Genomic DNA, 121,896 nt, shown 5'->3' with positions numbered 1-121,896 from the left:
AACCCCAAGCCCGTGCCCGGCGCAGGGAGAGGGCTGCAGGGGGATCCAGAACCCGCTGCTGGGACCGTCCGGCTCTCCAGGGAGCTGGCCCAGGCCACCACCCGCTCCCCCCAGCCCCTCCTGCCTGTCCCTTCCCTCCCCCCTGCCGCCCCCCCGGCCCGGGCCTGATCCTGATGCTGGCATTGCTGCTGCGAAGCTGCGAAAGCAGAGCAAGACTTTTGAAGCTGAAGGAGAGAGCCCAGGGGCTGCGGGGGGCTCAGAGGGGGCTGCGCAGGGGGACACCCCTCAGGCAGTGCCGGGGGAGCTCCAGGGGGCGAAGTGGGGGGCAGGAGGGGGGTTTGGCGGCGGGACGGAGGCAGGGACAGAAGGTGCCGATGGGCTGCCGGGGCAGCCTCCTCTACAGCACTTCATGCTGCTGCTGGGTCGCTTCGCTCACCACCTGCAAGGAGAAAAGCACCATGAGATACAATGTGCTGGCACTGGACCCCTGAGCACAGGGACAGGTGCCTGCTCAGTCCCCCCTGCCTTCCCACTACCCCCCAGTGCCACCCTGCACCCACCTCGCCGTCACGGGTTTCGATGGTTTTGATCATCACGGTCTTTTTGGTGTGTACCTCGGAGCCACGCTGCTCTGGGCTGGTCTCTGCGGGCGGGAAGACACAGGGGATGGGACCACAGGGATGTGTGACATGGAGACACAGCAGTGGGGCTGGGGCCACTGGGGAGCTTCAGGAGCCTTGGCTTAACCCCCACCTCAGCTCATGGTGACACCCAACCGAGTGTCCCCACCCCAGGGGCTCGTTGTAGCAACCATGGGTCCCTGACCTGCCAATCTGGTTGCAGCCCCCCAGGAGGGAAATTTACCCCCACACTAGGGACCCCTGGGGACTCGTCCCAGGCCCCCCTCCTCACGGGGTGATGCTCACCTCGGAAATTGAGTGCGGAGGCGAAGGTCTGGTGCATGGGGATGCTGATCCTGTGGGGACATGGAGGGGAGAGCTCAGCACCAGCCACCACCAGTCCTTGGGCAGCGGTTCACGGGGCAGGACCCCCAAAAAACAGCTGACCCTGCTGGTCCCCCCACCTTGTCCTGCCCCCCTGATGCTCACCGGTTCTCCTCGCCCTCCAGCAGCTTGCGGTACGTGGCGATCTCCACATCCAGGGCCATCTTGACGTTGAGCAGGTCCTGATACTCACGCAGGTGCCGGGCCATCTCGTCCTTCAGGTGCCGGATCTCCTCCTCCAGCCGGGCGATGGTGTCCTGGTACCCGCCGGCCTCTCCAGCAAAGCGCTCCTCCATCTCCCGCATCTGGCGCATCAGCGAGTCGTTCTAGGGGGACAAGGGGATTCAGCGAGGAGGGAGACCTGGAGGGGACACCTGGGGTCGGAGCTGGGTGTGCTGGGAGATCGTAGGGAAGAGCCAGGGACCTGGGGAGAGCTGTGGCCAGCCCTGGCCTGGATCCAGCCGATGTGGAGCCATGATGGGTGGTGGTCACCCTCTGTCTGCCCAGTGCTGGGCAGCAGAATCTGGCGGGGGCAAGCTGGGCAGGTAGTGGGCAACCTCTGCCAGGTGCCCAGGTCCACCAGCAAAGCCATCCTAACCCAGTGGGAGGACACAGAGAGGTGCAGGAGCAGCGGATGGCTGCCCGGGGGAGGCACTGCCACACTGGCAGCTGCTGGCTGGCTCCTCTGACTGTGGCCGTGCCAGAGTGGGACTGTTGTGCCTTGTTTGTTTGCAACCACCTTCCCAGCCTGCAACCAGACACCCCGAGCCCTGCGCCCGCCTGCCGGGGGCCTCCCGCTCTGGGGCACCTTTTGCAATCAGCGCCATGACCCCAGGGCTCTGCCAAAACACCTCACAGAGGCCCAGCCCGCAGCCCAGATTCTGGGGACAATTCCCCCCATGGCAGCAACTCAGAGTGCTGTGAAGAGCCACCCACCCCAGAGATGTTCCAGAGGTCCCCAAGCAGCAGGTCCCTGAAGGGAAGCTGGGGGACACCCCGACACTGCCCATGGCTCACCGTGCCCTTGAGGGCATCAATCTCGCAGGTGTAGGACTGGATCTGGTGCCGGTACTCCAGCATCTCCTGTTTCGCCTGCCGCAGCGCATCGTTGTTCTTGTTGGCCGCCTGTGTCAGGTCAGACACCTGGGGAGAGACCAGGGTCAGCGGGTACGGCCACTGGGATGGCCAGGACCCACCACACCGGGGTCAGCCTGGAGCTCACCGCCCCCCGCACCTTGGACTTGTACCACTCCTCAGCCTCGGCGATGTTCTTGGCAGCGATGCTCTCGTACTGGGCGCGGATGTCCCGCAGCGCAGCCGTCAGGTCGGGCTTGGAGATGTCCATCTCCACCTGAATGTGCTGCTCCTGCAGCTGAGCCTGCAGCTCCCGGATTTCCTGGGGGGGACAAGGTGACATCTCAGGGCACCTGCTCTATCCCCCAGCCTCACAGGTGGCCACGGGAAAGGGGGACTGCCCCCGACCTACCTCTTCGTGCACCTTCTTGAGGAAGGCGATCTCCTCCTGCAGGGACTCGATGCGTCTTTCCAGGTCAATGCGTGCCAACGTGGCTGCGTCTACGTCCTGGGGGGACACGGAGAGCAAGGGTTAGCAGTGGGGACACGGGAGGAGCACAGGGACCATGCATAGGAGTTGAAGGGTGCAAAGCTGTGCCCAGGGCCATGCCCCAATGCTGGGGGTGGGCTGCCAGGGGGGTGATGGGGTGGGAGGGGAGGTGGGGGTCCCACGCCATGCTGGGGGGACGGGTACTCACAGCTCTGAAAGCAGCCAGGTTGTTCTCAGCCTCCTCCTTCAGCTGGATCTCCTCTTGCAGCCTGTGGGCAGAGAGGGGAGGTCAGGGGCACCGGGAGGGAGCCCCTCTTCCCGGCGGCGATGTCCCCCCGAGCTGTTCCCAAGCCCAGTGTGGCCCAGCAGGAAGATGTTGGGTTGTCCTGCATTCCCGGCGGGTGGCGGGAGGGCTGGCAGGGGGCCAGGGGCTCTTCCTCCCGTTCCCTATTATAGTCAACGCCGGAGGGAGCACAAAGGCATGAGGTCAGCTGGGTGCCACAGGCGCTGCCCCGGCCCTTATAGGGGAGAGTGGCCGGCAGCCGGGGGGGCAGAGTGCAGGGTCCAGCATGGGGTGGCCCGAGGGATGGCCACCAGCTGAGCCATCCCGCGGAGAGCAGGAGGACAGGCGGGTCTCAGCGATGCTGTGGGATGGGGGTATGGAGGGGTGACCGCTGGGGTATGAGCCCAAGGTCAGGGCTGGGGGACGGGCTGTGCCAGGGGAGAGGGCAGTGCCGCAGGCTGTCGGTCAGGGGGAAGGCGGCGGGGAGAAGAAGGAGGTGCCCGGGTGGTGCTGGCACACGGGGTGGCAGGAACCTGACACCTGTTTGTTCTGGGCCCTGCTCCTCCCCTGACATTCAGGGGTCCTCCATGCTGCCATCTCCAGACTCCCAACATCAGGGGCTCTGCCCCACCAGGACCCCAGTGCCGGCCGTCTGGGGCAGAGTTTGGGATTGGGGGGGCGGGGGCAGCAGGCTGTGTCACGCCCAGGAGATGGGGGGACTCGGCATCCCCGGGGCACAGGGGCCAGGAGGGAAGGTGCAGACCAGCATCAGAGAAAGCGGTTCCACCTGAGCATCCACCCCTGCTGCCAGGTTTCCCCGTGCTGGTCAGTCCCTGGGGGGGTCACTCAGCCCAGCCACCCTTGTTGCTTTTCCCTCCTGGCACCAGCCCCCTCCCTGGCACCAGCCAGGCCCATGGCATCCTTGGGGGATCCCCACTGCTCCTGGGACACCATGGACACCCACGGCAGGCCTGGAGCATCCCTGGCCTGCGGAAGTGCGGCTGCTTCCTCCCCTCCTTCTTTCACGTCCGGAGCTTGCGGAGCAACCCCCCCCAACATCATCCTCCCCCTCGCTTCCGCCTGCCTGGCTGGCTCCGTCTGTCTGTCTGTCCCTCAGGTCTCAGCTCACCCATGGGCTCGCCAGCCCTCCCTGATGTGAGCAGGGATGGGGACCCCGGAGGAGAGCACTCTGATACCCTAGTTCTGGAGGTCCCGTGGCATCACAGCTTGGCCACAGCCCCACTGGAAGGGAGGGCATGGGGGACACTCCTGCCTGCCAGAGCCATCCTACCCTCTGGGTGCTGCCTGGGTGCCTGGCGAGGGCTGACAGTGGCCATCCAGAGTGCCCTGCTGAGATGCCCAGGCTGGGACCACCTCCTCTGCCCCACACCGTGGGGTCAGGACCCCCAACACGCCATAGGCCGGGTAGCACCCAGCACTGGCAGAGGGGGTTGCGGGTGCCCTTCTCTCTCCCAAAACTCAGAGCCACCATACCAGGACCTGGTACACTGCAAAGTGCCTTGCAGGTGGGGGCAGCCAGCAAGAGATACAGCCGTAGTGCTCTCCCACCCTGGGGAACGAGGCGAGGGGGACAGGCTAGTGAGGCCATGATGGGATCTGAGCATGGGGGCACAAGGACAGCAGTGAGCACCCAAGGGGCTGCCAGGGTGAGCTCTGCCACTGCCCATCCCTAGGAATGGAGATGCGTGGATGGATGCCCACAGGGACACACCAGGGCCCCCCGCTCACCTCTGCTTGAGCTTCTGCAGGTCATCAAGCAGGTTGTCGCGCTCGACCTCAACACGAGCCCGCTGGCCAGTGAGCACATCTATCTGGCGACGGAGCTCCCGCAGCTCCTCCTCATACATCTCGGCCACGCGGGTGGGCTCCTTGCCCCGCAGGCGGTTCACCTCGGCCACCATCAGGGCATTCTGCTGCTCCAAGAAGCGCACTTTCTCGATGTAGTTGGCGAAGCGGTCATTGAGCTCCTGCAGCTCCACCTTCTCGTTGGTGCGGGTCTGGAGGAACTCCTGGTTCATGGCATCGGCCAGGCTGAAGTCCAGCAGCTCGCCGGCACCTTGGTAGGCGCTTTGGTAGGAGCGCAGGGGCGTCACACGGGTAGTGCGGAAGCTGGACAGGCTGGGGACGGCCGAGGTGCGGGACACCTGGTAGACGCGGGAGGTGACGGAGCTGCCGCTGCTGCCCTTGCCCCCGAAGGAGGCGCGGGAGAAGACCGGGGAGCCACCGCCGAAGGTGCGGCGGTAGGAAGAGACCCGCTGGCTGGAAGAGTAGGACTGGCTCATGGTGGCGGCGGCGGCGTGGGGCGGCGAGGCCGGAGCAGGGAGCAGGCAGCGGGGACTGGCGAGCGGCCGGCGGCTCGGAGAGGCGTCGGGAGGGGACCCGCGCCGCCGCTATTTGTATCCTGCTGACATCACCCGCCCCTCCTGCTGCCGGGCAGCGGGGGGATGCTGCTGCGGGGGGGGGGGGGGGGACGGCCACCAGCCCCCGCCCACCACCCCTCACCTGCCCACACCACGGGGCTGTGGACCCCTGGGCAGATGACGACGACTCCCAGGGACCCCTGGGCACCCCCAGACTCTGTCGATGGGTCTGGCTCCCCCCCCAACCTCCACTGTGTTGCCTCATCCCTGGGGGGGCGAGGGAAGGAAGGGGCAGCAGACTGGTGGTGAGCGCCGCAGCACTGCCCAGACCCCCATCAGGGCGCAGTGACACCCACGGGGACCCCAGACAGACAGACAGCCTGGGGTGATGCTGGGGGGGAAAGAAGGGGACTCAGCCCTTCACACCATCGCTTGAACCCCTTGAGACAGACCCTATGCCCAGTGGCCACAGTCCCCACATTGGCCTTGAGTACCCCAAAATGTCCCTGGTGATGCCCTGACCCACGCCACGGCAAGAGCACCAGGCTCAACTCTCCACGCGGGGCCAGAATCCAGCCCCCCCACCGAGAGAGGGGACAAGGTAGGGCCCTGGAGAGGGGTTGATATGGGGGGACCCCTGTCCTGAGTGTGCTTGTGCTGACCCACTGCCCAAACCCCCCTTTCTGTTATGGGGGGCTGATCACCAGCCCAGGGCTGGGCACTTTTGGGGTGCTGTTGAATGACCCCAAGCAGGTGCTGGGTCCAAAGTGGGACCCAGTGACAGTGACGTCACCCCCCAGGTCCTCGCTCCGGCACATTCCTGAAGCAGCAGGCACCCAACCAAAATAGCCTCCCGAGCTCATACGCGTGGGACATACGTGATATTTATAGCCAGGGGAGGCACCCCATTAACCCTTCTTGCGCCAGGCATGTGGAGACCATGGCTGGACAGGGACCCTGCCCAGAGCAGCCCCAGCCCCTCTCTGGTCCCTGTCACCTCAAGAGCAGGGCAAGGTCCCAAGGTCATCCCGAAGCACTGCAGGCTCTGCCCCATCTCCTCAGCCTCCCTCTTAGCCTGGCAGTACTTTGGGGACCAGAAAGCTCAGCCCAGCTCCCCAGATCTTCCCAGAATGGAGAACACCCCAGTTCACCCCAGGATTTCCACCACGGCTTCCCACCTTCTGTGGGTAAGGGCAGGGACCCCTGGGGCAATCCACAAACCCATGTCAGCTAAAGAGAATATCCTGAGGGAGGGGGGCTGTGCTGGGGGGACCCCTCGGGGGGTTGCCCATTTCCTGGGCAGCACCCCCTCCTCCCCAGCCCCCCCCAGCACACCTGGTTACCCCCAGCCCTGCCCAAGCCAGGCTGTTTTGGCTGACATCATCTGGCACAGCCCCAGCGCCTCTGTCCCTGGAGGTCCTGGCAGAGGGGACCACAGTGCCACTGGGCACCGGGTGACTCAGCAGCAGCAGCAGCACTCAGCCCTGCCCAGCCCCACACCTCCTGGACCCCCACCCTGGCTGCAAGGCAGATGCCAAGTGGTGCCGGGGCTCGCCCATGGCAGCACTGGCATGGAAAATGTGTGGTCTTTTTTACAGCAGCATCTTCAACTGCCCCAGCTCCAGGAAGCATTCCTGCCTCCCACCTAGCTGCTCCCTGACACCTGAGGGGGCAGCAAAGTTTTGGGCCCCACAGCCATTCAGGTGGGCAGAGACTTGGTGCCCCACATCCCTTCTTCCCCTCCAAATTCCCCATCCCCTGACCCCCTCCAGGCCGCCTAGTCACAGCGTAATGCGGCAGCTTCCCAGAGGGTGCACGCTGCCTGGTGGAGCCTGCCTTTAAAAGGGAAGGTATTTCCAGATGGGTTTGTTTCATCCCAGCGCAAGGGGGGAGGATGGAAGGAAGGGGGGTTTGTGGGGTGTGGAGGGGAGAAGATGGAAAAACAGACAGCATCCTTCCTCCTCCTGGCCCTGCTCCGAGAGCACCCTCTGCATCCCCGAGCCCTGCACGTGTGCCCTGCCCGCCCCACGAGTGCCAGCAGGGTGGCACGCCAGCCCTTGGCCTGGGTGCAGTGGGGCAGGTGGGTGCCCACACCAGCACAGAGGACCCCAGGGGTCTGGACTAGCACAGTGCCAGCTCTGCTGTTCAGCCCTCCCTTCCCGTGACCCCATCCCACTGCCCTGCCGTCTGGGGGTGTGGGGAGGACGGGACCCCCAGGGGTGGCGTGCCCAGTGGTGCTCGGCACCCTGCCCTGGGGCTTCAGGCAGGGCGATGCAAAGCCCACCCCAGGCCTGGAGATCCCTGATCTCCATCCCCATTCCACAGAGCGGGGGAGTGCAGGGTCAGTGTGTCCCAGGGAGGGGAAACTCACTCTTGGGCACTTCTGCTCGAAGGGGAAGCAGCTCAGAGGGGTTAACCAGGAGCATCCTCCTCACCCCGTTCTAGGACAAACTGTCTGAAGTGGCCTTTCCTCGGCTGCCATGACAGCCTTCCGGGATGGCTCCGTGCAGGCAGGGGCCCCATGGCTGGTCGAGGGTGGACGGATGCCTCGGACTTTCCGCAGGCTCTTAGGAAAGCCCCGTCTGCACGCAGGACCTGGTGCATGAGGAGCAGGACCCGGGGACCCTGCCAGAGTCCCATCCCAGGGACACGTCCCCAGGCACTCTATGCCAGCTGAATCCCCAGGGGCTGCGAGAAGCACAGAGCAGGGGTGCAGTGCGAGGAGGCAGCGGGGGGGATGCTGCCTCCCCCCACCCCCGCCCAGCCCCAGTCAGCCTCCCCGAGGCTCCATCCCAGGCCAGGCTGACCCAGACCAGCGGAGCCTGGGAAGCGGCCCCCGAGCCCCGACGCTGGCCCGGCCCCAGCTCCCGCTGGGCCCTAGGATGAGGCTGCTGCCGGGAAGGCATTGGGAGCTGGAATGTCAAACAACTCCCTCTGGTCATGACATCTCCGTGAGTGAAGCCAGCTGCATCCCGCGGCCGCCCCTCCTCCCCGGCCCTCCCTCCCTGCTGCTCCCCTAGGATTTAAGCTGCCCCGGGACAGCCTCCCCAGACTGCAGGCATCTTGGGGCTTGGAGCTGGGCAGGACGCGGGGACAGGGTACTGGCCTCTCCTCCGCCCCATACCCTGCCACCAGGGCCCTTGTGCCCCCCCTCACGCCTGGCCCTGGCTCAGGGGTGAGCCGAGGGATGGGAATGAAGCAGCCAGGGTGTCCATCCCCCTCCTTCCTGGCCCCTGGCCGTCTCCTTCCATCCCGCTCCTTTTACAGCCACGAGCCTCCCAGGCGCCTTTACCCTAAGAGGGAAGGACCGTGTGGTCCATTCCCCGGCGCTGACGGACACAGGGTGCGTGCTATTGTCTAAATAGGAGATAGTTTTCCTTCCTTGCCTGGACCGTAGCCCAGGCTGTCCCAATGGGGTCCCAGGAGCTGGTGGGTGCCCTGCAGGATGCAACCCCCCCACGTACTGCTCACCCCAGCTGCCCCCATGCCTTTGCCCAACCCAGGGCTCAGGGCCGGCAGTGTGGGCGCACAGGCTGTCTGGCTGCCCATGGTCCCCACCACCACTGTGTCCCTGGGTGGTGGGGATGCTGGGGATGATGGCCTGTTTCTGAGTGGCACAGGGATGCTGAGGGTGCTTGGCTGCCCCTACGGCGTGTGTGGATTCTGGGGGTGTCCATCTATCCCCCATAAACCTGAATGGATGCTGAGGTTGTTTCCTTGCCCACCTGGGTCTATGTAAGTCCTTGGGGTAAGTTGTTGCTCCCATGGTCCTCAAGGATGCAGGGGGTGACCTGCTGCCCCGAGTGCCATGTAGATCCTGGAGGACACCAGCTACCTCCATGTCTATGCAGATGTTCGAGGCATATGCCTGCCCCCATCACTCATCTCCAGCTAGCCCTGTGATCCGTGGGGATGCTGGGGGTGTTCACCCGTCCTTGCAGCCCAGGGGCAGGTTGGGAACATTCCCCTGCCCCTGTGGCCATGGGGATCCCAGGGGTCCCCAGCTGCCATCATGGTGCACATGGAGATAGGGATGACTGGCCATCCTCGTGGTCCATGAGGATGCTGGGGTGTCTGTCTTCCCTCCCGCAGGCCTTGATAGCATCATCCATGCCAGTGAGATGAGGTAGCAGTTACCCGCTGCATCATTGACGGCTCATGTAAGGCATGGTGGCCATTCGCTCAGCCTCCAGCAATGCCCGGGCAGTGACTTCACTTTCCCATGCTCAGACACGTGGGCCAGGATTGAGGGGAGCTGCCTTGATGGGTGCCATCCCTGCGTTCATCCTGGCAAGGCGGGCAGGGAGGGGGTCCAGGCAGTCTGGCAGGCAGCAGGGCAAGAGGGCGGCACTTCTTTGGAGCTCTGGTGGTGTTTACAGGCTCTGTCCTGGGACATCTCTCCATTAACCCCTTCCAGCAGGGCTCAGCTCTGGCTGCCCCTCCGCAGAGCCACCTGCTGCCCCAGGGAACGCTTCCTGGAGCAAAGCCTGCACAGCACCCCACCCTGGGCTGCCAGGGGATGTGGGAGGGGGCACAGTGTCCTGTCCCCACCGCTCCTGCCCCTGCCAGGCACCCCTGGGCACACACATGAGCCCAGCAGCGGGGTGAAAACACACCAAGAAGGACCTGGCGCCGGTTCTGGGGGGCTGCCTTTGGCTCCCTGCTGCACCGAGGGGTCCGTGGGGCAGAGAAGTATGGAGACAGGAGCAGTGCCTTCCCAGCATCGCAGTGACAGGGTGGGGGGTGGCCGTGGCAGGTGCTGTGCAGCCCCCGGCATCCAGCCAGGAGTGAGTCAGAGCCCACCCGGAAATAGCCAGCGGGAGCTTTTTCTGGAAGCCCCGCTGCTCCAGGAATAGCTGCGGCATGCCAAGGCGCTGCCCTTTGCTCACTGGGCTGGCCAAGGGCCACACCCGGCACTGCCACTCACCCCCTGCTCTGGCCACCCCACATCCAGGCACCCCCACTCCAGCACCCACCCACACCCCCCACACCCCCCCCCGGGACCCATCTGCTCCAGGCACCCACATCCTGCGGGCACCCACCCGTTCCAGGCAGCCACTGGCTTGGAAGGCCATGGGCTCCAGGCATCCACGCTGCAAATGTCCCCAGATGTCCCCGAGGAATGGCCTGGCGACAACCAGGCAGCACCCGGCCCTGAGCTGGGTGCCTGCAGCAGCAAGGGGGTGATGCTAGTGGGAGGATCCGGGGGACGGCTGCCTAACACCCATGTCCCTTTGGCAGCAGGGACATCGTTGTCCAGCTCCGAGCCAAGGTGCTGGGTGCCTGCTCCCAGCTTGGTCCCGTCCCAGCGGGGCGCTGGCCCTGTGTTTTGCTGTGGTGGCTGTGGTTGACATGGAGACCCTCCAGCTGTCTACTTACGGGGTGCCAGGCGGTGGGGGGGCTCATCCCCTTTTGAGGGGGTTGGAGAGGCAGGTGCTGGGGGCTGGGAGCATAAATCCAGAGCTGTCGTGAGCTCCCAGCACGGCAGGTCCCGGGGTCAGGGGCAGTAGGACCGACAGTTTCCAGTCCCCAGGACACGGATGGAGTCTCTGGCTAACAGGGTGCCACACTGGTGACTCAGGAGCTGGGAATCCAGCTGGCACCAAGCACCTGTGTCCCATGCGCTGCTCACAGACTGCCACGTCCCTCCTAAGACCACACGTCCATCGTCGGGAAAACAGGATCCTGCTGGGAAATGATGCATGAGCGCTGATGGAAACCCAAAACCCCACTGTCCCACCCAACCCATTCAGAGGACCCAGCCAAGGGCAGGAGCCACCCCAGTCTGTGCCAGGCCCAAGGGTCCCGTCCCCTAGATGTGCCCAAGCTGTTCCCCCACTGGGGCTGGCAAGCAGCTGGGGTCTGCCCCCCACCATGCCAACTCCCAGCACTCCTGTGCAGCACTGCCACTCAGGGACGTATGTCCCCAACACGGCAGCAAGGGCTTGTGCCTTGTTTTCTGTGAAGGCTGGGCAGCGCCAAGGCAGGGGACCAGCAATGGTGGGGGGGAGGCTGCAGCTTGGCTTACACCAGTGACTCACCCCAAAAACACCCAGCCCTTGGGAGCACATGTGTTCCCCTGAGCACTTGCACCCCTGGGCAGCTGCAGGCCAAGCCCTGTTTAGGGGGTGCCCCTACTCACCCAGCGCCCAGAGCTGGGGCACCCCAGGGCAGCACTGGGTGACCATCCCTGGGGAGCCCATCCCTGCCCCTGGCTCCCCCCCCAGCCCCTCCTAGCTGTGCCCAGCTTCCACCCACCCACCAGTTTGCCTGGCCCCGGACCAAGGTGCTGGGTGCGGGGTGCAGAGTGTGGATTTGTGGGGTGCAGGGTGTGGGGTGTGAGTGTATGTTTTGGGATGCAGGGTGTGAAGTGCATGGTGTAGTGTACACGGTGCGGGGTATAGGGTGTGGGGCGCAGGGTATGGATTTGCAGGGTGTAGGGTGCGGGGTGCAAGGTGTGGATTGTAGGGTGCGGGGTATGGGGTGCACGGTGTGGAGTGCATGGTTTGGGATGCAGGGCGTGAGGTGCATGGTGAGGGGTGCAGGGTGTGGATTTGCAGGGTGCAGGGTGTGGATTTGCGGGGTGTGGGGTGCAGGGTGTGGATTTGCAGGGTGCGGGGTGCAGGGTGTGGGGTGCAGGGTGTGGACTGTGGGGTGCAGAGAGTAAACTGTGGGGTGCAGAGTGTGGATTGTGGGGTGCAGGGTGTGGATTCCATGGCGTGAGGTGCATGGTTTGGGATGCAGGGTGCATGGTGTAGGGTACCTGGTGCGGGATGCAGGGTGTAGGGTGCGGGGTGTGGATTTGCAGGGTGCATTGTGCTGGGTACGGGGTTCAGAGTGTGGTTTTGCAGGGTGCAGGGTGCTGGGTTTGGGGTGCAGGGTGTGGTTTTGCAGGGGACAGGGGGTGGGATGTGGACTACGAGGTGCAGGCTGCGGGGTGCAGGGTGCGAGGTGCATGGTACAGGGCGCAGGGTACATGGTGTGGATTTTCAGAATGTGGGGTGTGTATTGTGGGGGGCAGGGTGCATGGGTGTGGATTCCACGCCGTGGGGTGCGGGGTTTGGCACGGAGGGTGCGAGGTGCGTGCTGCGGGGGTTGCAGGGTGTTAGGTTTGCAGCGTGCGAGGCGTGGGGTGCAGGGGTGCGTGGCGTGGGGTGCAGGGCTCGGGATACGGGGTGCAAGGCGGTGCGCGGGCAGGGTACGCGTTGCGGGGTGTGGATCTGCAGGGTGCGGGGCGTGGACTGCGGGGTGCAAAGTCCAGGGTGTGGATTGTGGGGTGCGTACTGCCGGGCGCAGGCTATATATTGTGGGGCGCGGGGTGCGCACCCCGGGCGCGTTCCTCCGTGCCAGCAGGGGGCGGGCTGGGCGCGGCGGCGGGTCCCGGCACGGCACGGCGGCGGCCATGCAGGTACCGGGCGGGTGGACGCGGGGCTGGCCGGGGGAAGAGCGGTGGGGGTTGGTTGTCCTGCGGGCGGGTCCCGGCGCGGGATGGGGGGGCAGGTGGCGGGTGCTGTGCGGTGACGGCGGTGCCCGCAGGCGGCGGCGCAGGGCTCGAAGCAGGCCGCGCAGGCGGCGGCGCAGGAGCTGGTGAAGTTCGTGAACCGGAGCCCTTCGCCCTACCACGGTGAGGAACCGCCCGGCCCCTTCCTCTTCCTCTTCCCTTCCCCTCCGCTCCGTGCGGCCCCCCACCCCTGACGGCTCTTTTGTCCCCTCCCCGCAGTGGTGGCCGAGTGCCGCAGCCGGCTGCTGCAGGCTGGCTTCCAGGAGCTGAAGGAGACGGAGCACTGGGAGCTCCGGCCGGCGCAGAAGGTGGGCCCCGGCGGCGGCAGGGAGGTGGCGGGGGCTGGGGTTCGGCCCGGCCGACCCTCACCCCTGCCCCTCTCTGCTCCCAGTACTTCATCACCAGGAACTACTCCACCCTCATCGCCTTTGCCGTCGGCGGCCAGTTCAAGCCCGGGAATGGGTTCAGCCTGCTGGGGGCCCACACCGACAGCCCCTGCCTCAGGGTAGGGATGCCCAGCCGGGTGCCTTCCCCTCCAGCTTTGCTCCACAAGCTCCAGGAAGCCTATCCTCACTCCCCCTGTGCCCCACAGCACCGTTCCTCTGTCCCTCCACCTCCCAGACCACCACCCATACTGACCGCTGCCACCCAGAGCAGCCCGTGCTGACCCCCTGCATTGCTGTGCCTGCTGTTGTCCCCTCTGTGTCCCCTATCCCACAAAGCACCTCCCAGTGCCCTGGGCTGGCAGGGTCAGCGATGGGACTGGGCTGGGCGTGCTCTGCCCAGTCCCTGCCAGTTACTGGGTCCCTGGGGCTCTGCAGTGACACCTTTGCTCTCACCCAGGTGAAGCGTCGCTCTGTGCGGGGGCAGGTGGGCATGGTGCAGGTTGGCGTGGAGACCTATGGAGGGGGCATCTGGAACACCTGGTTTGACCGTGACCTCACCGTGGCCGGGAGGGTGATCATAAAGGTGAGCCTGATTTGGGACAGGCAGGGCGGGCTAGCTGTGTGCCCCCAGTGCTGAGTCTGTGACTCAGTCTGTGACCCCAGAGTGGGACCTACTGCAACCTCTCAGCCCCGCAGGCCTGGCCCCAGGAATCCTCCTTGTGTTTCAGGACCCGGCCACGGGGCGCCTGGAGCAGCGCCTGGTGCATGTGGAGCGGCCCATCCTCCGCATTCCACACCTGGCCATCCATCTGCAGCGCAGCATCAATGAGAGCTTCGGGCCCAACACTGAGCACCACCTGTAAGGCCTGGCTCGGCCCTGACCCCTGGACAGCCCTCAGGAGGGCTGGGACCCACCTGGAGCGGTGCCCAGCCTCAGCTCTCTCCCTTTGGCAGCCCCTCAGCGCAGTGGGGAGGTCTGCAATGGCTTTTCATAGCCCCACAGAGTCCTCCCAGGAGCTGCTTCCAAGCTTGGGACTTGGGAAAGGACACTGGGGTGTTCTGAGGTGGCACAATAGATCTGTGCTTGAAATGTTGTGTGTCCTTGCTCCATTCGGCATGGTAGTCGCTCCCTGGAGGAGCAAGGCGGGCACCCCAGGAAGGGTGGGTTGTGTGTGACACCAAGTAGGAGAGGTGAGCAAAGCCCCGGGAGCTAACAGCACCATCTCCCCACAGGGTTCCCATTCTGGCCACTGCTGTGCAGGAGGAGCTGGAAAAGGAGGTGCTCATGGAGGCCACACCTTGCAATGCTGCAGCCCAGGTGAGCTGCATGGCAGGGACTAGCAGGGGCACTTGCTAGGATCCTCACACTTGTCACCTTTGATTTCCAGTCCTCAGGGACCTGCCAGCAGGTTTCCCTTCTCCCCCTGGACTGCTGGTAACCTTCCACCCTGCCCCAGAGCTGTGTGTACGACACATCTGCTCAGCCATCTCTCTGTTCCCGCCCTGGCCTGCAGACATCGTATAGAAGGGGGTGAAGCCCCTGTAAAGCTGTCAGTCTCCCCACAGATGCAGAGCAGGGAGGGGGGACTGCACAAGGGGCAGATAGCCCCTCACTGTGCCCTGCGAGTGGCCCTGCTGTCCTGTGTGAGGTGGGGGCTTGAACATGGGACATGTTAGCGGGAATGACGGTGCCAATGTGAGTGGGGTGTGGGTCGGCTCTGCCAGGGGGAGCAGGGAGTTTCCCCTGCCTGCTCTGCCTACAGCTCTTGCTTTCTTCCCAGGCGGAGCGGCACAGTCCTGTCTTGCTTTCCCTCCTATGCCCCCAGCTGGGGGTGAAACCGGAGCAGATTGTGGAGCTGGAATTATGCCTGGCGGATACGCAGCCAGCGGTGAGTCAGGGCAGGAGCCTCCCTCTGCCTGCACACAGCCTGGGGGCTGGCAGCGCACAAGTTCTACCCGGCACCTTTCCTTTGCCTGGGGCGTGCCAGGGCTCAGAGCTGAGTGGAATGAGAGAAGGCAGCTCCTGAGGAGCAGATTTGAGGGAACTGGGATGGGCACCCAGTGTTAGGTACTTCTTGATGACCCAAAGCCTGTGCCCTGGCTCTCTACCTGCAGACGCTGGGAGGTGCCTTCGATGAGTTCATCTTCTCTCCACGTCTGGACAACCTGCACAGCTGCTACTGTGCCCTGCAGGTGAGCAGGAGGGGGAAAGGAGCCTGGGGTCACAGCATAGCCCCTGTGAGCCCCAGCCCGGCTCAGCAGCGCTGGGTTCCTCTGGGATGGGTCTGACTTGTTGGAGGATCTGGGGTTGGATGGGGGCTGGGTGTGTGGGGTTCCCAGCAGCTCCCAGGGGTGACTCCTCTTCCTGGCAATGTGTGTGCCTACAGCTCCCTTCCTCAGTGCTTTGGGCTCTCCTGGGGAAATTCCTGCTGGTTACCTGCGATGGGGTCGCACTCAAGCTGGTGTCCTTTCTCCTCTAACCCTGCAGGCCTTAATTGACTCATGTGCGGCGCCCTCCTCCCTCTCCCAGGAGCCCAACGTTCGTCTCATCGCACTCTACGACAACGAGGAGGTGAGGGAGGGGGACAGCTGTGGGGTGACTGGCACACGGGGGGGCTCCATGTTCTTTGCTCTCCCCCAGCTGTACCTAACAGGAGATAGATACCAGGCCCCATCGGGGCAAGGTGGGATTTGCTCCCCCTGCTGTGGAGCAGCGTCCAGGCAAGGGGTGGGAAGCACTGGTGTGGTTGGAAGCTACTCTGCTGGCTTTGGGCAGCCCCCTGTCTCTCAGCTGGGCCCTGGGGCGCCGAGGGATTGCGTCACGTGGGTCGCGCTGATGGTGGTCCCTGGCAGGTAGGATCAGAGAGTGCACAAGGCGCAGAGTCCTTGCTGACGGAGCTGGTGCTGCGCCGGATCTCGGCATCGCCACAAAACTTGACAGCCTTCGAGGAGGCCGTGGCCAAGTCCTACATGATCAGCGCCGATATGGCCCACGCTGTGCACCCTAACTACGTGTGAGTAGTCTGAGCAGTGCCGCAGCCCCGCTGGCTCGGGGGATACATCCCTGTCATTCCCCAGGGAGCACAGACAGGACAGTCCTTCTTGTGGCAGGGAGCGGGGGGCGCTGCAGCATGAAACTCCAGCTTCTCTTTTGCAGGGACAAACATGAGGAAAATCATCGTCCGACCTTCCACAAGGTGAGGGCAGCCCTCTGCTTTGGGCTGGGATGGGCATTGTCTGTCTGTCCTGCAGTGCTGTGAAACACCTGGTCACTCCCTGGAGCACCCTCCTGGGGTGCGACTCAACGGCACTCAACTGGGAGACGTTTGTCCCACAGTGCAATTTGGCTGTGCCACACGTCTGGTGTGGGACCTTGGCCCTGGAGCCCTTCCCTGCTCTGAGCTGTGGGGCTGTCCCCATGGCAGGGCTGTCCCCGTCCCCACAGATCACGGGGACACACAGGGAGGGGAGAATGGGCTGGTGGGTTGGGGTGGGACAGCGTTGCCTGGGCACGGGTGTTTCCAGAACCACTGACTGTCCCCGGTGCCAATGGCGTGCCTGGGGTGCCTTCCCTCGTGCAGGGCCCCGTCATCAAAGTGAACAGCAACCAGCGCTACGCCTCCACGGCTGTCACCGAGGCAGTCATCCGGGACATCGCCACCCGCGTGGGTGTCCCTCTGCAGGTGAGCAGAGCTGGGCAAGCCCTCCATGAATGTCAGGAGCCTGGGCCGCAGCTGTGTTCAGGAGAGGGGGCCCATGCCAGACCCCCCACCCCTCAGTTATCATGTCCAGCCTCTTTGAGGTCTGCGCTGGCTGCTGCTCCGGGGCTCCAGCTCTGGGGCTGCCTCGGGAAGCAGGAGGGGAGGGTCTGGCCTGAGCACATCCCATTTCCGGGGCGTTTTGCATCCTGGTTCGGGGACAGTGCTGCTTCCCCGTCGTCCCCCGACAGTGCTGCTTCCCCAGGTTGCCTCCCTTCAGGCCTGGGGGGCAGCGTGGGGAGGTGCTGAGGCCCTGTCCCTGTGCAGGAGTTCATGGTGCGCAATGACACGCCGTGTGGCACCACCATCGGCCCCATCCTGGCCTCCCGCCTGGGGCTGCGCGTGCTGGACATCGGCTGCCCGCAGCTGGCCATGCACTCCATCCGGGAGATGTGCTGCACCTCAGGGGTGTTCCAGAGCATCACCCTCTTCAAGGTGAGCCCTGTGTCCCCTGCCCCACGCCAAAGCCCCCTCCCTGCTGCTCTGCACCCCCATGTCCCCATCCAGCCCCCGCCCTGGGGCTGGGCCCGGCCATCCCCCCCGGCCTCCCCATCTCTCTCCAGAGCAGTGCAGTTACCGGCTGCTTCCGGAGCTGCCCCCTCGCATCCCAGCCTTCCCTGGCGACTGCCATCCCCAAATGGTTCCTATAGCAACCGGCGTCAGCCTTGAGTCAGTGATGGGTTACTATAGCGACGCGGTCCTGCTCTCTGCGAGAGTAGCTGCCTGCCGTGACGCCATGGGGAGCTGCTGCCTGTCCGTGTGTTGTGTGTCCCCCCCTCCCGCCCTGTGTCACCCAGCCCACCCTGACAGCCTGTCTCCTTCCAGGGCTTCTTCGAGCTCCTGCCAGCCGTCAGCAGCAGCCTGGTGGTCGACTGAGCGTGGTGGGGAGGGGGCGGCCATGGGCACAGCCCTGGGGCCATTAAAGCATCTCTGCCTCACCAGCGAGTGGTCCATGAGCGTGGGGGAGGGGAGGGATGGATGGATGGATGGACCTGGGCCCTCCCCTGGAGCCAGGACCTGCCCCCTCCCTGCTGCCTTGGGTGGAGGGTACTGGGGCCACGTGGCTCTGTCCTCCCTGCCAGGCAGAGCTGGGGGAGGATGTCCCTGTCCCCAGAGGAGCAAGGGGGAGGCTGAGCCTGCCCTGCCAGGGCCGGGGACATGCTGCTGGGTCCAGCCAGCCCCAGGGCGGCCGCCGGGTCCTGCTGGGGGTGGGGACGGTCCCCGCTCGCTCCCCTCCCGCCCTGCCCTGGGCGGGGCTGTGAGGGTGTGGCCCGGCGCTCGCCGCTCATTGGGCTCATCTCAGGGGCGTGGCCCACTCCGGAGCCAGTGGGGCCGCAGGGCTGGGAAGGGGCAGGCGGTGATTGGCGGAGGCACTGCCGGCGCGGTGGCACACCCCCGGGGGGCGTGGCTAGCCTCCAGGGAGGCTGCGATTGGCGCGGCGCTCGGCCGTCGCCCCCCGGGGGCGTGTGCCCGACGTAGTTGGGGGGGGTGGGGGAAAGAAACCCGCGTCTCTGATTGGCCGCTGCGCAGGTGGGGCGTGGTGCAGCGGCAGGGGCCCGGGCGCCATTGGCGGGGAGGCGGCGGTGGGCGGGGCAGGCGGCGCGGCGGGGCGCGGGTTGGCGGCGGCGGCGGGGGCGCGGCCGGCGGGTGCGCCATGGTGCGGCCGTGAGCGGAGCATGGGGCGGCGGCTCCTCCGGGCGCTCCTCTGCCTCCTCCTCCTGGCCGGCCGCGGGCTGCTGCGGGACGGCGGCGCCTCTGCTACCGCCACCGCCGCGCACGGTGAGAGCGGGGGCCCCAGGCAGGGCGGCGCCCTGGGGACTGGGGAGGGGAGGGGAGCGGAGCGGAGCGGAGCGGTGGGGCAGGGCAGGGGGCTCCGCGGCCGGTGTTGTCGCCGCTGCGCGCTGTGACAGCATCCACGCCTGGCCCCCGGTGGGGAGCGGGAGAGGGCAGCCCGGTACCGGCACGGTGGGTGCGTCACTGGTACCGGGGCCGCCTCTCTTTTGGGGCTGCCTCCGGGGCACCCCGCCGGCTGGAGAGTTGCTGCCGCCCCCGGGACCGGTGGGACGGGACGAGAGCGACGCGGTGCTCGCTCAGAGACCTCCGCCTGGGGCAAAGTCAGTGCCAGGGGCTGCCGTGGGGACGGGGAGCCCGGGACAGTGGCCCTGAGTGGCGGCTCCCTCCGGGACCCCAGCGCCCTTTAGCCGTCCTCCGCCGGTAAGCGCGGCCCAGCCCGGGACGCGAGGGCGGGCCAGTGCACCTGGTCTCCTCCAGCTCAGTCCCTGCGGCCCCTGCCTGGGGTTTTCGGGGACCTGGGTGCTGCTGCCACCCCGCACGGCACGGCCCCGGTGGCCGCTGACTCACTACCGGGTACCTGGGGCCGCTGCGTCCCTCGTCCTCCGGCGGGCCCAGGAGAGCCGGGACGGGTCCGGCAGCAGGCGGGGACGCTACTGGAGAGGCGGCGGCCGAGCCCCGTCCTGCCCAGGGGAGCCTCCCGGGGCCGGGGCCGCCGCCCCTCCTGGCGGAGCGGAGCGTCCCAGCGGGAGGCGGCTGCGCCGCTTCAGCACCGCGGACAGCGCCCGCCCGCTCCCGCCGCCCCGGCCCGGCCCCCCCCGCCGCTCCGCTCCCACCGCCCCGGCCCGGCCCCCCCCGCCGCTCCGCTCCCACCGCCCCCGGGGCTCGCCCCGCGGCAGCGGGGTCCCGTGCCCCTCATCTATGTTGGCCCCCGCCCCGCGGGGAGCGGACCCGTGGGTACCCGGGTTTCGGGGACCCCCGTTCCCACTTGCCCCCTTCTCCCGCGGCGGGCTCGGCGGGCCCCTCCCTCCCCTCCCCCCGGTTGTTTTCTCGTTCCTTCCTCGCCATCCGGGGCTGAGTCATCGCCTGCTGCCGTCTCGCTGCTGACGGTCTTGGACCGAGACGGGAGGGGGGGAGAGGAAGGGGGAAGCCACCCCCTGCCCAAGTGCTGCCCCCCGAAGGGGGTGGAGAGACATCCCCACTCCCCTGCTGCATGCGTGCTTTGGGGTCCCCCCTCACAGGGAGAGTGGGTGTCACAGGATACAGGGCTGCGTCTGCACCTCGTAGTGCCACATGTGGGTGGGCAACAGACAGGGTCTTGCAGTTCTCTGTCCCCTCAGCCTTCCCTTTCTGACAGCCAGCACCCCAAAAAGCTCCAGGCCTCCCCCTGCTGCGCAAATCCAGGGGCAGGCTCAGTACACAGCCCCCATCTTGGCTTTGAGGCAAGGGGAAAGCTGGCACCGAGGCTCTGCCCTGGGATACCAGGCTCTACCCCTCTCCCACCTTCACAATATTGCACCCCCGTGGCACTTTCCTGGAGAGTGGGAGTCCCCGAGCAGCTGGTGATAAGAAAACCCCGTGGGAGCCCCCTTTGGGTGCTGTGCTGACTGGCCTCTGTCTGTCTGTCCCAGGCTGCCTGTTTGACCGGAGGCTGTGCTCCCCCCAGGAGGTGTGTGTGCAGGGTAAGTGGTTAGCGGGGCTGCAGGGACACCATATTCCTTCCCGAGGGGACACAGAGAATGCAGGGCTACCTTACAGGGGAACTTACAGGGGTGCGGGGGGGATGGGGCTGTGCCTGGAGACCCTCACCACCAGGCATTCATGCCTCCAGCCCCACTGCCTCCTCCTCTCTTGCAGATGGGCTGTTTGGGCAGTGCCAGGTGGGCTCCGTGCAGGACAGACCCCACTTCCAGGTCACCTCTCCCGTGCTCCAGCGCCTGCAGGATGTTCTACGGCATCTCATGGCACAAGGTGAAGGGGGGAGCATGGTGGAGGAGGGAGGTGTCAATGCAGCCCAATGAGGAGGGGGTATCAGGTGGTATTGCCTAGTGGCACTCAGGCTGTCTGGGGTCCTGCTGGCCCACGTCATGGCATAAAGGGTCAGGGCACCAGGGTGGCCTCCCGTGTGCCCACCTCATGGTCCCCAGGCCTCCTCTATGACTCACAGCCCCCTTCCATGGCAGGGCTCTCGTGGCAGGATGGCATCACCCAGTATGTGATCTCGCAGGAGATGGAGCGCATCCCCCGCCTCCGCCCGCCGCCCTCGCTGGAGCCGGTGGCCAGGGACAGGTAGGGCAGCACCAGCCACCAGCCTGTGAGCAGAGCCGAGCAGGGCAGTGAGGGCTTTGCCCCCCAGAATGGGGTTTTGGGGGGGACCTCCCCCATACCCAGGTGAGTCACCCCAGCACTGTTTGCCTCCGAGGTTCCTGCCCCTCCGCAGCTCCCCCCGGCGAGCTCCGCTCCCCGCAGACCCCGGCCTGCCCGCGGCTCAGCATCTGGGGCAGCCCCCACCACTGCTGCCCTCCCCCCTGGTGCAACGGTACCTGGAGCAACTCCTGCTGTCCCCCCAGCCCCAGCTGGGCTATGAGGAGTCTCTGCTCAACCCCTACTCCTACCACAAGGTAAGCCATGGGGGTGAGCTCCCTTCTAGATGGAAAGGTAGAGATGGGCAGGGAGCTGCTGCACTCCAGCACTCTCCTTCTGCTGGTTGCTGGGGTGCCCATGGGGTGACAGGGCCCCTGTGGGGTTTGACCATGACGGCTCTGTGTTTTGGTTGCAGTTTGGCTACCAGGACGGTCCTCACCAGCTCCCCAGCAGCTCAGCCAGGCAGAGCCCTGAGACCACCTCACTGCTGGGCCGGGTCCCTGCCCAGGCCCTTTTTGGGGCTGCCCCTGTGCCCTCCTATGGTGGGCAGCCAGGAACGGACGGGGGGCATCTCTTCCAGGACTTGGCCATGCTCTCCCTGCCCAGAGAGAAAGCCAGTCGCCCAGACCCTGCTGGCACCAGGCTCCAGCACAGCTTGCGGCTCCCTGGTGACTACAGGGACATGGAAGAGAGGGAGCAGCCAGTGTCCCTAGCCACCCAGCCGCACCCTACACAGACAGGTACCATGTCCTCTAGCCAGGTACCATCCCTCATCCCCATCCTGTCCCCAGTCACATTCCTTGTGGCCGAGACTCTCCCTCCTCTTTGGCTTCGTGCCTGTGGGCAACGTATCCCCCCAAACCCACCTTCCCTGGCTGCTACATCCCCGGCCCGTGGTTCCCATGTGGATGCAGAGCATCCAACCTGATATTGCGTCCTCTTGTAGATGCTGCCCTGAAGAGATTGGCCTCCCTCCTGGCCAGCTATGGCCTGGGGCTGCCGGAGCTGAGCCCCCAGCAGCTGAGCAGCCTCTCCACCCTCCTCCAGCTGCTCCAGAGCTCTGGTGAGCAGGGCACAGGGACAGGACTGGCAGCGGCAGGTGCCAGCACACCCTGTTTCGGGGTAGGGGGTGTTGCCTCTTGGGTTGGGTACCACAGGGCCTGTTTCCCTCCTTTGCAGGTGTTGCTGGCCCCGAAGTGCCCACAGCAAAACGGGTGGGTTTGCAGCAGGGTGGTGCTGGCCCCGAAGTGCCCACAGCAAAACGGGTGGGTTTGCAGCAGGGTGGTGCTGGAGGAGGTGCCACACCACAGGTGGGATGTGTGTGTGGTGGGGGGGCAACCCCCCAAGAATCTCCTCAGGGGTCCCAGCTCCTCCCTTTCCCTCCCTTCAGGTGACAGAGGGGGACATGCAGCATGGAGAGGAGCCAGTGCCCCCTTCCTCTACAGCGCCGCTCCCCAAAATCCCACCCAGCAGCTCCCCAGGGGATGGGCCAAGGGGAGCATCCTCGCCAGCCCCCCGGGCCGAGCCACAGCGGGGACACGGTGGAGACACACTTGGCCCTGGGAAGCAACTCACAGTGGAGAAGAAGAGCTACACGGAGGCGAAGGATGGCGGGGCACAGCGGGGACACGGTGGAGACACACTTGGCCCTGGGAAGCAACTCACAGTGGAGAAGAAGAGCTACACGGAGGCGAAGGATGGCGGGGCACAGCGGGGCACGAGGCCTCCAGATGAGTACGGCTACATCGTCACGGACCAGAAGTGAGAGCCGTGTGTCGGGCAAGGAGGGGGGGGTGTGTGTGGAGGGGCTGTATACCCCCTTGCTGGCTGTCACGGCTCCATGGGCTTGGCTGAGCCTGCTTGGGTCTCTGGTGGGGTCAGGTCTCCAGTGGGCTCAGCTCCCCCATCCCCTCTCCACCCGCAGCCCTTGTCCCACCCCAAAGCCTTCCTCTTTCAGCCCACACCAAGGCCACAGCTCACTGCTGGGATGGGCTCAACCAAGTGTGTGTGCACAAACGCTTGTGTGTAAGGTGGGGGTGTCATCTCACCCCCATCACCATACATCCCCGTGCTCTTACCTCCTGCCCACCCTGACACCCCTGCAGCCAGCACAGCCCTCCCTGCACGCATGGGACTCCTTGAGCCTGCCTGTCCCCTTTCCCCAGCCACGGGGAGCATGGGCTTGCCCCCACTTGCCCACTCCTTGTCACTGCTGCCCACTCCTCACCCTGCCACTGTCCCCACAGGCCCCTGGGGCTGGCCGCTGGTGTGCGGCTGCTGGAGCTTCTTGCCAAGCATCTCCACCTCTCCACGGCCAGCTTCATCAATATCAGGTGAGGGCAGTGGGGCTGTGGGTTGCTGCTGTCACAGCCCCAGCCATGCACAGCCACCCCGGGTGGGGGGCTGGGAGGGACCAGGCTGTGGTGGGGATGGGGAGGGGGTATGTGCTCCCTGGTCTCACGTTGTGTCCCCCTTCCTGGCAGTGTCGTGGGCCCCGCGCTCACCTTCCGCATCCGGCAGAATCCCCAGAACCTCTCGCTGGCGGACGTGGCCAACCAAGCTGGTGAGTTGGGTAGGGGTCCCCCTGGTTTTGCTCCTCTCTTCTTCCCCTTGAGTTGTGGGGTGCCCCTTCCCAGGGACTGTGAAGAGGGGGCTCCGATCACACATCCCAGTGCCCTTGGCTGAACTGGGGAGCTGGCGTGGGGTGGACAGCTGTCAGGGGTATTCCTTGGCTCTGTCTCTGGGGGAGTCTCTTGGGTGGTGGGGAATCACCCCCTGACCATTTCCTCTCCATCCACAGAGCAAGTGAAGGCAGAGCTGGAGGCAGAGCTGGACTTGAAGATCGTGCAAACAGGAGTGGGAGAGGTAGGAGCAAGGCAGTCCCTCGTCCCTCGGGGCTGGGGTGGCCGGGGTCAGGGTGGTGGGGGTGCTGCCACCGGGCACAAGCTGGGAAACGCACCATGCCCCAACCCTGGGGCACAGGGGTCTTCATGAGCAAAGTGTCCCTGTGGGTCTGTGGGGCAGCTGGGAAGCAGGGGGCTCTGGGCAGTGTTTGGGCTGCTGTTTTGGAGACAGACTTGGTTTATCTGGGACAGGCCAGAGCAGGACTGCTCCAGTGACAGCCCCCCCCCTTTCACCCAGCATCATGATGCTGCCCAGCCACCTGCACCCCCAGGGCGCTTGGCTCTTTCCAAAACAAAAGCTCCACAGGGTTTGAAGGCAGTTTGGTAAGCTCTCCCGGAGGCTTTTCCCCCTCCATCCAAGACTGGGGGGCTGCAGGCTGTACCCCCCCAGGGCTCATCCTCACCCTCGCCTCCTTCCAGCCTGTGTACCCCATCTTAGCTGTGGCCTGGGCACCCCAGCGCCGGGCTGTGCCCAGAGCACCCTAGAGACCACAGCTAGGCAGGCAAAATGCCATCGTGCCCCCAGAGAATGGCAAAGCAGCTGGAGGCAGGGATAGAGCAGGAGCCATCTGCTTGGAGAGGGGCACTCCCTCCCCATGCTCCTCTGGGGACCTCCAGGAACAGTCTCCTGGGAAGGGGAGCAGGCTCTGGAGATAGGGGACTGAGCCTGGCCTCCTGTGTTTGCAGCCAGGGGAGGGGAAGTGGTGCAGCACATCCCCAGCCCAGGGTCCCTGTTTCCCACCTTCCTGCCCTGTGGCCATAGCTGTGGGCAGGGAGGAAGGAAAGGGGGACCTTGGAAGAGGAGGAGTCCATGAAGAAAGGGGTGGCCTGGCCACCGTGGCAACCTGTCTCCATCAGCAACATGTGGAGCGTCACTATGGCAATGCCTTTTGATGTGGCAAGTGTCAGGAGCTGGGAGAGATGGCAGAGATGACGGAGTGGGAGCTCAGAGGACGCTGAGGCAGCTTTGCAAGTCCTCTTCTCCCCAGTCCAGATCAGCTTGTACTTTTCCTTCATTCCCCTCCCTGGGCTCTGAACTCAGTGGGACCGGTGAAGATTTGCGGAAGGAGGGATGTAGAGAGGCAGGGGGACAGCAGGACCCAGGGCAGCCCTTGGGGAAATGGGTCCCTTCTGTCCCCCCAGCCCTGCTGGTCTCTCCAGACCTTCTGGCACCTCCAGGGGCTGCAGGGCTGCTCCTCCTTGGGTGTCCCGGGGAGGTGCTGGCCCTGGTGGGTACTCCTGGCTGCTGGGCTGGGCTGGCCAAGCCCCGGCAGTGGTCAGACTGGTCCCCAGGTGCTGGGGCTGGTGAGGCTGGGGGGCAGGCTGCAGCGGGGATCCCTGGGGTGGGGGCATCCCCAGGCAATGATGATGATGTAGGTGATGATGACGCAGTGTTCCCTCGGTAACCTCATCAGGCTCGCGGCCAATGGGAGGCTGTAGCAATGAGGTAATGCTGGGCTCTGATGCCTCATTGGGCACAGGGTATTTGGTGGCCGTGCTGCCCCAGCATCCCTGTGCTGCCCCAGGACCTGGCTGGCGGTAGGCAACATCCTGACCACCAGCGGCTCTGGGACAAGGCCCTTCGGGGTCTCTAACTTGGGGAGGAGGGGGGTGTGTGTATCTCATCCAGCAAGGGCTCAGTACCATCCTGTCCCAGCATGGGACTGGCACGGATTGGGCTGTCCCCCTGCAGCCACAGGGAAGGAGCCCTGGAGGCAACTGCCTTCAAGGTGGTAGGGGCTGCTCTGTGTCCTGGCTGAGGATAGCAATGGGGAGGATCTGTCCCCCAGCCACCACAGCTGGGAGATGGAACCAGCCTTCTGGCAGTGCTGGCACATCCCCTTGAGTCCTGCTGTGGAGCAGTGGCTGCAGGGGGGACACAGCCCCATTTGGGGAAGTTTCCTGGGAGCAGCAATTGTTGCAGTGGCCCAATCTTTGCCACTAACCCCTTGGGCTGAATCTGCCCCATGTTGACCTGGCAGGAGCTCATTGAACTTGGGCTCTGAGGGGCTACTGCCAGCCCTGGAGGGGGACAGCCTGGGCTAGGGGTGCCCCAGCGAGCAGCTTTGGGTGCTGGGAGCAGGGGGCCAGCAGGTCGCTGCCCCCCCCCCCCCCCCCCCCCCATAGCCCCAGGGACACCAGTGTGAGCAACATCCCATGTTACATGCAGGTGGGATGTCCAGTCACCCCAGTGACACCAGCTCTGCCCCAGCTGAGGGTGCTGAGAGAATCAGCCCAGCCCTGAGTTTCCTTGCTCTGCTTTAGCCCCCAACAACCCCAAATGTGGTGCGGAATGGGGTCTCTGTGCCCCCCCAGCCCCATGCAGATGCCCACTGCTAACATTTGCTTGGCTTTGCCCCCAGAGAAATGAGGCTGCTGCCTACTCACGCCCATCCCGCTTTGGGGACGGCTTCCACTCGGTGCTGCTGACCTTCATCACGCTGGCCTGCGTGGCGGGCATTGCTATCGCGGCTGCCGCAGCCTTCTGCCTCCGGCGCCATGCCAAGCAGCGAGAGAAGGAGCGCCTGGCTGCTCTGGGCCCTGAGGGTGCTGCCGACACCACCTTTGAGTACCAGGTAGGGCCCCGTGGGACACAGGATCCCAGGGGATGTGGCACCACCACATCAGCATCACTCGGGGCACTCGGGGCTGCCCCTGGCAGTGCTACTGCCATGGCACAGTGCTCTTGCTGGGCTCCCCCAGGAGCTGTGCCGCCAGCACATGGCTGCCAAGTCGCTCTTCGGCCGCTCTGAGGCACCGGCGGCGCCGGCGGAGACCTCACGAGTCAGCAGCGTCTCGTCTCAGTTCAGCGACGCCCCACAGCCCAGTCCCAGCTCCCACAGCAGCACACCCTCCTGGTGCGAGGAGCCCGTCCAGTCCAACATGGACATCTCCACTGGACACATGATCCTGGTGAGCTAGCCTGGCGGAGTAGTAGGCCCCCTCCCCAGCCCCCCATGTATCCCCACAGCCACCAGGCTGACCCTCACCTCTCTGCCCCAGGCCTACATGGAGGACCACCTCCGCAACCGGGACCGGCTGGCCAAGGAGTGGCAGGCTCTCTGCGCCTACCAAGCTGAGCCCAGCGTCTGCTCTGTTGCCCAGAGCGAAGCCAACCTGAAGAAGAACCGCAACCCTGACTACGTGCCCTGTGAGCATCCCAGCCCCTGGGGCATGGGGATGCTTGGGGCCAAGGCAGGCTGCAGCACAGCTTTGCCCCCAGCTTCCCTGGGTGCTCACCATCTCCCCTGGTCTCCCTTTCCCCAGATGACCACGTGCGGATCAAGCTGAAAGCCGAGAGCAACCCATCCCGCAGTGACTTCATCAATGCCAGTCCGATCGTGAGTGATCACCGGGGGCTCCTGCCCTGCCACCCTGCTCCATGATGGGCTCAGCCCAGGCGAGGCTCCTACTCTGAGATGGAGCCAGACTGAGCTCACATCCCTGTGGGCTACAGATGTGAGCAATGTGCTTGCCCCCATTGCTCAGACGTGGTTAAAATCCATGTCCCTCCTGGCTGTGGCACCCAAAGTCCCCTCCCCAGCCCTCCCATCACCCCTGGAGTATCCCCTGGCTCCTCTCGGTGTCACTGACCCCTGGCCTGAGACCACACAGTCTGACACCCCCTTTCCCCCTCCAGATCGAGCACGACCCACGGATGCCAGCGTACATCGCCACACAGGGGCCACTGTCCCACACCATCGCTGACTTCTGGCAGGTGAGCGTCACCCGGCTGTGCCAGCGTGTCAGGGTCCCATTGGATGCTGCTCAGCAGATGGGGCACAGCACCCTCTGGCCTGGGCTGTCACCCAGCAGTGACACCCACCACGCCTTGCCCGCAGATGGTGTGGGAGCATGGCTGCACTGTCATCGTCATGCTGAGCCCACTGGCCGAGGACAGCGTCAAGCAGTGTGACCGCTACTGGCCGGATGAAGGCTCCTCTCTCTACCACATCTACGAGGCAAGTGTGGCTGGTAGCCCAGGGCAAGGAGCATCCTCTAGCCCCTGTACCATGGGGGGGTACCTCTTGCCCACCAGCTGCCTCTCTCGGGCAGGTGAACCTGGTGTCGGAGCACATTTGGTGTGAGGATTTCCTGGTGCGCAGCTTCTACCTGAAGAACGTGCAGTCGCAGGAGACCCGCACCCTGACACAGTTCCACTTCCTCAGCTGGCCGGCTGAGGGCATCCCGGCCACCACTCGGCCCCTCCTGGACTTCCGCAGGTGAGTGCCCACCCAGTGCCGTGCCAACCCCTGGGAGCCAGCATCGGCCTCAGCCACAGGGGACTGATGGGCGAGGACATTGGTGCTGGTGTGATGAGGGTCAAGGCTGTGGCATGGACTGGCTGGGGGGGAAGGTGGGGCTGCTGTGCATGGGGAGGAGCAGAAGAACCAGGCTCTGGCCAGCTTGGGATGAGGCTGGGCAGAACTTGATGGGCAAGAAGCCTCCAGCTGAGGTTGCCAGGGCCTTCCAGCCTTTGTGGGGAGGGTGGGAAAGTGCTTTTCTGAGGAGCTGGGATGGGGGATGGCATTACCTGGCACCCTCCCCAGCCATGGGGGCAAGAAGAAACCCTGCAGCCAGCCTTGAAGAGTGGTGGCCCATTGCTCTCCATGCCCTACAGCCAGCAGTGGGTCCCCAGATAGCCTGGGGAGGGGGCTGGGGTGGCCAGGACTGCTCCCAGGAGGTTTGCAGGCAGTACCTGCTGGGCTTTGGGGGGTCCCTGCGTGGTGGTGGGCTCCTGCCAGGGGCTGGCTGGTCCCTGTCCCCAGGCCGTGTGGGGCCAGGGACCCTGCTTAGGCACGTCGCCCTCCTCTCCGTCCCGCTCATGCTCTCTCTGTCTCTCTGTCTGTCTCTGTCTCTCTCTCGCAGCTGCCGGCGTCATTTTTGTGATTTGCAGCTAGTAATCTGGCTCCAGTTGCATAGTCACAAAAGTGATCGTTGGCAGCCGTGCCTGCTGCATGGAGCATGCCGGGAGCCCCGCCGGCAACCTGGCCCCCAGCTTCGCCCCCCACCGGACCAGACCTGCTCCCTCGGGGGTCCTGCCGCTGCTCCCCTCCTTAGGCTGGGGACCCAGGGAACCAGGCTCCTCTCCCGGCCTCTTTCCACCCGTGGTCCCTGTCCCTTACCTAGCACCACTGGGAAGCCATGTGCTGGACCCCCAGGGCCACATCTTGGGGTGCTCGTTGCCCTCCCCCCCCCCAGCTCGGAACAGTAAGGGGCACCCAGCGCAGCCTTGTCCCCAGTAAGGCAGGGCACTGACCTTGTCCCTCTGTGTCCTTGCAGGAAAGTGAACAAGTGCTACCGGGGTCGCTCCTGCCCTATTATCGTGCACTGCAGGTATTGCTGGGGCTGGAGGTGGGGGGGAACAGGCTGGGGGGGTGTAGGCTGTGCAAGGCTGGGACCTGCTGTCCAGGACCAGCCCCAGTCCCTGGTGCAAGCATGGGTATCTTGCAGTGACGGTGCAGGCAGGACCGGGACATACATCCTCGTCGACATGGTCCTGAACCGAATGGCCAAAGGTAGGCATGGGCCAGCACTGGGCAGGGGCTGCAGGGTGGTGGGTCTAGCCCGTTTCCCCCCTCCTCCCTAGCACCTTTCTCCCCCTCTGCCCCAGGGGTGAAGGAGATAGACATAGCTGCTACACTGGAGCACATCCGAGACCAGCGGCCCGGCATGGTGCAGACCAAGGTAACCCCCAAACTGGGGATCCCCTCCCTCCCTAAGCGCACACAGTCCCCAAGGCCAGGCTGGCAGGGACCCTTATGGCCCCCTTCTCTGCTCCCCCAGGACCAGTTTGAGTTCGCGCTGACAGCTGTGGCCGAGGAAGTGAATGCCATCCTGAAGGCACTGCCGCAGTGATGGCGAGGAGCCCTCCCCTCTCATCTCCCCACATCCACCCCCAGCTTCTTGCGCTCTCCTTGCCCTGCCTGTGGGGCTGCTCTCCCTGTAAAACGCTGTCTGTGCTGCTGGCTCTGTTTTTTCCCCCTCTCCAGCTCCCCCTGCCCCCCTCTCCCCAGGGATAAATGCCTCAGCCCCTCTGAGTGCAGGGCACAGAGACCCACCGCACCTGCAGCCACTGCAGAGGGTACTGGGCTTGTGTCCCCCATCCCCTGCAGAAGAGGGGGATGAGGTGATGGTGCTGGGAGTTGCCTGTGGGGACCCCCCAGCTGCTCTCTTGCACCCCACCTCTCTGTCCTGCATCAGTCCCCTCCTTCTCTGTACCAGAGTAGGGGGCAGGAGCAGGCATGGGTGCCCCACAGAGGGGGAGCACTGGGTGCAGGGGGGGCTGGCCTAGCCACCAGGTCCCCTCTGTGTGCTCCCCGCCTCGTCACTCGAGCAGAAGAGAAATTTCTAGAGAAATATAATTTTGTATCTTGATGTGAATAAAGTTCTCGTGTCACGTTCGTGCAGCTGCAGCCACGTCTGGCCTCTGCCTGTGTGTGTACAGGGGGAGCATAGGGACCACCCCCCCTCCATCCCTGCAGGAGCACAGCCTGCACCCCACAACCGCCAGACCACTGAGTGCAGCTGGGCCTAGATCCCCTCTGCTGCCTGCAGGCAAAGATGGGGGGCACCCTGTAGCCCCCCAGCCCAGAGACACTCTGCAGGCAGCAGCTACTGCAAACAGGTTTATTGATGGCTGTCGGCAGAAAGGGGTCAGGGAGGGGGGACTGCAGCGAGGAGGCGGGGGGACAGAGCCTGGCCCCACTGGCTGAGCCCAGCCATGCTGCCCCTCGCTGCCTGCCACCAGCACCCCCCAGCAGCCTAATCTACAGCAACCCCCCTCCATCACCACCCTTCCCACCACCTCGTGGTGCCTGGGGCATCTCACCCCACCCCAGGTATTGCTTGGCTGTAAGCCCTGTTGTGCCCACCCCACCCCAACCACGTCCCACGGAGCCAGAGGGTGCTGGGGGAAGGGGGTGGCAGGGGGTGGCCGTGCAGGGACAAAGCGGAGTCCTGGCTGGGAGAGCCTCCGTGGGCGAGCGGGCGTGCGTGGTCCCCGGGCGCAGTGGCCTCAGAACACACCTGGGGAGACAAGCGGAGGGGGGGACACAACAGCACCCATGAATCCCTCCTCGGCCCAGGGCTGGAGAGGCAGGAAGGGAGGGAGGAAGGTCCCAGGAGGAGGAGAGCCAAGGCAGGACCACAGGCAATAGCGAAGGTGGGAATGCCTGTGAGCATCACTGAGAGTCACTACTGCTGCGGGAAGCAGGGAGGGACAGTGTCCGCAGGCCAAGGCGGGGTCGGGGGTGGGGGTGACAGTGCCCTGCAGAGTGTACAAGGCATGGGGAAGGGGGTGACCAGGCAGGGTCTGCGATAGGGAAGGACAGAGGAGGAGGAGGGGGTACAGGCAGGAGCGACAGCATCCAGAGGGGAGAGACAGACACAAGGCACCGAGCAGAGCCCACGCGCGCACCCCTCCTTGCAAGGAGGGAGAGCCCGACCCAGCATTCCCCAGCCCAGGCAGGGGCAGGCAGCAGCCGGGGGGGCACCGGCTGGAGCCCCTGCCCGTCTGCTGGGCAGGCAGGGAGAGCGGAGCAGGCAGAGCTGGGTCACGCCTGCCCGCAAGCTCCCCACGCTTCCAGGAGCCAGGGTGGGAAGCTGCCCCTCTTCCCGGGACCCCACCGAGGACCCCTTTTCCAGCCACAAACCCCAACTCTGGCAGCAACCCCCACCTCGGGGTGCCACCAGCCACCCACCCACCTGAGCAGCAGCAAGGAGGTAGGGCAGGAGAGACCCCCTCCCTTGACTAGGGAGGCAGGGGCCCCAGGCAGCGAGCCCCTAGCCCCCCTTTTCTCTCCCTGCCCCACATCAGGGCGGGCACAACCCCAGCCCCAAGCTCAGAGAAGGGGGCAGTGCCACTGCTTTGATTTGGGGGCAGGTTCATGCCCCACTGTGACAGGGCTGCTGGCCCCCAGCGGCTCCGAGCTCCCCCGGGGACTGCGGGCTCTGCGGGTAGAGGACGGGGTGCTGGGGCTGCCCCCCGGTGCCGGCGGGGCACTGGGGCCATGCCCACCTGCTTGGTGGTGCCCCGCGGCCTCCATCTCGGAGAGACTGTAGGCCATGGCCAGCTGCAAGTCCTCATCCTCGTCCTCGCTGTCCGTGTAGAGGCAGACGGGTGAGGAGCTCGGGGGCCGGTGCGGGGTGGTTGGCGGGGGCGAGGGGCGCCGTGGGCTGGGGAAGGCTTGCTGCTCCCGCCGGCTCAGCTCCAGCCCCAGCGCCATGTCGTCGGGAACACCTGCAGGGACATGGGCAGGGGAGGGGAGTCATGTCCACTCCAGCTCCCCAGAGCTGGCACGGGGCCCCAACAACTCTTGCCCACCCCACCAATCCCCCACGGCAGAGCCCCAAACCAGGGCTGACCAGAGCTCAGCCCAAAACCAAGCCCGGGTGCAGCATCCCCCGGCCACCCCAAAGGAGGAGAGGGGTCCCCAGAGAAGAAGAAGGGTCCCTGAAGGGAAAGGGAGCCGGAAGGTGGCACTGCCAGTCCCCAGCAAGTCCGTTTGCAGTGCTACATCTCACCATCAATGTGGATTGACTTCAGCTCCCCGTCCTCCTCCACTTCCACCCGCTCCCGCCCATTCTCGATAATCCTGCAGACAGACAAACAGATGGGTGGTCAAGGGCCAGGCAGCAGAGCATCGCAGTGGCAAGCTGCAGGGTCCGAGACCCGCCCATGAGGGGGGTCCCTGGGGGTGAGGTGGGCCAGCACTGCCCTCACCGCTTGGTGGTGATGCGCTTGCCGTTAACGAAGGTGGTGGAGGTGGAGACGGAGCGGAAGCCCAGCCCTGCGTCGGCGCCGGAGCTGAAGGACGAAGCGAAGAAATCTGGAGAAGGAAGCGACACGGTCGGTGCCAGGATGGGGGACACGAGGAAGGCAGGGGACAGACCCTGCACAGGGGCATGCGGTGTCTCCCTACCTGAGGATCCTGGGAAGGGGGAAAAGAAGTGGCCTCCCCTGTGGTGCCGTGGACCAGGTCCTCGCAACTCAGAGAAGGGCAGCATCTCATCTGGAAGGCAGAGCCACCCCCCATCAGCATTGCCCCTGTGGCTTGGCAAGCCAGAAGCAGGGCACTGCCATGGGGACTCCCCACTGGGGACAGCCATGCGCTCTGTCCCCAAGTCCAGCAGCTGCCCCAGGGCCAGAGAGGTGCCCAAGAGCTGGCCCCCAGCCCCCCCGCTGCCATGCACGCACCAAAGAAGTCGGCGAAGGGGTCTCGCCCGCCAAAGAACTCCCGGAAGACGTCGTGAGCACTGCGGAAGGTGAAGGTGAATTCAGGCGCCCCAGCATCGGCCCTGGAACCCCCCGGTCCTGCAGGAGGGAAGAGTGTCGGAGTTAAGCAGAGCCCGGGGTGGGAACCCCCCGAAGGGTGGGGAGCCCTGGGGGACGCAAACCCACACCACGTCTTCAGATGGGGCCGTATGCAGAGCACTAACCCCGCCATGGGCACTAATGCCCACTCACCTGCCCCCATGAGTCCATCCTTGCCGTAACGGTCGTAGACATCACGTTTCTGCTCTGCAAGAAGAGAGGGGGCTGTGGGGAAGCTGGCTGCCAGGCATGGGACGGGAGCACCGACACTTCCCCTGGCCAAGGGAGGTGCAGAACAGCAGGGAGCAAGAGGAGGGGGGTGGCACAAGCCCCCACTGCAACGGCACCGATCCCAAACCCAAATCAGGTCACCAGGCGAAGATGTGCAAGCCTCAGCCCCACTGGGGAGACCTCACTCTGGAGGCCAGCACCCCAGCATCTCTCCCAAAAGCCGTTTCAGGGGATGCATGGGGAGGTAACCAAGCCCCACAAGCTGGGTGGTAAAGCTGGAGAGACCCACTACCTCCTGGGGACAACCAGGAATGCCACCTGGGTGAGCCCAGCAGCAGAACACCCCAGGGTGAGCAGCCCCAAGGGGTGTGGGGGGGGGGCTGACACGAGACAGCACGGTGGCCTCTTACTGTCCGACAGCACTTCATACGCCTCGGCGATCTCCTTGAACCTCTGCTCGGCGTACTCCTTGTTGTCTGGGTTTTTATCCGGGTGCCATTTCAGCGCGGCCTTCCTGTACCTGCACAGATGGGCAGCGATGGGCATGCAGCAGTCCTTGGGCGGCGGGGGCTCCTGGGCCAGCAACCCGCTTCTGAGCACGTATCTCTGACCCCGTGGGCAGGGGCACCCCAAGGCCGCTTCACCCAGTACCCTACAGCCTCAGGCATCAAACGGGAGCTTCCTGGGCTAGTTCTGCCTCCCAAGCAAATATTTGCGGCATGACCCCAGCGGTGCAGCCTGTGTGCTACAGATGATGCTCACAGGTTTGTTCCGGAGCCTTCTCGGGCTCCACTGTTGGCATGCATTGACCAGGGGTCGCTTGGAGGCTGCTGGGGCCAGGTGAGCACAAACAGCCCTTTCCTCCCACCTGCAGCTAGTTGGGCTTAACCCAGGCTGCCCAGCTGCTCTCACCCACTCTTAGGAAGCTCCTCCAGCAGGGACCTCTGTCCCCTGCCCATGCCCCCCCCAGGCAAGCCACCAGTCTGCACTTATTCCCTCCAGGTGATGCCTTACCCAAGGGAGAGCAGCAAGACCTCAGCAGGGTGCCAGGTGGGAGCTGTGGGAGGCTCTGCTGCCCCAAGACACCCCTGCAGTGCCTGGGGCACAGCATGGGACCTCCCAACGTGGCCCATGTCCCTGCCAGGGGACACGCTGCTCCTCACCCCGTGACCTGCAGTCCCCCTAACCCTGACACCAGCAGAACCCCCGCGCCCCAGCCCTCTGCCATCCCCACACCCTCCAGCAGAGAGAGGGGACGCCTCCAAAGACCAGTGGGACCAATCTCCCGCGTCCATCCCCAGCCCCGGGCTGAGAGTGGGGACAAAGGGACCAAACCCCACCAAGAGATGCCTTTGTGCAGCAGCAAAGCCCAGCCCTGCTCTGGCATCTGCACAAAGGAAACAAAGGCTGGATTGTCACCTCTGGAGCTGGGCCCTGTCCCCACCGGCCCCCGCAGGGAGCCCCCCGCCTTGTTGGCGCCGGGGGTGGAGGGTGCTGGTGGTGGCTTGGGCAGGGGCACGCCTGTCACGCACTTACGCCTTCTTGATGTCCTCGGCGGTGGCATTGCGGCTCACCCCCAGCGCTTCGTAGTAGTCCACCATGACGTGCGGCTGTCCCGTGGCGTCACTGCGGGGGGGTGAAAGGCAATGTCAGGGGGTCTGCAGGCACAGCCTGGAAGTGCCGGGTGTGAGAGAGCACGGGTGGACTGCTCTGCCCTCCCCAGGCTCCCCGGTCACCCTACAGGTCCCCCCAAGAGCAGCTCAGCAGCAACCCCCCTACACCCCAGCAGCCTGCCTGCACCTGGATGCACGCACAGCCCGAGCCGGAGACTGTCACGCCACCATCCCATCTGTGTCACCCCAACTTACCCAAGCAAGGGGACAGGGACTGTCGCTGGTGGCCCTGCTGTCTGCCCCGCTCCTTCCCCACAGCTGCCCCAGCTCCCCTCCCGTTCCCCCCCCGAGGGGGGTGAGAGGGAGCAGCCCGCTAAGGTGCTTAGCGGCTGGAGCGGATTAAGGGCTCAGCGGGGACCCTCCCCGTCCCCGGGCACCCCGGGCCACTTCAACCGGCCGACCCTCTCCGGATCGAGGATGGGAGAGGGATGCGGCCGCTCCAGCCCAACCCCCCGTCCCCGGGGTGCCGACACCGACACCACCACCACCACCCCCCCCGCCGGTACTCGCCCCCCGCCCGCGCTGCCCGGGCCCATCAGCTGACAGGGAGGGCGGCGCTGGCACCAGTACGGCACTGGGAGCGCGGCGGGGCGGCGGCGCCGCCGGGGACCGCCCCCCCCGGTCCGGCTGTAAACACGGCGTTCCCGGGGCTGCCCGGCCCGCCACCGCGCGGCTGCTGGAAGTTTCCGTGCCCCCCCTCCTCCGTCCTCCACCCCACCCCCCCCACTCCGTGTAGCCCTGGGCTGCGACCAGCCGATCTTAGGCCACCGGGAGGGACGGGGGCGACAGCACGGGAAGGGACGGCACCGGACCGGCCCCGCTCCCCCCGTGCGCCGCTCCCCCCGGTGCGCCACGCTCTCCCGGTTCCCCCCCGCTCTCCCCTCACGCCCTCCCCCCCGCCTCCCCAGTCCGTGGCCCACCTGAGTGCCGCAGCCGAGCCCTCCCCGCCCGCCCCGGGCCGCCCGCGGCCGGTGTCGCGCGTCCCCCCCCCGCCCGGGCCGCCGCGGGGCCTGGAGGGAGGCGGGACCCGCTGGGCCGACGAGCGGCGGCTGCAGCCAACCGCGGCGCGGCCTCCCCGTGACGTCACGCGCTCGACTTGCAGGCGGGTGAGGTCATAGCGGGGAGGGGGCGCGCGCTTGAGCGCCGAGAGGGGCTTTGCCGCTGCTCGGTTCCCTTCCCGGTCCCCGTCCCCAGCCCTCGTCCCCGTCCCCCTTCCCCGCCGCCTTCCCGGTCCCCGTCCCCGCAGCCCCGCTCTGGCTGTCCCCGCTCTCCGGGGCTGTGTGTGCCCGGGGGCAGTACCGGCAACGGGGGTGCCGTCGGGGCGGCGGGGGAAGCACCGATCTCGGTCGCTTGGCCCCCAGCGGCGCAGCCAGAGCTGCGAGCACACAGGGGCACGGCCACCCGCCCACCCCCCGCCCCGGGGTAGCCCCCGGGCTCCGGCTTGCCCCTGGCCTCCTGCCGAGTCAGCTGCCCGGTCGCTCCCTACCGGAAAGGCCAGCGGGAGGGGACAGCGGGAGGGGACAGCTGGGGTGACTCAGCGCTTTGCCCAGGCCGTCCCGCCGGGGGAGGCTGGGCGGAGGGGGGGGACACACGAAGGGCTGCAGCTTGCCAGGCTGGCGGGCCCAGGTCCCTGCCGGGAGCCCCGGCTGCCTGGCACCGCAGTGTCCCCGGGCAGAGCATCGCCATCACCCAGGGGGCAGCCGGGTACCAGGGCGCCCAGGCGCCTGGGGCACCGGGGCTCAGGGGATGGCCACGCACCGGCAGCTTTGGTGCGGACTTTGCCTCTGCATGTCCCCTGCCCGGGGCAGCCCCCATGGAGGGGCTGCTGTCACCCGCCCTCGGGGTCGTGGGCAGACTCAATGCCACTCACCTGCACCCGTGAACCTGTGCTGGTCATAGAGATGGTACTGTTCCCTTTTGCTGTCTGGATAGCAGGGGGAGGGAGGAGGGAGCCAGAGCCTTTTTGGACCTCCCCCCAACTCCTGCACTGCAGCTGGGATCTCCTCCTCACCTCCTGTAAATCCCTAGCTGGGAAGCATGGCAAACTTTCCCAGTGCCGATTTTCCGGGCAGGCTGGGGAGAACCGGGCATTGAGACAGGCCACTCCCAGCGCTCCACAGGGACTGGTTTCAGGACAGCCATCCATCCCCACCAAGAGCCCTCCTCAGCAGTCAGCCTGGATGAGCACTGGGATGGGCGAAGTGGCATCTCCTGTGCCAAGGAGCATCTCCTCTCTGAGGGGTGGGAGACCCGTCCCCTGCTGCCAGACAGCACTTGATGATTTCCTTGACCGACTGCTTGGAGTATTCCCTGTTGCTGGGTGGTTTTTCTTCCCTGGCTGCCAGTGCAGCACTGCCCTCCTGTAGCTGCCAGCCCGGGAGCCGGCAGCAGGCTCCCTGGGGTGGCTGCTTCTGGCCCGGTTGCCCTCGCTGGCTGCCAGGGGCTCTGATTTGGCCCATCTGCCCAGCAATGGGTGCAGAGCTGGACCGGGCCGGGCTGGCATGGGCGCTAGATGGAGCCACAGGCTGCCTCACAGGGACCCCATCCTGCTGGCTGGGAAGCTGGGAAGATGTCACCAGGCCCTAGCCGTGTCTTGGCACCTCCATTCCTTTCCCTCTTTATTTGCAGCTGATGTGGGGACAAGGAGGGCCCAGAGCTGCCAGGTCTCAGCTCACTCTGTGCCCACCAGACGGGGAGGCATCCATGATGGGGAAAGGAGAGGCACCCACATGCTGGCGGGGACTCTGAAGCCAGGTGAACACATCGCTGCTGCCTTCATGGCACGTGTGTCCCTCATCCATGAGACCAGGATATGCAGTGAGGACTTACAGCTCCCTAATGTCTGTAGGGGAGGCCAAGCGGTGCTGGGCAGCAGCCCACCACTGCGCTGGTAGGAGAGAGAGGATGCTGTGCCAACCACACCTCGCCCCAGGGCTGCCACAGTCCCTTCCCGTCTCAAATGAGCAAAGCCAGCCACCTCGCAGCAGCCGAAGAGAGGCAGCCCGTCACCAGCTGGTGCCTCGCATGGGACACACCTTCAGTGACAGCACCCTGTCCTCCCTTCCCTGCCCTTTCCTCCTGGGTCTGCCCAAAGTCCTGGTGCACCTACCCACCAGCTGGGCTCACACCAGCTTTGAACCCAGCACAGGCATCTTGAGTGTGTCTCAAGAAGACCCTTATTTCTTTACAAATTCTGGGGACCGCTGTGTTGCAACCCTGTTTTTAGCTTTCCAGAGTCACAAAAATGCTCATTAAATACTCTTGAGGTTTTCTGAGAAAAGAGCTTTTGGGTGCGCAAAGCAGGACCCCAAAAGACCATTTTTTTTTTTTTTACCCTGGTTACCCCATCTCTTAGGAAGCCAACTGAATTGCATCATAAACTCGTGCTGTATTATTATGCAAACCACATATTAAGAGAAGTATTTTTTTCAGCGCTGCGCAACATTTCAGCTTTTGATTTCCTCAGGAGAACTCAAACCCTTTCACAGCCTCCTCAAAACTGGCGATTACATGCTGCAAAATTGTATTCTTGACGATTTTTGGGCTGTGGAGTGATGTGCTCGGGGAGCTGTGTGTCCACTGCTCCCCTCGTCACACCCAGCCACCTCCCCTCCCCTTCTCCCCACTCTCCTAGGGAATGTCTCCACTCCGGAGCAGCCGTGTGGAGATGCAGCAGGGAGGGAGCAGGAACTGGAGCCAGTGGGATGGGGTGGGAAGTGGTTGAGCAGAGCGAGGGGGCCGTTTCCATGCCACCTTCCTCTGCCTGCCTGCTCCCAGGAGTGACAACAGCAGCTGCCATATCGATAGCCCCCATCTCTGGGCACCGCCACTGGGTCAGTGCAGCCCCCAGAAAAGGGGTCAGCGGGAGCAGTGGGTTTGCTCATCCCTGGAAAGGCTGTGCTGGGGTGGGGAGCCCCAATTGCAGAGGGCTGGTGGCAGCTAGGGACATCCCTTGGAAGGGGCATAAATTTTAAAAATCCACATTCATTCTTTTAGCCCCAGTCCTGCTGTCTCATCCAAACATCCCTGCCCAGCTCCCCCAGCTTCCCCAAACAGCCAATTTCTCCACACCCTCGTGTTTTTGATGCTCTCCTCATGTTTGCCTCGATGGCCCCTTTCTCAGCCACTTGCCCATCTCTTTCCTGATCCGCTCTGTTCTCATCCCAGCTGGCTTTTCTAGAATTGCACCTCCTAGGAGCTGGGGAGTATCCAGGGAGGCAAAGTCATCCAGCTGCTTTTAGCAGAAGTCAGCGTAGCGGGAGAGAGAAGTGAGAAAGAGCAAAGTCAGGGTGACTTTGGTTCAAGCAGGGTGATGTCTTCGGGCCGGATTTAGGGACGTGATAGATACAGGCTGTGCATCCCAGGCTGACGCCGGGGCTGCTGCCCCAGCCAAAACCCAGGCAAAACCGAGGTGCTTGCAGATTTTAAATCAACAGAGCCAGAGGCTGGCGGAGGTGGCAGAAGCCCATGATTAAGCAGGTTAGCCACGACGAGCACACATACGGGCCCAGGCAGCAGCTGAGCTTCATGATGGTGAGGGGCTTCACCCCATCCCCGGCATGCAGTAGGGAACAGGGAGGGCTGCAGAGCCTGGATAACCCCGTGATGCTCGGGAGCAGCATCCCACAGCCACCCGCGGGTGAGGCTGGGGGCTGCAGGATCTGACTCCAAGGGAAGGGAGATTCAGGGGTGATGAAAAGACTGATTCTACACCCTCCCTCCAAATGCTGGGGAGCCCATCAGCCGTGGAGGGGAGCAGAAGCTGCAGCAGACACAGGACCGGGAAGGGGTTTTATCGCTAAGCAAAACCTGATTTCATCCACCCACACCAACACGCTCATGCCCACGCACTCCCAAGCACCAAGATGCTCATGTCCAACTGGCTTGGCCAGGATTTTCTGCCATGCCTGGTAGGACTGGGGTCACTGGCTGTCTGGTCCCCACCATGCCTTCCAGCTACATCCCCAACCTTGGCCCATTGCCTTCTTGCTAGGCATGGCTCAAGGGTGAAAAAATGAGGGTGGAATAAAAAAGGAGATGGGGCAAATGCATTTGCATTAGAAGAAAACAGGAAAAAGCACAAAAGGATGCCGGTAAGAAGCCTTCTGCTGTTTTCCATAGCCATCGGTGCCTAAATACCAGTGAAACTCTGTGGATGCAACGGAGAAGGAGATGCTGTCACTTGGATGCCATCTGTAACAAACCAGCATGTAAAGCATCACCTGCTAAAATTGACATTTCCAATTCATCAGGCCCACACTGAGAGTATTAATGGACCTAACTGAGGGTCTTATTGAGCGGCTGATGGTAATTTTTAACAGAGCAGAAAAACTGGGGTAATTCCAGAGGACTGAAGGACAGAAATCACTCCAGTCGTTAAGAAAATAAACCGGTTGACCCAGAAAACTCTAGATTACTGATAGTACCAGAAAAAAAAATAACAGGAGAATTAATTTTGATTCTGTCAGTTGAAAATGAAAGACTGAAAAGTGCATTTAGTACTGATCAGCCTCATCTCAGGGGAGGCAGGTATTGCTATGCAAACTTGTCATCACCTCTCAGCACGATTCCATGTCTGACTGATACAGATCAACACCACTGGCATGAAATCCTTACTTGGTAGCCGGCAGGAGATAATGAAAACAGCATTCATTTAAATCATGATATTGCTGCAAAGAGGGATGGAATAATCTGTTTTCTATGTCCCCGAAAGAAGGAGGCTCAGGACTGCTGCCGAAGGTCTTTCCAGGTCTACTTTTTGTGTTGTCCCAGAATATTTATCTCAGCATGCCAAGTCAGCCTGCTTATATTCCTGCATTGCTAAGGACACGCCAGATGTAACACTAACAAAGGTGCGCTCGTTAGCCAGGAGCTAAACTGCTGAGGGCCTGTGTAGTGGGGGTCCCCAGGTGCAAGGCCCACAGTCGTAAGCAATGTTTACTAAGAAAAATTTGGGATAAGGCTAAGCTTGGTGGGGTAGCAGCTAGTGAAGGGGACGATTGACTACTAGGGATTTTGTAGAATTGCCTGATTAAAAGGCCACATTGCAACAAAATTTGCTTTAATGCAGCAAAATTTGCTTTGATACAGTGAAATGCAAAGTAATTCATTTGGGAATTTGGAGGAAGGGGCAGTCTTGTCACTTATGACTCTTCACACCCTCTTGCCACCCTCAAACTTCTATCAGCGGTAATCTGGGGTTCATTTCAAGACCATTGACTAAAGCGCTGGAGGTGGTGGTGCCTGGCAGGGATCCCTGCAGAAACCCAGCAGCCCTTTCCTGATGATCCACCATCACCAACCAGCACTGGGGTACACCAGGCTGCCTCACACCGGCACTGCTGCTCCCTCCCCAGGGAACCCATCTCTGCCTTTCCCCTGGGCAGACCTGCCATCTTGAATTGAAGTTGTTTGGTGAGGTGGGTTTTCCATGGTTAATCAAAGCCTGGGCAGGATGCTGAGGGTCCCCCATCACATGCAGGAGCCCTTGGTACCCAGCTCTTGCCAGCTGTGTCTGATGCACGGCTATTAAATGGCAGCATGAGAGCCATGCCATCCCAGGGAAGGGCACAGCAGCCGTGGTGTGCACAGGGCACCCAGGGATGCCTCGTCCTAATGAGGAGGGCCCCATTAGGCATGGGAACTCAGCAACCTGAGGCTCCCAAGTCCCTACAGTGGGGACATCCTGCAGAATAGCTGTTGTTTTACATGCCCAGCCCCTTGTCCTCTGAGTTAACTCTGCTGGGAAGCTCTCAGGGATGTGTTTGAGCCAGGCATCATCAGGATGGCCGTGCAATGCACGCTCTCAGCCCAGCTACCTGATGCCCCTGGCTCAGGGTGCCTGGGGCTCTGGGAGGAATGGAGAGGACAGCCCTGCACACACTCCCTGCAGGGAGCCCAGCCCTGCTTTCCCAGACTGTGCTCTCTCCCCACACAAACAGCTCCCGGCAGGAGCACCCTGGGAGCCATTGCCCGGCTGGGTTGGTTATTAAATGCATCTTTTATCTCGTTAACCGTTTCCCTCTGACATCCACTAGCATTTGGCCAGCCGCCAGCACCTCCTTTCCACATTTAACGACTCTATGGCAATCCCCGAGACTCTGAGCTAGTTTCTTCAGGTCCAGCTCTGCTCTCATCGTGCCCTCTGGCTGGCAAGCTGTTTGCGTGATATACAACCCACTTCCACGTGCAAAAACCCCCCTTGCACACATCTGTCCAGCCATCAGAGGCTCAACAGCTCCCCAAAGACCAGGACAGAGAAGAGCTGTTGGTGAGATGCTCCTGCACCAGGAATTGCTTGCATTCACAGGGGATCATAGAACCATAGAACAGGCTGGGTTGGAAGGGGCCTTAAAGGCCATCGAGTTCCACCCCCCCCTGCCATGGGCAGGGACACCTGCCACGAGACCAGGCTGCTCAAAGCCCCATCTATTCCGGCCTTGAACACTTCTAGGGATGGGGCATCCACAACTTCTCTGGGCAACCTGTTCCAGTGTTTCACCACCCTCACAGTAAAGAATTTCTTCCTAATATCTAATCTAAATCTCTCGTCTTTCAGTTTAAAACTGTTACCCCTCGTCCTATCACTACATTCCCTGATAAAGAGTCCCTCCCCATCTCTCCTGTAGCCCCCTTTAGGTACAGGAAGGCTGCTATAAGGTCTCCCTGGAGCCTTCTCTTCTCCAGGCTGAACAACCCCAACTCTCTCAGTCTGTCTTCATAGCAGAGGTGCTACAGTCCTCTGGTCATCTTCCTGGCCCTCCTCTGGACCTATTCCAACACAATGGACTTGCCTAGCTAGAAGGAGTTTATCTACCTCAATAAAGGTAGATATCTACCTCAAATAGAAGGATTGGGTGCATCTGCGTGATCTGCTGTGTCCCCTCTCCTGCCTGGAGGCTGGGGGCTCAGCCACCCTCCAGCAGGCAGGATGTGCGCTCCTGGCAGCGGTGGAAGCCATCGCTGTCTCTTGCCCCATCGCTGCTGCCAGCTCACACAAGCACGCTCCGCAGCATTGCAACAGAGCTGACCACAGCCTTGTTGCAATTCCTGAGAACTTGTAAGACAGGAAGGCCTAAAGGGCCGGGGATGGAGACTGATTCATCAGCGTGCCTATGGTCCTGCCTGGGGCATGTAGAGACCCTCCGGCCTGATGGGGTAAGCCATGACCCTCCGGGAGCTTCTATCATCACCCAGCCATGGAGAATTCATTGCACTTCTGTTTCCAGCTATTCTTGTGCCACCACCAGCTCCGAGAGCTGCTGGAGAAGAGGTAAAGCAGAGCTGGCCCCTCCACACATCCCATCAGTGTGGCACACCAGCATCCCCTGGGAGCATGGGGACACCTCAGCAGGCTCAGCCCCTCCATCACCTGCCTGGAGGCGGCTTGTTCACACCAGGCATGCTCAGAACCCTGACATGAAGTCACTGCAATTAGCCAGCTGCGGTTTTATTTTGCTCCCGTGGGTGTGTAGCTGCCTTTCCCAGGCCGTGAAGAGAGGCGGGTGACACTGGCAGCCAGGGAAGCTGACACGGAGCCAGGCAGGCTGCTCACCCAGGGCTGCTGCGCCTGAAAAAGAGCTAGTCCCAACTCGTCCGCCGGTGCCTTTTAGCCTTGCAGGTTGGGTCTCGGCATGCGTGCGGGGCTGTCTGCGTCCCTGGGAGTGCCTCCCTGCTCTTGCCACTGCCCAGTGATTCAGAGCTTAGGACTGTAGCGAGAGCTGGAATTAGCTTTATTGTTCCTGTAACGTGGAACACGCTCCGGGCGATGCAGCAGGCGTTGCACAATTGACTTTGTTTTATCTGAACCAGCAATTACGCTGCTGTTGCTCAGCTCCAGCAGCGAGAACTTCTGTTAGATCGCTACTGTGCTCTGCATCCCATCAGTAAATGCCACATTTGGGTTATTAAAGACTTCCACTGAAGAAGATCCCTTGACCCTGAAACAACCGCGCTTCCCTATCCTTACTGCTAGCAAGCCTTACACACGCATCTTCTTGCCCTGAACATGCGGAAGACCTATCTGCATCTGCCTTAAATATATTTTAAGACCTTTATTGAGTCTCTGCTTGGTCTTCTAGATAGTCCCCATTCTTTCAACCTTTCATTGCAGCCATGATGTCTGGCCTTCCAGTCACCCTTGTTTCTCATCTCTGGATCATCTCCATCTACTCCAGATGAAGGACGAGGTGCTCAGAGGGCCCTTTCTGACCTTAACAAGGCATGCATATCTTAAGGAACAGCAAAGGGAGCATTTCCTGCCCATCTCCATGCCATGCTAGAACATTTCAGGGTGGCAAAGTATGTCCCAAATGTCCTGTCATACTAGAATTGCAGAAGCAGTCAGATGTGCGATGCTGGGCCGTCACTAGGACCAAGCTGTGCTTTAGGGACCCTGCACAATGGCTCGCTGGGACACTGCTGAAGCAGTCATCAACACATGGGACTCCCTTGAACTCACAACACCTACAAGATGCAGGAAAGGCCCCTGCTTTGAACGGACTCATTAGTTTCACCCAGTCAATGTGTCCACCCTGTGCTGGCGCTGAGCTGTGTGTCTGCTTTGAGAAGCTTGTCATCACGACTCATCCCACAGCAGAGCATCACTGGATCTCTGGGCTTACCAGCCCAGCAGCTGGGTTTGTTGCCCGAGCTCTTGGGCAAGCAGGAGGCAGCGCTTGGCCATATGGGGCTCTGGGAGCCATGTGAGCTGAAGGAGCTCCTTCCTGCCTGCTTGCTCCTGGGCTCAGGGTGCTGCCGTATCATCCAGTGCAGCCACTGCTGGAGAGAAAACGGCATGGGGCACTGATGGGACGGAGGCATATCCCGGCCCCTCCATCTCCCCACTGAACCACACAGCTAAGAGGAATAGGGACAGAGGGACTGTGCAAGGATGGAGTGAGGGGTAAGCAGGGCAGGCACGGATGCAACCTCTTTGGGAAGCTCCCAGCTGAGGTTAGAGATGGGGAGAGGAGCCCTGTTCCTGCAGCTCCCCTCATCATCTGGTGCTTGCCTTGTGTACCCCCCCAAGCTAGGCTTAAAGTGGAGGGCACCAGGCTTCCTCCCCAAACCCACAGCATGGCTGTGGCCTCTTCTACCTTCCAAAGACCGCTGCGTCCCCAAAAGGCCCAGTGACACTGTCTGCTCTGCCTGGAACAGCCTGGGTGGAGCTGAGCTCTGAGAAGCGGGAACAACAGTTTGGGCTTTCCACAGTGAAAAGAGGGGGTGACTGGGGTGTGGATGGGATGTGCCAGCCTGAACTCTGAACGGGTCATCTCCTCGCCAGTTTCAGCTCTGCTTGCTTTAGGTGTGGCAGACTGTAACACTTCTGGAAGACAACTATTTAAGAGGCTTTGTTTAGGGAACTGCAAGCTCTGCTGGGGGCCATTCCTGTACGAGCAGTAACACCTCTCCTCTGGTGAGAAATGTATCGGACACTAAAAAAAAAAAATCAACCCCAAACTGTCATAATAGCTGTAATGAAGAACTTTTTAGTGCAAGGGCCTGCCCTTGATGGAGGTATTGCACACCTGCAATACGTTGTGTTTCCTCCCCTCCTCACATAAGGGTGTCTGAGAGCTGGCTGATCTCCTGGACTCCGTGGGCAGCAGCAAGCAGGGGGTCTACCCCTGGGCAGTCTTCAATCTGTTTTTCCTATTCTCCCATCGAGATATGGTTGAATTCTGACTCACTAGCCTAAAATTTGCCATGCTTTCTTTTTCTACCTCTCTGGGTGCCGGTGCAGGGTCCAACTTTGTTCCGAGAGATGGTGAAAACATCTCCCGAGCAATTCTTGCAACCGAGTGATTTCTGATGCGGTCTGAAAACATTTGCAGGGTCTTCGTAGGCATGTGGTAACACCTCTGAGAGAGGGGTCGCCTCGGGATGAATCTTCTTCCATCCATGGCGAGCTCACCCCCCACTGTGTGCTTGCAGGCTGCTGCAGGCTGCCGGGCATCTGGCAGGCTGCTGAGCAGTTACCCACCGACAAGACGCAGCCCATTGGTGCTCCCTGGATTTAGCCAGCTGCTCTTAGGCATTTTCAAAAAAAGCTTAGACATCTGTTTGGGCTTTTCGGATCAGAGGTACAGCTCCGAAATGACTCGCGGGGCTCTCATGTCTGTCATTGCTGCCCTGCTCCTTCAACATAACAGCATCTGAATTGTTACTTTCACTGCGAGCGTGCATTTGCAGCAGTGATGAATCAGGGAGATTTCACCCTCAGCTCTCTACCAGAATGATATATAAACAGATCCAGGCTTCTCTTGGAGGAGTATCACATCATTTTACACCCCGAGGTGCCACCAGATTGTCATACAAATCTTCCCAAGTTGGGTGAACCACGCAAGCCTTCTGAAATACTGCTCACTGCCGAGCTCCGATGTTTGTGCTGCCAATCACTGCTGCAAAGCACTCATGCTGTAAACACCCCCAAATTAATTGGCACTGTGGAATTAAGGAGGGTGCTAGGAGACACCCAGTCAGAAGTGACGCCTTGACACCCAACATGCATTTCAGTGAGCACCTTGACAAAGATTTTCACGGGGAAAGAGGATCCTATCAGTCCTTTTCACACCAATTAACTTCTAGGGCTCAAATTTTGATGCCTCAGTGCTACCAATTACTCTCTCACTCTCATGGACTGTCTGCATCAGCATGGTCCGTGTTATCTAGTGATCTCTGAGGTCACTCACAGGACATTTATACCACAGGGAGGATTTTAGGCATTTCCAGAGTTATCTAGTCACCACAGCATCCTGTCCAGGTTCAGCATCAATCACAACCTGAGGCACCTCTGTGGAAAAAAACTTTTTCGCACAAGCTTGATTAAGCTGATCATTTGGCTCAGCCATTTCTGCAGGTCTCCAAATGTGTTGCTTAGACACCAGCACAGGCTTCACAGCAGTGCCGCTGCCTTCAGTCACTTTACACATCTTCATCGGTGAAGGTGACACTTTCCAGGTGACTCAGGCACAAAGAAAGGCCATTGTGGGTGGATAATTTAGGTCCAGCTTTCAACTTTCATAGTGAGCTGAGAGATGACAGCGCCTTTCAGTGAAAACTCATTAAGTCGGAGGGCGCGGGCAGAGGCAGGATGGTTCTGCGTGGCAGTGGATGCTGTGAGCATTTTGGAGAGGGAAGGACAGGATGGACACGTCATTCATTGTAGCAAAGCCAGACATCAGTGAAGTCTCTGCAAAGAGACCCCTTTTGAGGTGCTCCAAGCTCTCTCCATCCCCTCACCCACCATTTCATAAAGCTTTGTGAAAACAGACCAAAACCACAAGGGTAAAACAGAGCCAGGCTGCAGAAGGAGGAGCCCATTGGCAGGCAGGGCTTTCAGATGCAGCCCCAGAGCATACCTGTCTCCTTGAAGGGCTTGCAGCAAAAGACAGTTTTCCAGCTCTTTCCTCTCTGATCTCCAAAGAGGCCGGGAAACCTTGTGCTTGTCTCTGAAGTGTTTCCTCTGCCTGTATTTTCTTCAGAAATTCTCCCAGGTGTTCATCGGGGGCCTTGGATGCCTGGCAGAGACCCAGCTCCGTGCTCGCCCAGGGATCACATCAGCACCTCCACCCACCAGGAGGGAAGACCTGAGCCAGTTTCTCTGCTGACTTTCCTTCCTCGGCTCCCGAAGTCTGTCCTGATTAATGTCTGGATAGCACCTCACATCAGCAGGACACCCAACAGGAAGGTGCTGTCTCTGCCCCTCAGCCAAGACCGGCAAGCGTAGCAAGACCAACTCTTATGCTCCCCTGCCTTCCCCTCGAGGGGACGCCTGGGTTTTCCGTTTTCCCTGGCAGGGTGCCAGGGGATGCCGCTCCTCGGTGACCCCACCAAAGCACCTAGCCAGCTGCGGGGCAGCACAGCCCCATTTATGCAAATGCATGCATATATGCGCAATGTACGCAAATTTATGCAAACGCACGGAACGGTTTCGGGCGGGGCGGCCCGCCCCTGAGCGCCGGTGCCGCCCCCGGTATAAGGCGGCGGCGGCGCGGCCGTCCCGGCCGTGTGGAGCTGCGGCAGCCCCGGGGAAGAGGCAGGTCGTGCAGCGGCAGCATCATGGTGAGTGCCGGACCCGGGCTGCCCCCTCCCTCCGGTCCCGCGGGGGCTCCCAGGAGCTACGGGGAGCCCCGGCGGAGCCGGCTGTGACCCTCATAGCTTCCCGGGGGTGTCCTCTGGGAGCCCAGAGGTGCGGGCAGCTGCCGGCGGGAGTGGGGGTGTGCTTGCCCTGCCTCTGCCTGGCTTCAGCCTTTTCTGAGCTGCTCCCTCCCTGGCACTCGGCAGCTTCCCTCCTTCGAGCATCCCCTTGCACCCGTCTGACGTGTCCGAGGCAAGAAGGCCACCAGCCAAACCCTGCTGTGTGCGGAGACTGGCGTTTGGGCTGACTCTCTCACCTCCCTTTTAGTAGCCACGGTTCCTGCCCATCTCCCGTGGTAACATCTCCGGCTGGGGGGAGCGTGACCAGTCTGCCAGCCCCACCCCAGGCTGCAGACCCACAGCTGAGCCCCGGGAGCAAGCTGTGTCTTCACCCATTGCCCCACTCCTCAGGCTGGCCAGGGGCCAACCCACGGGTGGGCATCACTGTGGGAGAGCCTCTGGGCTGCCCTGCCACCATGGTCCTCCTGTGTGAGCTCTGGCTCCCGAGCCCTCTGGCTGCTCCTGAGAGCATCCCACCCCCAGGGTGACCAGGGACCCTGCCTCCTGCCCCCCAGGACCATGCTCCCTGCCCTTCCTGAGCCAGACCTTGCCATGAAGAAGGCAGAGCCTGCTGGCTGGAGACCAGCGCTGCTTCTTTCCCAGTACAGCTGGGCCCTGCCCAGCCTGCTGTCAGCGCTGGGTGCCACAAAGCCAGTCCTGGCTGCTGCGTGTTGGCAGGATGAGGTTCGGCGATCAGCATAACCCTCTGCCCCCACCCTCATTCTCAAGGTCCTTGGCCAAGGAGGAGCCCTTTCTTGTCTCTTCTTTCTTGTGATCATCCAGAGGTGCTTGCAGCTGCACCGGTGTTTGCCGAGCACTTCTGCTGAGGATCCTGCAGCTTCCTCAGCACTTACTGTTGGCTCCTTGTGTTACAAAACCTTTATGGTCTTGCTGGGAAAGACAAGGGGGTGCCACTTTTCTGCTCCTTGCACCTCAGCTTCAGGAAAAGTGGGGAGATGAACTTCTGGCTCTCACCCTGGGTATCAAGGGCTTATTTTTCTGTTATCCCTCGCTGTCACTGCCGCCTCTGAAATGCCTCAGCGCTGAAAGCACCTTAGATGCCCAGAGCCGGGACTTGCTGCGACCCGTGCAACTTCCTCGGAGGGGAATTGCTGCCGTGCTCCTGAGTGCAAAATGGCTGGCTCCACCAGCCTCCTGCCAGCTGACTCACAGCGGGGCACCCGTGGCTCTGGAAATCCGGTTTGGTTTGGATGATCCTCTGCCTCGGTTGTGCCTGATGACGCATCCGAGTCCTTGGCAACAGCAGGGCTGAGGCAGTGACTATTTTGGTTCTTGTCGAGAGGCCTCTGGGATGCTTTACCTGCAAGGGGTGAGGCTGCAGAGCCCACCTCAGCCTTGCTTCACCTGAGGGACCTGAGGCTGCTCTTGAAGCCCTGAGCTAGGGGACCCTCCCGCCTCAGACCTTCAATTCAGTTAAGAAGTGCAGCTCACGCTTCCTCCTCCTCCAGAGCTAATTTAGGGAAGCTGAGCCTCAGAGCATGGCAACCTCTCGCTGCTGCAAATCCCTCCCCTTGCTGGGCACCCATCCTCAGTGCCGTCACCTCCTCAGCTCCCAGTGCCTGGGTGATGCTCTCTCTTCACAGCCTGCACCCCTGTTGTTGGAATAGCAACAGGGGCTGTGGCAGCTGCTGCAGGGTTCCAGCCATTCAGCCAAGTGGGTGTTCAGGCAATGGAGAAGATGCTTACTGGGTGCTTCCAGGGCTGTAGGTGGGAGCAGTCCAGGGAATGTGCTGCCCTGGTGTCCCTGGCTCCAGAAGGCTGGTCTCATTCTACCCAGGCCCCTGCGGTGGACAGGGCAGTGACGGAAGGCAGAGCACCAGACTTGGGAGAGAGACACAAGGCACCCAGATTATAGGGCAGAGCAGATGGTACAAGCTGATGAGGGCCTGGGCTCTGCCCCTCACCACCTACAGCGATTGTATTTGTGGTCCCAGCTGGGATTTGACCCTGCCTCTCCCTCCCCAGCGCGAGTGCATCTCCGTCCATGTCGGCCAGGCCGGCGTCCAGATGGGCAACACCTGCTGGGAGCTGTACTGCCTGGAGCACGGCATCCAGCCCGACGGGCAGATGCCCAGCGACAAAACCATCGGTGGAGGGGATGACTCCTTCACCACCTTCTTCTGTGAGACCGGGGCTGGGAAGCATGTCCCACGGGCTATCTTTGTGGACCTGGAGCCCACTGTGATTGGTAAGTGCACCTCAGTTGGGCAGTGACAGTGGTCACTATCTCTGGGAATGACCCACTGTGGGACAGTCCATAGGGTGGGTCCTGCCACCTTTCCCCAGGGCCAGATAGAAAATCTCTGATGTTGTGCTAACCTCTCCTAGATGAGGTTCGGGGAGGAGTCTACCGCCAGCTCTTCCACCCTGAGCAGATGATCACTGGCAAGGAGGATGCTGCCAACAACTACGCCCGTGGGCACTACACCATTGGCAAAGAGATCATCGATCAAGTGCTGGACAGGATCCGGAAGCTGGTAGGTGACCACAGAGGGGTAACATGTCTACTTGTGCTGGGCTCAAGCACCCTGCTGGGGGCGGGAGCATGGGGTAGGACCTGCAGTGCCCTGCAAGGGATTTGAGGCTGCCCAAGCAAAACTCTGAATCTTCCCTCCAACAAAGTCAGTGCTTGGAGGAATCTCATGTGTCTCTCTTTGCAGGCTGACCAGTGCACAGGACTCCAGGGCTTCCTTGTGTTTCGCAGCTTTGGAGGTGGCACCGGCTCTGGATTCACCTCCCTGTTGATGGAGCGGCTCTCCGTTGACTATGGCAAGAAGTCCAAGCTGGAGTTCTCCATCTATCCCGCACCACAGGTCTCCACTGCCGTGGTGGAGCCCTACAACTCCATCCTCACCACACACAGCACCTTGGAACATTCGGACTGTGCCTTTATGGTGGACAATGAGGCCATCTACGACATCTGCCGCAGAAACCTGGATATTGAGCGCCCAACCTACACCAACTTGAACAGACTCATCAGCCAGGTTGTCTCATCCATTACAGCATCGCTGCGGTTCGATGGGGCTCTGAATGTTGATCTGACTGAGTTCCAGACCAACCTCGTGCCCTATCCTCGCATCCACTTCCCCCTGGCCACCTATGCTCCTGTGGTTTCAGCTGAGAGAGCTTATCACGAGCAGCTATCAGTGTCTGAGATCACCAACTCCTGCTTTGAGCCAGCCAACCAGATGGTGAAGTGTGACCCTCGCCACGGCAAGTACATGGCCTGCTGCCTGCTGTACCGCGGGGACGTGGTGCCCAAGGACGTCAACGCTGCCATCGCCACCATCAAGACCAAGCGCAGCATCCAGTTTGTGGACTGGTGCCCCACGGGCTTCAAGGTGGGCATCAACTACCAGCCACCCACAGTGGTGCCGGGGGGAGACCTGGCCAAGGTGCAGCGCGCCGTCTGCATGCTGAGCAACACCACGGCCATCGCCGAGGCCTGGGCTCGCCTGGACCACAAGTTTGACCTGATGTACGCCAAGCGAGCCTTCGTGCACTGGTACGTGGGCGAGGGCATGGAGGAAGGGGAGTTCTCCGAGGCACGGGAAGACATGGCCGCTCTGGAGAAGGATTACGAGGAGGTGGGCCTGGACTCCTATGAGGACGAAGAGGAGGGCGAGGAGTAAAGAAGCCCCTGCCAAAAAGGACCGTGCTCCTTCCCCGTGTTACCTGCAGAAACCCTTTGCAATAAACCATTTCAGAGCCTCTGTGTCTCCCAGTAACCCCCCAGCTGTATTGGTTTCTTGCCAGGTCAGGTGTGTGGTGAGTGCTTCAGCTCTGCTGCTGGTGCTGCCCTGCTTCCTTCTAGCACATGTGGGCATGGGCTCCACCATCTGCAAGCACCTCTGCCTGCTCCCTGCCTGTCCCTGCTGGTGCTCTGCCATTCTCTGGGGCACAGGGCCCCACGCTGCCTGCCCCAGCTCACGTTCTCCGTTGGCTGTGTGCTGAGCCCTCTTCCTGCCCTCCTCAGCAGCGAGGAGTCCAAACATCAGCTCCAGCTGCAAACGGGAGATTTCTGTTACCCATTATCCAGCACGCCGGGTCCAGAGATTAATTTTCCCTGCTTAACACTAATGCTCCAGCTGTATTGACCCACGGGGTCTGTCCTCCCCTGCCCTCCTCCTCCCGGCATGCACCCGTGTCAGCTGGAGGGGAAAGTGTGAGCCAGCACCAGGCTGCACCGATTCCTGGAGCACAGCCAGAGGCTCGTCCCACTGCGCAGGGCACCTGGTGCTGCTCCCCGTGCCCGTGACCAGAGCCCTGGGCTCAGACTGAGCAGTGTCTGCTGCTGCCCCAGGGCAGGAGTCCCTGCCCCTCATGCCGGGCACTGCTCTGATCCCACTGCAGAGATACTTTCATCCTGTGCCTTCAGAGAGACCCGACTCTGCTGCCAGAAGAACATAGGAGTTGGAATTGTGTCCTGTTCCTTTTTTCTTAAATATTATAGCGCATCTCTGATCTGGACCCTGCTGCAGAGGGACACAGCAGATTCTCCTGGCATGGTCCTGGGCAGCAGAGCCCCCGTCCCCATGGGCAGGGATAGCTGTGAGAGCCCATGCCCTGGCAGCAAGGACAGAGCCCTCTCCTTGCTGCACAGTGTGCGAGGCTGGGGTGCTGGGCTCTGTTTTGCCCCCAGCCAGCAGCCAGGCTGGTGGTCCGTGTGTCCTCGGCAGCAGGACCAGCCCTGGCACCGATGGGGTAGGCTGTGCTAGCTGTGCCTCAAACGGAGGGGCTCCTTGGAGCGCAGTCACAAGTCATTAACAGCAAACAGACTGCAATGACCCTTTTTTTTTTTTTTTTTTTTGCAGCTGGGCCAGCCACCCAGCCCAGATTTGTCATGCTGATCTGCAGTCTCACGGAGGCAGGGCATTGCCTGCCTGTCCCCAGCGGGAGGGAAGGGCAGCCCTTGGCCAGGGGCTCCCAAAGTGCTGATGGCAAAGGGAGGTTTGGAGGCACCCTCTTCTCCGACGCGTTTCTCCTCTTTTCTCCTGCTCTAGAGGCCCAGGTGGCCTTGGGGTGTCCCTAGATCCCAGGGGGCCTGCAGTGCGGGGGAGCTGGTGGCAGAGCAGGGTAGGAGCTGCTGTACCTGCTCTGCCTGAGCGCCGCCTGCACCCCTTGAGAGCTGGCTGGAGCCCAGACCTCCTGCCCGCAGCCTGGCTGGATGCCCCTGCTTCCCTCCCGGCAGAGGAGGGAGAGCAGCCCCGGCCCCTGCACCTTAGGGTGCCTCCGCAGCCGAGAAGGCGCCCAGGCAGACTCCCGCTGCCCCACGAAGTGGGTACTCCCGCCCCACATGCAAATGTACCCAAATGAAGGGGCGTGACGGCAGCAGGCCCCTCCCACCTATAAGAGGGCGCTGCGGAGGGGATTGCAGCAGCCGCAGCTCCCCGCCGAGCCCCGTTGCACCGAGCCGTCGGGAGAGCCCGGAACCCCCCCCCAGCCGCAGCATGGTGAGTGCGGACCGGGCGGCGGGGGCAGCGGGCACGGCAGCAGGGAGGGCGACCGCCACCCCCCCCAGAGGACCGGGCACGGCGGAGCCGCCGCGATGCGCCCCCTCTCTCCCCACCGTGACCTTGGGCAGCCCCACCGGCCCCTGCCCAGGGGGGGCATCCGTGCCCCCCCGCCGCTTCTGCCCTCCTCTTCCCCCCGCCGCCACCGGTCCGGGGGAGCCTGTGTCCCTCCGCTGCCGCAGCGCGGGGGGGCCACTGGGGATGGAGCGGGGTGACCCCTCCGGTGGGGAACGGTGGCCGCGGACGGACGGGAACAGCTGCCGGGGGTGGAGGCGCCGCCGGGCACCGGAGGCCGGAGCCGGGCGCTCGGCGGGGATCCCCCCGCGGCAACGGGCGCCCCGTCGGGTCTGACGGTGGGAAGCGGGCGCGGGGGTCCCGTGTCCCGTCCCGCGGGGGTCTGGCAGGGGCGGAGGGGGCCGGGACGGCTATCCAAACCGGGCAGTCCCCGCTGCCCTCGGTTGGGGCCGGGGCTATATTTAGCGGCACGGGAGGGGGACGGGGACGTGCCAGGAGTCGCAGCTCAGCGCCCCGCCCGCCGCCGCGCTGACCCGGCTCTGCCGGGGACCCTGCCCCGGGCATCCCTCCCTCCCGGCAGCCTGGGGCTGCCCCGGCCCTCCCGGAGGAGGCAGGAGTCCTTGTGACCCTCCCACCCCCGGCACTGGACCGGGGCACAGTCCCCATTGCGGCTTGGTTGGGGAGCATGGGAGTGAGGAGCCCCAGGATCCCCAGGCTGAGTTGCGGTGTCCCACCCCCGGGGAGCGGGGATGCTAGGGGTAACAGAGGAGGGATGCCAGGGACAAGGGACCAAGGATGCTGGGGCTAGTGGAGGAGGGATGCCAGGGGTAGCAGAACAGGCCTGCACCTGCAGGATGAGAGCGCAGGAGGCATATCTCCAGCTCAAAGCCTGTTCCCTGGCACTTCTGCCCACCTGGGTTTTGCGGCACAGGGTTGGAACTGCATAGCCCGGGGAGTCTCTGTGCTACCTCAGAGACTGGTGGGCTTCACTGCCAGCCCTCTCCTGGCTGCCACCCACAGCCCCTGCATCCCCAAGGCCCCTCACCCCAGAGGCTGAGAGTTTGCCAGGCTCTGGAGCAGCGAGCAGGGGGGTTCCCCTGTGCTGGCTGCACCTCGTGGGTTAAGCTTGTGCCCAGGTCAGCTCAGCACCTTGCCTGGCTGCTGTGGCATGGGGAAGGGGCTAAGGCTGCCGGGGGAGCCTGGCAGGGTGGCTGGGGCAGGGAAGCTGGGCCAGGCTCTGCTCCCCACACTGCTGGAGGACAACCCTGAGCAGAGACCATGGGGCTGGTGGCCCTCAATGAGCACTGGGCAGGAAGGACACCAGAGCTGGCTCCCAAACCAGCACGGTGCCTGTGCATGGCCGAGGGCAATGACTGCCATGTGGAGTCCCTCAGGGGCACACAGGAGGTCATCCAAAGGAAAATGTGCTCCCTGGGACCACTGGCCAGAGCAGGTCCCGTGCGGGTGGCTGTGTGGCACTGGAGCAGGCAGGACAGAGCTGTGCCAGGATCTGACCCTGCCTCTCCCTCCCCAGCGCGAGTGCATCTCCGTCCATGTCGGCCAGGCCGGCGTCCAGATGGGCAACACCTGCTGGGAGCTGTACTGCCTGGAGCACGGCATCCAGCCCGACGGGCAGATGCCCAGCGACAAAACCATCGGTGGAGGGGATGACTCCTTCACCACCTTCTTCTGCGAGACCGGGGCTGGGAAGCATGTCCCACGGGCTATCTTTGTGGACCTGGAGCCCACTGTGATTGGTGAGTGCTGGAGTTTGCATGGCCTGGGGTGCACCCCCGAGTGGGTAGCAGGTGACTGGTCCTGGTTTTCTGCTGGCAGTATCCCGCACTGGATCCAGCCTGAGGGCCCTCCTTTCCCCAGGAGAAGCCACTAACTTGAGCACTAGCTTTTGTCCCTGAAGTGTCCTAGAGGCAGCTGTGCTGTGAGTCTCCGCTACCACATGTGCACAGAGAGAAACCAGCCCAACCGGCATGGCAGCTCCCGCTGTGCCGCTGCACTGCACGCTGCTGGGGACAGGCAGCCCCGATGGGTGGGAGAAGCTGTGCAGGGAGGTGGCAGCCACCTCCTTCTGCCAGAGAAACCTGATGCTGGTGGTGGCCCTGCTGACGTGTGTCACTCTTGGCCGCGTCCCCAGCAGGCGGAGCTGAGAGGAGGGTGAGGGATGGGTGCTTGCACCCTCTTGGCTGCTTGACAGCCAGCTCAGACCAACTGCCTGCACCGGGCTGAACCCTCCCCTGATCTCTCCTAGACGAGGTCCGGGCTGGAATCTACCGCCAGCTCTTCCATCCCGAGCAGCTGATCACTGGCAAGGAGGATGCTGCCAACAACTACGCCCGTGGACACTACACCATCGGCAAAGAGATCATCGATCAAGTGCTGGACAGGATCCGGAAGCTGGTAGGTGACCACAGAGGGGGGATGTGTCCCCCTGGGCTGGGCAACAGCATTCCTCTGGGGAACAGAGCACACTGCAAGACCTGCTGTGCCCTGGGAGGGCTCTGCAGTTGCCCTTGGTAGAGATGGACCAAGACCCGAAAGACTTCTGAGCAGTCAGATGTTCACAAAGAAGACCATCTCAGAGCAATCTCATGTGTCTCTCTTTGCAGGCTGACCAGTGCACAGGACTCCAGGGCTTCCTTGTGTTTCACAGCTTTGGAGGTGGCACCGGCTCTGGATTCACCTCCCTGTTGATGGAGCGGCTCTCCGTTGACTATGGCAAGAAGTCCAAGCTGGAGTTCTCCATCTATCCCGCACCACAGGTCTCCACTGCCGTGGTGGAGCCCTACAACTCCATCCTCACCACACACACCACCCTGGAGCACTCGGACTGTGCCTTTATGGTGGACAATGAGGCCATCTACGACATCTGCCGCAGAAACCTGGATATTGAGCGCCCAACCTACACCAACTTGAACAGACTCATCAGCCAGATCGTCTCATCCATCACAGCATCGCTGCGGTTCGATGGGGCTCTGAATGTTGATCTGACTGAGTTCCAGACCAACCTCGTGCCCTATCCTCGCATCCACTTCCCCCTGGCCACCTACGCACCCGTCATCTCCGCAGAGAAGGCTTATCACGAGCAACTGTCGGTGGCTGAGATCACCAACTCCTGCTTTGAGCCAGCCAACCAGATGGTGAAGTGTGACCCTCGCCACGGCAAGTACATGGCCTGCTGCCTGCTGTACCGTGGGGACGTGGTGCCCAAGGACGTCAACGCTGCCATCGCCACCATCAAGACCAAGCGCAGCATCCAGTTTGTGGACTGGTGCCCCACGGGCTTCAAGGTGGGCATCAACTACCAGCCACCCACAGTGGTGCCAGGGGGGGACCTGGCCAAGGTGCAGCGCGCCGTCTGCATGCTGAGCAACACCACGGCCATCGCCGAGGCCTGGGCTCGCCTGGACCACAAGTTTGACCTGATGTACGCCAAGCGAGCCTTTGTGCACTGGTACGTGGGCGAGGGCATGGAGGAAGGGGAGTTCTCCGAGGCACGGGAAGACATGGCCGCTCTGGAGAAGGATTACGAGGAGGTGGGCCTGGACTCCTATGAGGACGAAGAGGAGGGCGAGGAGTAAAGAAGCCCCTGCCAAAAAGGACCGTGCTCCTTCCCCGTGTTACCTGCAGAAACCCTTTGCAATAAACCATTTCAGAGCCTCTGTGTCTCCCAGTAACCCCCCAGCTGTATTGGTTTCTTGCCAGGTCAGGTGTGTGGTGAGTGCTTCAGCTCTGCTGCTGGTGCTGCTATGCTTCCTCCCAGCGCTCTGCACCAGCTCCAGCTTGCTCCCCGTGCAGGTAAGAGCCCCTGGGTCCATTCCTCGGGGCTGTGGCACACATCCCACCCCACTTGCTGCTCCAGCCAGGGGTGGTTACCGCTTCCTCGTGTGGTATATGGCCCCATAGTATCTGGCCACGTGTTGTATCCTGGAGCCCAAGGGAGCAGATTTAAGCTGAGCAGGAAGAAATCCATAGCTGCTGGGACTTCTCCCTGTGTGCAGCCAGAGGGTAGGTGGGCTCATCTCTGAGTGGTTAAAGCTCTGGAGCAGCCTGGCACCCCTGTCCCGGTGGCCACAGCGTGGGGGACAAGGGGCATGCACGGCTCTGCAGTGCATCCTGCAAGGGCATCCAGCGTGACGTGAACCCCCGCGGCTGCTTTTCTGCTGTGTTGTGGTGAGAGGATTAAAGGAGGGGAATGCTCCCTGTGAAACTGTTTGTCTGCATCTCTTTTTTACCCTCCCCCCTGGCCCCAGCAGCCCAACTGCTGCGTGTCCCAGTGAGCCTCTCCAGCCCAGGGTGGTTGGGCTGTCCCCAGGCTCCGCTCACCCCCACCAGAGCAGGGCTGCTGCCCTTGCCTCTCAAGCTCTGATAGCTCCCCAGCCTGGGCACCCACCTCCCTCTCCTTGGGTAGCGAAGAACTCCTGCCTGTACTCCTGCCTCCGCCTGCCTGCGCTGTGCTGAGCCCCTTCCCGCAGTGCCCAGCCCCGGAGGCTCCAAACAGCAGTGCCTGGCTCCGGTTGCAGAGTTGTGTTAACCCCCATCAGGAGCGTGGCTGGGGCCGGGGATTAACTTTCCCTGCTTATTGCTTATGGTCCGGCTGTGCTGCCCTGCTGTGGCTGCCTTCCACTGCCTTCCCCTCCGGCAACGCTTGGCTGCTTGACCTGGACCCTTCTCCCTCTGCCCTGATGGGACCCCCTCCCCGCAGACAGGGACACGTCCACACCTCCTCAAGAACATCTTTTACTCCAAACGCAAGGCAACATCGGCACCGAGAGCCGTGGCGGAGAGGGTGCAGGGACCCCCCACCTGGCTCCAGCGCCACACCGGGACCCAGACTGCAGCTCCGCCCCAGGAAGGAACATCCCTCCTGGGCACAGAGCCACGGGGCTGTGGCTGCCATCACCTGGGGGGAGGGCCCCACAGCATCCTCCTCCTCTGCAGCCCCCAGGGGAGGCAGCTGCCAGCGAGGGCCCCGTGTTTAGCAGCAGGTCACACGTCCACAGTCCTGGGGCACAGACCAAGTCCCAGGCAGCAGCACCCAGGGCACAGACCACTCCAAATCCAACACACCTCCGGCACAGAGCAGCAGCTCTCCCCCAAGCACATCAATCCCCTCTGCAAGGGCTCCGCGGTGGAGCAGGGATGAGGGCAGCTGCTTTTCCCCTGGCTTGTCCTCGGGGCACATCGCCGCTGTCGGGTGGGATGGGCTCAGATCTGTGTGGTGTCCTGGCCTGCTGGTGCTGGCTGCAGCCCCTCCAGCTGGTGGAGGACATCATTTATGTTGGGTCGCTCCTGGGGGTCCAGCGTCATCATGGAGGAGAGCAGGTTCTGCAAGGCAGCCGAGTACCTGGAGTAAAGACAGCGAAGGGGGGGTCTGCATGGTGCCCAGTGCATGGGGCTGCCTGGGAGCAAGGGTCACCCTCCCCAGCCCCTCACCTGGTTGTGGGGGGCACCACGATGGGGTTCTGCACTGCCAGAGCCACACTGTCGCCCTTCTGGAAGATGGCGTCGTAGGGGCCCTCCCCAAACATCATGCAGTACAGCACGCAGCCTAGGGACTGGAATGTAGGGGGAGGTCAGGGCAGCCCTGCGGCGGTGGGATGGGGACTGAGGGGGCAGATCCTTACCCAGATATCTGTACGCTCATCTATGACACACTGGCTGGGCACTGTGAAGAGCTCGGGGGCACGGTAGGAGATGGTGCAGCGCTGGGCAGCCCAGTCCTGCAGAGAGGAGGGTGAGGGTAGGGATGAAGGGGTCAGGGAAGGGATGAGCTGGTGGGGTGATGTCCCAGGACACCCACCTGCACGGCCGTGGCCTTCCGAGAGCTATTGACTTCGATGCGAGCTTTGTTCATGGAGCCCAGGTCCATCAGCACAGGCCGGTCATCCTCATCCAGCAGCACATTGGTAGGCTTGAGGTCCCTGCGGGGATGGACATCACTGAGTGCCCACTGGGACCTCTGCAACCCCCTCCCTGCCACCTCCAACTGGGGCTGCCAGCCCCGCACCTGTGCGCGTAGCCCTTGCTGTGGATGGCTTGCAGCCCACGGCAGATGCCATGGAGGATAAGAAGGATCCGCTGCTCTGGCATGAAGGTCCCTTTCTCTCTCAGTGCTTCCACCTCTCTCCAGAGGGTCCCTCCCTGGCAAACACAAGCAGCTGGTCACCACCGCCACTCCTCCCAGCAGCAAGGGGCCGGGGGTGGCCAGGGGAGCCCCCCTCACCTTCACGTAGGGCAGGAGGAGCCAGGCTTCATGCTTGGCACCCTTCTCCACCATGCAATGGGCCACCAGGCGCAGGATGTTGGGGTGGTCGAAGAGGCTGTGCATCTCCACCTCATGCAGGGCAGCCTGGCGGTCCTCCTTGTCATGGCACAGGATGCGTTTCAGGGCGTAGAAGCGCCCGTCCCGCAGCCCCTCTACCAGGTCCACGTAGCTGAAGCCCCTGCAAGGAGCCAAGTGTGGTGTGGGCTGGATGTCCCACTGCTGCAGCACCCACATCAGGGCCTTGTGCCCAGCCTCAGCTGTGAGCACCCAAGAGAGGGGGGCAGAAGGCAGAGGGTGCCTGCACCCCTCTCTTTGGGAACCCCCCGGGGATGAGTGTTCCTCCCACCTTTGGAGGCACCTGCCAGAAACCCAAAGCTTGAGATCCCTGTGGGGGTGGACATCACTGAGTGTCCCCCCTTTGCATGAACAACCCCACTGCCCCAATCACCCCCACTCCCATGGGTCCAAGCACGCACTCCTGGGCATGACTGACCCCTGCCACCCAGCATAAGAACCTTCCACCATGCACAAGCACCTCCTATGCTCAAGCATCTCCCCACACCATGCCCAAGTATCTCCCCCATGCCCAGACACCGCCTGTGTTCAAGCCCAAGTATCCCACACAACCCTGAGCATCCCCTACACCAGAGCATCCCCCCCATGCCCGAGCATCCCCCTCATGCACAAGCATCAGCCCCATGCTTGAGCACTCCCCCCATGCCTAAGCATTCCCCCCATGCCCGAGCATCCCCCCCACGCTCGAGCATCCCCCCCATGCCCAAGTATCCCCCTCATGCACAAGCATCCCCCCCCCATGCCCGCGCTTCCCCACCATGCACAAGTACAATCCCATGCCCGAGCATCCCCCCATGCCGGAGTAACCCCCCCATGCCGGAATACCCCCCCCATGCCCGAGCAGCCCCCTCATGCCCGAGCGTCCCCCCCCATGCCCGAGTAGTCCCCAATACCCGAGCACCCCCCCCATGCCCGACCCCCCCCCCTCCCCGTGCCCCAGCCCCGCTGCGGACCCCTCTGCCAGGCGGTGGAGCAGGAGGTACCGCACGCCCCCCAGGCTGATGGTGCCGCGAGAGCAGACGCACAGCGCCTGCCCCATCGCCCGCTCCCGTCATCGCCCGCCGCCGCGCGTCACCTGTTGCGTCACCCGCCACGTCACCCATCGGGCGGAGCGCTGCAGCCTTCCCGGTCCCAGATGCCGCCGCGGCCGGAATCTCGGAGTCCCTCCGCTGGACGGGAGGGCTGCGGGTGGCAGCCCCGGGCTCGCCCCGCATTGTGACAAGGGTGGAACGTTGTGTCGCCGGCGCGGTGGCACCTCCCGGCTGCCAGCGGTGGCAGCGGCAGCCCGCAGCCCCGGCGGTCCCCGGAGCTGGCCCCGGTGAGCAGGTCGCCCCGGAGGGCAGGTCGGCGGTGCAGGGGACAGAAGTGGCGACGCCACCTCAGCAGGGCTCGTCCCCGAGAGCATCAAGCCCTCGCACTGCCCTGCGACACCCTTGTCACCCGCTCTGTTACCAGGCTCCAGCTCTCGGTACTAGGACGTTTTCCCTTCCTTCAGCCAGCAGCAGCAGCACCCCCCCTCTGGAGCTATAACCGGGGTGTCCCATCACCCCCCCTCTGATGAAACAAGTGGGCTGAGTTTCCTCGAAGGTGTTTTCTCTGGTGGTGACACTTCTATGAGGCTCCTTATCCCTTCATGTGTGTCGCCCGCCACCCCGGGGGACACCGGGGATGTGTCCGCTGGCTGGAGGTGGTTCGGGGGGTGGTGTGCTGCCTGCGTCCCCTGCTGGGTGGGCTTTGAGGGGAGCGGTACACGGGCGGGGGGCGGGAGAGCTACCCTCTATCCCATGCTCCCCCCCGCCGCTGTTCCAGCTGCCTGCACTTAGGAGCTGGAGGAAGTGCCTGGCGCTGGTGGAGAAGGCTCATGTGATGGTGGTTTGCACGTCCCCCTTTGTCCGCCGTCCCGGGCTTGCCGAGCGCCCAGGGAGGATGGGGCTGCCGGCTCTCGCCCTGCTGCTGGCGGCGGGGCTCCTGCACACGCAGGTGAGCAAACACGGGTGGGAAGTCGGGGGGAAGTGCGCGGTGCTGAGCTGCGAAGGGTCCGGTGGGACGGCTCCGGGATCTGCCTTGCTTTCCTCCCCCCTGTCCCTGCTCTTCCTGCTACGGTTCCCTTCAGCTGCATTCCACGTTCCGCCTCAATGTCCCACTTGGTCTCCCAGCTCCCGTCCCCAGCAGTGCCCGTCCCCCAAAATGCCACCAGCTTAGCCGCAGGGTGTTTGATTAGTGAAAGGGGGCATCAAGCGCTGCAAATGGCTCCCTGCTTGTCCCTTGTGCTCTCCCAGGACAAGATGGTACCTGCCTTATCCCTGCACTGAGGATGGGGAGGGTCCCCCCGGGGGGACCCTCCCTCATCAGTCCCTGTCCCAGGGAGCATGTGAGGTGGCAGCTGGGCTTGGGGAGGGTCTGCAGATACCCGTCACTGCCCCTCTCCTGCAGGCCTCCCCCCCGGCACGCTCCTTCCAGCTGGATTACGAGGATGACTGCTTCCGTAAGGATGGTGCCCCTTTCCGCTACATCTCGGGCAGCATCCACTACGCCCGCATCCCGCGCCCTGCCTGGAGGGACCGGCTCCTCAAGATGTACATGAGTGGGCTCAGCGCTGTGCAGGTGTAAGTGGCAGGGACAGCCCTGATGGCACACAGCCCACAGCCACTATGGCCCCTGGGGGGCTCTGGTGTCCCTGCAGCAGAGCCAAGGGTGTTGTCAGAGCACAGGGAGCGGGGACCAGCCCTTGCACTAGGCTGACTGGGACCCCCAGTATGGCCCTGCCAAACACAAACATGAGCCTGGGCTAGTCCCAGTCAAAACCCAGTTGCCATCCTCAGCCCAGGCTGGAGGCCAGTTCCCAGGAGTAGAGGGACCAGCCTGTGGGATGGTTCCCAGCCGTGCCGGGGTGCCCTTAGCCCCCACACGCTGATCTCCCCTCTCACCCCAGCTACATCCCCTGGAACTACCACGAGCCACTGCCGGGGGTTTATGACTTTGCTGGGGACCGGGATGTGGAAGCCTTCCTGGACCTGACAGCCGAGCTGGGGCTTCTGGTGATCCTGCGGCCAGGGCCCTACATCTGTGCAGAGTGGGAGATGGTGAGCCCCACCCCCCCCGGGCCCGGCATGGAGGGGTGACGGGTGGCCCGGGAAGGGCACAGTGGGGTTGGCACTTGTGGCTGGCATGCTGACCCTGGTGCCATGCCAGCCATCCCCAGGCTGCTGCCTCATGGGGCATGTGCCACCCTGGCACCGAGCATTAGTACTGCGCTGGCCGTGTTTCGGCTGTGTGCCAGCCCGGGCTGCTGAACGGTGTCTCTGCCCCCACCTCTGCTGTGCCTGTTTTTCCAGGGTGGCCTGCCTGCCTGGCTGCTGTGGAAACCAGACATCGTCCTGCGCTCCTCCGACCCTGGTGAGACTCAGCGTGGGGCTCTGGCCACCATGTCCTTGCAGCCTGGTGCCAGCCCTGGCACACCAGTCTCTCTCCATGTACCTGGCAGCCCTGTTGCATGGTCTCTCCCATCCTCTTCTCCATCTCCATCTTTTTGGAGTTCCTCATCGTGCTCAGCGCTGCCCCATCTCCTCCATCCTCCGGTCAGGGCTGGCTGTGGGTTGGCTGGGGTGGATGCTGCAGCCAGGCTGAGCTGCCCTCTCTCTCCCCAGCCTACCTGGTAGCCGTGGACTCCTGGCTCCATGTCCTGCTACCCAAGATCAAGCCACGGCTGTACCAGCATGGGGGGAACATTATCAGTGTGCAGGTAGGGTGCTGTGGGACCTGCCCCCCTCCCCTGCTCTGGGTCACCTTTGGACATGCCCCAAAAAGCCACCTGTACCCCCTACACCATGCCCTCATCCGGCACAGCTATTAGATAAATCCCTTCCCACCTCTGGACCTGGGTTTAGATCCAAGGGCTGGGACTCTGGGGTACCTGCCACCACTCTGGTTGTGGTTTGAGGGGCGCTGGCAGAGCTGGGGGTCATAGTGGGGCTGGAAGGTCAGTCTTGGGATGCACCTGGGGGCTGTCACGACATGTAATGACATCAGGAGGGAAGTGAGGAGCTGGGTGCTCATCCCAGTGTGCAGCGGGACCTGGCTGTGTTGTGCATGCTGGGTGCTGGCCCCTGCCCTGCTCGCAGGTGGAGAACGAATACGGGAGCTACTACGCCTGCGACTACGAGTACCTGCGGCACCTGCTGGGCTCCTTCCGGGCGCTGCTGGGGACAGAGGTGCTGCTCTTCACCACCGACGGCACGCAGGCATGGGAGCTGCGCTGCGGCACGCTGCAGGGGCTCTACGCCACCATCGACTTCGGGCCAGGTACCCCTATGGAGGAAGACGAAGACAAGGAGGAGGAGGAGGAGAGGGGATGGGGGTCCCAGCTCCATCCTGCTCCAACCTCCCTCCCACCACCTCTGCAGACTCCAATGTGACGGAGGCATTTGGTGCCCAGCGCCGGGTGGAGCCAAAGGGGCCCCTGGTGAGCTTGGGATGGGCACCGTGGGGGGAAACGACCCGTGATGGCTTTGGGCAGGCAGAGGGGCTGGGGGGAGAGGGGGGAGGGGAAGGTAAAGAGGGGTGCCGGGCCAGGCTGCAGGTGAGCTGAGGGGATGTGGCTGACAGAGAGGTGCCAGGAGCCCCAGCTCCACGCAGGTGACTCTCCTGAGTGTCACTTTCTCCCCCAGGTGAACTCCGAGTACTACACAGGCTGGCTGGACTACTGGGGGGAAGCTCACGCCAGCACCAGCTCAGCACGGGTGGCCCAGGGGCTGGAGGACATGCTGCAGCTGGGAGCCAGCGTCAACATGCAAGTAGTCAGATGGCAGGGGGCACAGCCTGGGGAGTGGGGGGGGGGGGAAGAGGACGATGCCCTTCCATCTGCTAGCATTGGAGTGGGCATCACCGCTCGCCTTCATCCCGAGGGGGCAGAGCCTGGTGAAGCCCCTGCCAGGTTTGTGGGGGTGCTGACAGGGCTCTCTGGGGTGTCCCGTAGGTACATGTTCCATGGGGGAACGAACTTTGCCTACTGGAGCGGTGAGTAGGGCCCTGTCCTGGGGAAGGGGGACACACTGCAGGGCTGGGGGTCTTTCCATGGCCATCCCCGAGGAGCCTGCTTCAGGCTCCTGTTCTGTCCCACAGCACAGGCTGACACATACGCCAAGGGCCCCCTGAACCCAAGCTTCTCCCCCGCCCCGAGGGAATCCTTTTCTCCCCAGGCAGGGGGTCTCAGTTCTGGGTCATACCCCCCCCATTGCATTGCAGTCAGCCTGGAGCTGGGTTCCATGCCCTGGGCTCTGCCAGAGCTCTTTCCTCCAGCTCCCATCCCTTCACCGGCCAGGTGCTGACTTCAAGGACAAGTACAAACCAGTGACCACCAGCTACGACTATGATGCCCCCCTCTCGGAGGCGGGAGACCCCACCGAGAAGCTGTTTGCCATCCGCACGGTGATCAGCAAGGTGCTGAGCCTGGCAGGGGGAAGGGGACAGTACCGGGCCTTGCTGCCTGACCCAGGGAAGAGGGGGACACAGAGGGATGTGGCAGGTCAGGGGACATCTCCCTGCTTGTTCCGGGGGGCAGCTGACAGTTTGCTGTTCAGTTCCAGCCCCTGCCAGTCGGTCCGATGCCACCTGCCACCCCCAAGTACGCCTACGGCAGGGTGGCCCTGCAGAAGGTGAGTGCCTGCCCTGGGGTCTCTGCTGCCCCTGCCTGGCACTGCCCAGCTGCCCTGTGCCCATCCCTCTCTTTGCAGCATGCCAACCTCCTGGATGTCTTGGATGTGTTGTGCCCCTCCGGGCCCATCCAGAGCCAGTTCCCCCTCACCTTTGAGGCCATAAAGCAGGTGAGGGGCTGGGTGTAGTGGGGGAGACGCTCCTAGGCTTATGTACCCTGCCCTGGCTCCAGGGTGGAGGAGCAGAGCTCATCACCAGCCCTGCGTGTGCTGGTCCCCTTTCTGTGCCACTCGCTGCGTCCCACAGGCCCATGGCTTTGTGCTGTACCGCACACGGCTGCCCCGGGACGTTCTGGACCCAGCCACGCTGGGAGCTCCTCCCCACAGTGTCTGCGACCGTGGCTACGTGATGCTGCAGCAGGTGAGGCTGCGGGAGCACACCCATCCCTGGTCCAACGCTTGGGAGGGCTGTGGGACCTGCCAGCAGCGGGGCCATGCCATGCCAGGATCTGGGGGACAGCCCGGGTGCCGAGAGCCACACTGAGCCCTTGTGGAGCAGCCCTCTGGCCCGAATTTGCCCCTTTTGGGGGGCAGAGGGCAGGCCTGGGTGGGCTCTGGTGGGGCAGGCTGGGGAATGCTATGCTGGCAGGCTGCCGGCAGCATTCCGGACAGGGGGATCTGACCCTGTGGCTGCAGGAGTACCAGGGGACGCTGGAGCGGGATGGGCAGACAACGCTGCATGTGACAGGCAAGGAAGGAGACACTCTGGACGTGCTCCTGGAGAACATGGGCAGGATCAGCTTCGGGGCCAACATCAGTGACTTCAAGGTGAGGGGAGAGGGCCCCAGGGCTCCAGAGATGGCCTGGCCAAACACCCCCTCTCCTGCCACCCACAACAGACCCCAGCTGCGGTGGGGCCACCCCCAGACCTGCTCCCGGGGCCAATCTCACACTGTCCCCTAGCAAACCTGGCAGGACCAGGATAAGGCTGTGAGATCAGTGCCCCTCTCTCCCAATTGCGCTGCCACAGCAGCCAGGACAGGACAGACCCTCAGAGGGGATCCCATCCCACCCCACCTCTACTGCTGTGAGGGTGATGTGCCCTGGGGAAGCTAAGCGTCCCACTGCTGCCTCATTTTCCCTCCTGCTCCATCTCAGGGCTTGCTGGGGAACCTCTCCTTGGACTCCAGCCCTCTCAGCAACTGGCTCATCTACCCCCTAGCCATAGACAGGGCCATCCAGCAGGGCTGGCCCCCTACTGCCCTGCCGAAATCAAGCAGCAGGGGCACAGCAGGGCCAGCCTTCTACACTGGGACCTTAGAGACCCCTGGCATCGCCTGGGACACCTTCGTGAAGTTCCCAGGTTGGACCAAGGTAAGGTGGTGCGTAGCCAGGAGAGGGGGTGAGGGTGGAGAGGGGCAGAGCTCAATCCCATCTCCATCTTCCAGGGCCAGCTGTGGATAAACGGCTTCAATCTGGGCCGGTACTGGCCCCCTCAAGGGCCCCAGCAGACCCTCTTTGTGCCGAGCTCGGTGCTGCATGTTGGCCGCCCCAACAACATCACAGTGCTGGAGCTGGAGGGGGCACCCCCCGCCCCCTTCCTGCTCTTTCTCGACCAACCCCTTTTCAACAGGACCCTCAGCGGCAGCACCGCAGCCACAGAATAAACGCAGAGCTGGGGGGCACCGGCATCGCTTCTTGCTGGGGAGGTGGCAGGTGAAGGGCTGGTGAAGCACAGGGGCTGCAGGGCCCCGGGTAAGGGGCACGTGTCCTGGCATGGACAGCTGGAGCACCTTCCCTCCCCAGGGGCCAGGCAGGGTCTGTGCTAAAGAGAAAGGGGCTCAGAGTTGAGCTTGTTTTGCACATTAATCCCAAATAGTTCCAGTGATCATGCTGATACCCCCCACACCTCAGAGGGTCAAGGCACCTCTTTATTGATGATGCAAACAGAGGAGTTAGTTGCTAATGTGATACGGCCAAAACACCAATGGCATCCAGGAGAGGAGAGGGCAAAGCACAGCCCAAAGGGTGCCCAGAGGCATGGCTGCAGGTAGCTCAGGGCTGCAGAGTCTGGATATGTCAGGATCTGTCCCACTGCCATGGGCAGCAGCCTATGAGGTAGCCGTGAAAAAAGCGGGCAGCAAGACCCCCCCCCACGCTGCAGCTGGGCTCTGGAGCAGTCCTGGTCCCTCACACTAGTATGTAGGGACCTCCTGATTGTCACGTCCCCACTGTCACCACTAGAGTGACATTCTTGCCTTAAGCCTTGTCAGAGTTGCCCTTGAGAATGACATGACCAGCTGGGTCCCTCAAAACAGCATGGCTCTCCCTCGCTGCACAGCCAGTGCTCAGCTGTATCTCCACCACATTGATCCTTGGCAGGTGGCAGCAGTCCCCAGCCTTACGTGTGGCTGGCCCGGGCTCGGCGGTGTGTTTGCAGGCAGGTTGTGGAGCAGAAGGAGAAGTCGAGGTAATGGAAAGGGATCCTGCCCAGTAGGGACTCTCCACAATGCCAGCAGCGGCTGTAGGAAAGACCAGAGGTGGCCCTGAGTGAAGGAGACACTCGCAAGGGGGTTACAGAAGCAGAGAGGATTCACTGCCTGGGCTGTGACACGAGACAGCAGGAGGGAGCTGGGGCTCCTCTGGTCCTACAGGGCTCACGCAGCAGCCTGGCCAGGAGCTGTGGGGGGCAAAGCACCTCGAGGCAGGCTGAAAATGGGGGGAATTTGTTCCCCCAGCGGGTTGTAAGGCCGCTGCCCATATCAGCACGGGCAGGGCTGCCTGCCCACAAGCCTGTGAGCTGGTGTAAGGAAGGGGCCCCGTCTTTCTGTCAAGTTCTCGCAATGTGGGATGCAGGGTCAGGGGCACAGGAGCGGCTGGGGGATTGGCTTGCCATAGATCTACCTGCAAGTGGACCAAGTTGTCCTTTCCAAAATATTTCAGGGGCGGGGTAGGGGGAGAGAGCAAGAAAGCTTTCAGACAGGCACTGCTGGGAATCGAGCAGACAGGAATAGCGTTAGGCTGGAAATGAGAACTGGAGCAAGAAGGGCAGGGAACAGCTGAGCTGACGTGGGAGAGGAGTGTGTCTGCGGAGCTGTTACCTGATGTTGGCAAGAGTCGTGCCGGTGTCCTGCAGCTGTGCAGCCAGCCTTCGCTCGGCAGCCAGGGCCCTCTGGGGAGCAGAGAGACAGCTCAGCACCCCCTCTAGCCCCTGGGAGCCGCTGGGCCTAGAGCCCACCCCATAAGCACTGCCCCAGCCAGGCTGGATCCCCTTCCCCACGCACAGCCTCACCTTCTCCCTGTCGGACAGGGCTGCAAATCGCTGCTTTTCTTCCTGCTCCTGCTCCCAGCGCTGCTGCTCCTCCCGCTTTGCCTGGTCCCGCCGCTTCCGCTGGGCTTTCTGTGCCCGCTTCTTCTCCAGCTTCTTGGCCTCCATCTCCTGTGTGAGGGGCCCTGGCACCTGGGGGCAGAGGAGAGTCAGCATCTCCCACTGAGCCAGGGGCAACAGCACAAGTGGGTGAGAGGTGCTTTGCTCTGGGGTCCCCCAGCCCCCAGAAGGCAAGGGCAGGGGGCAGGCACCCACCTTGGCACGGCTGTAGTCATATTTGTCAGGATGGTCCACCATGAACTTGCGGAAGGCGTTACGGGTCAGTTTGTCAGCAGAGACACAGTAGGGAGTCCTCTCCTGCCTGTCTCTGCAAGACAAGGAAGACCAGCTCACCCTGACATCTTACTGCCCGTGTCCCACCAGGCTGTGAGCCCAGCAACTCCCCAGAGGTGTGCAACAGGTACTGCAGGCCAGGGTATCGCAGCCAAGGAGGGGAAAGTTGCTTATCCCTACACCAGAACCCCCCAAATCCTCCCCTTCTTGCATCTCAAATGCCCTGCAAAGGGTGATTTCATCCCTACCCCTGAACTGCCTGCCAATAAACCAGGGAGCACTTAGGGGCAGTGCCCACCTGCTGCTGCACCAGACCAGGCGGGCAGAGAGAATGGTGGTTCAGCTCTTAGACCTCCTGTAACAAACCCAGAAGTCCTGGCTGGTAGAGACCAATCCTGCCTGTCCCAGGACAAGGCTGGCACCAGTCTCCCATGGCTGAGACTGGAGGGAGTTGCTGCGCTTCCACAGTGGGGCTTTGTCAAACGCTGGGTGCCCTGTGGCCGTACCTGAGGGCAGGGTCGGCCCCTGCCTCCAGCAGCAGGCACACAGCTTCAGCCTTCCCAGCCCGTGCTGCCACATGGAGCAGAGTGTAGCAGTGCGCATCCACGGGCTGGTTGAGCAGGGATCGGGCCATATCCAGGGGCTGTGTATCCTCCTTTCCATCTTTGCTGTCCCCCGGCAGGCTCCCGCTCTCTGGCACACCCAGGAGGTGCCGCAGTGTCCCCACATCCCCTGTTTTGCAGGCAGTGAACAGGGCATCGCGGAGCTGGGTCTGAGGGTCTCCTATGAGAGAAGAACAACAGGAGGGGAGTCTGATGGCTCCCTGGGCAGAGCAGTGCTGATTTGACTAGGAAATGCACACAGCACAGCTAAGCATGATTCTACTAGCTGGATTTGGGCACTGCAGGATCTCCAGCGCCTTCAGAGTTTGTGACAATGTGCTGGGCACTGTTGGCAGCAGCCAAGCCCTCTCCTGCGGTAAGACCCACTCCAATCGCCCCCAAAACACCTGGGGGTGCTGTCTGCCCCTCCTCCCCCCCGGTTCAGAGCTACTGCTCTGAACTCATGGCTCACTCAAAGGCATGTGGCTGCACTACAGCCACCCCACACCCAGCTGCTCTGGGCACCTGTGTGACAACATGCTCTTCACCCTGCTGCAAAGCCACCAGAAAATGGGCAGGCATCCACCCAGCCCGGCTCCTGACCCCACTTACTTCCATCATCCCAGGGAAGGGGCTCAGCCCCAGCCTCCCCCTGCAGCTCCATTGCCAGCTCCAGGCCAGGCTGCCCATACTGGGTACCATGGCATCCCGTCTCTTCGGCACAGGGTCCTGCACAGGGAGCACATAGTTGAGGAAGAGGGTGAGGGTGCCAGGGCCAGCCTGCAGCCCAGTCACAGCAGTCCCTTTCCACACTGTCCTGGTCAGTTCCTCCCCCTCACCTTTCTCCACCTTCTTGTCCCTCTTCTTCCTCCTTTTGCGGTTTCGCTTGGGCATCACTTCAAACTCCCGGAGGTCCAAGGTACTCAGTGTCACTTCCACAGACTCCAGTTCCCCTGCAGGGCTCTCCTCCTCTTCTTCCTCCTCCTCTGGAGCTGAGGGGGGTGACAAGACAGGGGCTGAGGCCCCACCACACACAGCATGAATCACACAGGGCTCTCAGCCAAGTACACCCCGCCCTTCTGCTCAGCGCAAGGCAACAATCTGCAGAACCCCACTGAGGTGCCAGGCCCCGTCATAGGGCTGCAAATCTGGTCCCATGCCATAACAACAGACCCCTCTGCTTGGCTCAGTGTCACGTCTCTTTCCATGGCTCAACTCACCACTTGGGTCCTCCTGTGGGGGATCCATCTGTGCTTTCTGCTGCCTCTTCTGCCAGCCTTTCCGGGGGGACCCAGTGATGTCCTCCAGCGGTGTGTCCTTCCCTGGGCAGCAAGGGTGCTCCTGTCATTGCCTGGGGACACGGAACACCCCATGTCTCCAGGGATTGATGGCTGGTGAGCTAGCACCTCCACCCCATAGGGCAGCATCCCGTAATGCACAAGGGACTGAATCACCCCACCTGCTCTGACCCACAGGCACCGTGGCTGGTCTGACTCACCATACACCTGCAGGTTGGCCAGCGTGGTGTGGACTCGCAGCACCTCTCGCAGGGTGGCCCTGCGGGTGCTGAGAGGAATGTGGCAGATGCGAGGGTCGCCCCGGGTGAGGGGTGGGTTCCTGCCGCCAAAGAGCAGCGCACGGTTGTGACGAGGAGCCCGCAGGAAGATGCGCTGAGCTTCATTCAGGTGCTGGGCCCAGGATGCCAGCAGCTCCTGAATATCCTGGAGAGGAAGGGGAGGCGCTATGGAGCACTGAGCACACTGCATGGGCACAGGTAGCTCTGGAGTAGGAAGAGACCTGGGACAGAGCAGCCTCAACTGGGCCGTGAACCTCTTTGAGAGCTCACACCCCACCCATGCCCTCCAGCAGCGGTGTAGTACCACCTCATGGAGCCAGCCATGACCATGTCTCCCTGCCAAGAGCCCAGTGCTGTGATGCGTCCTCACCTTGAGCAGCGCAGCCTCATTGTAACGCCGCAGGGAGGCTCCAGCTGACCTGGGTGCCGATCCTGGGGTCTGGGCATCCCGTAGGCCCTGGGCCGTGCCACGCCGGGCTCGCACTGTGTAGCGGTGGAAAGTCTTGTGCTCCTGCACCTGGGGGCTGCAGAGAGGGGCAGGCATGAGCAACAGGGGCCCATGCATGGAGAGGAGGTGAGCTGATGCTCCCCGGAAGGCTTGAGGCTTGCCCCTGGGGCCTTAAAGATTAATACATCTCTTGCAGCACAACTGGGCTTAGCCAACTCTCAAGCCAAGACCAGGAGCTGTGGGTGCCTAGGGCGCGGTAAGCACTGCGGTGAAGGAGTAGGGAGGGGATGGCCAGCCAACACTTAGCCCCACTTGACCGTGCCCAGCAGGATAACCCCAGCTCTGTCCCCCTCTACTCACCCCCGGAACACAGCTCCTGCGAAGTGGCCACCGCCCATCATCAGCACAACCCAGCACGTGCTTGCACCAAGACTCTGCAGTGATGCTGTCAGCTCCACTGTCTCCTCGATGACACCCTGATACACAGACACCCCTGCTAGCACCCATAGGATCACCTTGCTACCTCTTGCTGTCCCCCAGAACAGAGATCAGCCCCTCCTCCGGCTCCAGAAGCAGGCTTCTGGGAGCACCCCAGAGCAAAAAAAACAGGCCACCAGTAAGCCTGGGGCTTTGACCTGGCACCAGAGATGACCTTTCCCATCTTGGGACATGGGGGACTGTCAGACAACGTCTACACCCCAGTGCCATCCACCCAACAAGCTGAGCTGTGACTTGCCTTCCCGATGCCCAGCACACAGCGGTAGGCAGAGATGAGCTGGCCCTTCGCATTGCGGAGCAGCACCTTGTGGGAACGGGTGACCGGGGGGGTCCCAGGGCCGTCACTGGCAGAGGGCAGCAACTCTGACTCACTGCTTGTATCTGAGCTCTCAGAATCAGACCCCGAGATGCTAGAAACATCACCTGCAAGGGAAAGATAATGAAGCAGTGGAGCAGGGCAGAGATTAACCAACAGCCTCCCCAAAACTTTGCAGGTGACTCCAAGGGCTAGCCCACAACACCAGCAATGTCCTGTCCAATACCCTACATATCACAAGGGGGCTGTGGGCTGGGGAGATAGAAGTTTGGGGCTCTGGATCTCCAGGTATGCCTAGGCAGGGGCTCAGGTAGAACAACCCCTTCTGTCCATAACAAGTCAGCAGGGCTCAGCAGCAGTGTTGGACCCCCAGAAGACCCCACAGGGGCAGAATAAAGTGACCCTGAGCTCACAGAGATAGCCAGGGGCTTCATCCCCACACAGAACAGTCCCAGCAACGGCACTGATAGCCTCTGGGCTCTGCTGGGGGGCAGAGTTCCTCACCTGTGCGGGTCTTCTCCTCAAACACTTCTACTGGCAGTGTCCGGCACCCCAGGAGTCGTTGCTTCAGGTTGAAGCGGTGCCAGTCAAGTCGGTAGTGCTCAGTCTGTGGGGGAAATAGGTATAAGGCAGGAGGGTCTCGGTGGTCCATGGAAACTCCCACCCCCAAAATGCCCTGAGGTGACGGACTCTGAGGGTTAAACCAATGCTGGGACTCTGCAGTGATCCTGACTGGAAGACCACGGTACATTAATGAGTTAGCCATGTAACAGTTAACCTGAAAAGGAGCAGGCCTGTGCTGCATGTACTATTTACCTCCAGTAAATGACGTTTTAAGCAATAATAGGCAGGGTCTGACTGCCAGATCCCAACAGGATGTCAGCAGCGGAGCTCCTGGATGCAGCCGGTGCTGGGCTGCAGCACAGCAGGGCTGTGCCAGCCCTGCTCCCACCTCATGCTGACCACTCAGCCCTGCTCACCTGCTCCTCCCGGCTGCCAAACACCTGTCCACAGGTCAAGCAGCACATCCGCTCCGGCACCTCTGGGATACCATGGGCCTTCTCCTCACTGCTGGTGGCTGCAGGTTTCTCTGGAAGAAGAAGGGCAGGCAGTGCACAGGTGGCTCCCCGAGCTGCACCACAAGGAGCAGGGCCTCCTGGATCTCTTTTCAGCCACCTAAAAAGCCCTATGGTTGTTGAAGGACCTTGGGGTGACACTGAGGAAAGTCCATTTACCCATCCACCAGGCAGCTCCCACTGCCAACCTTCAGGGTGGCCACTCAAGTTGTGTTGGGGACAGAGCTCCTTCTTTGCAGCTTGGGGCTGGGGGACATAAGCTTGGCCAAATAAACCCCCTGCAGAGCCCCCCCCCCCTACCGTGGCTCGCAGGTGCCGGCTCGGCCGCCCACGCATCCGCAGCAACTCCAGTGACGAGGGTCAGTCCCCGCAGGAGGACGGGGTCCTTGGCGGCATCAAAAACCGACCTGCTCTCCGGGGCGGGCATCGCTCCTGCTCCCAGCAGAGGGGACAGCGCCTGAGCGACGGGCCTGGCCCCGGCGGGCGGCGGGAACCACCCGAGAGTCACCGGATGGTTCCCCGCCCCTCCCCGGGGTCCCTCTCCCCGCCTGCCCCACGGGCTCACCCCTCACCCGAGCCCTCCCTGCGGCCGGGACCGTCCCGCCGCCGCTGCCCTCGGGACCCGCCCCCCAACGCCGTTAATCCGCCGGGGCTGCTACCGCCGTGATTCCCCCTGTCCAGCCATTCCCCCCGCGATAACCTCCCCACCCGAAGCTTCTCCCTCTCCCCCTCCCCCTCCCCCTCCCCCTCCCCCCCCCCAACCCCGCGATGAGTCCCCCCGCCGGTAACAGGGGCGCGTGCCCGGTCACTCACGTGCAGCCGCCGCCGGCCCGGAAGCGCCCCTCAGCTGCTGGACGTCACATCCGCCGCCTACGGGTCGCTGCGAGGCTCAGCCTACCCTCCCGCCCTCCAGCTTTCCTATTGGCTGCCGTCCCGCCCCGCCCCACCGCTGCCATTGGGCGGCGCGGCCGCCAGTCGGGGATAGGGGCCGAGCGGGCCGGGGCCGGGGCCGGCGGCGGCGGCGGCGGCGGCGGCGGGGCTGGGGACGGGGTCGGGCCCCGCCATGGCCCACTTCGAAACGCAGTACCAGCGCCTGGAGAGCTCCTCCACCGAGTCACCTCCCGGCGGCGGTGACCTCCTCGTCCACGTCCCTGAAGGCGCCAAATGTGAGCGGCGATAGAGGGCACCGGGGCTTGGGGCCTGGCCCGAACCCCCCCTGCCGACGGCCTGAGCCTGAGGGGAGCGGGGTCGGGAAGTGTGAGGCGGCGGAGGCCTCGGGGACCGGCGGTGTCTGGGCTGGGGGGGGCGGAGGGGGGCAGATCCAGGCTGGGTAGGGATAGGGGAGTGGCCAGGGACCTAGGGGAGCCGGGGATGGGGGCCCCAAACTGGTCCAACAGCCGAGGTGGGGTTGTGCCGGTCATGACCTCTCACCCAGCGCTTCTTCTTCTTCAGCTCCATGGCATCACATCGAGAACCTGGACCTTTTCTTCTCTCGCATATCCTTTCGCAGGGCCGGATGCAGCCCCTTGCCTCAGGGGCTCTGTGCGGGTGGAAACACTGGGTTTGGTGTAACTTGGAGCTGGGGCAGTGTCTGCCCCTTCCTGTAGGACACCACGCCACTCCAGAGGGCCTGGGGGATGGCAGAACCCCCATGCCTGTGCAGTGCTGTCACCCAAAGCTGACGGGACAGACAGGTTCCTTTAGGGATCCTTGTCAGAGTGATGATGGTACTAAGTCATAGTTACAGTTAAAGCTTTTTTTTTTCTTAATAGGATTTTATTATTAGCATAGCATACCATTTATAATCAGAGTAGCACAGGATTTCTGTAAGCAGAATCGGTGTAGTACAGTTTCATAAGTAGCGTAGTACAGAATTTTATAGCATAGCTTAACTTATAGTTTCTAATCACCTGGACTCTCTGCAGATCAGGTCGTATCATAATCCATGGGTTGCTGTATCAGTATAACAATTATAATCTATACTCAAAAATCATATAAAAGAATGCGAATCGCTCAGTCCTCAGAGAAAGCAGACGATGGTGGGGACATCCCTGGCTACTGGGGGTCCTGGGTCTCATTGACCAGTAGCAGTTCTGGTCCAAGTTCCCTCTTAGGACTTGTAACTCCTTGATTTTGTGGACAGTGCTCTGTGTGTTGTTGCATTTCCCTGTTCTGTGACAGGGTCATCACTGCCATCGGGTTGGCCGGGTGCCTGGGACCTTCAAGGCTGGCACAGAAGGGACTAATCAGACTGGTGCCCAGGAAACTTGAGGCCAGTAGGGAGGGGAAGAAGAAATCTGCTTGATTTGTCAACTTGGGTCATAGGACCTTCAGGGGCTGATGATGAGGGATAGGGAAATAATAAGTGATCCGCTCCATCACAGAGAATGGCTGCTTGCCTTATAAAATGGCGTTAGTTGTGCTAACCATATTACCAGGGGTTGGGAGCAGGGGGTACCGGTCACAGGTGCTAGGGATATTAAGTGCATTTTTGCCTGTCTCTATGTTGTCTGCCCTACCCTTGTGCGGCCTAAGGGCAGGCTGAGTTTCTGCTCTGTGCTGGGACAGACGCTGGGTGCTGGGTAGGGGGAGAAAGGAGCTTGGATGGAGCCAAGTCCTCTTATCCTACCTGTGCTTTACCTGGCAGAGAGTGTTTCCCTGCAGTGGCAAACCAGCTTGCTGATGAGTAGGGGTGGGAGGGGTTTTCTCTTGGTGGTGGAGGGAGACTTGGCTGGGGAGCTGTGGATGCCAGTGGGACAGAAGCCTCTCCATCCTTCATCAGAGGGAAGGAGTTTCCAGACTGTTCTCCTTGACTGTAGCTTTCACGTCTATAACCTGCATCAGAAGAATGGCTTCACCTGCATGCTCATTGGAGAGATCTTTGAGCTCATGTAAGTGCAGATTCCCCCTCTGTTGGGGCTGTGGCAGCTGCTGGGGAACAGCCCCAGGAATCCGCTGAGCTTCTGCAGCTGGCTGGGCAGGAGGGCTCTCTTTATAGTTGTCCCATCTCCCCTTTGTTAGGGTTTTCCGTGCCCCAAACCTGCATTCCACTTTGAGGAACTGGTGCCCCTGAGCTTTCATGCCACCACGGCTGTGGGAATGCATCTCTGTGACACGTGACCCTGCCTGCTTCACATTTTAAGGGGCAGGAGGGTGGTTTTCTCATGCCTGCTCCTTTTTTTTCACAGGCAGTTCATCTTTGTGGTGGCATTTACCACCTTTCTTATCAGCTGCGTTGACTACGACATCCTCTTTGCCAACAAAGCGGTAAATCACAGCCAGCATCCCAGTGAGCCCATTAAGGTGACTCTGCCAGATGCCTTCCTGCCTCCAAATGTCTGCAGTGCAAGGTAGGGGCAACAGAAGACATGTTAGCCACCACTCTTGTTTTCTCAAGTACTCAGGGCACCTGTCTGGGCCTGTCTCACACTACTTGCCTCTTCTTGCTTGCAGAATCCAGGCAAACAGCTTTCTCATCTGCATCCTGGTGATAGCTGGGGTTTTCTGGATCCACCGACTCGTCAAATTTATCTACAACATTTGCTGCTACTGGGAGATTCACTCTTTCTACATCAATGCCCTCAAAATTCCAATGGTAAGTAGCTGGGCCAAGGGCTGTATATGGGGCTGCTAAGGGACGTAGGAGGTATTTGCTGGATGGTGAGAAGCACCTTCTACTCCTCTCTGGAGCCAGGTTCTCCGAGAGACTTGCACTAGGGTGCTCTTCCCTCTGCTCCATAACTGCACGGGTCTGTTTTCAGCCTCTTCTCCAGCAGCCAACTTATTCCCTGTTAACCCCTCTCTGCCCAGCTGGCTTCTCTGCCTGTTGGCACACGCCTCTGCCATCTGCCACCCAATATGTTTATTCTTCGGTGATGGCCTTTTCTGTGATGCCTTTCAACAGAGAAGGCATGAGCGAGGATATCCTCATACCTCCCTGGGTTGTAAACAACATCATTTTCCTTGGTTACCTGGTGGGAAACTGAGTCATGGAGCTGCCTAGTTGGTGAATACCGCACTGGAGATGAGTGTGTCAAAGATGGGTTTTGAGTCTTGTACATACATCCTAGTCCAGAGTCCTTGCTCTCCTGGACAGGATCAAAAGGTGTGTGCGCATCCTTTGAGGAGAGACCAAGTCTTGAGAAACGTAGAGTGAGCCAAGAAGCTCCGTTTGTCCCCAGCTATTCCACAGGCTCCCTCTGGGACACTGCTTAAGTCCCTTCCCCTGTTTGTGTCTCCCTGCTGACTCCAAATGCCAGCTCTGGGAGGACCCGTGGGAGCCTGGAGCTGTGTTCATGCCTCCGCTGGTGTGTGAGTGGCTGGGAAAAAGTCATCTGCACTAATCTTGGGCTAAGGGGCACTGGGATGAGGTGTGGGGTTTGCTCACTGCAGGCTGAAGTGGCTCAGGGAGCTGCCTCGTGTCTGGGTCCTGCTGTTTGAGTGGGCTCAGCCCAGCTTCTGTCCCTGGACACATCTTTCCTGTAACCTTGCCGCTTGCCCCCTTCCAGTCCACCCTGCCCTACTACACCTGGCAGGAGGTGCAGGCCCGCATCGTGCAGATCCAGAAGGAGCACCAGATCTGCATCCATAAGAAGGAGCTGACAGAGCTGGACATCTACCACCGCATCCTCCGCTTCAAGAACTACATGGTGGCCATGGTGAACAAGTCACTGCTGCCCATCCGCTTCCGCCTGCCCCTGCTGGGGGACACCGTCTTCTACACACGTGGGCTTAAGTACAACTTTGAGCTCATCTTCTTCTGGGGGCCTGGCTCCCTCTTTGAGAATGAGTGGAGCTTGAAGGCCGAATACAAGCGGGCTGGGAATCGCTTGGAGCTGGCTGAGAAGCTCAGCACTCGCATCCTCTTGATTGGCATTGCTAACTTCCTCCTCTGCCCCCTCATCCTCATCTGGCAGATCCTTTACGCTTTCTTCAGCTACACGGAGATCCTGAAGCGAGAGCCGGGCAGCCTGGGTGCCCGCTGCTGGTCCCTCTACGGCCGCTGTTACCTCCGTCACTTCAACGAGCTGGACCACGAACTACACTCACGCCTCAGCAAGGGGTACAAGCCAGCTTCCAAGTACATGAACTGCTTTATCTCCCCGCTCCTCACCATCGTGGCTAAGAACGTGGCCTTCTTTGCTGGCTCCATCCTGGCTGTGCTCATCGCTCTCACCATCTATGATGAGGACGTGCTGGCGGTCGAGCACGTCCTGACCACAGTCACCCTGCTCGGGGTGGGCATCACGGTGTGCAGGTGAGGTGGGTCTGTGCTGCCCACGTGCTCCTGGCAGCACTGTGGGGAGCTGTGGGGCTGACAACCATCCATGCATATGTGCTCTTTGGTTGCAAGTGGACGTGAATCTGCCTAAGTGAAGGGCATGGCTGGGGAGAGTCAGGAGCAGGCAGGAGAAGAGGAGGTAGTGGTAATCTTGGGTGCAGTGGTGGTATGATATGAGGGGTGTTGATGGAGCTGAACAGCAACACCCCAGGGCTGGGCTGGCAGGAAGGTTTGGGTTGGGTGTGAAGGGCACAGGTGGAGCCTGTGGCCTGTCACCTGACGGGCCAATCACCCTGCGTTCCTGGGATGAGATCTCACAGGAACTGAGGTATGATGCTGTGGTATTTCCCCTGTCCTGTCCTGCAGGTCTTTCATCCCTGACCAGCACCTGGTATTTTGCCCAGAGCAGCTGCTGCGAGTCATCCTGGCCCACATACACTACATGCCTGACCACTGGCAGGGCAATGCCCACCGCTATGAGACCAGAGACGAGTTTGCCCAGCTCTTCCAGTACAAAGCGGTGAGCTTGGCTTGCAAGGGGCTGGGATGGGGGTTCACCCCCATCCCTGCAGGAGGAAGAAGCTGCTGCAGAGCTGAGCAGCTCCTGGGCTGGCAGAGAAACAAGGCAGCTTTCTCAGAGACACCCTGCCCCAGAAGACGGGCTAGTGCTAGGGGATGGCTTTGGGATTGTGGGGTTTTTGATATGCTCAAGCTTGCACTGAGCCCATCATCTCTGTGCTCAGGTCTTCATCCTGGAGGAGCTCCTGAGTCCCATCATTACCCCCCTGATCCTCATCATCTGCCTGCGTCCCAAGTCCTTGGACATCGTTGACTTCTTCCGCAACTTCACCGTGGAGGTGGTGGGTGTGGGCGACACCTGCTCCTTTGCCCAGATGGACGTGCGCCAGCATGGCCACCCGGCGGTAGGTCCCGTGGGTGGCAGGAAAGCAGCCTGGGCTGCCCACCAGTGTGTCTGGCCCTTTGGATGCGGGAGAGGCTGTAACTTGCTGCTCATGGCAGCCCACAGCCCAGCTGCCTGCCTCTGCCTCTTTGATGGGTGTCTGTGGTTGCCAACACAGGTCATAGGCCCCAGAAGGCTCTTGTGTCCCAGCTGTGATTATTAACCTGGTATTTTGTGAACCAGGCTTTGTCATTTCTTCATTTGATGTCCTTGCCTGCCTTCACAACCAAGAGTCCTGTGTCCTCAGGGGGGAAGAGTGAGGATATTTGAACATTTAAAAAGTACGACCACTGAGAAATGACTTAAAGAAGCTGGGGCTGCTTGTGGCCAGGAGAGAGGCAGCCTCAGGCAGATGGGAAGCATTTTCCATTATGTAAAATCTAGTGCAGAGGGAAAGGAGATCCATCTATTTCCTGTGCCTGGGAATTTAGGTTGTCAGGAAAGACTCCCTAGTGACAGGGCCATGAACTAGGGAGGGGGTGGACTCGCTGTGGCAGGAAGAACAGTCATTTGTTGGCTGGAGTCACTCCTGCTGCGAGCTGGAGAGTGCAAGACGAGGCTTTCAGCTCTGTATTTTGTGTCACAAAATACATGGTTCCCGTCTCTCCAGTTTTTCTCCAGCAATGCATGTTCTGGGGTGCGGCTGGGACACACTGTGCTTGCTTCTTCCCCAGACTATGAGTGCTGAACTCGTGTGGGGCTTTTGATGTGGCGCCTGCTACATGTGGAGCCGTGGCCCAGCTTGTGCTGGGGGTTGTGTGCGTTGCCCAGACCGATTGCAGGATTCCCAGGCCTCGCTGGGGTGTAAAGCAGATCCTGTCCTTCATTACCTGTCTGTGCTCCACAGTGGATGTCTGCAGGAAAGACGGAGGCCTCCATTTACCAGCAGGCCGAGGATGGCAAGACGGAGCTGTCCCTCATGCACTTTGCCATCACCAACCCCAAGTGGCAGCCGCCCCGCGAGAGCACGGCCTTCATCGGCTTCCTGAAGGAGCGGGTGCACCGGGACAGCAGCGTGGCCCTGGCTCAGCAGGCTGTGCTCCCCGAAAACGCCCTCTTCAGCTCCATCCAGTCCCTGCAGTCAGAGTCGGAGGTGCTGGGTGCTGGGGGGGATGCGAGGTGTTCTTGGGGTGCTTGCTGGGTGCTGGCAAACTGATAATCTAGGCAATTTTTCCCTTGCCCAGGCTGTATCTGGGGATGCCAGTGTGATAGATCAGCACTAGTTGGGACTGTTGCTGGGTTTCTAGAGGAGGCAGCAGGCTGTCCTTGGGCCCTGTAGGGTGGGAGAAGAGCTGGGGTGTCTCAGGTCTGTGTCGCTGATGGGGATCAGCCCTCCAGGTCTGCACAGAACGGTGATTCTCTCCCTTTCAATCCTGCAGCCTCACAGCCTGATTGCCAATGTGATAGCGGGCTCCTCGGCACTGGGCTTCCACATGAGCCGGGATGGACAGGCCTCCCGCCACCTCTCCGAAGTGGCCTCGGCCCTGCGTTCCTTCTCCCCGCTCCAGTCTGCCCAGCAGCCTCCCAACAGCTTCCAGACGGCGGGAAGGGATGGAGAGGGAACCCAGCCTCGGGGTGCCAGTGCCATGACGGCCTCTGGGTAAGCTGCAGGCTGGAGAGGTGTGGCCAGACACCTTGCAGAGTCCTTAAACCCTTGTCTGATTGCCATCCTGTTGTCCTAGGTGCACAGTGGCATTTTTCTCTGCAGTCTGGGACAGCAAGGGACATGTTCATAAGCAGAGTTAGGCTCAAGTGCTTAGGACAGTGTCGGGGTGTTCTCCTGTAGGTACCACAGTGATGAGAAAACCTTTGTAGGGATGAGGCAGTGCCATCACAGGCCTGGTCACCTTGTACATCTGGGGAGATGCCACTGAGGGCCTGTTCCTGCCCAGCCCAGCCGTGGATCTCTGCAAGCCTGACATTAGAGCAGAGAGGGGCTGGGCAGTGTGGGGGGCATCTGGGCAGCAAACACCACTTGTGTGTCCCATGGCAGTGCCGACGCGAGGACCGTGAGCTCGGGGAGCAGCGCCTGGGAGGGTCAGCTACAGAGCATGATCCTGTCGGAGTACGCCTCCACCGAGATGAGTCTCCACGCACTCTACATGCATGAGGTGAGCAGCCCGGAGCTGGGCTGGCCAGAGGGGCACAGGGCCAGGGCAGGCAGGACTGGGGTGCCCTGTCTGGAGCGACTGGGATGCCAGTGTGACTGAGAGTTAAGACCAGTGTGTGTACAGCGCTGGGGAGAGTGTGTGTTTGGGTGTCTGGGCACTCCCACACAGCTGACTCACTCGTGTTTTGGCCTGCAGTTGCACAAGCAGCACGCCCAGCTGGAGCCCGAGCGGCACACTTGGCACCGGCGGGAGAGTGACGAGAGCGGGGAGAGCGCCCATGAGGAGCTGGACGGTCAGCGGGGTGCCTCTGTCCCCATCCCTCGCTCTGCCAGCTACCCCTTCTCCTCGCCACGGCAGCCTGCTGAGGAGACGGCCACGCTGCAGACCGGCTTTCAGCGGCGATATGGTGGCATTACAGGTACAGGAGCCAGGGCAGGGGCCTGAGCTCTCGGTCAAAGCCCCATAACTGACGCCCTGTATGGACTGGCACGAGCAGCTTGCCCGCCCCTGGAGACTGGCGGTCCCCCAGGACACTAATCTTCCTCCTTGCCTCTCCTGCAGACCCGGGCACAGTACACAGAGCCCCATCACACTTCTCCCGCCTCCCCCTGGGAGGCTGGGCTGAGGACGGGCAGTCAGCGAGACACCCAGAGCCCGTGCCAGAGGAGAGCTCAGAGGATGAGCTTCCACCGCAGATCCACAAGGTAGGGGTGAAGGCTGTGGCTGAGAGGGGAAACGTGTTCTTAGGATGGTCCCGATAGGTGCCACATCCCCTCTCTGTCTTGCAGGTATAGCCTTGTAGACTGGGGATCTCGTGGGGGTTGCAGACTGGGAGCCGCCTGGGCAGCAGGATGTGGCGTCAGCCTGATTCTTCTCCTGTCCTGAGTGGATGGGATAGTCCTGGGCTCCATTTTGTTGCCATCAATTGCCGAAGAGACAAAACTGCCAGGCCGGTGGCATTGCGGTGACACCTTGTGTCCAGCCGTGTGTCAAGTCAACGCCACTCTGACTCTTGTGGGGTGAATGCGTGTGTGAGTACATACATGTGTCTGTGTTGACATCTGTGTCGTCCGTGTCGGAGGACAGCTGCAGAGCCTGCGAAAGCTGACGTGACAGGACTAGCAGCGGGGAGCTGTGGACTGGCTTGGAGGTGGTGGCAGCAGCTGCTGTTCAAAGAGATGTGAGATGCCACCAGCTCCAGATGTCCGCCCGGAGCTGGGACCTGCCTCCAAAATGAAGGCAGGAGATGTTGAGGGGGGTCTAGCTCAGCCTGTAGCACCACACCTGCCCTGCCTGCAGCCCTGGGGAGGTACCCGGGACTGCGGTTCGCCCTCCTGGAGCGCACCAGTGCTGTGCCCCTCAGCCTGGAGCAGGACAGCAGTGGGGCAGTCACCCACCCCTCTGCCCCAGCACCCTGCAGAGGGATGGACCCTGGCTGCTGCTGGTGTGGGTAGGGGTGGCATCTAGAGCTGGTGGGAACAGCTCTGTCCGGGATTTGGGGATGCTGCAGCTCTTCCCTGATTCTCACGACGGCTGGCCCATCCCCTGCACACAAGGAAGGGTCGGTAGGGTGGAAGTCCTGGGTCCCTGACGTCCGTCCCAGCTGACAGCCTCCGTGCCGTATCTCTGGGCTCGGGCAGCAGCATCCTCTCCCGCCCATGGCACCCCTGGGGTGCGGTCTGCTAGCAGGCCCTCCTGCAGTGCCAAAGAGACCCCGAGGTGGGGCAGCCCGGCATCTCCCGGGAGTGCTCCCAGGCCCCTCGGAGCCCACCCTGAAGGTCTTGTGCTCTGTGTATTGGTTCCTGTCCCCCAGGCATGATAAAAGCCTTTTCCCCATGCCCAGGCTGTGGTGCATCAGCTCTGTCCTCCTGATGTGGCCATTTCTGTGATATCAGGTCTTTCGTCTTTCCCCCCCTTTCCTCGGTGCATCTCACGTCTCACCTGGAAGGGTCCCAGCTCCTCCTTTCCTCCTGAAACTATCCTTTTGCTTGCAACATGGCTTCAGCTGCTGTGGACACCATATACCAACCAGCTGGCTTGTGCTGGGGGAGGGAAAGAGGGGTGTCCTGAACCCAGAAGGGAGAGGCAAACCCCAGCCCGGCCCTGGGGTGGTGGTGGTGGAGATCAGGATCCTGGCTGTGCAGCGTGGCCTCAGATGAGACCTTCCCACCATCGTTCTGGTTTCCTTCTCTTCTCTTCCAGTGGCAGCCTGTGAGGATCTGCATCCCGGCTAACCCCTGACAGGCTTTGCTTTCCCCCTCCTTCCCCCCCCACCTTCCTTGCCTCCGGCAGGGGCTGCTTGCTTTCGCCATGCCCTCTGCGAGCACCACAGGCCCTCCTCTGCGCTCCCGGGAGTCCATGGCCGCCTCTCCTCCCCTGACACGGGTATCACCCTCTGCCCTTTGAGCCTGGGCAGGCTGCGCTGCCGAGCCGGCTGCTCCCAGGCTACCTGCCCCCGGGGAGCCAGGGCATGAGCAGGGCCAGGGTGTTTGCCCAGGGGCAGGCTCTTTGGGGGTGGTGGGTTCCCTGCCACCATGGGGAGGGACAAACCGGAGCTGTGACTGCTCAGGGGTCTGTAAGAGATCAAACGGAGCGCTCTAATGAAGCTCAGCTCGTCACTGCTGGGGTCAGGACTGAGCCGGGCAGGGTGACCACGGGTGACCTGGGTGCTGCTGGGGTCATTCCATGGAGGAGGAGGCTGCAAGGACCCCGCAGCAGCTCCGGCTTGGGGCTGTCATGGCACGGTGAAGGGAAACTGAAAGCAGAATTCCTAGGAAGCCGAGCTTTCCAATGGCTTCCCTGGCACCTCCCTGGGGCTGTGGGACCCTGGCTCTGGGCTTCTGCTGCTGGTCTCTAAGGGGAGCCGCTGGAGGCTGGCAGTGCCCTGGAGCAGGGGGGAGAGTCTGGGCCTTTCCCTGGGCTGGCAGGAGGGACAGGCAGGAGTCCTTGCCGCATGTTGTGCTTGTGTCGTCGGTGTCCCGTGTGCATGGCGAGCCACTCTTCCTCATCCCCTCCCGGGGCGTACGGGCAGGGGGGGGTCCCCGGGAAGCGCGGTGTCGCACCCCCCGTGCCCTCGCTGTACAGCTGTAAGGCCGACTAATAAAGATGGGCTGTATCATCCCTGCCTGCCTCCGAGTCTCCCTTCACCCCGCCGCACCCCGTAGCCCCCGCCGGGACCCGGGGCACCCGGGAAGCCGGAGCAGCCGGTGCCGGCCATGGAGGCGGGAGGCTGCGAGGTGCCTGCCGGGCCGGGAGTTCCCCGCAGCTCGGTGCCGGGGGGGCCGGGGGGGTGGCAGGGGCTATATTTATCCCCGGGAGGGCAGGGCCCGTCCTGCCTGACCTCTGCGGCAGGCAGGGCCCTCGCCGGGGTGGCGGGGGCTATCTCGGCACCGCAGGGCCGGGCTGGCGGTGGCGATAAGCGGGGTGCCTCGCCTCGCCTTCGGTGACCCCCCCTTGGCCCCCGGCCCGGGAGTTCATCCCGCACCACCGACACCTTTCCCGGTCCCATCTCCGCAGGGGGTGGGCGGGGGCGCAGGTCCGTGGAGCACCGGGGTCCGGCGGGGACACACACGCACACACACACGCACACACACACACGGGGGTGCGGGGTGCGGGCGGGGGGTGCGGTCCCGGCGGCGGCGAGGGCGGGCAGGAGCCCGGCGGTGCCGGCGCGGGGGCGGGGAACGGGGCGGAGCGGGGCGGAGCGGCGCCGGGGCCCGGTTTGGCGGCGGCGCGGGGGCCAGCGGCGGGGCCGGGGCCGGCGGGGCCGGGGTAGGTGAGCGGGCGGGAGGACCGGGCGGGGCGGCGGGGCCGGGAAGGGAGCGGGGCCGGGGCCGGGGCCGCCTGTCCCGGGGCCGAGCGGCGGCGGCGGCGGCACCGCCCGGGCATTGCCCCGGCGCGGCCCCGGCCTGTCTCTCGCCCTGCGGGTGTGATCCTCCGTGCGTGCCCCCACGCGTGTCCCCCGCCTTTGCCCTTGCATGTCCCCTGCACGGCCCAGCGTTTCCCCGTGCATCCCCTTGCGTTGCACCCCCCCCGCACTGCCGCTCCGTTGCCCCCATTGCTCCCCCCACAGCTCAAGACTCGTCTCAGCACCTCGGTGTCTTCACGTCCCTGCGGCTCTCACTGTCCCCACCATGTCCAAGTGCACCCCCAAGGGCCCTGGTGGCTCTAGGGCGCCCGGCGCAGTGTTACCCCCCCCCGCTACCCGGGGCATTGCCAGGCTCCGCAAGCGGATCCCGGCCTGGTGCTCATGTCCATCCCCGTGCAGAGCTGGCCCCGCTTGCCTGCATGGCTGTGTGTCCCTCCCTCGTGTGTCCGTGTCCAGTGGTGCTTGCCCCAGTCCCCATGAGTGTCCCTCTCTGCTGGGCCGTGCCATCCCGCCGTGGGTCCTTCCTTGCAGCCCTACCCCACAGTCCATCCCGAGACCTTGCTCCAGCCCATCTTCTCTCCGCAGCTAGTGACCTGCCAGGATGGTGGTACTGGGGGGCTACTGTGAGGGCAACAGCTCCATCGCCCATGCCTGGGTCCAGCAGGGATTCCAGCCCTGCTTCTTCTTCACACTGGTGCCGGCCGTGCTGCTGAGCATCTGCCTGCTGCTGGGCGCCCTGCAGTACGCCTGCTACGTCCGCTTCGGCCGTGCCATGGAGCCCAAGTACATCCCCCGCTCCCGCCTCTACCACAGCCAGGTCCTGCTGTCCCTGCTCCTGGCCCTGCAGCCCTTTGGGGGGCTGCTGTGGCAAGTGGGGGGCCTGGGACGGCTCTACGGGTACATGTTGCTGCACGCCTGCCTCTGGGCCCTCAGCTGGGGCTGCGCCGTTGCCCTCCTGCAGCTGGAACACACACGGGTGCTGGCACAGGACCGAACGCGGGGCCACGGCACCGTCCTCCTCCTCTTCTGGGCACTGGCTTTCGCCGCTGAGAACCTGACCCTGGTGTGCTGGAGGAGCCCGCTGTGGTGGTGGGCGCTGGAGGACACCAACCAGAAGGTGGGCTGGGGAGGCTGTGGGCTGGGGAGGGGGACGGGGCCCTTTGCTGGGGGTGGGGGTACATGCCGTGCCCTGCCATGGCTAGGGTGTACATGTTCCCGTGTCGTGCCCATGCATGTGCCGTGTGTCTCGGCCCCGAGCCCATCTGTCACCCATCTCTCCATGCCCCCATCCAGCTCAGCTCCTGCTTCTGCCCGGCCTAGCCCCAGGTGCAGAGGTGGGGAGTCCTTGCCTGCTCCCCAAAGCCCTTTACCCCCCCTGCTCTCCCCAGGGTAGGGGCACCCCAGGCTGGAGGACACAGAGCCAGACATGGCAGGGAGGAAGGAAGGGGTCTGGGTGCTGCCTGAGGTGCTGTGTGCAGCCAGGGGGTCCCGCTGAGCTGAGTGGGGTGTCCCTTCTTCCCTGGCTGCACTGCACCCCATCCCTGTGCCCCACTCCTTGCCTCTCTCGGCTCATGCCCATCTCGTGCCCGTCACCAGCTGAGGCGCTGACCCCCCCCCTCCATCCAGGTGCAGTTCGGCTTCTGGCTGCTGCGTTATGTCTGCACGTTCATGCTCTTCATCCTGGGCATGAAGGCCCCGGGGCTGCCCCGCAAGCCCTACATGCTGCTGGTCAACGAGGAAGAGCGGGATGTGGAGAGCAGCCAGGTGAGTCCCAGGGCCAGAACAGTCTGGGGAGGTGGCTGAAGAGGAGCTGGAGACACTGGGGTCAGCAGCTTCAGGAGACAGGGAGGAGCGAGGTTTAGGACTGCTGAAGCTCCCTGCCCGCTGTCAGCAGGATGTGGCCCTGCTGGGAGGATGGAGCAGGGACCCTGGGAGGACAGGGCTGTTTTTCTTGGTGGGGTATTCCTCAGAGCCATTGCCAGCTGGGCTGGGGTGCCAGGGCAGTGACCCCTCGTTCTGCTCTCTCCCAGCCTCTCCTGCCCGACTCCGGCAGGGCTACCTCCACCTGGAAGGATTTCCGGAGGAAGCTGCGGCTGCTGGTGCCCTACATGTGGCCGAGGGGCAACCACCTGCTGCAGGGGCTGGTGCTGTTCTGCATGGCACTCATGGGGCTGGAGCGGGCCATCAACGTCTTCGTCCCCATCTACTACAAGAACATCGGTGAGACGCCTGGAGATCGGTGTGTGAGGCAGCCCACGGCCTCACCAAGTGCTGGGGGTGTCACGAGTGACCGTGGGGGCTGCAGGGACCTGGCAGGACCAGGGTCCAGGGGGTCAGGGACCAGTGCTGGGTGCTGGGGCCGGTTCCCTTGGGGTACCCAGCGATGCTCCCTGGCCCTCCGTCCTGATCCATGCCGCCCTCTCCCCAGTGAACGAGCTGACAGTGGGTACTCCCTGGCACACCCTGGCCTGGACTGTCTGCACCTACGTGGGGCTGAAGTTCCTGCAGGGCGGAGGTGCTGGTAAGGACCGTCGGGAAGGACGGGGCGCTGGGGAGAGACAGGGTGGGCCACATCATGCTGGGGTGATCAGGGATGCCTTTATGCCCCCATCACTGCTGCTCTCTTTTGGCAGCAGCAAGCAGGGTTGGGGGCAGCAGGAGGACCCCATCTCAAACCCCTCTTGCCCAGCTGGGCTTTCTGAGCTGGCCATTTTCCCTGGTGGCACCAGTCCCTGCTGACCGTCCCGTGGTGCCCTGCAGGCTCCACCGGCTTCGTGAGCAACCTGCGCACCTTCCTGTGGGTGTGGGTGCAGCAGTTCACCAACCGGCAGGTACAGGTCCAGCTCTTCGCCCACCTGCACGGGCTGTCCCTGCGCTGGCACCTGGGACGTCGCACTGGTGAGGTCCTGCGCAGCGTGGACCGGGGCACCAGCAGCATCAACAGCCTGCTCAGGTCAGAGCGTGCCCATGGTGGGCGGGGGGTGGCCAGGCAGCCCCCACTGGCCCAGACTGATGTGCCATCTGCCTTTCCACCCCCAGCTACATCGTCTTCAGCATTGTCCCCACCATCGCGGACATCGTCATCAGCATCGTTTACTTCACCTCGGTCTTCAGCGCCTGGTTTGGCCTCATCATCTTCGTGTGTATGAGCCTCTACCTCAGTGAGTGGGGGGGGTCTGGGGTGTGGGGGTGCCGTGCTGGGCTGTGGGGCAGTGGTCGCCTGGAGACACAGCCCCCTTCTGCCCACAGCTCTGACCATCTTCATCACCGAGTGGAGGACCAAGTACCGGCGGGACATGAACACGCGGGACAACGAGGCCAAGTCCCGGGCTGTGGACTCACTCCTCAACTTCGAGACGGTACCATAGGTGGCGGTGAGGAGCTGAGCACTGCCTGGTGCTATGGGGTCTGACCTGGGCGCTGACCCCAGCTCTGTGTCCTGCAGGTGAAGTACTACAATGCGGAGAGCTATGAGGTGAACCGCTTTAACGATGCCATCGTCAAGTACCAGGTATGGGGTGCTCAGCACCAGTGGGAGCATCAGAGGAGAAGGAGCTGAGCCTCACGGGCACCTGCGGGGAGCATGGAGCTCACCATGGGTCTGGTTTGGAGGCGGAAGCATCCCAGAGGACCTTGTCTCTTCCAGGTCTCAGAGTGGAAGGTGAGCGCCTCACTGGGTCTCCTCAACCAGACCCAGAACCTCGTCATCGGCCTGGGGCTGCTGGCGGGGTCCCTGCTCTGTGCCTACTTTGTCACCGAAAACAAGCTGCAGGTAAGGCTGGTGCTAGCCTGGGCAGTCCCTGCCCGGTGTGGCACCCTGGGGCTGGCGGTGATGGGCACCTTTCCCGTGTCCCTTCCAGGTGGGGGACTTTGTCCTCTTTGGCACCTACATCATCCAGCTCTACACGCCACTCAACTGGTTTGGGACTTACTACAGGTAATGCTGGGAGCTGCAGGGGTGCCTGGGGTCTCCCTCCTCATGGGCACCTGGGTCAGGATGTACTCCCCCAAAACTTTTCCCTCTGGTCTTCACGCCCTTCCAGGATGATCCAGAACTCCTTTGTAGACATGGAGAACATGTTTGAGCTCTTCAATGAGGAGCAGGAGGTGGGTGCCACCTTACTGGACCTTGTTTCCTGGCATGGCCCTGCGGTCCTGCCCTGGGGACAGGCTGGCTCTGAGGCTGCATCTCACCGTATGGCAGGTGAAGGATGTGGCGAACGCCAGCGACCTGCGCTTGGAGGCCGGGCGGATCGAGTTTGAGAACGTGCACTTCAGCTACGTGGATGGGTACAGGGCGGTGGGCACAGGGTGGTGGGATGGGACGAGTCAAGCTATGGGGCCTGGCATGGGGATACGGGGCAGCGGAGGTGGCCCTGAGCCCCTTTCCATCTCCCTCTCCCAGGAAGGAAATCCTGCAGGACGTCTCCTTCTCTGTGATGCCCGGGCAGACCCTGGCCCTGGTGAGAGCGGGACCTCGGGTGTGGGTTCACTGTTGGAGGCTGGGATGGGGGAAGAGGGGCTGGGAAGTATGGGGGTGGGAAGGACAGACCCCCAGCAGGGCTGGCTCTTCCCTGGCTCCAGCAGCTGGGGGATCTCTGGTGTATCCAAGTCCCTTCACCTTCGCATGCAGGTGGGACCTTCAGGCTCAGGGAAGAGCACCATCATCCGCCTGCTCTTCCGCTTCTATGATGTGCGGGGTGGCTGCATCCGCATTGACGGTCAGGACATCTCCCAGGTGAGGGTGGGAGGCCTCCAGGGACCTGGGGGAGATGGATGTGTGCTCCTCTGGGCCTCACGGCATTGCTTGCTGCAGGCACTGGCATCTCCCTGGGGCAGGGGTGAGCACACAGCCCCCGCAGCCCCTCTGATGGCTGATGTCTGTGCTGGGCATGGGGTGAGTGGGGTGACTGTGGGACCCCTGGGCTGAACTACTGGAGACTGGCCAGGGCTCCCCAGGAAGAGCTGGGCACTGGTAGGGTCCCCCCACAGCAGTGTAGAGATGCAACTGAACCTGTGGTCCAGGGGGAAACCTTGAGCAGACACCCTATGGATGAGTGGTGCATTGGGCTCACAGCTGAGGGGTAGGATTGGGTTTTGAGGGGGGTCTTTTTTGGGGGAGATCTGGCTGAGCCCTCCCCCCCACCTCCCCAGGTGAAGCAGGCGTCGCTGCGCGCTCACATCGGGGTGGTGCCCCAGGACACGGTGCTCTTCAATGACACCATCACCAACAACATCCGCTACGGCCGCATCCTGGCCACTGACCAGGAGGTGCAGGAGGCAGCCCGGGCTGCTGACATCCACGACCGCATCCTTTCCTTCCCTGATGGTGAGACCCCCACGGTCCCTTCCCATGCCATTCTGGGTTCCCCCATGATCTTGTAGCTGCCCTCACAGGTGTCCTTGAGTGACATTCCCCATAGGGACACCTGCACGACCCTGTGCCTTGCCTCTCCCTGCTGTCCCTCCAGGGCTAAATCAGGCCCTGGGCAGGGATGGGCTGAGGCTGTGCCAGGCAGCCATGTGGTCCCAGCAGGACAGCCCCCCCCCGCCCTGCCATGCAGCAGAACCCTGGTGCCCATCCCCATCTCGTAGGGCAGCAGCGCAGCACGTTCCTGCCCTTGTGCCTGCAGGATACAACACCCAGGTGGGGGAGCGGGGGCTGAAGCTGAGCGGCGGGGAGAAGCAGCGCGTCGCCATCGCACGCACCATCCTGAAGGGTCCCCGCATCATCCTGTTGGACGAGGTAACGGCAGCGGCCCCCCAGTCCAGCCTTGCCCGCTCTGCAGCAGCAGCCCTGGCCCCAGCGGCTGCCTGCGCTGCCCACATCCCTTCCCTACACCCTGCCTCTCCCGCAGGCCACGTCTGCACTCGACACAGAGACCGAGAGGAACATCCAGGCCTCCCTGGCCAAGGTCTGCGCCCACCGCACCACCATCGTTGTTGCACATAGGTAGGGATGGGGGGAAAAGGGCTGATCTGGGAGATGCTGAGCTCTCTGACCTGGCCAGCCCCTGCAGAGGGACTCGCAGACCTGTCCTCCTGCCTGGGAGGTGACAGCCCCTGTGATTGTGGCTCCTTGCACTGTGCAAGCCCCCCTCGGTCCCTCTCCCCTCTGAGCCAGGATAACCTTTCCCTGCAGGCTCTCCACCGTGGTGGGTGCAGACCAGATCCTGGTGCTCAAGGACGGGCGCATCGTGGAGCGAGGGAGGTGAGCATGAGGGGGGTCCTTAGCACCGTCTGCCCTCAGGGACCCCCTCCCTGGCTCTGGGGCCAGCGCAGGACCCTGCACCTCTCTGCTCTCCCCGCAGGCACGAGGAGCTGCTGCAGAAGGGCGGTGTGTACGCCAGCATGTGGCTGCAGCAGCAGGCTGGGGACGAGGGTGAGAGCAAGGAGCACCGCAGCGAGAAGCCCCTGGGCAGCAAGAAGGGTCTGTGAGCGCAGCTGGGAGCTCTGCTGTGATGCTGACCCAGGGCCCAGGCCCCCGCGCTGCCAGGGAGCCCTTTGCCGGCTGCGGGACAGGGCCACGTGTGCCCCAGGAGCTGCAGGGGCTGGGTTGGACACTCCAGTACGTTTGTACCTGTTTGTTTTGCTGTTGTGTAATTTCTTAAACCAGGTCCTTCCCAGCTCCGTGCCTGTGTCCTCTGGGCAGGGTACATGTCTGCAGGACTCCCTCCCAGGGAGGGGTGGGGGGTGCTGTGCTCTGGGCAGGGGCAGGCAGGGCTACTGCCTCTGCCCGTGTGTCGACCAGCAGGTTGAGCTCCTTGGGCTTAGGTGGGCAAGGGGCACAGCAGGCTGTCAGTGCCTGCCCCATCCCCACACAAAGGGTTGAGCATGGAGGCAGGGGCTGCACTCCAATGGCAAAAGAAGGAAGAAGCAGCGCAGCTGGTGCCTGCTTCACCCCCCCCCACATTGCCCCCAGCCTTGCATCTCCTTGTGCCACCATCCATGGAGATGCATTGCTCTGAACTGGACACCAAACTCCCCCAAAGCACCTCTGCACCTTGCGCTATGCTTTTATTTTCTCCCAAGCAGCACTTTGACAAGTCTCAGCATTCCCTCAGCCCAGCCTAAACCCACCTCCCACCCCAAGCAGATAAGCCCCCCTGCCCTGAGCTGTACACTGTTGCTTGGAGTGGGACAGTACAGCCCTGTGCAGAACCAGGACAACTCCACAAACAGGAGTGGATCCAGCAGGGAAGCTTGAGAGAGGGGGTGGGAAAGCAGCACCGCTCTGCACAGCTGCAGACCCCCCTGCGAGAGGCCAGCAGGACAAGTGTCCCCCTCCCCACCCCCTATACCTCCCCAGGGGTCAGCTCCTGCTTCCAAACACCAGCAAGACGGGCTGGCTCCAAGCTCAGGGCTGTGTTTGCAAGAAGGGGTTCTGTGCTGCTGCTCCCCAGGAGGGGATGCCCCACAGCGTCGCTGGAAGGAGGGAGGGGTTCCTGCCCCAGCAGCATTAAAACAGGGCCCTGGGGTAGTTTATGGGAACAGGGAAGAGGCAGCAGCAGGAAGGCAGCTGCAGTCCTGCGGAGCGACGCTGGCACACTCAAGTCGCTGCTGAGGTTACTTTTCAGTTAATGGCCCTTGTTAAATTAAACCAGAAAGAAAACGCAGCTCCATTCAGTCTCAGAGAGGTCCTGGGCCCCAGCCGAGCTGGGTAAGGCCCAAGATGCTTTGGTGCATGCAAAGGGCAGGGGAGGCACCGAGGGGTCCGCCTCGTCCCACACCGTCTTCACCTCTCCAGGAGCATCAGCAAGTCGCTGCATTGATTTTATACGGGTACTAGGGCTGAGGTGTCAGTGGTGTGGTTTGGTGGCTCGCTTACAGCCCCCAGGGAGATGAGCTGTCCCTGGCGGGGGGCTCTTGTTGTCTATGTCCAGGCCAGAACCCCACGGCCTCCACCTGGGAGGCCAAAGCTGCTCCTCAGGTCACAAGCAGGCTCCCACGTCCACAGGCACACCCTGCCTATGACATGCTGCAGTTTGATGGCTTTGAACCGTGCGTCTGGAACAGAAGAAGCATGCAGTGAGCAAGGGAAGATGGGCTTTTTCTTCTGTCCTACAAGGGGGCACATCCAGTGCTCAAGTCCCCAGGGCTGTGTGCTCAGCAGTGGCGCTGCCACTGCCCCAGGCTGGGCTGCCCTCCTGGTGAGAAAAGTGACCCTAGACAGATCCAGAGGCAGCAGAACCCAGGGAAGACCCCACCACGACACAGACAGGCTGGAATCAACCCCACCGTGGTGCGGAGCCTACAGCTGGCCTCACTCACCTGCCGCTGCGATTGCTGGTACTCGGCTTCGCTCGCTGACAGTGCCTGGGCCAGTGCCAGATCCTCCTCCTCCTGCGTGCTGCTGGGGACAGCGATGCATTGTGTGCCTCAGCCTCCCCAAGGCCCACCGGCTCCACGCTCGGAGCCCTTTGGGGTGGCAGGATCCCTGCAGACCTCCAGGACAGCTAAGGGCAGGGAGCAACTGAGGATGCCCCTGAACAAGCCGGGGACTGGGGAGGGACCAGAGCATCGGGCTGGGGCTGGCAGCCAGCACCCCGGGCCAAGGAGAACCACATTAACTCCAGTCTGTAAGACGGTGATTTTAGCAGCACTGGGGAATGTGCCTGAGGACGTGGGCTCCCGGGTCACCCCTACTCTGCCTCTGTCCTGCTCTAGCCACGCTCGTTAGCTGACAAGCAGTCAGACAATGGTTTGCCCTACTCTATGCTGGCAGTCACTGTCCCCTCCCAGCACCCCAGAGGTCTTGCTCACTGCACAGAGCTCCGTGATGGCTCTAGACTCTTCCATTTTCTCCCCCATGAGCCATGCAGAAGCATCATCCAGAGCCACGTGCTGAGAGGAACGCCATCCCAGAGCCACATGATGCCGCCCCAGGCACCTCTCACACACAGGCTTGGGGCATGACACCACGTGTCCCCGGGTCATACCTGGGTGGTTGCGCCGAGCTGTGTGCTGACTCTGCCAGGGACATCTCCAGAGCTCGCTGCAGTGCCTCTTCCTCGCTCTGAAACAAAACACCTCATCACCAGCTTGGCCGGGGGTGGCAGGAGGCAGCCCTGAGGGACACACAGCAGGCACAATCTTCCCTGGCCGAGGGTGGGTGCATCTCCCCTCTCCAAGGCCAGACACAGCCAAGGCGCAGGAAGACCTTGGGCTCAGGACAGACCTGCAGTGCTCTCTCCCCCCGCCCAAGGGAAGGCAGCCCTGCCTGCCAGAGCATGTTAAGAATACCAGTGGGAAGTAGCTTCCAGGCTTCTCCTCTGCCCTTGGCTCGCAAAACAGAAAGACAACACCCAGGGAAAACAGCCAGTGCACTTTGTCCCTTTGGGGAAAGCTGAGCACTGAGCACAGCCGAGAGCTGCCATTCACAGGCACCGGAGCAAACTCTGATGCCCCACTGAGCATCCAGGATCCCTGTTTGCCAGGGAAGACCCAGCAGGGGAGCACCGCGGTCACCTAGAGAACGTGCGTTACAAAGCAGTTGCTGCAGTAGCTCCCCAGGGCACAGGAACCACACAAACGCACCCCAAATACCCAGGCCAGGCCACTCACCAGCCCGTTCTGCAGCATGGCAGCCGGAGGGGAGGTGCTGTGAGGCTGCGATGCAGCTGCTCTGCCTCCTCTGTGAACAGGAGAGAAGCTGGGTTATCGTCAAGGCAGGGAGCCCTGGCTGGTACACAGCCCTGCCCACGCACAGGTAGCGGGGAGCTGTCGCTCCTGCGTCCCACAGGGAGCCAAGCTGGGCCTGGTCGTGCCCACCTCAGAATTATGAGTCAGGGTGACCCTACCTGACAGAGGCTGGGGAAGAGGAGCCGTCTGCTGGCCGGGCAGCTCCACTGCTCGATGTGGTGACTGTTTTGGAGGAGGATGCTTGGGCCCTCGCAACTGCAGCGTGCCTGGGACAGAGAGGACACTGGTGAGCAACTATTTCACCACTATGAGCTGCCCCTGGGCACTGAATACCCAGGGATAAGACGCTGGATAAGCAAGACATCTCCCTGGCTCCCCGCTCCTCTTCCTCCCAAGAGTCTCCACGTTGTGGCTCAGCTATGCCCAAGAGTTTCAAGTGCCATTTCTCTCCCAGAAACACTCTGCCAGGACAGGCAGAAACCATCAGCTGCAGATTAAGGGGCTGGGCAGAGAAGCAAAAGCAGAGCAGACACCAGGCAGCACCGGTGGCTTTTGCTGCAGGAGGGAGAGGTTGTATACACAGCTGTCCTGACTCTACAAACCTTAACGCTGCTGAAGGACACACCGGCACACAGGGCAAGGAGTGTGAAAGTGCAGCAGTGCCCCACAAGGGACCAGGAGGAGCTGGGCTTCTTCCCTGTCACCCATCTGCCAAGCACAGCCCCATCCGTGCCAGCCTGCCTGTCCCCAGACCCTCACCCTGCTTTGGAGAGGGGACGCCCTGCCCCGCTGCAGTCATGGTCCAGGGGGTGCCGGTGCTTGAGGCAGTAGTTCTTGTGGCACTGGTCGCAGATCACCTTCATCATTTCCTTCTGCTTGCAGCCAGCCTTCATGCACTTGTTTGTGAAGATCTGAAAGATGATGTGGAAGTGGTGAAAAGGAACATGCCCTGCAGGGCAGTGGCTGTCCCCTCCCTCCATGTCCAGCTTCGTCTCCCAGTGCCACTTCTGTGAGGCTCTAGAGTTTGTCTCCAAATACTAGGTTTTCTGTAGATAGTTTATTAGTAATTCACTGGTGCATCAGCCTCCACAACCACAGAATGCACAGCAGGAGGGAGACCGCCTCGTCAGGGATTCCAGCCTGCCCTTCCAGGGCAGTGGGGGACAGCCCAGAGCCCTCCAGCTGCTGCTGGGCTGGATTCCTGCAGGGCCAGCTCCCTGCAGCAATTTCCTCTCCTGGCAAGAAGAGGCAGCTAATTGCTGATTGCATTTTCCTAATGGCAGCATGCAGTTTCCCATCCTCACGTCCCAGGTGGCTGCCCAGCTCCACTCCATGGCTATACTCAGCCCCAACTCACACCACAAAGCCCTGCAGATGGACACACCTCCAGCTCACCCACCCTTCCTGCACTTGGCTGGTGCAAACAGAGAGCGCAGCGGTCAGGGACGAGTCCTGTGTTGTTTTTATCCCACCCCCAGGCTTCGGCAGGGACCCAGCAGAGCTCAGCAGCGAGGTGGAGAGCGCTGGCTTCCTACCTTGCGCTTGCGCTGTGCGGGGTCAGACTTGCAGTCACGGTCAATGTGCTCACCCACCACGACATCAGGCATCTCCCCTCGCCTCACAGGGATCGGGGTGTTGCAGAGGGGACACACGGGGACCTGCACATCCTGTAGGGACAAGAAAAAGGGGGCTGGGAGCACATAGCCGGGGCACCTCGAATGCTGCATGGCCATCTATCTCACTTTCAGGATCTGCATGCTGTGGCTTCTACAGCACCACCTGTTGTTTGAGGTCCCAGTCACCACCCTCCAAAGAGGCTGCTTCTGACCCATCAGCTGTGACAGGTGTGGACACATGCTCTGGGAAGGGAAGACAGAAGGGCTGGGAGATGCCCAAACCATTTCACCCAGTGGCAGAGGGCAGGCTGGGATACACATCCCGGCTTTCAGGGACACCTCCACGCTCAATGTACATCCCAAGGAGGACTGCTCAAGTGACCAAAGAAATCAGGAACTATTCTGATCGCTGGCTGGGAATGCTCAGCAGCTCCGTGTACCGGAGACCTCTGCTAGACCTCCTCTCGGCTCTTACCTTCTTGTAGGCAGAGGTGCAGCTGTGCTGGGCGTAAGCGATGTGGTCGGTGCAGAAGATCTGCTCACAGGCGTCGCACTTCAGGGGGAGGAAGTCTGGGAGCAGGGACATGCCGCGGACAGAGAGCGTTGAGAGGTGGGGGCTGCCCGCCTGTGGCCTTGGGGGGGGGCCTCCCTGACCCCCGGAAAGGCACATCCCTGACCCTCCGCGAAGCCACCGCTGCTCCTCTCTGTCCCCCTGCTCCACCCCCGGAAACCAACGGGCTGCAGGTCCATAGCTACCGCCTTCAGAAATGCCCGGGGCTCCTCCTCAAAGGTACAGGAGCAGCATCCTGAAGTCACACCGAGCTCCCCGGGGGCTCTGGCCGTAAGGCAGAGAGGAGCGACGCCGACATGGGGTTCACCCACCCGGGATAACGGCTGCCGTGCGCCCCGGGGGAAGGACGGGACCCCGGAGAGGATACGCAGCTGCGCCCGGCCTCCCCAGCCTGCGGCGCCGAGGGCCGGCAGCCGGGCTGCACGCCCCGGTCCCAGCCGCACACCCGGTGAGAGCCAGCCCGGGCCACCGGCACCAGCTACCCCGGTGCGGAGCGAAGGACCGGAGACCGCGGCCGCCCCGCACCCCTCCGCCCAAGGGCAGCCCGGGCAGCACCTCCCGCCCTTCACGCCCACGCCGCCACACCGAGCGGCGTCCGCCTGCCGCCCCGCCGCCTCCCCCCCGCCGGCCGGTCCGCGCCGCCTAGGCCCGGGCCTGCGGCTGCCGCGACCGGGCGGGAGCAAGACCCCACCGCCCGGTGTCCCCCCTCCCCGCCCCTCCGGCGCCGCCGCCATCCCTCACCCAGGCGCTGGCAGGCGGGCCAGGAGCAGTGGGCGCCCAGGTCCGGGAACTCCATGGCGGACCCGCAACGGCGTCGGCCGCCGCCGCGCCCGCTTCCGGCAGAGCGTCACGGGGGGGGCGGGGCCACTCCATCGCCCCGCCCACTGGGCGGAGCCCCCGCGGGCAGCTGCGGGGAGCGGAAGGTTTTCCCTCCCTCCTCCTCCTGCTCCTTCTCCCCTTCCGTCGTCCTTCTCCCCCGTCCCAGCCCCGAAAGACACCCGAGGCGGCTCCTCCGCTGTGTCCCGGAGCTCCTGGCTCTCTTCAAGCCACTTCCAAGTCTTCAAGTGCCACGCGACCGTGGCCGCTGGAGCAAGGGGGGCGGAGGGAAGGGGGGTGCGAGCGGGGTGAGGGGCACGGGGCGGCGAGAGAGGCCGCGGCAGGAAGAAACAGGAGTACGGAACAGGGCCAGGAGCCAATGTCATTGATTGCAAAGAAACTCCACAGCCACCCAGTAGCAGAACTCAAATCAGGGGGAAAACAAACAAACAAACAAACAAACAAACAAAAAAAAAGCCCCAGGTATTTCCCGACACCCGGTTCCGGCTGTGACGCTTCGCAGGAGCCTCTTCACTGCGCAGCGCAGCACCCGCCTGCTTCGCTCCCCCCTGCCGCTCCCCTCCACAGAACCCCTTTCCAGACCCAAGCCCCTGAGAGCCACGGTTGACTGCGCACCCCCCATCCCTCTCCCTCCCCCTCCCCCCCCCCCAAAAACGAAACCAATGAAAGTTAAAATTATTTACACTTTTAGCCATTTAAAAACCCAATAAAATAAGATTGCATATGTCCTACTTGGGGGCGTGGGTATTCGCGGCAGCTACAGCTACAGCCCGGTACTCTGCGTGCAAAACGAAAAGACAAACAGAAGACAGACCAAGATACCGCACCATTACTAGGAAGCGTTTGCTGGGGTTGGTGTTTCGATTGTGGCATAAGGCTTCCAGGAGCTGGCTCCTCCCCGGCTGCGGGGCAGGGGTGACTGCCGCTCAGCCAGCGAAGGCCGGGCTCTAGAAGGATGGAAAGGATTCGTTAATTCCAGACACAGCACATTAACACTGACGCGTTTCCATCCCAGTCAACACAAACATCTAAAAACCCACTGCACGTTCACGGTGTGAGTCCTTCCTTCTTTCCAGTGACGATGGAGGAAAAGGGGGTGCATGAAGAAGACCTAAGACATAGATGCTGCTGTCATCACTGCCTCCTCCTCATCTCCTTGCTTTGGCAGCTCAGCAAGTGTGGGAGAGGGGGGAGCCGGAGCGGCAGGAGACTCTTGTGCCTCCTGCTCCTCTCCGAGCCCCAGCTCCACATCCATTTGCTCCAGCTCCACCTGATCCAGTAGCTCAAAGTCATCTGCTTCCTCCTCATCCTCTGGTGAAGCTGCCGTCTCCGTCTCCACCGCTTCGGTCTCTGACAACTGTGCTTGGAAGCTCAGTTTCTCTTCGGGCTCGGTGGGGAGGAACTCGGAGAGGGAGGGCCCCTCGCTGGCCTCCGAGGACCGCAGCAGGGCAGAGAGGGTGTTCTGCACTGCTGTGGTAATGGCAGTGGTGACGATCTCCTCGCTCAGCGTGTTGATGCAGATGCCCAGGCCTGGGGCAGGGACAGTCTTTGGCTCTGCGTCGCCTCCTGCCGCTTGCCCGCTGCCATTGAAATGCGTATTTACAAAATGCAGAGGAGATGCGAGGTGAAGGATGGAGAGGTCAGAGTCCACGGCCTCCTTCTCTGCTGAGTCCAGCTCATGGGCAGCGTGGGCAAGCTCAGGACCCAGAGGCACACCAAACGCATCTTCATCGCCCTGTGGTCCCAGGTCTCTGGAATGATATTCTTCCACGGAGGGAAACTCTGCCAGGTCCTTGGAAAAAGACTCCTCTGGCTCGCTGTGCAGGCTCTGCTGATCCAGGTCTGAAAGGTACCAGCATTAAGGCACAGGTCCCCTCACCTCGACCCAGGGCACTGCTACCACCCACCCACCTCCCACACACACCAGGGCTCACTTTTGGGCATCCTCCCAGCTCTGGGAGCACAGCAGGAAGGGGTCTGTTGTTATTCCCTTCTCCCCAGTGGCACGACTCACACGGAGTGACCCTTTTCTCATCCTGTTCCACGTGCTCAGAGGACTTCCTTCTCCAGCTCACGCTCTCTGCATCTAGAGCCCTCCACTAAAACCCCCAGGGTCAGGAAAATTGTCCTTACAGCACATCACCAGCCTGTTCCTCCCCAGACACCTAAGAGACCAGATACTAGCGATTACCTTCACATTCCTCACCACTAACCAGTCTTTCTCTGAGCTTGTAAGTCTGACAGAGTGGGGTGTCTGACCTGTTTCACCCAGCATCATATATAAGCGTGTGACTATACCATGCAATTACTTCTGCAGGACTTTGTTGATGGCCTTGTGGATGTCACTCCCTTGCTGCAGTGACAAAAGAACATTGTCTTGTGGGGCAGTAATCAGAGGCAGATGTCCACTCAGGACCAGCTCATGATCAGCCGTGAAGCCAGGGCACACAGCACTGCTGTTACTGCTTCCTCCTTTTAATGCCCTTCCCGCTGCAAACAGCTAGGTTCTCTCCCTGTATTTGGAGGGTTTTTTTCTGGGACAAAACGCTCAGGGTCAGGAAGGCAGCGAAGTGTCCTATCACATACCTTCAGAAACGTCTGTCAGCTGTGGGGTGGTAGCCCTTGAGACAGAAAAGCCCCCACTCTCCAGGATGGAAGCCTCCTCATCAGAAAGCTCAGAATCTGTGATTGACAGTGCCAGGGCAGTCTTCTTGACATCCACCTGCATGGGATGAAGGCACAGGGACAAATTCCTGACTACCAGTGCTGCCTATGGGCACCTCCGCACAAACCAGAGCTTCCAGGCAGAAGTCCTTTGCTGGAGTGACTCTGCACAGGGACAGCAGGAATGCAGGAGGGGGCTGGACAAAGTGCTCATTGCACTGCCAGGGAAGGACAGTCGTCTCACACTGGCTTTCCTGCAATAATTCACTGCATGAAGCTTTGCCTGCCCTCGGTGAAGAACCCGAAAGAGCCAGCATAAGATGGGATCAGCCTGTAGGAGTCTCAGAAGGCTTTGATCCTTCTTCCTCTCCTGGGATCACCAAGGGGCAAAACACTCCTTCCCTTTGGCATTCACACTGGGCCCAATGAAGCCTTCTACAAGTAGCAGCAATTCAAGTGTCTGCATTCCTTTGGAAGCTGAAGCTTCCCATTCTACAGCCCAGCTACAAGCCCAGAGCTCCTGTAAAGGAAGATGCTTGGTCTGCTTCTGTAGTGCACATACAGAAAGGTCACACTTGGTCTGACTGAGAGCAGGGAACGGTGTAAGAATTCCTCATCTCCCCTTTCCAGTGGCAAGGAGCCTCTGCACATTACACCAGGAGAGCTGGTTTCTTTAGGAGACACATTCGCAATTCCGCAGGTCAGCAGGAGGCTGGAGCATGGCTCGCCCAGTCCTGCTCCTGCATCACCAGCCCTGTGCTGCTGAATTCTCAATACCCAAAATGGAGACAATGGCCTCCATCAAACTAATACCCTCCTCCCCTTGGGATTCTGCAAAGAAGCGACTTGTTGCTCTGCTGTTCATTATCAATGCAGCTGTGCTCAGACCAGACAGCAGGGACTGGTTCCTGCACAGCTCTTTCTGCTCTTACCACTGGGGAGAAGCCCGACAGCTCTGCCTCACTCTCACTCTCCGTCTCTGCTGTTGGCTCATCACCTGCTGCAGGCTCACTCTTCCCTTGTCGCTCTGAGAAAGAGGAGAAAGATTTTACATGAGACTGAAGGAATTTTATGCCTTTATACATCACTTTCCCACAGCTTCTACCATCCCGTGAAACTGCACAGGTTTCCCAGAAGCCCAAGGTTCCCAGAAGCTACTGTAATCTGTTGCTCTCCTTTGCTGTTCCCAGGATTACCTGTCCAGCTGCTCTCCCCATAGCCCTCAAGTTTCACTCTGTTTTCCCCTGCTCTGCTGCAGCCTTTCAGGTCACACTGTTGGTGGACCTGCTCCCCTATTGTCCCTTTGCTGGGGCTCTACCCTGGGAGTATGGCCACAGAAAAAGTCAGAGAGAAGGTGGGTCCTTACTTTTCTTCTCATGCTTGTGGTGCAGCGTCTCTGCCTTCATACTGTAGTCCAGTTTCATCAGGACAGGCTCCAAACGCGTGTACATCCTCTGGATCAGCTCGTGGTAGACCACCAGAGGCCAGAGCAGAATGCTGAGCACTGGGACAACACGATGCAGGGAGTGTGAGAGACAGACCAAGCACAATCCAGCCCTTTACGGGGCACCAGCAAGAAACTGCATCAGGGGAAGCGCAGCTGAATGGCATTTGCTTTCCCATCTGACTCTGCCTAAAATCCTCATCCATGGCTACTCTTACTCATGCCAAAACTGCTTGAATAACCAGGTCTTCCTAACAGATCTCTGTTAGGAAACGGATTTATGTTAAGATGAAGCTTAAGCCCTCTTCATCGGCCACTGCATCCCAGCCCCAACATGCAATAGAGTCCCTGAAATGAGGTTATGAAAACTAAAAATCAGCAAAACTTTTATAAGGGTAGCAGCACAAGAGCTCATACGTAGATGCACTAGCAGCAGACCACCCGAACAGTCTTCAGAGTTAGCAGGGACTCACGATGCAGTGAAAAGGGTCTTATTTGCTAAACATGCAGGTTCTTTAACAACTCTCTCGATATTGATTTGCCCACTCTGGGAACTGAGAGACTGCAGGTTTCTGCTTCTCTGGGGCCTCACCAGCAGAGTCCCCAGCCGTGGGTCGGAGAGGAAAGCGATACTTTAGCCACGGCTCCCTCTCCCGACTCTGCAGTTGTACTGCATGCACACACTCACAGCAACAGACCTCCTGGAGCACATTGCCTGTATTGATTAATCATCTAGCGCAGATCCCCACTAGAAAACCACAAATATGCTTCTACCAGCGTATTCTACCCAGCACAGTTAGGTCATGTTTCAGCTTAAGTCAGACGAGAGAGCTGCTTATACTCACAAATGATGTAGGAGATCATTATGCCTGGAACATAGTGTCCAACTACAGCCAGAATCAGGCAGCCTGAACAGACACTCATGCAGAACTGAAGGAAGAGAGAGGACAAATAGAAGTGACAAGAGGCAGAGATACATCTATGCAACCAGTGCAGGGAACCCAGTTAGAGCAAAACGAGGGATGCTCCTAACACAGTCAGTACACCAGCTCTGCACCGAGTACATTCAGATGCTGACAGTCACAACTCAGACAGGCTGGCTGGGTTAAGCTGTAAGCATTAGAGGTTCAAGCACAGGAAAACCAAGGTAACCCCAGACCCCAATAAAATGAATCAAAACTTTATCAGACAGTTCTTTACGAAGTAAACGACGTTCCTTGAGGCTAGGATGGGATATTGCAAATTGCCATTTTAGAGTACATCTCCCCTGCAGAGCTCAGCACTATAAGAGAAGCCCGTACTGTCCTGACAGAGATAGGCAGCTGTTACAGAGTCACCAGATGCTGTGCCACTGCTACGCAATAAACCAGCTGGCAGAAGCATTAGCAGAACCCACACTCCCACCAGACCAGGACCTTCCTCCTCTGTAAAAAGTGGAAGTATAATGGTGCAGCCCTGAGGGCTTGTCCTGCATTCTCCTGGGGAGGAGGAGAAGTGAGAACAGACACTCTGCAAGCCAGGCCATGGATTCAGATACTGACTAAATTCAGCAATGAAGATTTTCATTCATAATGGAAAGGGTCTACAAAACCTAGGGCCCTCTAAGGGCTTTGCTCTCCATGAATTCATGCTTTACGGGCATCTTGGTCCTGGTCTCCTACTCCTTGTAGCTGGGAGATTGTTTTAACAGAAGAGGAGTAATCAGCAGTGACAGAAACCCACTCCTTTTGGCACACTGGACCCCAGCAAGCCTGATACAATCCCAGTGGCTGGTCTCTCCTATTTTTTGTGATGCTAAGGCAACTCCTGTCTACAAACCCTTTTCAAACAACACATGTCACAGCCATCAGAACATGGTTTACAACAAGCTTCCATGCACTCAGAAACACCACTGCATTTGGACTTGGCGAGCTACATCTTCACTAGCAAAATAGGCAGGACCAGCTTAAAGGGATGAATGGAGCCTATGAAAGGGGCAGAGACTGTAGGCTCCCCTGTTTTCTCCCCGCTCCCAACCTAAGAGCTTCCTTTGCACACTAGCCATTCACAGAAGCTGTTAAGTTCAGCTCCAGCTTACAAATACTGGAAGCAAATTACTCATTATTTAAGCTTCCCATGGCACAAAGTCTGAAAGGAACAAATAGCGAATGTTAAACAGGGATACGGAATGTAAAAATATTGATTTGACATTCTTCCATCTCCTAGACCACTAGTAATGGAAAGAAAAGCCCCTGCACAGAAGAGTAGGTATCTTCAGCTTACCTTGGCAGGATTTTGCCTCTTGTACTGTAGCAGTTCCTGCAGGTACAGCCTGAAGGTGACCCAGCTCTCTGCCAGACAGTGGCACAGCTCAGGGACACTGAGCAGGTGAGGTTGTGCCCCCGCAGTCACCCCCTCACTAGAGACAGACAAGAGCAAGAAGACAATTTTTGAACATGGTCTGTTTTGGGGGCGGGGGGGAACAGCTACACTGGGAAGCAGAGATCCCTACCCTTGACAACACTGACAGCATCTTCAACTGAACTATGGAAGACGCTTGATTTGAAGATACTTTTTTCCTTTAATCAGGAAGACAGCCGAGAGACACCTGAGCCAAGCGGCAGACACCATGCCACAGCATCCCCATGCCATAGGCCCAAGATGCAAAGCGGTTTACTCAAAGCCACATGGACAGAAGGGCTGGAGGTGGAACTAGTTACGTGGCCTCCTCTGGCACCAAGTCCGAGGTAGCCAGGATGTGGTGCTCAGACCTATAACACGGCCAAGCACGGGATGCGAGTTATGCCATCACAGACAGCACATATGGCCTGCAAAAGTCAGCCCTGGGGATTTCCTTCTCTCTGGAAGATTCTTAAAATAGTTCAGGACAGATCCAGAGAAGAAACCCGAGAGTTCCTAACATCAGAAGCACTTGAGCTTTATTGCTACTGAAAGAACACTAGCTTTCCCCAGAGTCTCCAACTGTGGCTCCAGAGCTGATAAGCGGCTCCCAGTGCAGGAGAAACTGCTACCAGTGTTTCACAGCAGGAGACAGGCTGTGTCTATCAACAACAGCAAAAAGGGCAGGTGAGATCACCACACTAAATTAAGGCTTCCCCACACTCCCTTCTCATCAAGGAACACATCAGTGAGCTTACCTCTCCCCTCCCGGCTCCTCTGATGGCTGTGCTGTAGAGAGAACACAGGAGATTAGTCAGCCAAGTGCAAAATACAACCCGACATTTTTACCACTTGAACAGAGCAGAGCTGGAGATGTATCATCCTGAACTAGGGATGCACCCTGGGGACCTTCTTCATGCTCTCACGCAAGCAGGCTTGGAGTTTGAGCTGCACAGGCTCCCGTGAAGCATGCCTGGAGACTTGGAGCAGCCACAGCACTGGTCTCAGGGTGCCCCAGCACACCTTGCAACCTGCGGTGACACACATGTGGCAGGACACTCATATCTGAGGTGCACCCTGCCGCTAGCACGTGGGCTCTCCACTGCAGGGACTGTACAGTTTGGTCTGGTGTCCCACACAGCTGGGCAGTGCCATCCCAGGGCAGCTCCCTAGCCCTTGTCATTCACAGAGGGCTGCCAGCATGGTCCCTGCGCTGGGCAAAGCTTCAGCTCCCACCTTGGAGCCCAACACAGCACTAGTGGGTCTGAGCTGCATTTCCCACTGACCAGTCCAGACCACAGTCCCTGGCAGGGTGCTGCACACAAATGCCAGATCTCCCTGATGTCTCTATCCTTTCCCATAGAATTAAGTAACAAATAGCAGCCTGGTGTACAATTATCTAATTTTAGGGCTCTCATGTCCCCTGACAGCCCTTTGTGCCAGGCACAGATATAACTACAATCCTAAGGTCTGGCAGTCTGGGTAAGAGCAAGGGAAAGCTTCTCCCATTCCTCTCTGCACCCAACCCAGTGATGATCAAACTGGGACTTACTCCATGCAGCACTGAAGAGAGAAGCAGTGTTTCAATGGCAGAGCTCACATATGATTATGCTCTGCTTTTAGATACATAAAAGAAAAAAAAAACCCAAGTATTTCTATGACAGCTGGAACTCATGAGCCTGGCTGCCCATGGATTTGGGAGTCCTGGCTAGCTGACTAGTGTCTGGGGATGCAAAGGGCTCAACCAAAGCCCTTCCAGCAACACAGTCATTATAAGTCTCCTGTGTTTACCAAGGCCCTGATCATGCTGTGAAGGCCCCTCGAGATCTACCTGACTCTGATGGTTTTGGCTGGGATAGTGTTAATTTTCTTCATAGTAGCTAGTATGGGGCTATGTTTTGGATTTGTGCTGAAAAGTGTGTTGCTAATACAGGGATGTTTTAGTTACTGCTGAGCAGTGCTAACGCAGAGTCAAGGTCCTTTCTGCTCCTCACACCACCCCACCAGCGAGCAGGCTGGGGGTGCAAAAGAAGCTGGAAGGGGACACAGCTGGGACAGCTGACCCCAACCGACCAAAGGGATATTCCATACCATATGACATCATGCTCAGCATATGAAGCTGGGGGAAGAAGAAGGAAGGTGGGGACATATGGAGTGATGGTGTTTGTCTCCCCACGTAACCGTTACATGTGATGGAGCCCTGCTTTCCTGGGGATGGCTGAACACCTGCCTGCCCATGGGAAGCAGTGAATGAATTACTTGTTTTGCTTTGCTTGTGTGTCCTGCTTTTGATTTATTTATTTCACTGTCTTTATCTCAACCCATTGAGTTTTCTCACTTTTACTCTTCCAATTCTCTCCCCTATCCCACTGGGGGGGAGTGAGCAAGTGGCTGTGCCGTGCTTATTTGCCAGCTGGGGTTAAACCACGACATCTCCTCTATCAGTCAGACTACTGTCCTAAAGCTGGTAGGGACAGATACATCTTAGACGCTGTCTGGCCAACAGCAAACCTAGTCCAAGAGGTTCTAAAAATCAGTGGGACCCTATCCCCCACACTGCACGTCATCACATAAACAGGACTAAAATAAAGGAAGAGAGAAGTTCAGCGTCCAGGCTAATTGTTAGAAACCGTCTGAAAAATGCAACGTGAGCAAAAAAAGGGGTTTGAATCCTCCCTGGAGTCATCAGCCAGATGCAAGGCCCAAGAGCAGCAGCGACTCCTCCAGGGAAACGCACAGAAGAAGTGAACATCCATCACTGCCAGCACCCAGAGAGACTTCAGACTCCGGTTCAAGCCGCAGGACAGAGCCACTGCTTGCAGCAGCCTTGCCACCGTTCTCCCACGACACAGGCCGCTGGGGCCAAGTGTGTCAGACTCCTCCTCCCGCTGCAGGCGCTGCACAGCCCGCTCGCACGGTGCAGTGGAGCGGGAGGCCAGCAGCCCAGGGGAGGAGGCGATTCTTTGAGAGTGTGACCCAGATTTCCAGTAATCCAGTCGACAAGAGGAGTCGACTGCTCTCAGACTGGGCTGCCCATCCGCTCCCCTGCCCACGACTGTGGGGTACGGCTGCTGAGGCAGCCAGCAAGCATGGATCACAAAGGCAGCTTGGGGTGAGAAAGGAGTATTATGGAGTAGCTCCACCCCCACGAAGCGGTTGCTTCTCTCGCAGGACCGCTGTTGCTGTATTTTGTGCTCAGGAATCTAAAGCTGCTTAATCGCAGCACGCAGAAATCCTGCTATATCTCAAAGCCTCATCTATTACCTGCACTAAACCACCAAATAAATTACATTTGGCACTGGCTGGTCTGTGCCGGCTGGCTATACTGGTTATACCAGCTACTGAAATGAGGTGCTGGGATGCTTGTTGTACTCTGCTGGACAGAAGTGCCAGCAACACGGCAAGCAGGAGGGCAGAGGAGTCCCACTCCTCTCTGACTGACTGCAGTAATCCAAGCCATCCAAAATATGCCAGCAGAGGGAGTGAAACTATTCTCCTCAGTTGCTTCTGAAGGTTTCAGAGACACTTTGGGGAGCTGCAGAACATTTCAGCAGTCTGCAGAGCGTTCACGTGATTTCAACTATCTGGCAAAACACAAGCTGTCTCTAAAATCAACGGTATCTTACTTCTTGTAGTGGAGTAGTCTGTCTGCTGGCCATCCCAAAGCTCTGGAGTCTTACGCCAGCCAAAGGAACAGCCCAACCACAAAAAACCTGGAGCATTTCTGACAGGACACATTCACTTAGGTAAGGCTTAAGCTCCAACCTGTGCTGCAACTCTGTCTAGCATGGGTACAACTAAGCCAGCGAGCAAGACACCCACAGCTGGCCTCAGATCATCAATAAGCGGCTGAAATCTTGCTGTCGGCATTTCACACCAGATTGTGGGTTAATACAAACCACTTGACATACACCAGACTCTTCTGGGAGACCAGTCAGCCGTATAAGAGTTTAGGTTACATGTTGGTACTGACAAATTATCGCTGATGGATTCCTTGGCTCTTACAGGTTTTCAACGCTTCCTCAAGAGGCATTCTTCATCTGTGTGTAAACTTTAGCTGGAAAGCAGGGGCCCTTTTTAAGGAGTACCAGCATTCAATTGCAACGCAGGCTTTGCTAAATCTATTCCATGCTACACTCTCCTACGCTGACCAAAATAGAGCTGCCAAACAATGGTACAGAAAACATCCCTACCTGATACCCATTTCAGGAGAAAGTGGAGGTGCCTCCTAAGTCCTTAAACAATACTTAAGTGGAACCCCATGTAGAGGTGGTTACATATAGAGAGAATACCCTGCACGGGGGCTGAAAATATGCAGTCTCTTCTGACAGGACCTAAAAAGGTGGTGTATCTCACTGCTGTTAGTGCATCCCTGATCACAGTGTGTGAGTAACTGCAAAACGCATGCTGAGGTTTTAGCATTCCTTCAGAAGTGATGTTATAAGCAGTCACCCAAGACATACAGAACTGCCACAAGCTAAGGTTTGTGTATATACGTGCTGACTCTTGAAGGTGTGGTACTGACCTACTTCCAAAAGCTCCTGGAAAGGCTTACAGGAAGCACTGAGGAGGAAAGCCACAAAGCTACAGCTCTGCTTCAGCGGGAAATGAGAGCCACACAAGAACCCCTAAGTATTCAGCAGTGCCAATTCAACAGGAGGCCCCTCAGGAACGCAGAGCACCACTCCTTCCTTGTGGAGGCTGAGGAAACATGGTTCAGTGGACCATGCTGAAATCAGGGCTGTGACCTAACCAGGCACATCAGAAAGGTGTCCCTGTTCTTTGCTGTCAGCAGCAGAAAAACAGCAAGGAGTAAAATACGGGGAAGAACACCACTGAGGAGTGGCTCAGTAGGATGTGCACTGACTTCTTGCAGAGCAGATGATACAGGATGAGTCTAAACCCTGGTGTGTTGCTTTGTTTGTTTTTCTTTTTTTTTTATTCCTCACTGCTCTGCATCATATAAATTGATCTCAGTATGGATTTCTTATTTCTTCTGTGATAACACAACTTTTACAGGCCTTGTACTTGCTGGAGAGACTCTACCCTCACCTGCCTCAATGACACCATTCTGTATTGGACACCGGGCTTTTGCATTTCTGGACAGGTTTCAAGTGAGATGTTTTGGGTTGGCTTTAAACTATTCCCTTAAAAATCCAATGTGAATAAGCAGGAAATTAAATTGGCCAGTCCAGTTTGGCTGCCTAGTTACCTGAACCACACAAAGCAAACAGTTTCAAGACTACAGCTGAAACATATCTAATCTTATCAGGACTTCTGTGAAAGCACCCTTTAAGTCAGTACCCTCTTAGGTCAAATAAAGGGCACCTTACAAACACACATATAGAGGGGCTTTCATTCGGAAATGCTCCCTAGAGTAGGGGGGCAGGGAAGGAGGGCCCCAAGCTGCCTTTGAACAGCAGCAGTAGATGCAATAGGCAGGTCTGGGTCCAGTGGTTTAACAAATTCCAGTGAAGGAGGCACTCAAAGCAGACAGCAGCCAATCCACCCCATCATCGTTCTGAGACTATTCCTCTTGTTGCTTCTGTGTCTAAAGTTGGCAAAGACCCTTCAGTAACTGGGAAAGATAAGCCAAGTGATCAGACTGACTGATTAGCTGGAGACCAGATGCTGTTCAGTACAGGTACAATACACTAACTGTCCCTGCTGTCAGACCTCACCATCCACTCAGCTACCTGCCCCAAGGAGAAGTGGCTCTCATCTGCTCTGCCTCTTTCAGGGCATAAGTCCACGATGCACTTAATTAGAACCAATACACTTCAACCTCCCCGTTTCCTTCCTTCAGCTCAGCTGGCCATATATGCTCAGACCTGGAATGATCTTTTCGCCGCAACATTTGCAGGAGAGAAAGGACATAGCAGAAACACTGCATCATCCCTGTCACCAGCTTCCCTGACAAGCTAACCCCCTTAGTCACTCACAAAATGAGCTACTCCCAGAACTTCTCAGCAGTGGGAGTAATTCTTCCCATGCCCAGAATATTAGGATACATGCTAATACTCTGACACAAACAGGCAACAGGCAGCACGAGTACCAAAGCGTGCAGTTACAGCAGGAACAGGGCTTACACGACCTATGAGAGTCATGAAGGGACCAACTGTGGCCATAGCCCAGCAGGTGGTAACACTAGAACTGTGTCACTACCTACAGTGCAACTCATCACATACCTGAGAAATCAAACAGGAACCTGGGCTTCCACCTCTCCAGCAAGAGGATGCCAAGAAGGGACATGCTGAGGAGAAAGAGGGGTCTCAGGGAGGTGGAGGAAAACAACCTAGAAATGAAAAGAGAAATTGTTAGGCAGGAAAAAGGCAGCAAGTTACTGCTCTTGATGAGTAGATATAGCTTAGCGTACAGCAGAGCAAAAACATCCAACTGCTGCCGGCCATTGCATCAAGCACTGTACTCCACAGACACCCACCCTGACCACAGCATGTTCTCAAATGACTCCTTTGCCCACCACCAGACTACCTGCCATCTCCCAGCACTCTCCTCCCCTGCTCCCGAGCTCCTCCTTCGGTTGTAAAACAAGGCTTATGCTCCCTCTTATCCGAATCCTCAAGGATGGAGGCTCAAGGTGGAGGCTCTAAATAACGTAAATACAGATTGCTATAGCAGAAGACTGGTTGAGAATCAGCTTGTTTGCCGAAAACTTACATCCTATCTGTCACCACAAGGTCCAACATTATCCGCAGGTAGCATCAAAACACATGCTGCACCTGCTTCTAGATGCCTGTTCTTTTATCGCAGACTTCTCCCTCTTTAAGCAGAGCCTAGCACTTAAACGGTTTAGTTGCTCACTTGACTATTGTAAAACCTTTCATGTCCCTCACCAACACATAGGCTTGAGCCAAACGCCAGCTCACACAATACTACTCACACACAGTCGCACAATCCCACCATCAAAGAGTTTATCTCCCCACTCCATATAGATTGAACAGCAAAGGTCCCAGGGTGGCACTTGTGCCAGCAGTGGCTGTCTGCTCTCCCCCTTTTCTCCAAACAAGAGCATCAGCACTTCCCTCCAGTTCAGAGGAGCTCTTTTTAAGGCTCTCCAGAAATGACTGCCAGTAAAACGCATTCACCCTTTCTCCTTTAATGAAAACTCCTTTCCAGGAAGGAAAAGCCACTCCACTATTTCACCTTGCCAATAACTAATCTCAAGTGCATCAAACTGGTCAGAGTTGGGGAGCATCTCGCCATGCAGCACAGGGAAGGGCTGTGCTCCCCACCAAGCCACAGTCGGGGCAGAGGACTTGGAGGAGAGATCTGTCTCGCCAGACAGCACGGAATGAAAGCCGCAGGCTTTTCAAGGGCTTACAGGGCCCGTAATGACCTAAACAACAACATTTTTAGCCGTTCCCGTGGGACAACAATTCTGTAGCTTAACAGATCATCTCTGGAAGAATTTCCTCCTATTCCACCTCAGTTGAAGGATGGAGGCTCAATCCTCCGTGGGACCGTAAATAATTCCTCCCCCTCTGTGATATTTAAATCTCTCCCTGCTGTCCCATATTCTGGGCACTCTTTGTTCCTCTCGACCTTTTTACGCACAGTCCCTTAGCCGTCATTGTGCACCACCCCTGCCCTCCCATGGCACGCCTCTCTCCCTCCCACTAACTTCAAAACTCTGCATTCAGACCTTTCCAGCTGGTAGAGAAGTCCAAAACCATTTAAGGCTACCATGTATGTCTCTGATAATCATATGGATGAGGGAGCAGAATGTAAGCAGCCGCCTCAGAGGGACTTCAAAGGCTGTTTGGTCACACACTTTCCCCTTCTCTGACTTCAGAGTCTGTCCCTTCCTATCCCATCTGCAACCAACATTTAACTCTTTCCCTGGCCTGTTTTGACTTTTTCTCCCGGGAAAGCTGCTGGCTGTGAGTGTTTCCGCCAGCAAAACTGACTCACTGTTTATACAAACAAACAGGATGTTTTTCATTCCCATCCACAGCTGGGCTCTGCCACTCACGCTCCCGGCTCCTCGTGGTGCTTCCCTGCCCGAGAGGCAGAGGAGATGGGAAGGCAGAGGAGATGGGAAGGCAGAGCAGGGGGAATACGCTCGCCCCCAAAGCGGGTGGCCTTGGCCATCACGTGAAAAATCACCACCCTCCAGAGAAAGATTAATGAGCAGAAGGGCTTAAATAAAACGCCGCACGGCAGCCCGCCGCTGCAGGAGGCCAGGGGGCTTACTGACCCTGCTGACGGGGTGAAGCCAACCGATAAAAACACGGATGCAAAAATTAACCAGAAACGTGCCTGGGCGAGCCTCCAGTCGGGCCCAGCTGCATTTTATTATCGCGGGGCAAATCCTGCCCGAGCCGTTGGCGCTATCTCCCCTCAGGGAGGGGCCTGTTTACGTCTGTCGGCGGAAAACAGCACCCTTAGTGCCGGCTGAGCGCATCCCACGGCGTTACGGGGCTGCAGCTGCCCTCAGCTCTGCCGCAGAAACTCGGGCACCCCAGGGGGGCACCGCCATCCGGTTCACCCGCCGAGGGCCGGGCGAGCAGCACCCCGACAACCGCTGCCCCGGCCCCGGCCCGGCTCCCCCCGCGGCCTACCCCCGCCCCAGCTCACCAGAGGGCCCCGCCGAGCGCGGCGGCGGTGACCAGGCTGTACAGCGGCCTCTCCCACACCAGCAGCCGCTGAGCCGCCGCCAGCGCCGCCTCCCAGCCCCGCAGCCGCTGCCGCAGGGACGCCGCCAGCCGTGCCGCCGCCGCCGCTGCCGCCTCCTCCTCCTCCTCCTCAGCCGCCGCAGCCGCCGCCGCTTCCTCGGCTCGGCCGCTCGCCATGGCTGCGGGAGGGGGGGAGGGAGGGGTCGCTGTCACCGCCGGCGGGGGAAGGTGGTGGTGGTGGGAGGGGGGGGAGGGGGGCGGCGGCGAGCGCTGCACCGGCCCGGGCGGGCGGCACCGCCTGACGGGGACCGGGCGGCCGCTGGCGCCGCGCGCATGCGCAGCCGACCCCGCGGCGGGGGAGGGACCGGCGGCGCGTGCGCCCGGGAGGGGCGGGAGGGGCGGGGTGCTCTGCGCAGGCGCGCCTCGGGGCACGCCCCCCCCACCCCGCCCTGCACCGGAAGAGGAAGGCGGACGGCGGGATTCGGCCTAGTCAGCTGCTCTGCCGCCTGTCCTCCGGTCACCGGGTCCGGACGCGGCCTCGGAGCGGCCCGGCACCCCGGAGGGGACTGGCCGTACGCCCTCGGAGCGGGCTTGGCACCCGTCGGCCACCTGAGGGGGACTCGGCCTAGGAGCCGGCCCAGCACCCCCGGAGGGGACCCGGCATCCCCTGCCCTGGGGGCGGGCGGGATGGAGCTTGACGGGCTGTTGCTGGACGAGGAGGGCACGTTCTCCCTTAGCGGCTTCCAGGAGTTCACGGTGAGTGCTCCCCCTCTCCCCCCCCCCCGCCCCGAGGTCGTGCCCGGTATCCCCAGCCTAACCTGTCCCCAGCCCCGCGCCTCGGCAGGCCCTTGGGGCGTTACCTCCTTACGCCGTGGTCCTGAAGAACCCTGTGTGGCCGCACACCTGGGCCCCTGGCTGAGCTCTTGGGGTCCCTGCCGGGCCTGTCATAAACCAGTTTGAGGTGGGGAGCTCGGTATGGGGAGGGTTCAGGGCTTTTCTCACATCCCCCTTGTCTGCCTGCAGTTCCTGCCCAGACACCAGCAGCTGAGCGAGAGGGTGCGGAAGCGGCTGTATTATGGCTGGGACAAAGACTGCAGCCTGGATAATCTCTCTAGCCCCGTGGCAGGTGGGTTCCTGAGTGGCCCCAAATGGGAATGCTGAGTCAAGGGGGTTGGAAGTAGCCCAGGGGCCGAGACCAACAAGTCACCCGCTCCCTCCCCAGCGCCAAATCCCACCCCTGCCCAGCTTTCCTTGCTGTGTGCAGCACATTGGGCAGGGTGCCAGAGCCTCATGGCTCTTGCTCTCAGTTTTATTGCCCTGGCTGGCCCACTGCTGCATTTTTGGCACCTTGCTGGTGTGCAGAGTCTTTTAGGTTGCTTGTGAATTCCTTGGCGGTGAAGGCTGAGTCCTTGTTCTCGATGAGAGGTATCTTGGATAACTTCTTGTACTCTGCAAGGTATTGGAGAGTTCATTTAAGTTCTAGTTGTAAGCCCTAAGGGGACAAGTTTGTGTTGTGTGTTTGTCTGGATCACATCCTTTTTTTCCTGTTGATTCAGCACTGTTTTGTGGGAGCAGAAGGATGCAGCTGGGTTGAGGAGCTAGTGCAGGTGATGATGGAGAGGAGCAGTCAAGGGCAAGTAGTGGTTTGCTGGAAGGCCTTCACAGTGGGATTGCATTAGTGGTTACATTAGCTCCATGCTGACACAGCTTGCAGGGGGCATTGAGCAGGTGGGGAAGCATGCTTGCATTCAAAACTCCTGTGATATATTTGGGGAAATGACCTGAAGTCACCAAGAGGCTCCATGTGACGTACCTCAGCAAGGAGGGGGATGCTGGGTGTGTGGTGAAAGAGCAGGGCCAGGCAGGGCAGCCAGCTGCGTGGGCACCACTGAGAGTCACAAATTCTGACATGAGTGGTACGAGGAAGGCATGTGGCTCCCTGCTGGGGCTGGCTCACACGTGGGTGTGAGATGGGACTGTTCCACAGGACGCTACCAGTGTTGAAAGCTCAAAGGGCACATTTGTGGAAGGAGAGTCTGTTGAGGGCGGTTAACTATAAAGAATGTCTTGTACCCAGGAAACGCCTTGGCTCCAGCAGCTGGGGGCGGGAGCGACATACAGAGAATATCACTGTGAGCTTATCTGCTCTTACAGCCTTCCCTGCTGTCAGCTGCTGTCAAAAAACGGGACCTAGGTCTATCACATCTTTCTTGGTGCAGCTGTGCCATTGCTACACAGCAGGTTTATGGCACTGCTTTTCAAATGAGATAGAGGCAATTGTGGGGAGAGTCCAGGGTAGCAGGAGGAGCTGGAAAAGGTTTTTGGCATTGGGTGGCAGTCACAGGAGGCAGTGTGGGGCTGGCTGAGGAGAGGGCCTGAAAAGTGAATTTGTTCCTTCTGGAAAGGAAGAGCCATAACCACCCTGAGCACGCTGTGCCTGTGAGATGGGAACAGCAATCAGCTGCTCTTCATGTCCTCTAGGGCAGGGTATGCTGTCATGGGGTGGATTTGTGGGCTGAAGAACTAGATTTCACGTCAGATCAGAACCTGGGGGGCCTCATGTACTTCCCAAGCCTCAGGGCATCACTGCTGCCTCTGGTGGCACAAGGGTGGCTGAGCGGGGCAGAGAGAGCAGCAGCAGTGCGAGAGGCTGGGAGCTGCCAACGGGTGGCTGGAGCTGTGTCTGTCTGTATGCAGATCCCAGCAGTGGTGTGACTTGAATGACCTGGGGAGTTACCATAGAGTGTGTGAGTTTGGTGGCTGCTGTCAGGCAAATAATTCCTGTGGGATTGCAGCCTTTCTCTTAGTTGCTGTAGAGACATGGAAAGGAGGGACGTGGAGAGAAGAGGCTGTGTGGTGATGCTTCCCCTGGGAGCTGCAAATGCGAGGCTGCTGGGATGAGCTCTGCCTTCGACTCTGTCAGCCAAGGGCTTAGCAGCAAAATGGAGCTGGAGTTGCCTGTCAAACACTTCTTGCCAAGCACCAGACTGCGGTGCTGTTTGGGATGCTCCCAGCTGGTCCTATTGCATTGAGAAGTGAGATGGGAGCTGCTGAAGCCATCTGCCAGCATCTGTCAGTCTCTGGCCTCTCATTTCTTGAATGCTGAGGCATGTCTATGGGTGGAGGGTAAACGGGCTGAGATGGGGAGCTGCAGTTACTGCTGCTTCTGTGCCCTGTTAGTGCCTTCGGGCTCCTGCTCTCATGAACACATTGTCCGTCATCATCCCGGGGGCACTGGGGTTGAAGTGGGGGGAAGCTTCTCAGTGCTGACCAGCTCTGGAAGAGGAGGAGGATGCTGGTTGGAGGGGAGCAAAGGACTGGGAAGACCTGATGTTGACATCAGGTCCTAGCAAGCCTCCGAAAGGGCTGCCTGAGGTCCCATGGAGTGAGGGGAGGGTGTTAGCCTCTTTGTGCAGCTCACTGCTGGTAACTCCCCATGACGCAGACATGCTAATCTGGATCTGGCACTGCTGCCGGGCCTTGGACGCTCACATCCTCTTCCTGCTTTGGTCTGGTTCTCCTGCCTATTTGTTTGTCCCTCCCTCATCCCTGACTTCTGATAAGGCCTGCCCTGCATTCATAATTTCAATTAAACTTGAGGCTGAGCAAACATTAAGACTCAATGGGCTTGTGGGGAGAAAGGGAAGTGTGGGGGTGGACTGTTCCACATGGGGCTATAAGCCCTATTTCTGCTTTTCTCTCCTAGATATTGCAGTGGAGTTGCTGCAGAAAGTGGCTCCCAGCCCTATCCGCAGACTCCAGAAGAAATACGTGTCTCATGTATCTCGGTAAGAAGCAAAATATGTCCCTTCATGTTGTGTGTCAGAACTGGGAGCTGTGGTCTCGCCTGTGACTCACCGCTGTCCCCTGGGCCAGCGCTGGCTTTGTGCTTAGGCCTGATTAGTGTCAAAGAGGAGCTGGGGACAGGGGGCAAGGCCAGCTGACACAGCCGGGCCTGCTTCAGGTTGGCCCTGCTTTTTGGGGTGAAGGGGTGCTTTTGTTACTGGGAGGCTTTACTAGTTGGAGCTGCAGCTCACTGGGGAGCTCTGAACCTTGTCTCTGCTCTTGCCAGCCAAGCCCTTGCAGTGCCCCTGGCTGTAGGCAGCGCTGCTCAGAACCGGCTGTGCCTGGGAACAGGAGCCAGGGCTTTCTGCCCTCCATCCCTTCTGTTTTCTCTTGCTGCAGCTCGGAACAGCTGGGGCAGAGCTGGCAAGGCTGGGACATATCTAGCAGTCTATTTATTAAACATCCCCGCTACCTACATGGGGAGGGAGCAGACAAGCTATGCTGTGGTGACTGGCATGTTTGTAGCACACACATAACCTTCGGGTTGACTCTTCCCTTGTCCCACAGGGAAGCTTGCATCTCTCCCTGCTCCATGATGCTGGCACTGGTTTACATTGAGAGACTCCGGCACCGGAACCCTGAATACCTTCAGCAGATCTCATCTTCAGACCTCTTCCTGATCTCCATGGTGAGTGGTGTGGGCTGGGAGGTCACTGGGTTGGAGGGAGGCCTGGAGGAGTGCAGGGGAGGCTGAGAATCCTGTCTTTTGTGCTGCTTTCAGATGGTTGCTAGTAAGTACCTGTATGATGAAGGTGAAGAGGAGGAGGTGTTCAACGATGAGTGGGGAGCAGCAGGGAAGGTGGACGTCCAGACCATGAACACACTGGAGATGAACTTCCTGAGTGCCATTGTAAGTGGGGCTGTCACTGTGGCCAACTGCTTCACGGAGCAGGGGAAGGGGGCGTTAAGGGGAGTCTGGATTTCTGTTTTTCCCCAATGTACTCCCATGAAGGAATGGAGAAGGATGTGTGTGGGTGCTTTGTGGCTTGCCCTGACTGTGCTGACCTTTCACTGCTGTCCCTACAGGACTGGAGTCTCTATACAGACCCCCGGGAGCTGTTTGAAGTGCTCAGCTGGCTGGAAGGACGGTAGGTGTGTGGGGTGGGGGATGAGCCTTTCATCCATCCTGCAGCCCTGGCTCTGCCCCTGCTGAGAGCTGGCCCTGATCCAGTTAAATCGGAGGTTGGGTTACCCACGAGCCTTCACTAGGCTCTGCACCTCCCTTCCATTGGCCTTAGAATCATAGAATGGTTATAGTTGGAAGGGACCTTAAAGATCATCGAGTTCCAACCCCCCTGCCGTAGGCAGGGACACCTCCCACTAGACCGGGTTACTCAAAGCCACATCCAACCTGGCCTTGAACACTTCCAGGGATGGGGCAAGGTTCAGGGATGGACCTTGAGCAGGGTCTTCTCTAAGCCTGCCTGGGTTGAAGCTTCTTCAGTGGAGAAGGTCCATGTCACATCCACCATTCCCTTTTCTTTTTCTCTTGCAGTGTGGCAGAAAAGCAGGGCATGTGGCGTGGCTGGTTCACCTACACGGATCTCTGTGTCCTCATGGAGCAGTCCATGTGGCAGCATGTGTTGGGCCAATTCTATCAGCAAGTGGTGAAGGTAAGGGCATGGCAGCAACTGCTTGCAAGAACGTGGGGCCCAGCAGGCCATGGGTTTGGAGCAGGTCCCTTTTTTCCACCGGGGGTAGCAGCTTGGTTTATTCCCTGTTGAAAAGGGAAGCAGTCAGAAGATGCTGATCTGCAGCTGGGCTGCCTGAGCCACTGCAGTCTGGTGCTGGGTTAGTCTGTGCCCTGTGCTGGACCCCACAGGTCATGGTACAAGGTCATGGTGGTGGCATGGAGGCAGCTGGGTGCTGGTTGGGGATTTAAACAGCAACGGTTAGGTTTTAGCTGGGGTATTTTTGTTTGTGGTATTTAGGCCCTGCTTTGAACAGGTTGTGTGCCACCCACTGTTACAGTGTGGCTACCTGCTCCCTGGCATCCAGCCCCGGTGCTGGTGGTCCTATTTGCCATCGTGGCCTCTGGGTCAGTGCAGGACCATGCTGGGTGATGGCTGGCTGTGGGGGTCTGGGCTAACCATCGGCTTCTCTGCAGCTGGCCTGCCTCCTGGGCGTGGTGTACCTGACTGGCTTTGCTGCTGTCTTCGCCTCCGTCACCGTGGTGCACCGGTCCGTGTGCATGCGGAGCATCAGCCCTGCAGCCCCCCGGCCTGCGCTGTTCCCTGAGGAGGCCAGTTGCCAGCTGGACGCCCAGCCAGCCCCTGACCAGCCCCAGCCCAAGCTGCCCGATGTCTCCCCAGCCAGCAGCACCCATTGCCTGGGGGAGAACAAGACGACTGAGGAGCCACGTCGTGGAGGTGTCACAGCAACTGCGCTCTACCTGTGGGGCACTGTGATGACGGCTCTGTCCTACCCAAAGGCGCCTGATCTACCCCAACACAGAAGCCCCCCACAAGGCCATTTCCGGAGAGTACCCACTGCTTGTGCAAGATCTAACCGTACTGCCCCTGCCACAGCCCCTGGCCAGCCTGGCCCCTTTGGACTCGCCGTGCTCCCGTCTCCTCCGGTGTTCCACTGCCATTCCTGCTCTGCTGGTGCAGGCCCCACGTGGGATGGAGCCCCCAACCGCAAGGACTGGCTGGACCCCCTGGGGCTGAGGCAGTGCTCCTTGCACACTGCCATGGATCTCAGTAGAATCAAGAGCTTCATTTTTCCCAGCTAGGAGCATGGGGCATTGGCCCCTTTCCCCTTCCCTCCTAGTGTGGCACAACTCACTTCATTGCACTTCTGGGACCCCCTGATCCCTGGGGCTGTGTGGGGCTGAAGGCCTCTGTGTTACTTCCAAACCAGCATTTGTGTCTCCCCACCCAGGGCAGAGGTGTCTTCACTTTGGGGACTGCTGGGACAAGTTTGGGTAGAGTTGGCTTGCTGTTAGGGTGCTGGGGTGGGAATCTACTAGCTGGAGGGTAGAAATGGGCTGCCCTTGGGCTGGGGTGCTAGGGAAAGGGGCTTGAATCTCCTCCTACAGCATGTGGGTGGTGCCCTTGGTGGTGCTGGGCAGAGGTGGTGTGTGGGATGTAGGTGCTGGGGCTGTGTGTGAAGGGTGGAGGGGCTGGGGCATTGACCCCAGTGGCAGCGCAGAGTGCTCCAGGAGGAGGCAAGGTGCCTGGGTGAGGGGAGAGGAGGTCGAAGGAGGGGGGAGCGAGCAGCCCAAACTGTCTGGCCATGGCAGCGATTCCCCTTGGGAGCTGCCAGGCTACTTCTTGGGAGGTGTGAGGGTTGCACCAAGAGGGGACCCGGATGTGGCTGTGCTCTGGGGAAAGGTTGTGCCCCGCTGGGCTTGTGGGGGGTGGTAAGGTGTGGTTAAGGCTGAGCTTCCTTATCCTGCTTGTGTTGGGTGCTTTGAAACTGGGGTGCTCTGTGACGCCATCCCAAACCCCAGCTGCCTGTGGCTACCAGCAAACGGTGCCTGACTGCTCCTTGGGGCGGGGAGATGGCACCTTGTCCTGCTGACCAGCCCAGCTCATTGTGCCCCTTCTTTTTACTGTGGATTTTACACCTGTTTTTCACTCTTTTGTAGATGCTAATCTCTTCCAATAAAAGTAGTTCTTGCTGTGCACCTGCCTTGCCCTGCTGAGCCTCTCTGTGCTGGCAGCCTGGGTACCCCACTGTGGACCCCCATCAATGTAGCTGTGTGGTTACCCCAGGCAGTGCTTGCCCTCTGAGCCGGTGTGCAAGGCAGATCCTGGAGCTGTCAAGGGAGCCCAGGAGCAGTGAGGCCTATCCTGCAGAGCGTGAGGGACAGGTTCTCTTGTGACAGGAGGGACATCGAGTCTGATGCCTGAGTAAGGCAGGGGTAGGGAGAGAGGACGTTCCCCATCATTGGGAATGCGGGGAATGCATGGTCTCCACCGCTCTTTGCTCTCCGAAGTCTGTCC

General features: G+C 60.9%; 14 protein-coding genes across 19 annotated transcripts; 8 read left to right on the top strand and 6 right to left on the bottom strand.

The window, feature by feature from the left end:
• Window positions 1-397: 397 nt before the first annotated feature.
• DES (desmin) lies at window positions 398-5,154 on the bottom strand. Its single transcript, XM_074145752.1, has 7 exons — window positions 4,601-5,154; window positions 2,777-2,837; window positions 2,491-2,586; window positions 1,110-1,186; window positions 927-976; window positions 561-643; window positions 398-439 (listed from the first exon to the last, which is right to left on the bottom strand). Exons 1-7 carry the CDS (start codon window positions 5,152-5,154, stop codon window positions 398-400), a joined length of 963 nt encoding a protein of 320 aa, XP_074001853.1.
• A 7,453-nt stretch (window positions 5,155-12,607) lies between these two features.
• DNPEP (aspartyl aminopeptidase) lies at window positions 12,608-17,817 on the top strand. The gene is made up of 15 exons (XM_074145055.1): window positions 12,608-12,640; window positions 12,769-12,856; window positions 12,953-13,041; window positions 13,125-13,238; window positions 13,577-13,702; window positions 13,848-13,978; window positions 14,353-14,437; window positions 14,901-15,008; window positions 15,235-15,312; window positions 15,608-15,691; window positions 15,973-16,133; window positions 16,277-16,316; window positions 16,701-16,802; window positions 17,145-17,312; window positions 17,703-17,817. The coding sequence occupies exons 1-15, from the start codon at window positions 12,635-12,637 to the stop codon at window positions 17,751-17,753; spliced, it is 1,431 nt and encodes a 476-aa protein (XP_074001156.1). The 5' UTR covers window positions 12,608-12,634; the 3' UTR covers window positions 17,754-17,817.
• Window positions 17,818-18,553: 736 nt separating this feature from the next.
• On the top strand, window positions 18,554-30,350 carry PTPRN (protein tyrosine phosphatase receptor type N). The gene is made up of 24 exons (XM_074145928.1): window positions 18,554-18,656; window positions 20,300-20,350; window positions 20,526-20,639; window positions 20,852-20,957; window positions 21,091-21,289; window positions 21,448-21,772; window positions 21,979-22,095; window positions 22,212-22,279; window positions 22,423-22,647; window positions 22,729-22,793; window positions 23,279-23,365; window positions 23,516-23,595; window positions 23,833-23,897; window positions 26,299-26,511; window positions 26,639-26,848; window positions 26,939-27,086; window positions 27,203-27,276; window positions 27,576-27,653; window positions 27,778-27,897; window positions 27,992-28,158; window positions 29,219-29,272; window positions 29,390-29,454; window positions 29,550-29,623; window positions 29,723-30,350. Exons 1-24 carry the CDS (start codon window positions 18,554-18,556, stop codon window positions 29,792-29,794), a joined length of 2,880 nt encoding a protein of 959 aa, XP_074002029.1. The 3' UTR covers window positions 29,795-30,350.
• On the bottom strand, window positions 30,281-36,138 carry DNAJB2 (DnaJ heat shock protein family (Hsp40) member B2). Of its 2 annotated transcripts, XM_074145929.1 has the most exons (10): window positions 36,076-36,138; window positions 35,019-35,108; window positions 33,893-34,002; window positions 33,405-33,458; window positions 33,135-33,251; window positions 32,860-32,949; window positions 32,661-32,766; window positions 32,462-32,532; window positions 31,956-32,177; window positions 30,281-30,964 (listed from the first exon to the last, which is right to left on the bottom strand). In XM_074145929.1, the coding sequence occupies exons 2-10, from the start codon at window positions 35,081-35,083 to the stop codon at window positions 30,954-30,956; spliced, it is 846 nt and encodes a 281-aa protein (XP_074002030.1). In that variant the 5' UTR covers window positions 35,084-35,108; window positions 36,076-36,138; the 3' UTR covers window positions 30,281-30,953. The 2 variants fall into 2 exon arrangements, with proteins under 2 accessions (XP_074002030.1, XP_074002031.1); XM_074145930.1 differs by lacking the exons at window positions 30,281-30,964; window positions 36,076-36,138 and having other exon boundaries at window positions 31,780-32,177; window positions 35,019-35,092.
• Window positions 36,139-50,347: 14,209 nt separating this feature from the next.
• Window positions 50,348-52,102, top strand: LOC141462733 (tubulin alpha-5 chain-like). The gene is made up of 3 exons (XM_074144711.1): window positions 50,348-50,564; window positions 50,705-50,853; window positions 51,037-52,102. Exons 1-3 carry the CDS (start codon window positions 50,384-50,386, stop codon window positions 52,006-52,008), a joined length of 1,302 nt encoding a protein of 433 aa, XP_074000812.1. The 5' UTR covers window positions 50,348-50,383; the 3' UTR covers window positions 52,009-52,102.
• A 1,592-nt stretch (window positions 52,103-53,694) lies between these two features.
• On the top strand, window positions 53,695-58,126 carry LOC141463476 (tubulin alpha-5 chain). Its single transcript, XM_074145904.1, has 4 exons — window positions 53,695-53,829; window positions 55,439-55,661; window positions 56,171-56,319; window positions 56,529-58,126. Exons 1-4 carry the CDS (start codon window positions 53,827-53,829, stop codon window positions 57,498-57,500), a joined length of 1,347 nt encoding a protein of 448 aa, XP_074002005.1. The 5' UTR covers window positions 53,695-53,826; the 3' UTR covers window positions 57,501-58,126.
• A 518-nt stretch (window positions 58,127-58,644) lies between these two features.
• Window positions 58,645-61,312, bottom strand: STK16 (serine/threonine kinase 16). Of its 3 annotated transcripts, XM_074145336.1 has the most exons (7): window positions 61,216-61,312; window positions 60,146-60,365; window positions 59,930-60,063; window positions 59,723-59,843; window positions 59,547-59,642; window positions 59,356-59,477; window positions 58,645-59,266 (listed from the first exon to the last, which is right to left on the bottom strand). In XM_074145336.1, the coding sequence occupies exons 1-7, from the start codon at window positions 61,299-61,301 to the stop codon at window positions 59,128-59,130; spliced, it is 918 nt and encodes a 305-aa protein (XP_074001437.1). In that variant the 5' UTR covers window positions 61,302-61,312; the 3' UTR covers window positions 58,645-59,127. The 3 variants fall into 3 exon arrangements, with proteins under 3 accessions (XP_074001437.1, XP_074001438.1, XP_074001439.1); XM_074145337.1 differs by lacking the exon at window positions 59,547-59,642 and having other exon boundaries at window positions 59,128-59,266; window positions 61,216-61,301; XM_074145338.1 differs by lacking the exons at window positions 59,930-60,063; window positions 60,146-60,365 and having other exon boundaries at window positions 59,128-59,266; window positions 61,216-61,301.
• Window positions 61,313-62,128: 816 nt separating this feature from the next.
• On the top strand, window positions 62,129-67,597 carry GLB1L (galactosidase beta 1 like). Its single transcript, XM_074145199.1, has 16 exons — window positions 62,129-62,242; window positions 62,696-62,868; window positions 63,195-63,345; window positions 63,598-63,658; window positions 63,910-64,004; window positions 64,384-64,564; window positions 64,666-64,724; window positions 64,930-65,051; window positions 65,238-65,278; window positions 65,583-65,701; window positions 65,842-65,916; window positions 65,995-66,084; window positions 66,221-66,334; window positions 66,610-66,741; window positions 67,072-67,287; window positions 67,362-67,597. The coding sequence occupies exons 1-16, from the start codon at window positions 62,129-62,131 to the stop codon at window positions 67,578-67,580; spliced, it is 1,962 nt and encodes a 653-aa protein (XP_074001300.1). The 3' UTR covers window positions 67,581-67,597.
• Window positions 67,598-67,802: 205 nt separating this feature from the next.
• On the bottom strand, window positions 67,803-74,517 carry ANKZF1 (ankyrin repeat and zinc finger peptidyl tRNA hydrolase 1). Its single transcript, XM_074145262.1, has 15 exons — window positions 74,391-74,517; window positions 73,995-74,104; window positions 73,519-73,621; window positions 72,937-73,121; window positions 72,561-72,676; window positions 72,123-72,276; window positions 71,675-71,897; window positions 71,397-71,498; window positions 71,016-71,168; window positions 70,789-70,905; window positions 70,081-70,357; window positions 69,497-69,608; window positions 69,206-69,373; window positions 69,015-69,085; window positions 67,803-68,435 (listed from the first exon to the last, which is right to left on the bottom strand). Exons 1-15 carry the CDS (start codon window positions 74,515-74,517, stop codon window positions 68,315-68,317), a joined length of 2,139 nt encoding a protein of 712 aa, XP_074001363.1. The 3' UTR covers window positions 67,803-68,314.
• Window positions 74,518-75,153: 636 nt separating this feature from the next.
• Window positions 75,154-85,563, top strand: ATG9A (autophagy related 9A). The gene is made up of 14 exons (XM_074145526.1): window positions 75,154-75,256; window positions 75,543-75,586; window positions 76,917-76,981; window positions 77,279-77,440; window positions 77,544-77,685; window positions 78,599-79,347; window positions 79,738-79,891; window positions 80,115-80,294; window positions 81,180-81,425; window positions 81,712-81,932; window positions 82,326-82,443; window positions 82,639-82,861; window positions 83,005-83,147; window positions 83,232-85,563. Exons 1-14 carry the CDS (start codon window positions 75,154-75,156, stop codon window positions 83,235-83,237), a joined length of 2,556 nt encoding a protein of 851 aa, XP_074001627.1. The 3' UTR covers window positions 83,238-85,563.
• Window positions 85,564-86,892: 1,329 nt separating this feature from the next.
• Window positions 86,893-92,936, top strand: ABCB6 (ATP binding cassette subfamily B member 6 (LAN blood group)). 2 transcript variants are annotated; one of them, XM_074145969.1, is made up of 19 exons: window positions 86,893-87,428; window positions 87,938-88,075; window positions 88,342-88,531; window positions 88,740-88,832; window positions 89,072-89,264; window positions 89,351-89,472; window positions 89,561-89,670; window positions 89,757-89,822; window positions 89,958-90,083; window positions 90,172-90,248; window positions 90,355-90,418; window positions 90,516-90,601; window positions 90,717-90,774; window positions 90,945-91,049; window positions 91,466-91,640; window positions 91,945-92,057; window positions 92,170-92,264; window positions 92,454-92,522; window positions 92,623-92,936. In XM_074145969.1, exons 1-19 carry the CDS (start codon window positions 86,913-86,915, stop codon window positions 92,747-92,749), a joined length of 2,523 nt encoding a protein of 840 aa, XP_074002070.1. In that variant the 5' UTR covers window positions 86,893-86,912; the 3' UTR covers window positions 92,750-92,936. The 2 variants fall into 2 exon arrangements, with proteins under 2 accessions (XP_074002070.1, XP_074002071.1); XM_074145970.1 differs by having other exon boundaries at window positions 86,913-87,428; window positions 90,945-91,055; window positions 91,472-91,640.
• A 374-nt stretch (window positions 92,937-93,310) lies between these two features.
• On the bottom strand, window positions 93,311-98,975 carry ZFAND2B (zinc finger AN1-type containing 2B). 2 transcript variants are annotated; one of them, XM_074145973.1, is made up of 9 exons: window positions 98,882-98,975; window positions 98,045-98,139; window positions 97,489-97,620; window positions 96,713-96,864; window positions 96,112-96,219; window positions 95,876-95,945; window positions 95,251-95,327; window positions 94,583-94,661; window positions 93,311-94,318 (listed from the first exon to the last, which is right to left on the bottom strand). In XM_074145973.1, exons 1-9 carry the CDS (start codon window positions 98,934-98,936, stop codon window positions 94,280-94,282), a joined length of 807 nt encoding a protein of 268 aa, XP_074002074.1. In that variant the 5' UTR covers window positions 98,937-98,975; the 3' UTR covers window positions 93,311-94,279. The 2 variants fall into 2 exon arrangements, with proteins under 2 accessions (XP_074002074.1, XP_074002073.1); XM_074145972.1 differs by having other exon boundaries at window positions 94,280-94,318; window positions 94,583-94,664; window positions 98,882-98,936.
• Window positions 98,976-99,648: 673 nt separating this feature from the next.
• RETREG2 (reticulophagy regulator family member 2) lies at window positions 99,649-114,435 on the bottom strand. The gene is given in 10 exon segments (XM_074145580.1): window positions 99,649-100,819; window positions 101,564-101,699; window positions 102,574-102,668; window positions 103,008-103,145; window positions 103,931-104,015; window positions 105,348-105,483; window positions 106,223-106,253; window positions 111,653-111,759; window positions 114,063-114,349; window positions 114,352-114,435. Coding segments are annotated over 10 exon segments (1,830 nt in total). The 3' UTR covers window positions 99,649-100,088.
• A 134-nt stretch (window positions 114,436-114,569) lies between these two features.
• Window positions 114,570-121,576, top strand: CNPPD1 (cyclin Pas1/PHO80 domain containing 1). The gene is made up of 8 exons (XM_074145603.1): window positions 114,570-114,856; window positions 115,124-115,226; window positions 117,807-117,888; window positions 118,454-118,574; window positions 118,668-118,796; window positions 118,973-119,034; window positions 119,442-119,559; window positions 120,054-121,576. Exons 1-8 carry the CDS (start codon window positions 114,788-114,790, stop codon window positions 120,678-120,680), a joined length of 1,311 nt encoding a protein of 436 aa, XP_074001704.1. The 5' UTR covers window positions 114,570-114,787; the 3' UTR covers window positions 120,681-121,576.
• Window positions 121,577-121,896: the final 320 nt, after the last annotated feature.

This window comes from Numenius arquata, chromosome 3 (assembly GCF_964106895.1).
Source record: "Numenius arquata chromosome 3, bNumArq3.hap1.1, whole genome shotgun sequence".
Taxonomy (NCBI): domain Eukaryota; kingdom Metazoa; phylum Chordata; class Aves; order Charadriiformes; family Scolopacidae; genus Numenius; species Numenius arquata.
This window is presented reverse-complemented; position numbering and strand designations above follow the sequence as displayed.

What these genes read in the sequence shown, in the direction of transcription:
- DES (XM_074145752.1), bottom strand. Translation starts at nt 5,154, where the DNA reads ATGAGCCAGTCCTACTCTTCCAGCCAGCGGGTCTCTTCCTACCGCCGC. An exon ending in CTGCAGAAGCTCAAGCAGAG is followed by an intron (nt 2,838 to 4,600) that starts GTGAGCGGGGGG and finishes CTCTGCCCACAG; the next exon opens with GCTGCAAGAGGAGATCCAGC. An exon ending in TCAAGAAGGTGCACGAAGAG is followed by an intron (nt 1,187 to 2,490) that starts GTAGGTCGGGGG and finishes CGTGAGTATCAG; the next exon opens with GACCTGCTCAACGTCAAGAT.
- DNPEP (XM_074145055.1), top strand. An exon ending in CCGGGAGGGTGATCATAAAG is followed by an intron (nt 13,703 to 13,847) that starts GTGAGCCTGATT and finishes CTTGTGTTTCAG; the next exon opens with GACCCGGCCACGGGGCGCCT. An exon ending in GCTGCTACTGTGCCCTGCAG is followed by an intron (nt 15,313 to 15,607) that starts GTGAGCAGGAGG and finishes CTAACCCTGCAG; the next exon opens with GCCTTAATTGACTCATGTGC.
- PTPRN (XM_074145928.1), top strand. Translation starts at nt 18,554, where the DNA reads ATGGGGCGGCGGCTCCTCCGGGCGCTCCTCTGCCTCCTCCTCCTGGCC. An exon ending in AGGGTGGTGCTGGCCCCGAA is followed by an intron (nt 22,280 to 22,422) that starts GTGCCCACAGCA and finishes CCCTCCCTTCAG; the next exon opens with GTGACAGAGGGGGACATGCA. An exon ending in CCCCTCCTGGACTTCCGCAG is followed by an intron (nt 28,159 to 29,218) that starts GTGAGTGCCCAC and finishes GTGTCCTTGCAG; the next exon opens with GAAAGTGAACAAGTGCTACC.
- DNAJB2 (XM_074145930.1), bottom strand. Translation starts at nt 35,083, where the DNA reads ATGGTGGACTACTACGAAGCGCTGGGGGTGAGCCGCAATGCCACCGCC. An exon ending in GCCGAGGACATCAAGAAGGC is followed by an intron (nt 34,003 to 35,018) that starts GTAAGTGCGTGA and finishes CCATCTGTGCAG; the next exon opens with GTACAGGAAGGCCGCGCTGA. An exon ending in GTATGAAGTGCTGTCGGACA is followed by an intron (nt 33,459 to 33,892) that starts GTAAGAGGCCAC and finishes CTCTTCTTGCAG; the next exon opens with AGCAGAAACGTGATGTCTAC.
- LOC141462733 (XM_074144711.1), top strand. Translation starts at nt 50,384, where the DNA reads ATGGGCAACACCTGCTGGGAGCTGTACTGCCTGGAGCACGGCATCCAG. An exon ending in CCTGGAGCCCACTGTGATTG is followed by an intron (nt 50,565 to 50,704) that starts GTAAGTGCACCT and finishes AACCTCTCCTAG; the next exon opens with ATGAGGTTCGGGGAGGAGTC. An exon ending in TGGACAGGATCCGGAAGCTG is followed by an intron (nt 50,854 to 51,036) that starts GTAGGTGACCAC and finishes CTCTCTTTGCAG; the next exon opens with GCTGACCAGTGCACAGGACT.
- LOC141463476 (XM_074145904.1), top strand. An exon ending in CCTGGAGCCCACTGTGATTG is followed by an intron (nt 55,662 to 56,170) that starts GTGAGTGCTGGA and finishes GATCTCTCCTAG; the next exon opens with ACGAGGTCCGGGCTGGAATC. An exon ending in TGGACAGGATCCGGAAGCTG is followed by an intron (nt 56,320 to 56,528) that starts GTAGGTGACCAC and finishes CTCTCTTTGCAG; the next exon opens with GCTGACCAGTGCACAGGACT.
- STK16 (XM_074145336.1), bottom strand. Translation starts at nt 61,301, where the DNA reads ATGGGGCAGGCGCTGTGCGTCTGCTCTCGCGGCACCATCAGCCTGGGG. An exon ending in TCCTCCTGCCCTACGTGAAG is followed by an intron (nt 60,064 to 60,145) that starts GTGAGGGGGGCT and finishes TGTGTTTGCCAG; the next exon opens with GGAGGGACCCTCTGGAGAGA. An exon ending in GGAAGGCCACGGCCGTGCAG is followed by an intron (nt 59,643 to 59,722) that starts GTGGGTGTCCTG and finishes TCCTCTCTGCAG; the next exon opens with GACTGGGCTGCCCAGCGCTG.
- GLB1L (XM_074145199.1), top strand. Translation starts at nt 62,129, where the DNA reads ATGGTGGTTTGCACGTCCCCCTTTGTCCGCCGTCCCGGGCTTGCCGAG. An exon ending in GGAACATTATCAGTGTGCAG is followed by an intron (nt 64,005 to 64,383) that starts GTAGGGTGCTGT and finishes CCCTGCTCGCAG; the next exon opens with GTGGAGAACGAATACGGGAG. An exon ending in CTGGGAGCCAGCGTCAACAT is followed by an intron (nt 65,052 to 65,237) that starts GCAAGTAGTCAG and finishes GGTGTCCCGTAG; the next exon opens with GTACATGTTCCATGGGGGAA.
- ANKZF1 (XM_074145262.1), bottom strand. Translation starts at nt 74,517, where the DNA reads ATGCCCGCCCCGGAGAGCAGGTCGGTTTTTGATGCCGCCAAGGACCCC. An exon ending in GTGTGCTGGGCATCGGGAAG is followed by an intron (nt 72,677 to 72,936) that starts GCAAGTCACAGC and finishes TCTGTGTATCAG; the next exon opens with GGTGTCATCGAGGAGACAGT. An exon ending in GGACAAGAAGGTGGAGAAAG is followed by an intron (nt 70,906 to 71,015) that starts GTGAGGGGGAGG and finishes CTCCCTGTGCAG; the next exon opens with GACCCTGTGCCGAAGAGACG.
- ATG9A (XM_074145526.1), top strand. Translation starts at nt 75,154, where the DNA reads ATGGCCCACTTCGAAACGCAGTACCAGCGCCTGGAGAGCTCCTCCACC. An exon ending in GGAGAGATCTTTGAGCTCAT is followed by an intron (nt 76,982 to 77,278) that starts GTAAGTGCAGAT and finishes TTTTTTTCACAG; the next exon opens with GCAGTTCATCTTTGTGGTGG. An exon ending in AGTGCCATGACGGCCTCTGG is followed by an intron (nt 81,933 to 82,325) that starts GTAAGCTGCAGG and finishes GTCCCATGGCAG; the next exon opens with TGCCGACGCGAGGACCGTGA.
- ABCB6 (XM_074145969.1), top strand. Translation starts at nt 86,913, where the DNA reads ATGGTGGTACTGGGGGGCTACTGTGAGGGCAACAGCTCCATCGCCCAT. An exon ending in GGGATGTGGAGAGCAGCCAG is followed by an intron (nt 88,076 to 88,341) that starts GTGAGTCCCAGG and finishes GCTCTCTCCCAG; the next exon opens with CCTCTCCTGCCCGACTCCGG. An exon ending in CCGGGCAGACCCTGGCCCTG is followed by an intron (nt 90,775 to 90,944) that starts GTGAGAGCGGGA and finishes CTTCGCATGCAG; the next exon opens with GTGGGACCTTCAGGCTCAGG.
- ZFAND2B (XM_074145972.1), bottom strand. Translation starts at nt 98,936, where the DNA reads ATGGAGTTCCCGGACCTGGGCGCCCACTGCTCCTGGCCCGCCTGCCAG. An exon ending in GCACCTCTGCCTACAAGAAG is followed by an intron (nt 97,621 to 98,044) that starts GTAAGAGCCGAG and finishes TTGTCCCTACAG; the next exon opens with GATGTGCAGGTCCCCGTGTG. An exon ending in CGTCCCCTCTCCAAAGCAGG is followed by an intron (nt 96,220 to 96,712) that starts GTGAGGGTCTGG and finishes TCTCTGTCCCAG; the next exon opens with GCACGCTGCAGTTGCGAGGG.
- CNPPD1 (XM_074145603.1), top strand. Translation starts at nt 114,788, where the DNA reads ATGGAGCTTGACGGGCTGTTGCTGGACGAGGAGGGCACGTTCTCCCTT. An exon ending in TGAACTTCCTGAGTGCCATT is followed by an intron (nt 118,797 to 118,972) that starts GTAAGTGGGGCT and finishes CTGTCCCTACAG; the next exon opens with GACTGGAGTCTCTATACAGA. An exon ending in CTCAGCTGGCTGGAAGGACG is followed by an intron (nt 119,035 to 119,441) that starts GTAGGTGTGTGG and finishes TTTCTCTTGCAG; the next exon opens with TGTGGCAGAAAAGCAGGGCA.